Source organism: Strix uralensis, chromosome 1 (genome assembly GCF_047716275.1).
Source record: "Strix uralensis isolate ZFMK-TIS-50842 chromosome 1, bStrUra1, whole genome shotgun sequence".
Taxonomy (NCBI): domain Eukaryota; kingdom Metazoa; phylum Chordata; class Aves; order Strigiformes; family Strigidae; genus Strix; species Strix uralensis.
Genome location: NC_133972.1, coordinates 58,713,234 through 58,857,412, shown reverse-complemented (window position 1 = coordinate 58,857,412; position 144,179 = coordinate 58,713,234).

Below are 144,179 nucleotides of genomic sequence, written 5' to 3'. Positions count from 1 at the left end.
CTAGACACTGACTAGTCCACCCCACTGTTCAAAGCATCGTCAGCTACATCAACTTTCTCAGAGTTATGTCCAGTCAGATTTTGAATATCTGTAAGGATGGTGACTTCACAACTCTGAGCAACCTGTTACAATATTCAATCTCCCTCATAGCAAAACCAATTAAAAAACCCTTATATTTAAATGCAATTTTCCATATTTCAGTTTGTGCCCATAGCTTCCAGTACTGTCCCTTGTTTCACATCCTAGTTTCTCAGGTCAGGATTAAGGTGAAGGGTCCTTCAATTCACAAAACTCAATTTTTATTTGCTCACAAGAGATAATTCACATGAAACTCTCAGTAATCTTTGCAACCTCTGCAACAGGCATTAAATTTACACCGACTAGTGGCAGATCTTATAACACACCCTGACAAGCCTTAAACATGCTCAAACAAGCCTTGCCTCATATGCGGGCATACAGAGTAAGAATGGGAGCGAAAAGAGGAGAGAGGAAAAGAGAAAGAGAGAAAGACAGAAAGGAAGATTTAACCAGTCCTGGTTCCATCCTTAGTCCAGCCAGCCTAGGGGTGCAGTTCTGGAGGGGTGCAGACACCCGGGGCATTGACTTGTGTCCTTTTACAATTCCTAGCCCCTCCTCCGGTTGGGTACTTGGACTCATTAGGCTAATTAGGCATCGTGTGCAGTTTATGCTTCTAGAATTTTCCTTGCTTTTGATACATGAACAGTTTGTACCTTCATATTCTTCTGGAAATGAGTCGGTGGGCTTAGGGGTTGTTGAGGAGTTACTCCTGCTTCCCTGCAGGTGTGACTGTTGTTTGACCTTTCCTTATGGCACATGCATCGTGAAAACAGCTTCTCTATTGGCTCTTCACAGAGTCACTCAAGTTAAGGAAGTTCAACCTCTGAAAAGTGTGTTTCCACCTCCACAGGACCCTCTCCTCTTGCTATGCCTCCCTGCCATTACCTTGACAGCCCTGTCATTTGCATAGAAACCATTTCCTTTGCCAAAGTTCTTTGTGGTATGGTCGAGACATTAACTGTGGTTTCGCTGGACTGTCACACCTGGGCACCTGTAAGAGTCTGGCTCTGTCATGTTTCTATCCCTGCCCCCAGTCAGGTATTTATACACTTTGATAAGATCCACTGATCCCCCCTGAACCTTCTCCTGTTGAGGCTGAGCAACCTCAGTTCTCTCAGCATCTCCTCATATGTCAAATTCTCCAAACCAGCTAGTCATCTTTGTGGCCCTTCACTGAACTCACTCCAACTTGCCCATGTCTGTTGACCCCTGAGAGTCATCACTGATGATTCATCTTCAGTTGGTCTTTGTGACATTGATCATAACCTTGATTACATTAATTACCTTCTCTATAATACATTAACAGAATTAATATATTAATAGAATTAACACATTAATAGTATTAACATATTAGCTTATACATATCTATAGCAATTACTAATTCTTGTTTTTAACTGAAAATGGCCCCATTGTTCTGTACTGCAGTACAGTTAGCCCCCTTCACTCTAAATTATGTGTTTCATAAATGAATAAATGAAAACATAAATCTCATTTTTAATTTCCCTTGGACAATTTTCCAAAGATATTTTTCTCTTGCTTAACAAAAAATTACACTTGGGAATTGCCACTCATAGGGTGTTTGTGCATTAATGTTTATTTCAGACCAGGCATGTACTTTTGAAGATAATTTCCAATTCTCCTCACATCTGTTCACATCACTGAATGATCTCAGAGTGCATAAAGTGAATTCCTTATGCATGAAGTTGGCCTGGAAGATGCTGTCCAGGAGCACATCAAATGTACTTCAGCTGTTAAAGGCATTGAGTTAAAGAGATTAGATCACAGGCAGTCTGAAATAAAACACCATAAAACACATGTAGTGTAGTCTTAAGGTCCACATCATGGTGATGTTAAATACCATCACCAGTGAATAATGCCTAGTCAAGCATAAGGCTTGATGCACCCTGAAAAAAAGGCAGTACACAATCTTTATAGAGTTTAAATACACTACAAAGAAATTGTTTGGACATATGATATGGGAGGATGGGCATTCTGTATTTCACAGTTTAAATGTGAAATAAACACAAAAATTCTGGAAATTTTTATTAAATCAAAATGGAGCACATCAAGTAGCTTACAATTAAACCTATTAATATTTGGAATTAAGAAAATCTTGAAATGTGAGAACTGACCAGCTATATTTAGAAAATAAAATTCATATTAGGAAGTACACCTGAAAATCAATTTTAAAAATAAGAAAATATTCTGAACAATTTCTAAGACAGAGCATTTTGCTATAGAAGACCCATGGAATTTTCCAAAACTCTTTGTTGATGCTTTGGGATCTTTGAAGTTTACCACTGCAATTTACAGTTTTGCTAGGAAATGCTGGGACTACATGAGTCCTTTCTGAACTGGCTCAACGACTTTGAGCTAATTTGGTACATTCTTGAAATGGAATTAAACTGGACTCTGTATATCTGCATATCCCAAAGAAAGGAGAGGGACAACTGCACATATCCTGCATCTTATCACAACTCACACTTCTTGTGTGACATGTGGTGCTGAAAGGTGGTTAAGGTAATAAAATTCTAGTTCCTTTGAAAGTCACTGGCGTATGGTCAGTACACTTTCAAAATCCTTTTAAACTCCTAGCCTTAAGTCCATCTTTCACCTGTTTCATATTTATTCATGGTATAAAACTGAAGTGATCTTCAGGTAATCATTCAAAGACAAATGCTACGAAGCACATTTTGAGTGAGTAGTCCTATACTCTTTAAATTGATACACTGACTTCAAAAGAACTGCTTGAGATATAAAGTACTAGAAGAGGTCTGATAAAACCTGAGTGAAGTATAAATTTTTCCATGGTATTCAGTAGGCTTCAGATGAAGCTGACTGAAAACACGGATCAAAGCCAAGTTTTATGCAACTGCCTCAATTACCTGCTCAAAAACCAGGGCACAGTACGCCAAAATCAAGAGCATGACCATCTCTTTCACAGATGTGTGAAATTCTGTCTTAAAATGGTTGAGATTTTCGACACCATCACTCTACTTAGAAAGGTACACCTAACCTTACTGTTCAATATCATTTTTCTATTCCATAGGTAAACAGTTCTGGAAAGTATTTCCACTTAAGTAATGTCAGTGTCCCAAGGCAAAATGTGTTTCTGTCACTCTTGAAATGTATCTGTTTAAACTATTATTAAAATATTTTCATTTTGGAGACTTTAAAAGTGATCTACTTTAGTGCTTCACCTGTATGTACTGTTAGAACATTTTTCTTAATTCTTAACCTAAACTTCACTCATTGCTGCTTTAACGAAAATACTTCTCCATCTTTGTGGACATGAGGAAATTTTTATTCTCTTCCTTTGTATTTTGTATGCATCTTTCATATATTATCATCTATTTTCTAGATCTTAGTTTCTTTAGTCTAAATTACCCCAGTTTTCTCAAAATTTCCTTGTAGCATTCCACTTTTTGTAGACATCAGCATCCTCATTGCTTTCACCTCATCTCTTCTCAGCTGATAACATCATTTGTAAAATATAGTGATGAAAACTAAGAATATTATTCTGGAATATTATCCCAGTTGCGGCTTTTCAAGCCATGAATACAGTATAAGATTATTTCTCTTCTTTTGCTTCAGATGTTCTGCTCAAACATGCCGATATGATATCTGAATGTCGACAACAGTTAGACACAATTGGCTTAAGTTTAGTTTCTGATCACAATATGATCCACAAATATTTTCGGTGGTATTATAAGCTATTTAATCATTCTCCATCCCATACATATGAAAATAATTTTCTTGCCTATAGATAGAATTTCACATTTCCATATTAATTTTCAGTGTATATTATTTCAGAGCATTTCAATTTTTCAAGATCATTTTAATAGAACACATATGGAAGAACCAATGACATTATCCAGGCAATTAATTTAACTATTCCTTTACATAAACCAAATTGTAGACACAAACATTTGTGATGCAACCCACACACAGAAGAAGATTTTTGTAGACCACCTCTAAGAATAGCTTTACAACATGGTTTTGCACCCATCTGGTAAGTTTCATCTGGACTTGTCTTAACTTATTTAAATACACATTCTGTGACACTGTTTGAGAGTCTTACTAGCATCATGCGTATGTCTACTACTTGTCTATTTACCTGTCCTCTTTACTAATTATAGAAGAAAATGAGTTTGGCTTTATGTGACTTTTTCTTGACAAATCTGTGCTGGCAGTTAATCATCTCTTGTTATGATCTCCATCAAGGGTGACTCTTACCTTGGGGTAGTGATGTCTATCCTCACTGAAACTGTATAACCCTTGGTAAAATCCTTCTGAATGTTACTTCTCCCTTGTGATTTACCACAGATGGTGCACTTTCAAGCTAGCCCAGCTGCACAACAGACAGGGAGGAAGTACACTGTGCTGGTGTTGTAACCCCACTGGGGATGTCCTTGGCTAGCCCCAAGACGTATGACACATGGGACTGAGCACTGAAACTGGTGGACACCCTGGTGTCCTGTGACATTATTTTTCAGGTGAGTGGTGAGAATTTATCATATAACTGTGTGCCTAGATTCTCCTTGTTACAAGGAAAAGAAATGAAGCAGATTTTCTTAGTTGAAAAATAAAACAAGAAAATGCAATGTGGAGTTCTTTGCTGTCTTGCTCCCTGCACCATGGGCATTTTGGTGGCTTATTCCCAAACTCAGCAGAGGATATGTGGCAACCTGAGCTGTTAATGAAAATGGTGCATTGACAAGGTCCTTTAAAAGGTAATGGCCATTTTTTTCCTCTTTTTTTTAATGTAGAATAATTTAATAGTCTTGCCTTGGGGAAATTATCTAGATAGAAAGCTACACTGTTCTTGTTTTGTTTGCTAGTGTCCTCTTACATATTTGCTGCCTTATGTCCACACACACTCTAAACACACACTTTCATATTATAGCATTTTTTGTTGTACATCCCACCAGCTACAAATATTAGAACTGCCACTGGTCTAGGTGATTTTAGTAGTTTATAACTGTCTCTAACATTTTCTGTTTCCAGGAACTGAAAATAAGCCAGCTAAATCCATGGCCTCAATTTTCCAGGTTTTCTTTCCCGCTACCATCCCTATTTTTAAAGACAATCAGAGTGATTGGATTTGGAAGCTCAGACACCTCTTTAAATTCTCAAAGAAAACCTCCTTACTTTAAGTAGCCTTGGTAAATTTTATCAAGTCCAGACATTTAAAAAATAAGTAAATAGTTTGACTGCTCTCAAGCTGTTCCTTCTGTTTTCCAGACAGAAGCCTTACATCTTTGTCAATGATGTTAAGTGTGTTAGTCAGCTGATCACAACTAACTTTTTCAATGACCAAAATAATGCATTCAAAAATTTAAAGAAAAACAACAGCAAAGGTCTCAGCACCATCTTTTGACAGTTTGTTCTTGCCACAGGAAAGTAAGTTTCCTTTGTTCTGCACTTTTATAGTAACACAAGGCTTTCCTTTTATGTTTTATGTCCACTGCTAAATATATGCATTTTTGAGCGTTGACTTTACTGAGTATTCTTACATTTTTAGACTAAATGTATTCACAGTCATGATTTTATATATCCTTTTGCTTAAACAGATCTTCCTCTGCAGAGCTTAAACCCCTCTCTGGTTGGCTTTATAGACAGCAGTCTTATATTCTCTCAGTCTTCGTTTCACCAGACTAAATAGGTCACACGCTACTAGCTCACACTTTGATGACAGATATTGCATTCCCTTGTTCATTTAAGCACCTTGTCTCAGCATCTGTTCTAGCCTGAGCTCATCTTTCCTTTTGGTCCCTTGCAAACTCAGTCTCTAGATCCACTGCCATTCCTTAGACAGAAGCCCTCATGACTTTCTTCTAAGACAGTTGATTGTCTTTTGTGTTTGCTTTTAGGTATGAATTTTATACATTCTCCTTTAATATAATCCTCTTCATTTTTTTCAGTGAAGTTCTTTTAATGAAGAGGATGAGGAATATATCCATGTAGCACTCAGGATAAAATAAGCTAATATTTCAAATTGATACAGTACAGATAGATTGTTCTGACTCTTATTTTTCACACACAGGTACTTTGTCCTTGTTTCATTTAATTTCCTACCTGAATAATTTTCAGATGGCTGGCTACAGCTAAGTCACATTCAGAGGATCGTCCGTAACTTAGAAAGGAAACAGAATATCAGAAAAGATCTGAATGTTTTTTTAAAACACAGTCCAATGAAGTTTCCAAGTTTTCAAGCCCAACTGTATCAGACTGTTTAATCAGACTGATTTATCATACTGATTAATCTTGTTTAGTTTTTAGTCACATTTTCAGTGTCATTTGATGTTTAAATAATAACTTCAGATTTAGACGCATTGTAATTTACATCCTTATGTCACAACATTTTAATGGGTTTATTTCTAAAAATAATGGTTGACCTTTAAATAGACAAGTATGATGTGATCACAAGAATCAAAGTTCAATTTTATTGTTATGTTACGTATGGATACATTGCAAAGATTATGATATGGTAAGTAACATTGGAAGACGGCTGTATTTAATTTTGTTTCTTCAAAAGTTTAAAGATTCAACATCTGACTGATGAAATGGAAAAATGTATCATTTTTACTTACACCTATATATACACATAAAGTGCACATTTAACTTATGTTCTTCTTGAAAGTTTATATACTGCATATAATAAATAGACTATAAAAATTTACTTATTAATGAGGATGACGAATTGTATCATCTAGTTTGATCATGCTTATTCTTTTTCCACAGCAGTCATTTTTTTTTTCACAAATGCATTTACTGAATATTTAGAAGGAGAATTCCAGAGTTTTGGACTGCTCATGAGTTCATTTTGATTTCCAGTACAAGAATTTCAGAATTTGAGATAGTGAAAACTTTTGAGCTTGAAATCTGCTACACTGCTTACCAATTAAAATTTCATTTTGTTTTTTTTTTTTTTTTATTTTTGTCTTAGCAGTCTGAAAATATTTAGTAGTATGCTTGATAGAATGAGGAATAAAAGAAAATAAATCTATTATTCCATATTAGCCTCTACACTCCTCAACTCTTGACTTAGATTTCACTGGATTTCTTTCCTGAGCAAATCCACTCTCATAAATGCACAGAGCATAAAAAATCTCTTCCCAATTTTACTTCCTCTCCTTGGAATCCACAAGATTCCTGTGCTGAGGATATACGTAGATGTATGGTTGGCTGTTCATACTTAATGTTGTGAGGTGCTGAACCAAAGGGACATGAGCTGCTCAGAAACCCACTGGTACTACATATAAATTGACAGGATGGGATCCTTTAAAAAATAGTAAATAATAAAAAAGGAAATAATTTTCATTTAAGAACATCCTTTATTTTTGAAACATCTCTTAGTATTTTATTTCATGGAAGTTAGACAGTGATAGCAGCCATTTAGGGATACAGAAAATCATTACATCCTTCCCATCATTCCCATGCTTGGAGTCTCTTTACTGAGGCATAGTGCTCACGTTCAATATGTGTAGTAGCTACTGTGGAGTTTCATTAGTTAGAAGTGGGCAATACTTGCTCAATACACATAAGAGGGGTGCATTTGTCAGCTAATGTACGCACAGGAAGACACATCTTATTTCTGATAAACAACTGACTTTTGGCTGTAACTGCACTTGAAAATGAATGGCTCACAACAGGTTAAATAGCACATTCTTTTTTTAAAAAAATAAAAATTTTTCCACCCTCCCTTTCACACAGAAAGTTTCTTTAAATCAGGCTGAATAATGGTAATCTAGGAAAAAGTTTTCTTTAAGTATATAAAGAAAGCTTTGGTGAGGTGTCAGATGATTCATCTATGCCTTCAGAAAAGAAATGTGATGATACTCCCCGTCAAGTTTGCATGAAGATTTTTTACTGAAAAGTGATAAACTATCTCTGCTTTCTTTTGAAAAAGCCTGTCATGATTTGATGAATCAAGAAAAGTTGTATGGACAGTTTCTTAGGAATCCTGCAACTCCTCCAGCTGATCAATAAATCAGTTCATGAAAAATGAAAACATAAGCATTTTTCATCCTTATTTGTCTTTCAAGAGGCTAGTGGTGATAAGATGTGACCATTGGGTCATACTGGCCCATCTGTAACTAAAGAAAGGCATCAGCTTAGATTATGCTACTGCTAGCTAACAGCAATCACAATGTCACTGACCCCACCATTTTGCCTGACACTGTGAGAAGACATGACAATCCAGATAAATTATCAGTCTTTTAGAGCAGCAGAATGAGTTCTGTGCTGAATGCAAAAGAGATTAAAAATAAGCATTCAAGGATATCCACATCAATGCTAGTTAAATATAAATAATAACAACAACATTGATGATAACACATTAAATTGTGACACAAAAGTGTTTGCTCTCAGAAAATAATTTCTCAGAATTACTGCAAAAATCTAATAGTTTAAATATGTCAGATAGATCTTAGTTGTTTTAAGTTAATGCATTGGATTTAGAGTTTATTATATTGTAAATTCCTGAGAAAATAAAGAAATAAATATTGATGCACAGTCAGTATACAAAATTTCTAAAGAATCAAGTTAAATGTTTTAAAACATGCTTAATCTAATTGAAAATAAAGAATTCTTAAAGCTGGATCCATCTTTATACTAGGGCTTATGATATAAATGGTTTTCAGTTGGCACTGCTATTGAAAATTACAGATATTTTGATGCTGCATCTTCTGCTAATTCAGTATTTTTAACATTAAGGATAAATTCATGCTTTTTTTGTATCCTTGTAGCATCTGTTTTATGGAAGTAACACACAGTGTGTGGCATGTACTATAGCCAAGGAACATATGCTGCAAATAAAACAACAAAAGCATAAATTCATATTTAACACTGGAAAACTAGTTCTCCCAGTAAAGATAATGCAGTAGAAATAAAAATGCTGTATGGTTTGTGCAGAAAATATATAGGTAATACTTAAGAGTCGGAGAGTAGATTTCTATATTTTCAAGGTTAGTATTCAAATATCCCTGCTTAACAGTATGTTGCCAAGCTTTACTGATGAAACCAACAATTAGGACTTTTTCCCCTGGCACTTTGGCTAATGCATAATGCATAATAAAGTGAATAGCGTATGTGTATGAAGTCTTTCATCCCTAGCTTGCTGATTTATATCAAGACCAAGACAGATGTGATTTGTGATTAAAAATTATCTTGCCCAGAAGCTGGCCACAGAGCCAGTCAACAGTGCAGCTATGGGGTGCGACTGTGTTTAGTTGCCATAAGATGATGTATAAGTAGGCCATAAGATGATCTATACAGCTGGGATAAGTAAGACAGGAGGTTGATCACACAGAAGATCCCATTTCATTACTTCTACTGTGCCTCTGTCTGTAACCCCAAACCACCCAGTGAGCAGATGTTTAAGGAGGAAGGTCTGTTACCCCAAGTGAAGTGAGCGGACTACTAAGGGAAGCAAAATTCTTCTCTGGAAGCAGTTGTAGATCAACTCTGCTGATCACATGAAATTAGAGATAGTACACAACTGTGCAGCTTTTTACCTCAACCAACCTCATGATGTAGAGGCATGATGTAGAAAAGAGACGGGATTCCTCCTTAGGAAGTTGTTCATCTGCCCGTGATGAAAGTCTTCCCATATGTGACATCATTGTAATGGAATGATTACTAACCTAAAAAGCAGTATATGAGGTTATATGTGAGAAGAGGTTACTCTGGATTTAGGAATAGGAGGCAGATTTTTTTTTTTCCTTTTAATGTTGAAAAGCAATAAATGTATTAAAATTTGCACATTACTGTACCTAGTAAATTCTTAAATATCAGTCTGTGAACACAGTTCAGCATTACAGATTTTTCTTTATTTTTATTCTGGTTCTTTTGTACCCTATTTCCTATACCTTTTGCCTGTAAGTATACACAGTCCCAGAAGGTGACATAGATAATTTATAAGCTGATTTCTAGAAGGGTTCCACTTTTCAAATGAAGAAACATATTACACATAACTATGCCACAGCTGTGATGTATGATGTGGACAGGGAAAGAGATTTGTGTCATTCAAGGTCTGAGGGTAGAATGAATCTTGATTTGAAACAGCATGTCTACAATGCTAAGCATACCATTAGGTACTTTTAACCAGCATATTCATCCAAAAGAAAAATAACATTACACATGTTAGGTATTATGGACCAGTAGACATTGCAGGTCAACTTTTCAGCTCACCTGCATATGTATAATGTGCAACATCCACAAGTATTTGTCTGTGTATTTTATAAATGCTTAGCCAGAAAGTTCAATGAATTATATGAGCAAATATTTAATCATAGTCTACAATTGTTATTCTTAATTTTCATAACCCAGGAACAAGTTAGATTCATATCTGTGCCTCTACCTGGTTTAAAGATTTTTCCTGTGTTGTTTGACTCCTAGCTACTTTTCATATGTAGATTCAACAATGAATTTAATTATAGTAAGCTCATTAGGAATGGAGACATTGCTTATCTTAAGTTCTGTAAAATAGTGTATATTTACAGCATTGTATAAGCAGTATTTAATAATTAATACTCTGTCATATTAATGTGAAAGCATAAAAGGATTATCAGAGGTAGGGAGGGCTTTATATTTCTGTGAAGAATACAGAGTCTCTTTTTAAATTAAAATGTAAAATTAAAGCCTGACGAATTGTGAACTTTTTTGTTTCTTTCCTACTGTTTGGAGCTGGATAGTGATTTAGTGTAAGACTAGTTTTTTAGTCCTATATCAGGCTTATCCTCTCTAGGGATAGTGGCTGATGATGGTGGAAGAATGGGCAAATAGTCCCAGAAATAGTTATTAAAAGATCAGATATCTCTAATAATTCTATGACTCTAGACTTGGTCAAACATGTCAATGGCCAAATATCAGCTAAAAAAGATAGAGCTTGGGTAATTATGTAGTTTGAGAAGAAAATAGCCTACAAATGTCCAAAATTGTTGATGTAATTGAGAAGATCATAAAAAATCCTTCCTTCCTTCCTTCCTTCCTTCCTTCCTTCCTTCCTTCCTTCCTTCCTTCCTTCCTTCCTTCCTTCCTTCCTTCCTTCCTTCCTTCCTTCCTTCCTTCCTTCCTTCCTTCCTATTCTTGTCTTCTCTCTTAAAATTATTCAGTGGCAAACTATACCACCACAAATATAGATTCTTTAAAGCTTTCAGAACTTTGTGCAAGAGGTTAGTGTTAAATTTACACCATGATCACTGAGCAGCTAGAAAAGTTGGGGGTTTTTAAGTTGGAAATTGGTTAAAAAGCAGAAAAAAATGAGTTACAAATGACATTTCCACGAGCATGAATTCATGCAACGTGTTCAGGTCAGAAAAAATGTGCGTCGCTGTACATTTCCAGCATGAAACGGAAATTTCTTTCATGCTGTAAAGAAATTTAAAGTGACATTCTTTTATTTTCCACAGAGACAGCTGCTATAGTTCCCAGCTGAAAATTGGCCTCAGCTGGCATGTAATAAATGGGAAAACATGTAGATAATAGTCATGAACTAGTGAGCACTGCTGGTTGACCAGTTATCAAATTGCTGATAAACTCTAGTTTTGGCTGTACCTCCAGATGACACACATGCTCTTTTCCTTTTTTGTCTCTTCTTATAACTCACATTTGTGATAACATTATGATTTAGTGCATAGTATGACCTAGCTGTTCACCATTATACCTTTGGTGTAACAAGGTTGACGAATATGCTTTTAAAAGAAAAAATAACATTCCTTGAAGACTTTTTTTTTTCTCTAGTAAGTGTCATGAAACTGTCAAAATCTAAGTTCCCACACAAAAAACAGCTGCAGACACAGATATCTGCTCTTATCAAGCTCAGTCCTGTGAACAAAACCTGTCAGGAATTTTTCAGCAAAAGCTTCTTTGTGGAAAATGATGCATTGTCAAAACTGAAGTGTTGCATGGAAATGCATTGATTTCAATGCACTTTCATCAACACAGAGCTTGCCTGGGAGTTCAGATTTCAAAGAAACAGTTTCAGGCCACTTCTGCCCTGCTGGGTCAGATATGGAAAACCCTCCTACTCCCTGCTCTGGAGCTGGGCCCCTGCAAATGCAGCTCCCTCACTCACCTGTAGCTCTTGGGGATGCTGGTCTTGTGTGGCAGGGAATTGCCCCAGGGTGCAGCAAGACGTTGATTTCACTTCCATGCAACCAAATGGAAATATTTGTTTTCCTGAATTATTTTTTAAATTTTCCTTTTCATGGGAATTGTGGAAATGACATCTTTTCTTTCTGAAGAGCAGTAAATATGTTCATTTTTCCTACTGTAGAAAATTGCATATGCTGATTAGTCCTAGTTGCAAAGCCAAGAAGTAGGTGACAGATGGAGGAGTGAAGCAGAAATTATCCTCCAGCAAATACTGATTTCAGTGATAGACCTATAGGAAGTTCTGTTTTTATAAATAAATTAAGTGGTGATGGAGGGGGTATAATACCTGTGATATGTCTGTTGAAGTAATTCAAATAATACTGAGGATGAAATTTGACTTTCAGGTGGCAACTTCTTTATGGCTCTCAGGCTGACCCTCTCCTTTGCCATACTATGTTTGAACTTGTTCTCTCCTTCATAACCTTCTGTAGCTCTGCCTCACTGTGCTTATCTCCCTCATGACTCCCCACAGTTTCTCCTGCTCTTTCCTCCTGGGCTTGTACACACGCTGTGCCACACCTCACAGGAATATCTCAGTCTTGTCTCTGATCCTGCCTTTTTCACTGAAACTGTCTGGTGTGATCATTCTTCTTCCACATATTTATTCAGCACTTTATTTGGTTTTTCTAGCTATAGAAAACCATGCAATTAAAAATAGCATACTAAAATGTGAAAATTAATCAATGAGTGTATGCATATATATATTTGTGTGTCTGTGTATGCATGTAATTTGCAGGAAAAAAGTGTATTATAAATATCCTTATTTGACTCTAGATGCCTTCCTCCACCCCTCAGCCATTCTTGTCTTTTACTGTAGCTTACTGGGAGAAAGGTTACTGTGCAGCACCCTGCACTCATGTTCAGGTGCCCAAATTCCACATAACCCCTTGAGTCTAGTGTTTCATACCAGCTAGTAGCCTCCAGAAGTCTTGGTTAAGCCAATAAGAAACACTATGCAAAATGATATTTATTACATCTGCATATGGCCACAAGGAAAAACAACTCAGTCACCTATAGAAACTGTCAGAAAAAAGGGACTCATGCAAATCAAATCTCTAAACAATGTATTCATATCATGTCTAATAAGTGGGACAATTAAAACAGAATTTAGATCTTAGTATAGTTTTTGCTAATTGATAAGGTGAGTTCTCTGGCATTCTGCAACTAAATGAAAAAAAGAGAGAGATGAGGAAATAAATAATATTTAGAAGAAAAACAAAGGAATGGTGAACTTAATGGAATGAGTTTTATTATTGCAAGGTATTAGTTTCTTGAAACCAGAGGATTTATCATGAATCTTCTTGACCACGGAAGATAGTCAAGAATGTCTTTACCAAACCAGAAATAAAACTATCACTTTCATCAAGCATAGTAAGTCTATTCACATTTGCAATGTGAAATTATCTAATCTACTTTTATTACATCAGGAAATTATCTGTAAAGTGGTGGGGTTTTTTCTTTTTTTTTTTTTCCTTTTTTTTTATTCTGGTCAAGAATGGCAATTAGAAATGATGGATTTAAGCAAGGAATTTTTTTTGCAGTTTCCCTGCTATGGGACTCTAAGACAGAAGATCTGCAGAGCTCTACCCCCTAAAGGTAACATCAGAGAGAGAAAAGCAGAGATGGAGACCATGCTCCCAGTGGTGGCTGCAGGAAGGCTACTGCTAGAGATTGAAGCTACTGGTACAAATAGAGCCCAGTGCTGCAAGTGAGAAGCTCAATTTTGAGTGTGCTGACAGGTTTGAAACCAGTGTTGTCCATGCATTGCAGTGAGCTACAGAGGGTTATAATGCTAAGGTTCAGTAATGATGTCTTATCTCCAGCTCTTAGAGACATAAAATATTGGTTATACCACTTCATTGCATCCCAATATACGTAGAATTATTATATACACCCCAGGTTTTTATCAAAATGTTTAATCTATATTATTGAGAAGTAAATAACCTGTGAGTTTAAAGGGAAAAGGATAGCTTAGATTAGATTAATGGGAACATGATTTTGTCGAGAATAAGTGCTTTTGATTGTAGAGAGATCAAACTTCAAATTTAGGAAGCATCCACAGAGAGAAAAATGTCTGTCCTTAAATAGTGTTCCTGAGACTTTTGTTGCAATGCAAGTAACCACATGGTGGAAACTGCACATTCGTTGTCTGAGGAATTCATGGTGTGATAAAGAAAATGAGAGCCTCTGAGGGAATAATTGCTTCACCATGGGGAACTCATGCAACTTAACTTGAACTTTAAATCGATCTGCTTTTGTATTTGTTACTGCTGGTGCACAGTAGTATGAGGAGGAAATTGTGCAGTCATAAAATGGATGTTTTCAATATTATGCAGCATGATAATGCTATGACTATTTCTATAAATGTCTTTCTGTTGGATGAGGAGTTTTTTACCATCTCCATTCTAAACAAACTTACATAAAAGCCAAAAGTGTATAGTTGGATGCTTTTAATTATGAAAAGCAACAATTGTTCTGAGACCATGGAAAAGACTTGAATAGTGAATCTCTCCCTATTTTTAAAAAATGTTCATTATTATCATTTGTTCCCTGGGATGCAGAATTGTGATCATTACCATATTTCGATAGGTGCCCCTGTGTGCTGATGCTATGACTGGGCAGAGGGCTTACAGGATTACATGCTTGATTTCCCCTGAAAGCCTCTCTTTCCAGTAAATATTGTGGCAATTTGAAAGGATTACTTTCTTATGTCCCTTTCAATTTTTCCAGCCATTTCTGATTTGATAGGAGCAGCTGGTAGTCACTTAAGGGTGACAACAGCACTCTCATCATTCCCTTGTAAGGTGGACACACATTGTGCTCCCCCCATCACAGGCAGAGTTCCCAGGGAGGTAGGGAAGAGAGAAGATATGGGAGGAAAGAGATTAGTTTTTCAGAGAGACTGTAAGTCTAGTATTTTTCTTAAGAAAATGTTCCCTAATATATACCATAATTTTCAACTATTAATTAAGATTTCTAAGTATCAGCAATATGTTCATAAAGCTCAGTTAATTCAGTCTAAAAGAAGATTTTTCATATTTAAGCCATTTTGCAGCCACAATCATTAAGTGGGATGGAGGATTTGCTCTCTTCTAATCTGTGTTTTCATCTACTTGTATTGTCTTCATCTTTTTTGGCAGAGGCATTCATAATTTATTCCCTGTCCTTAAAAACTGAAATACACACATTTCCCTTACCTTACAGTACAAGTTTGAAAAGAACAGTGAACTGTGTGAAGCAAAGGAAGTAGACCTACTGAAATATTGTCCAAAATTGTTTTATGATATGTATGGAGCTGATATTTAGTAGTATATGTCCCTCTACAACTGTGGTTTATCAGGACCGAGTTAAACATTTGAGACTTAAAGATATGCATATGTAAATTTACCTCAACTGTAAAACTGGGGGATTAATCTCTATTCCTCACTTTGTTCAAAGGATTTATTTTTTAGAAGATGAAAGTGCAAAGAAGAATTGGATCCTCTTTTGTAAATTAAGAAGAGAGGTGAAGTAACTTGAGCAATGATAAATCTATGGAGGAGTTTGGAATTTGACAAATTTGTTCTTAATCCAAGTCCTGGAAGCTAATTACATAAAATCCTCCTTGCGTTTAAATCACTGTGTCTGAATTTAAAGTGATTGCTCAGTCACTGTTAATGCTGTTTAAGAAGAGATTCTACTCATAATTTTTGTAATTTTATCCTTAAAGAGCAATTTTCTATTCTTAAATGTTTGGGGAACCTTTATATGTAAAATACATGTCACAAAAATAACAACACAAATACATAGTACTGGTTTTGACATTTCTCTCAGCACTGAGGCAGCTTTTCTCATCAAATTCTTGGGGATCTCACTTATACATTAATAAACTTTTCCCCACCACATCTGGGAAGCAATTTAATGCCCTTTTTTATAAATGGGAAGCCCATGAGTACTGTTGTAGTAAGAACCATCATCTGGCTTTTGTTATCATTTGCTGGACTGAGTTTAGTAGTCGAATCAAATGCACAAATGAAAGATCTTAGATGCCAAATGATCATTTGAAAAGGCACTGTTTACTGAACAAATATATAAAGCAGGTATCTAAATACAAATATGAATCTAGGATAAAGTTAAGACAAGTGTAATTCTAGGCCCAGCAAAACTGTAGTCATAAGGACATCCAGGCACAAATATCAGTGCTGCTGTTTCAATATGTCCCAGTACACTACAGTAAATTCAAAACTGAAATGGGTGTTGCTAAAAAAAATTATGAATTTCTTCTGAGCCAGGTCTTTTCCTTTATTGGGATCTCAGTGTTCAGAGGCAATCTCAGACTTCAGTGGAACGGGAAAAAAGAATATGTTGTTTAAATGTGCATGTTTGGTTGTGTTTTATAATTTCCAAACATAGTGTGATCAGTGAAATTGCTTAGATTCTCCCACTTTAACCCAGGGTGTGGCTGACAGGTCAAACACATATCTCTTCCAGACCAATTTTGTCTCTATAAAGAGAGGAAGAAAATTAAGAAAATTCATACTTCATTGATTTGGTCTGAAGTGGCTTCAGAACCTTAAATAAGAGGGAATAAACATGGGCAGAAAAGAACAGGTTTTTGTTTCTTTCTGTCAACCTGGATAGACCCTACACAGCTTAAACAGCAGAAGCAATAAAATGGGCTTATTATTTTTTTGTGCATTTCCTAAATTTTGTGTTCCAGGTAGAATTAGAAACAGAACTATAAGAACACAGTGAGAAAAAGCTGCTTGTCTCAGCCAGAAAGACTATAATATTAGTTTTGGTTTTACCTTTCTGATATTATTCCTCTTATGAAATAATATTATGTTGTTGATTTAAGTCTGTTAGACATTTCAGATAAAAAATGGATCAAATCTATATGTATTTTAATATGGGTTGGAATCTGGAATTTGGTCTTCTCAATGTTACTCAACCCTATTACCATTTCCATACATGTGGCACTTTTCTGCCAACCCAGCCGGGGCTCCCATTATGTTAGGTGTTGTAGAAGCACAGGACAAAATGAGATGTCTGCATTTCACACCATATACAGTTTACATATGCAAATTCTTACTATGTAAGGAAATAAATAATAAAGTAACAACAAGATAGTTTTCACTGTTTGTGAACTGAAGTGCCTTTTAGAAGTGGGAATAAAGTTAACGAACTTCAACTCAAATTGCAAACGAATATTTTGTCTTTGTATTATATCTGAGGTCTTCACAGTCTTAGATCATATTTTATTATTCAGTGCAAAGTAGGGCAGGAGACAATCATAACTACATTTTAGAGAAGGATTCTTGAGTTCTTCCCTTATGCAATCAATCATTACCAAAGCAACCCAGCTAGTTAGTGAGAAAATAACAAATAACATCCACCTTTAACTGTAAGGGACCATAAGTTTTCCTGATAATTGATAAAACCTGATGAAGTAGATGAATGATCTAAAATAATTTAATTTAATCATTAATTCATTATTTTTAAGCCTTAATCCTAGATATTTCAATGCACAAAATTTTGAAGAATTTAATGTATTTTCAAAACTCACTTTGGAGACACTCAGGGTTTAGTCTGAGCAGAACTACCCTCAAACATGTGCAAAGCAGGCAGCTGTGTGGCTTTCACTGTGAAAAAGATGGCTTTGCTGTGGTGGCATTAAGCATCTGGGAAGTGAGAAATCCAGAGAGAGCAGGTGCAAAGCATATAAAACTTTGGAAAGAAGGGCATGGTTTGAGGTCTCTTGGGACTGGGAGAGGACAGACCCCCACGCTACTTAAACCTGAACATCATACCCAAGTCCCCTCTTCCCACAGACCATGTGTTCCCTTGTTCCTTTTATATCCAGAAGCTCCCAGGCTCACTATTCCTGAAACCCCCTTGTCCCTCCAACCCCATCCTTTTCGGTGCCCCAAAACCGCTGTGTCCCCCAGCAGCTCTGCTACCCTGTCCCCAGCAATACACTCTTCTACTGTCACAGCACTGAACATGCAGGTCAGAAACCTTGAGCCAGCTTAGCATTCCTCAGCATGGCTTCAAGGTTGAGACAGTAACAAAAAAACAATTTTCTGAGAATGGATATAGATCTGAAAAAAAAGTAACATTTTACCACATTCATACTGCATTCCCTGCAATTTTTATAAAAATGGATTTTGGTTTATAGCAGGATATAATTATAAAAGTTACAATCTTGATTATGTAGAGATTAAAAAAATCTTTAATCTGACATATTTTCATTTTAATCTCAAAGGAGAGGACAAAATAGTAAGTAGCAGCTATCAGTGCACTGCACTTTTTCTGTTCTTTAGAGAACAGTTTTCTAATGCAACTCAAAAAATCAAATATTTATCCCATTCATCAAAAAATTTGTTTCCCAAAGAACTTTTCCTTTGCATGTTATCTTTACCTCTAGAGCTTATTTTCCCATTGTAACTGAAAATTTTTACCCTTGCTGTCATCCAGGCTGGCAACCAAGATATTATGTGAAAATTCTAGCTCTGTTTTTCACACTCAGTCAATTGCTAAATCCATCAGTGTTTAAAAGACTATCTTTCCTGTTCACCCAGCATTCCAGCTCACTCTTACCAACTATGAAACATGTATTTGTTACCTCTCTGAATACTTTGCCTCATACTTCCTGCATTTATTTTATCCTACAGTGCACCTTTCCATAAGCCAGAGCTGTACAATATGCTTTAAAAAAACATTTATTTGTTTTTCTTCTCCAAAGTTCTAAAAATATATAAGACAATATTTTTATCCAAGAACATTTTAAATAATATTTACAATGTAGCTTATCATCTTTATGAAATTTTCTTGTTATAGTAAGGTTACCCTTTTACATCAGTTGCTCACATCACTGTCCCTTCTTGATTTCTCTTATTTCACACGTCCTGTGCTCATAACACCTCTTCTGTCTTGACTCATACAAACAAAAACACTTCTTCTTATTCATACACTCACATGTTCTGCAGAAAAGTCAACGGTAAAGGGCATCTGACCTAACACAGTATAAATAACGGCAAAAAATCTTCAGATACATATGTCTATATATAACAAGGTTGACTTCTCTTTGTCTAAAGTTTATAATCTATAAAAAACATTTTTTCAGCATCCTTATAAAAATTCCCATGGGTAAATTAACTTAAACTAGTTACCTTGACCATTCCCTCACCTTGTCCGTAAGATTTATCATCAGAAGTTCACAGTATGAAGACGTAGTTCACCTTGTAAAATTCTGTTTAAAAGATGTGGTGGTTCAGTATAGTGATAAATTCTTGGGAAAGGCACAGAATAAAGACAGCCCAAAATTTGTTTAGGGTTTCCAATGAGAAGAACAGGGGGTAAAAAATATAAGAAAAAAGATACAAATATTTAAAAGGATCAAGACACTATTTTGTCCACCAAATAAATCATATCTGCTAGTAGAGGATCCATTATGTGATGGGATGTAAATTCTGTGACTGAACAACAGAGAATAAACTTCCAATGTTTACATTCTTCTGTTTCTCTTATCTATAAACAAAGAAGCAAACATAATGAGTTAGGAAATAAGTAATAAGTGAGTAAGTCATAACAAAGAATGGCATTAATGCAGAATGTAAGACTCCTTTTTGGAGTTGTGATCCTATTAGTTTTCTTGAGTTCAGCAAAACCTCTGAAAAACCTCAGATAATCCCACTGGCAAACATCAAACATGAAAGTTAAAGTTAAGGCTGTCCAGAACATACCTTGCACTTTCATTCACTAGTTTTTCAGAAAGTTGAAATGAGCTGATCTGAATATGTTGAAGGAACAAAAAAAAAAGAATCCACTAAGTAAATTTACATTAGTATATTTGATTTAAAATGTTTCACAGCCTGGAAAAGGCTTTAATGAAGAGATTTGAAGAGCAGTATAATGGAATTCTTTGGCTTTATTTGTGTGGGGCATTTTCTGTACAAGTTGTGTGTCAAATCCCTGCTCTGAGCACACAGGGTATAAATCTGGCCCATGTCTCCAAAATAGTCAGATGATTGCTCTGATCAAACGTTTTCTGCAAATTTGTGCCAGCTACACGCCATGTAAATCTAACTATATAAAAGAGACCTGGTTAAAGACTCACATGGTTTCAGGTGGGTGTTTTTTGTGGGATTTTTTTAATTTTAATTTTTTAACTCAGTTTCAATCCAAATCAACAAATTCAGGCCACCTGTGGTCGTGATTTTAAAACAAATAATTAATTACATTTGTTTTAGGCAATGCAATTCATTGCAATTTTGCAGGCTTTGTTAGGACGTTGCTTTCACAGAAATATATAGAAATTTATATTAGACCCTAATCACTTTTTTAGTAAAATCTAAGATCCCTCATATTTTTAATAGATTCCTTTCAAAATTTAAAAAAAAAAAAAAAAAAAAAAAAAAAAGAAGCTATAATTCCACTTGGTCTCCAACTAAACAGCATTACTTACAGACTGTTGCAGCAATATCACCCTTCCCATTCCAGAAAAGCCCTAACAACATAAAAGCTATAAGCTGTAATAGCCATAGAAAGAGAAGGGTCACAGAAAAGAGAAGGGTCTTGAAAATGTAGGTGTCTATGGAGGCAGAACACCAGCATGGAAAACACTCAGACTGTTTTGCACTACAGATTGGATTCGAAAGAAACTGCAAAAGATGATGAATGGATTGGAGTTTGTTGTATCTGACTCACTTGCAAGTTGGGTTTTTTTTGTAGAGAATCAGTCTGGCTTCATTCTTATTTCAGTTTCACTGGGCTACACTCACTGACACTGGTTCATTGGTCTGCAATGTATACCCTCCTTGGGTTTTGCCAAATTTGCCTATTTATTCCCTCCTTGGATTTTGCCAAAGATATGAGCTGAAAGCAGCTGCTTAGTGGATGTTACGATTCTTCCAAACCAAATACTTCAAAGTTGATGTTCGTTACTAAACGTCTGTAAGAATTTTGGGTTTGGAGGACAAGACAAAAATTCATGTTTGAGCTATCAAGCAACCAAACAGAAAATTTGAAACTCAGAAGACTTTGAAATTCCAGGCTAACAGAGCCACTGAAACTACAAAGTAATATGCTGAATAAGAGTATTGTGTTACATTTTTATTGTAACTCTGCTATTTGGAAGGAACAGGTTGGACATGAATGTAGTAGCATGCTATCTCAGTGACAAAAAAGCAGAGAAAAAGTAAGCATTTTTGGAGGGAGAAAGAGAGTAAAAAAAGAGACACGTTATCCGATAAACTATTCTACGCTCTTTATTTTATATTGATATAAAAAAGCCACTTAAAGTTTTGGACCTTTTGAACATGTATCTTTAAGCATATCTGAAAATGTTAAATATTCTGTGTCCCCACAGAAGGAAGCAATTAATTATCTTCATTGTCTCATACAGTAATCTCTTACCAGTTTTTGCATCTCTGCTTACAAAATTGTTTGTAGCCTTACCTGTAGGAATCTAAAATATTGCTGCAAATTCAACTACAAACACAACTGTAAATACCAATGCTTACAAAACTAGCAGATTACCTATCCTCCTTCATTTCCATTGTCTCATTTCTCTCATTGTTCCATTTTCCATTGAATTATAATGAGAGTAATTTGGAAAATGTCCAATCTGTCTCAGAGGGACCTGGACATATTTCTTAAAGGAACCAGTGACCTTGCACAGTCTTTATTAACTCTTCATTTCCTGACTATTATTTAACCTGGGAAATGAAGTCCAAGGATATTTTCCTTCTTCACTTGGACAATACATTATTCTGACTGGAAGCTGAGCAAATATTTTTCAGGACAAAAAACTGATCTGAAATATCTATTGGATATGCCTTCTTGGGTCTGTGCAGTTTCTTCCAGTAATTCTCATGTCATTAGACAACTGAAAAAATATTTAGGAAGATATATCCCTGAGAAGGGTATTCCTTAGAATAAGTACCTTGCATTCATTGCTATAATTTCCAGTTTAGCTTTTGACTATCTGTTTTATATGATATAGTGTGAAGAGTGGTAGTCATGTGAATACAAGACAATAATTCACTCAAGAATCTCTGCTGACATCATAAAATACACATAGTGCAACTTCAGTGATTTATGAATGGCAGCAGATCTCTGAGAATGTGCTCAGATGGGTACTTATTTTGGAGTCTCGCTGTTATTTATCAGCTTTTAGCCTTCTCAGTTTCGTAAACCAATCACTTTTTTTGCCATGTGCTTGACTCTCTTTTTCCCATAACATCTGTGAAAACTTGTATAAGATCAATGACTTCACATTCATGTTATGAAGCGCCATATGGAATGACCTCAATAAAATGGCTTTAGTAGAGTAATTAAACAATTCAGATTTATCCATACTATGTAACTGTAGATCCTTTGGTTTATGGGTGTTAAGGACACCCACATGTTTTTCTTCAAAGATGAGCCAATCAAATTCACCCTAATATCCTGTTAGTGTGTAGAAGAGCCATTTCTTTATTGTTTTGTTTTTTTTTTTCAGATACCAGTCTGAGGGTTTTATGGATTTTTGTACTGATAATCAAGGTGTGGCTAAGGTCCTACTTGCAAGGAGTTGGTGGCAGAGAGATTTCTCACTGCCCTGGATGAATCCCATATCATCTTATGCAAAAGTATTTTGCTAGCTTTGAATGCCACTGAAGGGAAAGATGGCAAGTGGAAGAGTAAATTTTCATCACTTGCTTTCAGGACTTCCACAATAATGATTTTGATGTCTAGGAAATTATGCGGAGAGGTTTTTTTTACCCAGATATCCCCTAGATATCCCCTAGATCTGCTGAGAAGTCCAATTATATCTGAAATAAAGTGACTAATTACATAAGCAAAATAGCTAAGAAAACATGTTTCAGAAAGTACCAAGGTGTTACTAATAGGAGCTAGCCAGAACTTTAATCAACAATGACATTTTACATCGTACTACACTTTTTCTACTAATCCCTGTTCATAGGGCTGCAGTGCTAACAGACTGCACACACCATACTGAGGTTTGTAGACCAATTTGATTGAGATGGAGGTGTATTGAAGTCATCTGCCATGTACTCCATTATCCATTGTAGAGCTGTCTTCAATGAATTAGGATGCGAATTCCTATTAAATTTCCAGCTGTACTCATAAAATAATTGTCTTTCTTTTTGATATTTAACTGTATTTTATGTTAACTGTCAAACTTTCAGTAGAAAACACTATAATTAGTTCTGCATTTCATGATGTGCGATTTCACAGACCGAGTTAGAGTAGCAGAAGTTTTGACATTTGATTTTACCTTTGAAGAAAGAATGATTTGAAGAGCTGCTTGTAATACATTTGTACTACAGGCTTCTGCCTGTAGCAATTAGCATTAAGTTCTCCAGGATTCTAGAACTGTAATTATTTCCACTTGTCCACTTGAATGTGGGTTGCATATGTTTATGTCCATAACTTTATAGATTTTTATCAATGAAGAAATCCTTTCTTTCACTTCTTACCTTCGTATATTAAAAACTGAAATTGAACACATTTTGTTAAGTTTCTGTTTCTATTTGGCATGATCTTCAACTCTATGGTCTAGCTGGCAATAAAAAATACAGGTCTTTGAGTGCAGTAGAATAACTTGATTTTTCCCTTTCTTAAAACACTTTAATTATAGTAATGAGCAAGTTGTTCCCTGATTTTGATTTTTGTCCGCTGTAATTGACTTTTAAATAATTTCTAATGTCTTTTTTTACAATAACAGTTTTATTCCAGCAGTTTCACACTTGTTATTTACATGGGAGCTTAAAGAACATGCAGTACTTTTTTACTGCATTATGAATTATTACCTACTTGCTCACCAGACAACAGCACGAATTGCCCAGAGATCTTAAACAAAGCTCTGTGGTTAGCAGCGTCTCTTCATAGAGTTCAGTTCAGCAGTTACTGCACCCCAAAGGCTGCATCATTTTCCCCTTTTCCTCCATTGGTGAGAATTGCTAATACTTTTACCTACATCATGGCTTTGAGCCTAATTGTTCTTCTCACTGGCCCTGCCTGTAGAAGAAGGGTTGCATTGTGTGGAGTAAACTATCATGGGGAGAGAGGAAGATTCATTTGTAAAGTTTCTGTGTTTTGTACTTCAGGGCTACAAAATCAAGAGCAAAAGTGAAAGCAAAAAGGGGAGGCTGTAGCTGGTATATCCCAATGGTATTTCTAACTGTGTGTGCTTTTCCTTTATTTAATAATTCAAAGGAACAAAATTAAAAATCACAAAACTTAAGTCTAGTGCTGAAGTGTCAAGCCACAAGTGAAGAAAAAAGATAAACTGTCTTTTCTAATTTGTGTACGAGAACAGGCACACCTCTGCAAGCTGCTTTCACCAAGAACACATTTGCCCTGCATGCTTGGAGTTGCCAAGTCCCATTTCCTCACCAAATGCTGAGAAATGGTGCTGCAATGCCAGAGCAAGTCCAGTGGTTAGACAGGTGCTTGAGAAGGTGTCTCCAAACGGCATCAGGGGACACCAGTGAGGATGTGTTCTGCTCTCAGGCTTCATTCAGAACATGTCATCCTGTATTGCAGAACAAGAATAGGTTTCAAGTGATATTATTTCTACTGGCTTTAAAATATGACCCATCTTCACTGTTCTTTAGCTCAATTTGCACTGTGCCCTAGCCAGTTCTATCAGACTGATAGGGAAACTCACTTTTATTTTTCCTACCACATAAGAAATAAGCAGAGGAAACAGTAAAAAGATTGTACAGGTACATGGAAGTGAGTGCACAAAACCAGCAGAGAATGAATGTTACACTGAGAACTTCAGGATTTCTTGAATGCTGAACTAATGACTTCAGCTACAGAATAGCAGGTTCTTCTGTAAATTTGAGTGTATAGACAGAAGTAGATTCCCTGAGGATATCTCTATCTGAGCTACTTGTAGTTTGCAAACTTATTACACATCACTCATATTTTTATCAAAATCTATTAAGTGCTGTTTAGAATGTGTAAGTGCTTAATTTATGCTTGTCTGTAGGTATAAGAAGCAAATACTTCATGCTGGGTATATACTGGAATACTCTTATTGAAGATCATAGAATCATAAAATGGTTTGGGTTGGAAAGGACCTTAAAGACCATCTAGTTCCAACCCCCCTGCCATGGGCAGGGACACCTTCCACTAGACCAGGTTGCTCAAAGCCCCGTCCAACCTGGCCTTGAACACTGCTAGGGAAGGGGCAGCCACAACCTTTCTGGGCAATCTGTGCCAGTATCTCACCACCCTCACAGTAAATAACTTCTTCCTTATATCTACTCTAAATCTACTCTCTTTCAGTTTAAAACCATTACCTGTCATCCTATCCCTACACTCCCTGATAAAAAGTCCCTCCCCATTTTTCCTGTAGGCCCCCTCGAAGTACTGGAAGGCCACTATAAGGTCTACCAGGAGCCTTCTCTTCTCCAGGCTGAACAACCCCAACTCTCTCAGTCTGTTCTCACAGGGGAGGTGCTCCAGCTCCCTCATCATCTTCATGTCCTCCTCTGGACCTGCTCGAGCAGGTCCATGTCCTTCTTGTGTTGGGGGCCCCAGAGCTGGACACAGTTCTCCAGGTGGGGTCTCATGAGAGCAGAGTAGAGGGGGAGAATCCCCTCCCTCGACCTGCTGGTCACAATTCTCTTGAGGCAGCCCAGGATATGGTTGGCTTTCTGGACTGCAAGCACACATTGCTGTCTCACAGTCAGTTTTCCGTCCACTACTACTCTCAAGTCCTTCCACAGGGCTGTTCTCATTCCACTCACCATCCAGCCTGTATTTGTGCATGGGATTGCCTCGACCCATGTGCAGGACCTTGCACTTGACCTTGTCAAATTTCAAGATGATTAGGAACTCATAATGGAACAAAGGGATAGACTTTAAACTGCAGAGGTTTTGTCTAAGTGCTCTGTGCTGAGGACAGTTTTTCTGAAGCACAGATTGAAGGAGGCATATATACATTAAATGCCATTTCACAGTTCTGCATTATCAAAAGTCATCCTGCTCTGTCACATGCAAATAAAGCATAGAGGCTTTCCCAGTGTGTACTACTGGTGCAGACCTTGTTTAATAACTTTTATCCTGGTTTGACTTAATTTTTCTTTCTCCACCCCAAGTTACAAACCCCTGAATCATTTTATAATGGAAATATTGACACAGTCTTTACTGTAGAAGTATGCATGGCATAGTGGTAATATCAGTGTTGATGACAGATGTCATTAGTTTAATGACCACAGTTATCTATTGTCGTGTTTAAGTGAGGTTACTTAATGGAGTTAAATCTACTTTTCTTAATGGCTAGAATTAAGAAACTATGTCACATCTACATTAAGCTTATTACCTGTAATTTGTACAAAGAAACCTATAACTTGAATAATTACTCCTACCATTAACCAGAAATTGACCAAGACCTAGTAAAGTCTATTTGTGGTTTCCAGATTTTTTTTAGCATTCCTGTTTTGCCCCTCACATGAGACTTCATTAACATTTTATATTTAATTTGGCTGAAACGATCTGCATTGAGCAGTCATTTGATTTGTGTACTGTGATGATAAAGCAAACTTATAAATGGATAATATTCATAATATGCTTAAATATTTGCATATTGTTTTTTCTGTAAGTGTTGCTTTATTTTAGAGATGTGATTCTGAGTCCACTGAAATTATTGGTAAGACAATGCTCAGCTTCAATGAGAATTAGATCTCTTTTTAACTATGCTCGCTGACTGTTCCTCCCATTTTCCTTCTCCTTTTAGTCTTCTTCCAAGTACAGTAATGGCTTTAAAACATTTTATTTGAAAGAAATAAAGTATTCCTATCAAATTATTTTTCTTTTATAATCACTTATTTCTGGTTTTATTTTACATTTTAAGTGGAACAAATAATATTATTTAAAAATAGAGAAAGGCAACATACAAGGTAGGAATGTATTTGTAACTGACAAGGAGGATCAGGGCAAACTTAGTCCATTCCTAGGCTGACCCATTTACTCTAGGCTAATGCCAGAATGCTTCCCCTCTCTAAATTTTGCTTCAATGGTACGTAAAAAAATTCCATGCCAATATATAAACCTCAGCAATTCCTCTCTCTTTGAGTTCAGCTATATCTAATGTTAATCTTTTCTGCCTTTTCTTCCCCCTTAAAACCAAGATGGAAAATAAAGGAGCTGAATATGTTCTGCATGAATTCAAAGACTTTGATCAGAGTTATAGTTGATAAGAAGAAGGGTCACCAGGGTAGTTCTGTTCTCCCGCTGAGCCTGAATGGCAGGCTCATGGGGGCTCACTGAGGTGCCATAGACTGTCTGAAACACTGCTTGAATATTGTTGTCGGCAAATTTTGTCCGCAGAATAAAATTACCTCTTGGAATGCATTAATTTATTTTAAAAGACTTTTTTCCTATCATCCTTGTCCTATTCTTTCCCCTCCCTTAGTTCAGTGAAGTTGAAGATATCCTTCCCACGTCCTTTCTCTTCCTTTTCTCCTCCAACTAGAAAATCACTTTCTTTTGAATACTTGGCTCTGCACTGAGTTGTCTACCAGCAAAGGAAAGGCTATATTCTGGCCATATCAAATTTATTTTACTATAGATTTTCCTTAAAATCTTTCTCTTCTCAGCTTTTTAACACTTTCCAAAAATTCTATAGTGAAAGTGTATTAAGAACACAATATAAAAACAAAAATGGAGACAATAAAGTGCCATAAAAATATCCATTTTTAAAACGAGATTCATACAACTTTTTACATTATGTATTTCTATTACTAAACTTCTGTATCTTGTCCAACACAATTCAGTGTAGTTACTCAAGAAGGGAAAAAAGCAAAAAGTGGTGGTGGATAGAGCAGGAATGTGTGGCTAACTCCTTAATATCTCTGAACCACAGGAGAAAAAAAGGTGGAATAACATTTTTGATTTCACAAAAAAAGTAAAAATCTATGAAGTCAGTCTCTGAAGATTTTTATAAATGATGATTTTCTACAGGCTTCATCACATAATCTGACAAACTGATGCAGAGGAAAGTCAAATTTATGTTTGCTGTTGGTTAGGGTGCTTTCTTCACCCACTGTTTCTCTTCATTTTCAAAGGATGCAACACAAATGTAGAGAATCAAATACATGATGTTTTTCTTAACAAGAAAAAAAGTATTATCTATACACTAGATTTTCAACATATTCCTTAAATGGAAGATTAAAATTTGATCTGAAGAAATATTATGAATTAAAATTCTTCCTGTAGTGAGTAGGACATGATTTCCCTGAGTCTAAGACCAAACTAAAAGGTTTAGTCACCCTGCCATTTCCACATATTTTAATGGGAAGATTTTCTGAATCAGGATTAGGGCACCAGGTATCTTACTAAATTATCTCTTTATGTAGCACTATTAATGTAGGCTGATCCTTTCATCCGTGAACTGGGAAATTAAAAATATATTAATACCAAAGCCTTCATGATAACTGCATTGATGGACAACACATAGTTTATATTTAATCACCTCTTATTCATAACATGTCATAATCATCCATCATGGCAGCAAGAAAATTGTCCAGCTTAACTCCTACACTGAATGTAGTAATGAAAGTATAATAGGGGAAAAAAGTTCAAGGGGAAAACTCATTGCATAATTGTTATTATGGACCGGTGATCTTACAGGAGATGATGTCTGTATTCTGCATTGAGATATTTTATTCAAGCACAGATACATGTGTGAAGATGTGTAGAAATTAAATATCTCAGACATCTCATGCTAAGCCTTTCATATCAAAAATCATGGGTTAACTCTCATAAAACATGCAGTTTCATTGAACAACATAAACCATCATCTATCTGATATTTTTACCTTCTTCCTGAGTTCTTCCAGATTCAAGTATCTGTTTTAAAATTCTCAGTAGAAAACGAAGCTGCTACTTGATATTTAGGAAAGACTTCTAGTCATCCTTTTTATTTCAAACATACCTCTTAGTTTCTTGTCCCTTTGGGTGAATATGTGTGGTCATTCAACTAATCTGCCTATATCCACCCAAAACATAAGTCTCTGGTACAATCGGATTCACTGGGCTGCTACTATCATCAGTAAAGGGAGACAAGAACTTCCTTAGAGCAATTCAGTTTTCCAGAAAGGAGTGTCTAATGTAGGTGGGATGATTTGGTCCCTATACTCCTAATTTTAAACCAATCAAAGTTAAGTAAGATAATGCCAACCTCATGTAACACTAAACTGTGAGCGCAAGGATAGACCAGGGTAAATTTTACCCAGGACAACCATTACTCTGATTTATCAGAACAAAGGTTCTTTCATCTGCTTTTCCTGCTCTCCTAGATCATCACCCAGGAGAACACCATGCTAGAGCTGGAAACTGTCCTAATGTCAGGAAGAACATCCAGTCTTTTCCCTTCTTCTCCCTTAGTATTTTATTTAATGTACTAGCCAAAGTAGATCTCATAAACAGCCCTGATTTGCTTTAAAGCTATCCTGACCAGCACTCCTGAAGCGTATTCTGTAAGTATAATCTATTTTGAATATCTCTGAGGGTTTTGTAGATGTAGATGATATTGACTGTAATTTATTTAGTTCTTGAGTGCATTGCCATGTAATATATTATAAGCCTTAAGAAGTTATTTCCCTTTTTGTTCTCTTCTTGGCAATGAGTTTTCTGTGTCATGTTCTTTTTCTTACCTCAAGCAGTATTGTAACTTTCCCAATTATGGTCCCATTGCCAGCCTTTTCTAGGCAAAGAAGAGTTCATTTCATTGCACTGACTATCACGCTGATGGAGTTCACCCTGTATTTTTTGTTATTTACCACCAACACATCCTTTGCTGTGGTTATTTCATTCTCATCAGTACCCACTGTATCAGCACCAGAGCCAGTGTTATATTGATAAGAACTCACTACTTCAACACAGAAACTTCAAAGATCTCAGTGAAAGATGGTATGAGTCATGGATGCTACAAATACTACATTAACAGCACAATAAAATTAATCATATAGTCATTGGTTTAGTAAATTTATGTGCAGGAAATTCCATGAGCTTCAATGGGTATATCCACACTTCTGTAGCTGTCTGTATTCTGCCATCAATCATAGATTTGGGAGGAAACTATGGCAGTTACATTGTTATGAATGTAACAATTTCTGAATTAAAAAAAAAAAAAAAAAGAGATGTCAATGATCTCATCAAGGACAAGTATAAAATAGGTAAGAAAGTTCAAACTTCTTGATCTGTTAATATTTCATTTTACTTTTCATCTGACAGATTTGTACCCAAAAAGTGAGTTCTTGCACTAAGTGCACTGCAAATTATTTCCTTTATTTTCCCCCTCTTTTGTAAGGCATATGGCCAACCCAGCCTGCGAAAACTTCCATTTAATTTAGAAATCACGGACCTTTATGACTAATTTCCTGTGCCAAAATATAATTACTTTAATTCTACATTGCTGGAGAGAATTTGAAAACAGGATTTCTTTAGAACAAAATTAAATTATATAATGAGTGAAAAGATAAATCATATTAGCTTAATTAAAGTATATTAACATTTTTGTTGCATATGAATAAAAAATCAGACACAATGAAAGTAGGTTTCTCATAAAGAGACAATTTATGGAGATTTATGAAGATTTTAGGAACTTGCAAAATTCCGTTACTTAACATCTCTATTAAGATCTTTACAGGCATACATAATGAAAGACCTAATAAAAGATTTAATAAATGGACTTCTGTTTAAAGTCATAATGATTCAATATAAGAAAAGGACCTGGAAGTTAATTTAGATGAAAGGGAAAATCAGTAGTTAAAATAAAATTAGTCTTTTTTTTCAGTATTGTTAAATAAACACAGAACAAGAAAACACTCCTGTAGAATGCCTTTAAAAATCAGTCCAGCACTGACTTTTTAAACATTTTTTTTACTTTAAGTTTCAATGTTCATCTGACCATGGATTACCTGAAAATATGTTATGGGTAAGCAATTCTTATTTAATAGGAATTTTCATTTAAAATTGAACCCATTGGAGAGGCTACCTACAAATAAGGATTATTTACCTGTCAGGACTATTCAGGCTAATGCATATTATCTCAGGGTTTCCTTGTTGTCTTGTAGTAATCTGCTTTCTCATTGATCTGTGCTTTGGCTAAAAGTTAAGAACTTCATAAACTATTTTTTAATTTTGTCTTTATGAATTATCCTGTAAAATGGGATCATAGTCCATGGCAGGTTACACCAATTCTCCTGACACACAAAAAGTTAATATCAGCATTGTTGTATTACTATCCTTATGCCCAAATATTTTTCTGATGCTTCAGTTATTTTTTGCTATTCAGTCATCTCAGGATTCTCATGATTCATAGGGAAAATTAGCTGGTGATATAGGTGAAGAGATGAATAAAGTAAACATTTCATTTTGAACTGGATTTTGTACTTTACAATTTCTTGTTGATCCAGTGAAATACCTCCAGTCCCTGGGTGTTCTTTGTCATGATTCTCTAGAGCAGTGAATTCTGCAAAGTTTCTGTCCCTTTTGCTAAGACATATAAGATGTGGAGGTGAAGCTGGTGGATGAGTTGACAGTACAGTTCTGTCAAAACTTCAGAAAAGTTGTAAGAATCTTATTGTCTGGATGAAGTTGACTTCTGGAGTTCTATTCTTATTTATGATGAAATGGTGGTTATTTCTAGTAAAACATTATCTTGCTCATGTGCACACAATCCCTTCCTCCAATCACTTATTACAATGTAAGTGATCCAATGTGATTAATGTAGCTGCTTAATTTAAGAGAATTGGACTACCCTTCTAGATGCTTCCAGAGAAACTTCACTATGTCCATTATACATATACGGCAATATAAAACAATTGCTTTCTTTAGGAAGATTGTCTCAGTTCTGTCTCCCCACCTGCTTTCCAGTCCTGAGCAGGGTTCTGGGTCCGGTATCCAATTTAACAACTGTGTAACTTGGCAAAAAAAAAAAGTGAACTAAGAATGACATTAATTAAAAAAGCTATCTAGTGATGGTAAGTTGCACTCCTTTTCATTTCATATTGAAGGAAAATACAATGTCATTTTCACTGCCAGGTTTACAACTGTTCAATTATAATACGTAAAAATCCATTTGACAGAAATGGTTAATCAGGATAGATCTTGAAACAGACAAACCCTTTTATCCCAGTAGATCCTAAAATGTTTGTAAATTATGAAATTTTGAGGTTGTTAAGACTATCTTTTTGGCATAAAGACTTCATGGAGAAAATTTATAATTATATAGATATACATAATTCAAATCGGCTTTTTGAACATTGTACTGAGATACACTGAATCTTACTTTGCTATTAAAAGTTCATAAAAAGCAACCTTTGGCTGGCTTTATCAGTGCCATACAGCCAATGCACATTCATAGAAAATCGAAATAATCCACTCTGCATAGAATAAATAAAATATAGACTAAAGAATGTAAAAATATGTAGAAAAGCACTCTGTCTGGCAAACCATCCTAGACGAAACAAAATAGTCAGGTCTAGATCTAAAACCTGAAAGCAGTTAGAAAAGGAAGGACAGGCTGTGGGATACAGAGAAGAGAAATCTCCATTATTGCCATTTCATTATTTACCGAGTTTAAGTTACCTTCTGCCTTCAGGCAGCTACTTCAGCTGGACAAAGGTGTTTGTCTCCATATTGTCTAGAGAAAGCATTCATGGAGAAATCTGAAACGTCTGGTTTTTGTCCTTCTACATTTTATTATTTAAAACAACATATTAAACTAATGTGTAAATATATTCAAAAATAATAATCTCAAGGACAAAGCCCAGGAAGTAAGCAGCACAAGTGATGGCAATAATACAGTGCTCTGAGCTAGTCTACTAACAAAAAAAAAAAATAAAGGCAATTTATAGGCATAAAGTACGAGCATCAGTTCATAAGCTAACTATATCCCACTACTGGTGTTGCTCTCATCTCATATTATGTGCTCTTTAGACTGAGGTGGAACAGCATAAATATTTGACCTCTGAGCATCCTCCCAGTGAATGAAATTCCTTCTCTGAAGGGCAGGAGGAGATGATTAATTACCTTTCTGAAGACCTTCATATCCATACTGGAGTTAGGAGCCCTCTCCCTTGTTATTTTCTGAGGATGAGACATAAATGCTTGATTTGCTAAGCTGGAGTTTGAAAATTCTTACAGAGGTCCACAGTCCACTTCATATACCAGATGTCTTCAAGAAAGACAATGTTATTATCATTGTTGTTAGACCCCCCCCCCAAATAGTTAAAGTTAACAAATAGAGTAATTACAGTAGCCTGGCAGCACTGAATGTCTGTGAGTTCTCATAATGTGTACAATGTTTTAGAAAATTTTGAATATGATCCCCATGAAAGGAGGGAATCAGAATATGCATAAAGCATGACATGTAATATATTGTATGATATATTCAGAATTATAAAGCTGAAACAAAATGTTAGAAGCAATATATTAGAATAATTTATTTCACAAAATGCTGCAATTGATCTGTTCAAAATAGAAATGAATGTCAATTTCCAGGATTTCTATGGACTACAAACTAGAAGTAAATGTCAATTAGTCAATGTAGTCTATGAACTACAAAATAGAAGTAAATGTCAATTTCCAGGATTTCTATGGACTACAAACTCCATTTTTTTATGTGCTGTAATGCTCAGAACTCCTAAAATTTGAAGCTGTTTTTAAGTGAAAGTACATAAGAACAGCAATGATTTTTTTCAGTGCTAAGAATCTTCATAGGAAATTAAAATTATCTTTGTAGTCTCATTCCCCCCTTATTTATAACTTGGAAACAACTATTAGCATGACTTTCTGAGATTAGAGATGATGTTGATTATGTTTGGTAACACTACAGTAATGGATGATCAATTTCATGGTAAAAGGTGATATTTGGTTTTTATTTACTTTCACAAACATGATAATATAAAAATTCCCAAGTGTGAGAAGATATATCATATGTATTTCCTGAAGAAAAAATTTACCACAGGATTGGTAGTGACAATTTCTTAAATATTAGCAAATTTTCAAACATTTTGTATTTTACCATGAACTATGGAGCTTTTTTAAGCTTTTTGAAAGGCATTTGAAAATTATAGGAAAAAGAAGGAAGGAAAGGAAAAGAAACATTTGTCCTGGGTTTTCCTAACCTTACTTAAAACAGTAAAGTGGAGAGAAGGGCTCTGACAGATTGGAGTGGCTCAGGGGATTGGTAATGGGCTATGGAGTTATATACCTCTAGGTCACCATTTCAAATCTGGAGTGTTACTAATTAAAGACACAGCACACTCTGTTATTTGTATTTTTAAGGTCTATAAACTTCTTTGGGCTTCTTGGTTAATGACTTGAGTTAAATTGATTGTGAAAAGGAACGTCTGTCCTTGAATTACTTTACTGAAGACTGAGGAAAGAGGTTATTTTTCAGTATAATAGTAATGATTCTGGTTTTATATGTAGAAAATAAATATTGCAGCTCTATGATACCTGAATTGAACTGATGAAGAGATGATATGTTCAGAAGCAGGGGTAACCAGGAAGACCCTAGAATATTTATAGGCACGTAATGCTACCTGTCCAGTTACTTTTCCCCCTGCTTTCTTCCTATAATATTAACATTTCATTTGCACAAAACTCCTACACATATTCTAGGAATATAATGCTGAATATGAAAAGACAATCCAAGCAAAAGGCAGGTAGAAGAGACTGGAAGAAAATGGTGAACAGGGAAATAACTTCCTGTAAACCTAGAGAAAAATAGATACTGGGAGAAAATTCCTGCATTCTCAGTCTTAACTTACTTTAGGCTACTGCTGTATCTTAAGGAATATTAAGACTATGGGGCAAAAACAAAGGATGTTTTTATCACACAGGAAGAGTTGATGCAGAGAAAAACTGTATTATTTTAATTGCCTTAGACCTCAGAGTAATTAGGAACCCAGCCTTGCACACAATTACAAAGTCATCTCTGGTCACACAGATAACTGAATTCACAACTCATTTCAAAAGGGTTTCAATGTACACAAATGCCAAATTGAGAAACTTCTTGGATAAATGACTATCGCATCACTCCTTTGCCTGCCTTTCATGCAGCTAGCTACACATTTTATGGGAAAAAGTTTCATCTCTGTGTTGGTACATAGTTGCTTTTGTGAAGAAATTTCAGGATTTGACAGAGAACCATCATGAATCCTCTTTGATCCCCTGGGAATACCAGGCATCTCATCCTTCAGAAGCTTATCGAAATGACATGTTTAACTGAAAAGGGCCAAAATGAATATGACTTTTCAAGTCATGAATAACATAAGACCTGAATAACATCATAGAACTTATTGCATTTCTACTTTCTAGAGGATGGAATAGAGCCTAAATGACAAAAATGGGGATTTCAAGAACTTTAAGATTTTGAGTTCAACTTCTATATGTGGGGGTGGTGGGGTTGTAAGGGACTGTGTTGGACTGTGTTTGTCTCAACATTGCTGCTGCACCACTACCACTTCCTGGCCTCAGCATCCTGTCGCTGTGGAGGAGTACTCTCTGAAGGAGTTGAATTGTCCCCGACGAAACCACAACATCCGCCCGAAGCTAGAACAACAACATCCTTGGCAGTGCCTACCAAACTGCACCTGCACGCGAGCCGGGTGGAGAGGAAATCGGGGTGAGGAAGATGTACAGAGGCTGGAGACACCACAGGTCGACCCCCCACCAGCACGACCACCGTGAACACCTGGGCATGCACGCATGGAGGACTACAGGGCGGCACATATTACAATGAGCTCCGTGGAAATGGATGGACTTTGTGGAGAAATCGTGGGGACTGGGGCAATAAAAGGACTGCATACTCCTTTCTCGGGATCACTCTTGTTCTCCCTCTTGTTGCCCGTCTTGATTTTGGTCATCCTTCCTCAGAGCTGGGACTTTGGCGGAGCTTGGAGCACCATCACCTGCACCAAGACCGAGCCAACGGTACATCACTGGATTCGTGGTGGTGGTAATTAATCTTGCTGCATCTCTACCGTTTTCTTGCTTAGGGATTCTGACTTTCCCTTTCTTTTTCTCTCTGTCCTGTTGCTGGTATCAGTTGTTATGGAAAATAAAGTTTACAAGTTGTATGGCATCTGACCTCGTTTGTGTCTTAATTTCACTCCTGGGATCATTTAAGAACCCTCCCCGATATTGGATCAGGACAGCGGTGGAGGAGAAGGGGAGAGGCACGGAACTCTAAGTCTTCCATCCTTTCCCCAAACTTGTTCTCTTTCTTAATCTGAAAAAGTTTACTAGAAATGTAAACTTCTAGCAGATTAATCAAATGCAGAACACTTTTACTGCAATTTAAATACTACTCTAAATAACAAGAAATACTGTCCAAAATTTCCTGTCCCGGTTTCCATAAAAGTCTATATCATTCTTGTATATAGGTTTAATAAATTCCTCAAAAATATGAGCAAAAATGTTCTTTCTCTTGTCTCACTTAATTTTAACTCTTTCATCAACTTGTTCTGAGGTTTGCAGTCACAATCTGTTATACAGCAGATACCAATTCTATGCCTTGTACTCTCTATCACTGATTTTCATTCACTGCTGTTAAGCTTAAAAGGCTATTGCAGTCTTTTCTCCCATGCTTTTAGAAGCATGAACATCTTTGAACAGGTTTAATAGTTCTTGATCCTTAGCTTCTGGGGACAGATTTCGATTGTTCCTGAAAATGGTGAAATGCACTACAGTTCTTATTCTGTTTGGCTTTGCCTATGTAGAAGAAAAGACAGAGGCATCTACCATATGCCCCATCAACTCAAGTTTGCTCTGCCAAAAGTGGAAAAATAGACCTATTTACTTTCAAACATTTCTTGTTCCCTTTCATGGAATCCAGACAGAATCTGCCACAGTGAGGAATGAAGCCAACATGTTCTACTCTCCCCATGTCCAGCTGGAACCAGCCTCTGGACTCTTCTTTTTGTCAGGTCATATCTTCCCATCATGACTCCAGATGGTACATTTGTTTCTCTCTTACATTTTTTCCCCCAACTTCGTAAACAGGAGCCCAAAGCAATGTTCTATTATTTTAGTGTGAGAGCTCTCTCTAGTGGTAAGGATATTACTTTCCATTATTTTTGCTTGAGTTGTAAAATATCCCAATAGGCATCCCTTTCATACAGAATTGAATCTGTCTTTTTTTCACACTGTAAACATTGATATTTCATTAACACTGAAAAGTATTTTAAAATAATGTCCGAAATTTCCATTACACATTTTTGGTTTTGTATTAACATGGCTAAAAACTGTTTTCAACTGAAACCAGTAAGATTTATGTCTGTTGACATCTCAAACACCAGAGCCTGTAATTGTTTTCAGCTTCTGATCTAAGACATTTGGGTATGGAGAATGAGAGGACACTGAGGATACAGACTGGCATTCTTGTGAGTCTTCATGGGAAAGTACAGAGTGATTATGTTTGAAAACAGACCTCATACTAGGATAAGCAGGAAGGTCTGTTAAGATTGTTCAGTAGAGGTGTAATTGATGTCAGCAGAAAGATTTCAGATGAATAAAATTGAACTTTTTTAACAGTGGCTGTTGATAGGCAGAATAGAATTTCTCCAAAAATATTAGGAGGATAGCCAAATCCTATCATGGAAATATGCTAACCAAACATATAATAAGGGAGGATACCAAAATGGGGGAGTGTTGCAAAGAAACAGTAAAAAAGCTAGATACAGCTCATAAACAGGCAAAACCTGTATATTTTAAAGTACATGTGATTAGACATCTGGTCATTTAATTTGGGGGCAAATCAAATTTAGAAAGTATTTTTTGCAAAACAAGAATAAAAACTCAGAAAAAAATGTCAGTGTTTCATTTTCTTCCCTTAACACTTAAAGTTTCTGTTTTAAAATTGAGTAAAGTGAAACTAAATGCAAAGAAAATGTTTAAAGCATAAAGAAAATATATCAAGTTGATCAAAACAGTTGATCTGAAATAATCTTTTTCACAAAATTTTTGTTGAGGAACCAGATCAGAATGTAGTCACATGGATGGTTTTATGTAAAATGTCATTTGGAATAACTTTTGAATTAAACTTAGGTGCTGCTGTGTCTAATTTAAACTTTGGACTTCATTAACATTAGCATGGTCTCATTCAAATAATCCTGTACTGTAGCAGTTGACTGGAAAATTACCCGAATGTAAAACTGAAATTTAACTTCTAGACTCCTCACACAAACTAAAATCCCCCATAAACCCTCAACAATAATGCTAAGGTATGTATGCAGTGGTAAATATAAATGCATTTGAATTGTATTTCCCAAACAATTTATTTCACAAATTCTCTTTGTCCTGTATTGGCCATGCAATTGTCCATGCTCTTTAAACATGGATACATATATTCTTCAGCAGTTCTCCCTTTCCTCCAGTGACTGGTAAAGACGTCTGAGTTAAGGCTTGCCAGGAGAAGGCTGGTTTGCAGGGGATGAAGGCGTAGGCTTTGCTCACCAGAGAGTTCATGATTTCCGCTGCTGTATTTCATTCTGACAGAGCTGTTTTCCTGCTGCAATCCCATTTTGCAGCCCTGCCCAGTTGCAGCGGTGGTGGGTATGCCTGTAGGTTGCATTCAGAAGCCCCCAACATCTAAATTAGTTTATTCAAAAAACGCTGAGACTAGTGAGCAAATCTGAACTACATATCTCCCTGACGACAGTAAATTAACACATTTTTATCTGTAAATCATCTCAGATATTCCAATGATGAGCAAGTACTTGCAGTTTCATTTCTGCTTATCCTTGCTGACTCTCAAATTATTCTGAAGCCACCAGCATTTCTAAAAGCAAGACACATTGATTTCCTCATTATATTAGGAAACGGCAAGTTAAGCAAATTTCAGAAGTCTTTTCAAACTCCAGAGTCTGTTCAGAAGTGATAAGACAAGACATCATATTCAACTCTGTAAGCTTTTGTGTGGAGATAGTTCTCAGCAAAAGTATTTCTGTCCTAAGGGGGGAAAAAAAAAAAAAAAAAAAAAAGGACAAAAAAAAGAAAAGAAAGCAAGCAAAAACTATTTCCCTCTTCCAGCTGGAAGGGGAAAGGGAGGATGGAATCTTCAAATTCTAATTCATATACTGCAACTGCTTTACTTGCTTTTTTCTATGCAGGAGAAACAGAGAATTTTGTATGCTAAAATTGACTTTTACACCAAAACCCACCATGCAAAATTGTCCTAACCTCAACTGTGCTTATCAAAGACATACAGGCAAAATAAAAAAAAAAGAAATTTTATGATCACGATGGCAAATTACTCCTGTTCACAAAAGAAAAAAGCAATACTTTTTCCCCAGAAAAAAATTCTAAAAGGGTATGTGTGAAAATCACTTCAACAAACAAAATCTTTCTGCATCTGTCCAACAAATGGTTTACAGTGTGTTCGTTTATTTTATTATATATTCCCTATTGAACTGAAAGTAATTGCTGCTTATATCACATAGCAATAACTGGCTATATTCAGATGCTATATTGTTAATACAAAGTAAATACTTGCTGTCACTTACTGTACTGGACCAGCTAGTATGATTCAGGAGATAAGTACTTCAGATTTCAGTATACAGTGACCGTAAAATATGAAGATTACTGTGGAAATGCTAATAGCTCTTTGTGCAACTCCACTATCTCTTAAAAATTGATTTGAATGATTTTTACAAGGAAATATATGTGATAAGGATATCTACCCCAAACGACAGTCTCAATTTCTACTTTTATTCCAGTTAATGCTACTTATTATGTCCTGAATTAATGTCATAGTCATGGGTATAAGCAGAGAAAATGCCATCATCTCATCTGGGTTTTGGGGGTTTGGTTTTGGGTTTGTGTGTGTATATGTGACTTGTGTCAGTCCAGAAAGCATATTTATTTATGTAAAGTTGCATGTAAAGTCACAAATAGTCCCAGGTTTCCTAGAGAACCACTTTTCATGCTGTGAGTTTCCTGTGACCTCTGTATAGAGAAGGAAACATTACCTGCAGCATTTACAGTGTCACTTTACAACCTCACACTGCAAAAGATTTTGAATAATATCATATGGAGGAAAATTTTGTTTAACAATACAACGTGTACAAAAACAGAAAGAGCAGGGTATATGCAAAACAGCATGGCTGACAAAGAACACATTATTTCAGAGGGAATAATAGTTGTCTGAGCATCATTGCTGCAGTAGCTTGACTTGTGAAACAGATGTTAGAATCCTTCTGGTTAAAGCAAACTGACCTTCTTTTGGAGTAAATACATTTAAAAAACATATTTCTCTTGATTTGTGGATGACTTTTCACTCCTTGAAATAACAGCACACATTCGTTCGCCCATGCAGCTGGCTAACTCAATTTTAATTTTTATAGACAAAGACACCCACCCTATCAATTTACATTGATTTGCTGGAAAAAAGAGTGTGCTGCTCTGAAGCACCAAACATCAACAGAATACAAAGTTGTATAGAGGTAAAGCGACGTTACTGTATTTGAAAAGACACAAGTGTAGTTTAGCTAGAACATTCAGTCATACAGACTCCAGGTATACTGACCTCTGCTCCTTGAGCTTTGGCACGTGCTATGTACAACAGCGAAATGTCTCCCACAGTATTAGCTGCGGAGAAAGAGCGCTGAGTTGACAAGGAGGTCAGTCAAATCCCAAAGCCAGAAATCTAACAGGCAAGGTAACCAAGAAACAACAGTAGCTGAGCTGGAAGATGTTTCACCTACACACACCTACGCAGCCATTAAATCTTAAGGGTGCAGTTTTAAAAGATGAAAATGCCAAAGGCTGGTAAAACATAACAGTAACTTATAGAACTATAAATTAAAAGAAGGCTGTGAGTGATTTGAAAGGTCAAAAGAATAAAAAATTGAGGTCTTTGGAGAGCCATATGTTTCTGAACTGTGGGGAAAATTCTGCACCTTAAGCAAAAAAGGCCAAACTTGTCATTAATATAATTTTCTTTGACAAATTGGTCTTTCATTTTTGATTAGTGAAGAACTTAGTGCATTTGCCTCTTGATTTTTCTGTCTGTGAATGTTACTTGAAAAATGAAAATTTCATTAATATCTACTTTCTTTGTAGAGCAGAATATACACAAAGACTTTGGAGATTTCACGGGACTTAGTTTACTGGTAACTTTAAAAAATTTAGAAACTTGATATGCTAAGAATGCGAAAGGAACAAAACTAAAGTTCACATTTACAAAATACTAGCAAAACCAGCAGTGAAGTTCATTTTGCTCTGTGTCATGGCTCAAAATGTCCACTGTCCTGGAGGGTTGTTCTTTTTCAGACCTTTTTTTTTAGATGCATGCAGGTCTCAAAAGTAGTTTTACTTTTAGCAAATCACATGATTCATCCTGAAGTATTTGCCTTCTTTTTCTATTGAAATGTTTTGATCCAAGTCTAAAACATTTATTATATGCATATGACTGTCTTTAATCATCTTTATGCATCTTCAGTCAACTGATTCATTAACTATTACAAAATTAAATGTCTCTCTGGGCAGGTTTTTCACTTCTAATGAAGCAAAAAGGATTAAGTACTGGTTTTGATACCATTAGCTAGTAGCTCCACAAAGACTTTTTTGGCCCACCTGATTATGCTATTTTTTATTACATTATATTATATATCTGCCTGTAAGTTTTCAGAATTTATGATCATATGCTCTTTTTGATCATTACTATCTATTTTCCTCATTTAGACGCAACTTAACCTTTTTGAGTGACGTCTTCCTGAATCTAATATTATGCTTCACTTTGCTGTTTAGTTATGCTGGCTTCCTTCTACTCCTTCTCAAGTCTTTCCCAATAGTTGTTTGATACTGCCACTGTGATCCCACTATAGCATCCTTCAGTAACATTAACACTAAGTGTAAGGATTTATCTTGACTGTCTTTTCATGTTCTGCATTTTTGCATTATTCTTATTACTGAAGTTTAACTAACCCAAGATTATTTCTTTTGCTTCTCTAGGGATGTTTAATATGAGACAGTTCTGGTGTTTTTTCTAGGGTGGTCCTTTGCACATCGCTCTGAATGAAGTCCCGCACATCGCTCTGAATGAAGTCCAGGGCTGCAATTTTCTTCTGGGCCTGTTATCTGACTGCTCTGTGACAATAGCTAAAAATTTAATCTTTGATTCACATACTAGTGTGACGTTTGACCAGCCTACATGAGGGTAATTGCAGTCACCCAATACGGTTGCATTTTCTGCCCTTGATATTTCTCTGATTTCTCTCAGCATATCACAGTCAATGATCCTATCTTGGTCAGGCAATTGGTAATACAGACCCAGTGCTCTATATGTCCTTTTTGGGCTTGAGATTTCAAATCATACAGATTCTGTGCTACTTATTGAAGCAGTTAAGCTGTTTCTTTCCTTTGCTTGGATTTTAAGGCCTTTTAACACATAATAAAATTCCACTGCCAGCAAAATTACCTGTCTTTCCTGTGTATTTTGTACCATGATATTGTGTTCTGCTTGCTGTCTTTCTTCACACAGCTTTCTGATGAGTCTAGTACATTGACATCTTCATTTAAGTCTAGATATTCAAATTCCTCCATCTTCTTCACTTAATGCTTCTAGCATTTGTAGAAAAACACAGTCATGCTGGGAATGATTACTGATTTGTATTTGAAAAATATGGATTGGTCTGGTTACATTATCTTCCTAATTTGATTAGTTGTTCTAGCAGCAGGCAGTGAGCAGCTTAAAACAGATACAGATAGCCAGAACAGAACTCCTATTTTGACTCAATAGTAAAAGTTGTAAAAAACATTTTCTAAAAGCAACTCAATTGCACTTCCTGGTGTCTTCCTCTCAAATGGTCTCTTATTATAAGCTAAAATCAACAGAACCTATTAGTCTACTAAGCATCCAGAACTTCAAAAAAGCAAATACTGGGCATGATAGGCTAAGCCAAGACAGAAATACTTTATCCAATAGGATATATATTATTATTATTATTATCTGATCTAGGATACTTCTAACAGGTAATTAAAGTCCAAATCATGATATGCCAGTGCCCATAATTATTCTGCATGTCTTTCAGATGTCTGCCTTATCAGCTCACTATTGATCTTTACAGAAACTGAGTTAAGAAGAGAATTATCTTCACTCCTGAAGTAGGACATGGCTGTCAGGAAAAAAAAAAAAAAAACAACTTAAAAAAAAAGAAATAAAAGAAATTTAAAAAGAAAAGAAAATAAATATTGGCATAAATTTGGAGAAAAAAATTATTCTTTTATTTAATCTTCTAAATGCTTAGGAAGCATTTCTATTTTAAACCAATCCAGGATTTTCAGCTCTGTTTGTAGATTTTTATATTTTATTAGAAAGTAGAAAAAAATCATAAAAGCCTAAATATATATATAGGCATATACATATCTTCATTATATAAATATAGATAACAATTGGAAAAGGGAGGAAAGAGCTTCTGATGTGCAGCATAGAATTCTTTAGAAGGTAACTGACCTGAAATAGAAACCACCTGGCCAGGGGTACACCATCTGCATCACAGACAGAAGCCCTGGTACTCAGCACAGGCACTGCAATCAGCAGTAGCTACCTACATGCTATTACTGCAGTTTAAAACAGTTATCTTTGTTCCTACAATGGCATTTTAAGGCTAGCTGACTTATGGGGTCTTAAAGTCTATTTCCCATACATCATTCTTGTGGTTACAAATGTAAGAGAATTGACTGTGGTTAAGGGTTATGGGTTCAGGGAGTGCTGGGCCTGGAGGCTCTGCTGCCACCAGTGCCCAAGTGGTTGAGTCACCATCCCTGGAGGTATTTAAAAGACCTGTAGATGTGGCACTTAGGAACATGGTTAAGTGGTGGACTTGGCAGTGTTAGGTTACAGTTGGACTCTATGATCTTAAGTGTCTTTTCTAACCTAAATGGCTCTATGATTCTATACCCTAATACCAGCCCTCTGAGCACCCTGGGTTGCACTCAGAGCTGCTCTGAACCCTTCTGCCCTAACAAACAGAAAATACAAAAGTATTCCCATATCTCTTACCCTGGAAATGAATCTCACCTCCTCCTATACTTTTATGCCTCGATGTTTGCTTGTTTGGGTTTTTTTGCCAGGGACAGTTCCCTGAGTCATCCCTCCACAAGCCCAAGATAGTGATTTTCTTAGGCCATACTTGTTCTTCACTGATTTCAAGCCGTACTTCCACAGTTTCAGGAGACAACTCTGTTTCTAATGGAGATATACTCAAGCATGAGAAGCAAACATGGTCCCCTGAAGAAATTGTGTGAGTTTATTTGACAGTCAGATATTCAAGGAGCAGGGGGAAACAACAACCAAGTGAAAACCCAAGAGGGCAGAAATTTTGAACATGGAACTGTGAACAAAAGTCAGGCTGATGGCAGATCTCACTTTCACAGGGCTTAATCCATTTTAGGGGCAGAGTGATTAATTAAATCACAAATAAAATCAACCTGGTTGCTCATTCCAAGTCCACAAGTTACTCTTTGGAAAGGCTAAAAATATTTTCATTAGAACATATCTTGCAGGAGCTGAAAGAATTTTGCATTTGGACAGGGGTCTCAGGTGTTTCATATCCAACCTAAGCAGCTCTCCAGCACACTCTGAAGGTGGCTGGGTCTAAAATTCACCTTTGCTATGTTTCTAGCCAACATAATTACTTTATGGGGTTGCTGAACATTTCAAATGTAGACTATCCAAATTATTTAACAAGCTCAAGGTAATAAATGAAGAGCAACTGGGATTTCTTGCAGCAGTATGAAAGTGCTTTTGTGGACAACTCTATAGAATTATAGAATCAGAATATCTCAAGTTGGAAGTAACCCATAAGCATTATCAAGTCCAACTCCTTGCTCCTCTACCTATAGGACTACCTATAACTAAAATATATGACCAAGAGCATTGTCCAGATACTCATTGAACTCTGACAGGCTTGGGGCCATGACCGCTTCCCTGGGGAGCCTGTTCCAGTGACTGACCACCCTCTCAGCGAAGAACCTTTTCCTAATGTCCAATCTGAACTTCCTCTGACACAGCTTCATTACATTTTATTGTGTCCTGTCTCTAGTCACCAGAGAGAGATCAGCACCTCCCCCTCCCCTGCCCCTTTGAGGAAGCTGTAAACTGCAATGAAGTCACCCCTCAGCCTTTAGTATTTTTTTTTTCTATGTGTCACTGCACTGTAGTAACATGGCTGTCCCGAAGCAAGAGTTGAATAGAGTCTTGTACTGCAATTTCAAATTTCACAGCTGCCTATCATGCTGTTTCTAATTCCAGGTAATTCATGTGGATATTTTTTTGCATTTGTTGTTGAGTAGATGAATAAGAATGCAAGATAGTACAGGGAGGATTATTCCCTTTGCAAGACATGCAGTTTAGTCAGTGTGTGTTTTTGACTTGTGTACCATTGCTGAGTTGTGTTTTCCATCTTGCCCTTGAAATGATGAAATGCAGCAGAATCTTATTCCCATAGGAGATTGATTATTGTGCAGTTTCACACTCATTTAGCTCTTCCTTTTCTGTTAGGAGGATATGAGCTGATTATTTGCACCACTGTTCACAGTCTTCTGCTTTCTCCTTTAGGGAGCTTCTGCAAATTTCTTCATGAAAACTACTTGTATTTTTTGAGATCCCTTTACTATATAATTGTCAAGGAAAAGATTGTTTCTCCCATATTATTAAAGACAAGAAATGAATAGAAATAGAATATCTAATACATCATAGGTGAAAAAATAGCATGTAATTATAAGGGGATTACAGAATATATGGACCAATCCTTTTATTTCTACTATCTTCAGTGGCAGTAGAATTGGTTTAAATCTGTGAAATCAAAAGGCAGGAAAGGCAAAGTAATACACTGGTGATGGACTGTGTGGAAAAGATAATGGAAAAAAGAAAAGGAAAAAGTAGGAGGGAGAAGGGAGAGGGAAGGGAATCTTTAAATAATCATAATATTCTTGACATCAAGTTGCTGCTAATGCCACTTCTTTGTACTCTGCCTCTTGTCATTGTAATTTTAATATGACTTTGACTTGATGAGGAAAGCTGGAAAAAGAGAAATCACAGAGAGTGAAAAAGTGAAGATGTGTTTCCCCAACACAGGAAAACATATCCCTTTAAAGGGAAAGGAGACAAGAGACATGGGGGGGGGGAGGGGGGGGAAGAGAATTTAAAGGATTACAGCTCTGATGATTGAAATCAGTTTTAGTAAAAGCCCAAATGCCTGTAAAAATCTGTTCCTAAATTACCTATACACTAGACTATGCAACATATGCATCCTGAAGACACATGCATCCTGAAGCCATCAAATCTGTTTAAATCTCTATATCCTTATAATCTGCAACTTAATTGTTTAGACAGTCCCACATAAATTCACTGTGCATTATGGACAGGAAAACTTACTGGTGTCTTCTTTGAGGATCTTGAACCATGGTATCCTGATAACTCAAGTAGATATTGGATCTATATAATTAGATCATGTAAAATACTATTATATATATAAATTACAACTGTTTTACTCTAATTTAATGGCTAGCTTGGCCAGGTAGGTATGGATATTGTTCTATACAGAAGGTATTTCACTCCTACCCAAGCCTGGAATCTCCCTCACTGTTTTGTATAATTCCAGAATTCTTCTTTCAAAGCAGTTATTGATGTTTTCCAGCCTCATTAGGTCCCTACCATCTGCTGCCTTGATGACTTTGCAATGAAGGCTGAGTGATTTAGGATACTTCTTGACAATATCAAAGATTTTCTTTTAACTTCCTTGTTCTGTGCTCTGCTCTATTGATGAATCCCTCTTGCTTTGCCTCATCAATTGTATCTCCCAATCAAAATCCCTGCACTCCACTCATTCACTTTCTCTGAATATTTCCTTGATTTCAGTACTTCTCTCTTCTTCACAATGTCTCATCTCTCATACATTATCCATGCTTATTCTATGTACCTTATTTTTGATCCTGACATGTGACAGCCTATTTTCAGAATCACATTTCTAAATCTTTCCATTATTAATAATGTTATTTCTTTCCTTTTTGAGAATATCTCAGATCGCTTATAAACAACTGCCTAAGTTATATTCACACAAACATATTCTGTCCAGTTTTTCTTGTAGTTTATACTTTATGTAGATGTAATATTTAACTTGTTATTTCCGCAAGCTATAAAGCAATTGTACAACCATAGTTGAAACAAACAGTTTTACCCTAGAGTAAAATGGAAAAATCACATGGAACAATAACATATATAAACAAGTGCTGTTTGGGTATTGTCCTATTCTTGGGTTTGTTTGCTTGCTTGCTTTTTACCTTAAGTGCGAGATGGGTAAAGGCTAGGGATAAATAAAGGATAATACAACCATTTCTTTAAATCACAGATTACAGAATCAAACAGAATCACAGAATCATCAAGGTTGGAAAAGACTTTGAAGATCATCTAGTCCAACCTTTAACCTAACACTGACAGATCCCAACTACACCATATCCCTCAGCACTATGTCAACCCGACTCTTTAATACCTCCAGGGATGGGGACTCCACCACCTCCCTGGGCAGCCCATTCCAACGCCTAACAACCCGTTCTGTAAAGAAATACTTCCTCATATCCAGTCTAAACCTTTCCTGGCACAACTTGAGGCCATTACCTCTTGTCCTATCACTTGTTACTCCGTTAAAGAGACTCATCCCCAACTCTCTGCAACCTCCTTTCAGGTAGTTGTAGAGGGTGATGAGGTCTCCCCTCATCCTCCTCTTCTCCAGACAAAACAACCCCAGTTCCCTCACCCGCTCCTTGTACGACATGTGCTCCAGACCCTTCACCAGCTTCGTTGCCCTTCTCTGGACACGCTCAAGTAATTCAATGTCCTTTTTGTAGCGAGGGGCCCAAAACTGAACACAGTAATCGAGGTGCGGCTTCTCCAGTGCTGCATACAGGGGTAAGATCACTTCCCTGTCCCTGCTGGCCACGATATTTCTGATACAAGCCAGGATGCCATTGGCCTTCTTGGCCACCTGGGCACACTGCTGGCTCATGTTCAGCTGGCTGTCAGTCAGCACCCCCAGGTCCCTCTCTGACTGGCACCTGATTAGTTCCCATTGTTTTTTGTAAATCTACATTTCATTCACACAAGTGTTTTAATGTACTTCACTCTTATTTATACTATTTTTGTTATACATTAAAATATTCTAATATTTTATATTTAAATATTCTAATATAAATGTGCTTTTCTCTAAGGGAGGAAAAAGAGGGAAATACATATATGAAGTTTTCAACTAAATGACACATTGTTATGGATGCTCTCAACATAAAAAATTAATTATTAACACAGTTAACTAGCTCTCCATAAATTACGGGTTCAAATGTCTGTGAGAGGAGAACAGAACAACTTTTTAGGCTTTAACAGCAACCCAAAACACAGAACAAAGACCCACTCCCTAGGGTTTAATGGCAACCCAAAATGCTTTATCACTCACCTGACAAGTGAGGGCTCTCAACCTCGAGGACCTGCTCAGGGCTGCATCCTGACCCAAGGCACCTCGAGGACTTTCCTTGGGCAGCATCCTGACCCAAGGGGAGAGTCCTCAACCACAGCATGCTGCTCCAGGGGACGAGCTCAAAATGGCTCCCCCAGGGGACTCCATTTATACCCAGGCAGAATCTGACCTGTAGTCAATAGCGGCTCCCATTGGCCAAAAGCCCCAACTACCGTGATGCCCTGAGAACAAAGGCAGCCAGGAGCTGCTACACTTCAGCAGCCAAAAAGCTCTGCTTTCATTGGGCAGATGCACCTGCCACACACATATTACCTAAAACTTTAAATAACACAATTTAAAACAAAATTTTTGAAATATTTTACCATCTTAAAGCTCTTCTTCTCCCTTTTCTTGGTCATGCCAGCACAGTATGTTAGGACAATGTTGAGGCCGAAGCCTCAGTTCAAGGGGAGTCTCTAGTATAATGGGAAAATAGGAACTTTTCTCTGGTATTCCATAACAAAACTTTTTAGGGACCTCTTTTCAGAAATGGTGAAAACTAATAGAAGACAGTCCAGAAGAGATCAGAAACAACGATCAGGTGTCTAGAAAACATTAATTTTTTTTGAAAGATAGTAAGAATTAGGTTTATTTTATTTGAGAACAGGGCACACTGGAGAAATATGTTAAATCTTCAGAAGTGTGAAAAGCTTCAGTGGGGGCAAATGGGAATAAAGTTCTATCTTTGTTCTTTTTAGACAAAGGCTAGAGTTAAGGATTTTAAATCACAGCAAGGAAGACCTACATTGGAAATTACAAAGAAAAGTGTCTAGCATCCAGAACCATTCAACACCACAGTCTGTATCAAAGAAGTTTTAATAAGACAAATATCTGTCAGGAAAGGTTTGGTATACTATGATGATCGTCCTTGTGGGGAAAAAAAAACAAAAGGCCCTGGCAATGTTTTCTATAGATTACCTTTATCTGATTCTGCGAATACAAAATGAATAATTGACTTCTCAATCTTCTGCTAAAACAACGGAATATAATTAATAAAACAATAGATAGACTCAATTACATCAACCTAGCAACTGAGAATACTGTGGGACTTACTCAAGCAGAGAAGGTAACATGCCTGTCTTACCTGCTGCGTTGTTATACATATCCTTGAATTCTGGAAATGAAAATTGCTTCTACAGAGCTAGCAGCAGATAACTACAAGGATCAAGAGATTTGTGGCAGGATTATCCGTAATTCAAAATATGTAGGTAGCAATATGGTTCTTAGTTCTCTTAACAAAAGTGATCAAAGGAAGCTATCAGAAAAAGTAACTTCAGCAAAATATAAACTAGTCAAAACAGAAGTGAAAAATAATGAAGACCCAAAAAACTCCATAAAAATCATAAGGAAAGAGATGATCAAATGACTCTCAAAGGAAACTGTGATGTAAATTGTCATGTAAATAACATCAGTATATGTTGTTCTTACATATTAGAAAGTGTTTGAAATTAATCAGGTTTTTGAGATATCTTTGATTTATGAAACTGATTTATCAAACTAATTAATGGAAATCTAAAACATTATTTGTTTTGGAAAACTGTACTTTTTAAAATGTCAGCATGTACAAACAGCTATTAACTTTGCTATTTCTGTTCCTCTACTCAGCTAAAAGGTAAATATTTGTCTTATATACTGCTATATGGATGCTATTTATATCCTTGTAACTGCTGAGAACAGTTGTACTGTATTGAGCAAGTCTCCATCTATCTGAGTATCTTGCATTTTGTGATGGCTAGGAGTGGATGCTTGGGATTAACATATAAAACACAGCCACAGAGCAATGTTTTCCTCCTAGTATGCTTCCCTTATTTTCAGCAAATTTCTGCCTGAAAGAATCCCTAACATTTGTGTTTACAAGACTTTCATGGATTTTTCTTTCAAGAATTTACATTTGAAACTATCTAAGCTATGGTGTCAAGAATATACTGTACAAAATGTTCCACAGTGTAATTTAGTGACACTGAAATAAAAACATTTATTTTAATGGCTACCTGACACTTTTATACAAATCATCTTCATCCCTTTGATCACCATTGGGAAAACAGTTCCTAAATAGACTCTTCAAGCCTCTTCTTTCCTCTAGTCATCTCATATTTCTAGTCATCTCTTCCCAGACTGAGACTTTCAAGACTCAATTTAACATTCTCTGCTGTAAAAATACAGGATTCCCTAACTTTGGTCATCCTCTTCGCTTTTCACTTTATCTTTTTCAATCTACTATTTCATTTTTTGAGATGTGAGAATCACAGGTGTTCCTGAGATGTGAACTCACCACAGAATTACACATTCTCTTTAAAATAGCAGCAAACTTCTACTAGCTCTGTGTCAGTGTAGAAAGGTTATGCAGGAACACAGTAGCTCTTTTTATGTGGTGACTGTTAAAGAACAAACAAAATTTTAAATATTTAGACCTGTAATATCAGTTGCCCATCCACGTGCACAAGAGCTGTCAGAATGCGAAAACCAACTGCACTTTTTGAGGTAATAATACTTCCTAATTCAAATCACATGAAAAATATAAATAATTGATTTTCGTCTCCTACTACTCCCCATTATGTTCCTATCCTTCTAGAAATAGTGAGCATTTGCTTCCAGCTATTATCTATATACTATTGTAGATACCAGTGGATCCCTTTGACCTTCTTGCTCAGGACTGACTGTAGCAAACCTACTCTGGGAAACAAATATTATTAAACACAAGTAAGAAGGCTATGTATCTCTGGGAAAAAAATGAGTGAAGAGATAAAAATAAAACCTTCTCTATTTTTTTCAGACTTTTGAAAAAGTTTGTTTGAGTTTTAACTGAAAGCATGTCTTTGTTATCAGTTTGTCCAGACTCATTTCCCAAACCAAAATCTCAGTTTCTGGTTTTCTTTATATTAAATTGCAACAACTTTTTGCTTAGAAGACTGTCTCTCTTCTCCTAAATTTGCATGTCTGCTTCTCTTCTGGTAAAAGATTCTGTAGGAACAGCACTACTTATCTGAGATAGTTCTGTATATATTCTCTTTCTTTTGCAAATATTGTAAGTTCATTTTTCTCTTAATGTTTTGTTCTTTGTTTCTGCTAATTTCCACTCTTCATAATTTTAGAAACGTCAGCTATGTCACTGTGAAGTCTCCTGTTCTTCAATGAGAAAAAAAGCTGAACTTCTTTAATCTTGCTTCATAACTAGTACTAATTTAGTTTCTTTCACTTGCACACCTCTAAAGCAATTATATTCACTCTTTTTCTTCTTAAGTGCAGATGTAAATTAGGATAAAGGCAGTGGGGATCTCCCTCCTCCCCAGTTCTTATTCCTAGCAATTTGTATTGAATAGATATCCCTACTTTTCTCCCTCCATGACTCAGAATGAAACATATACTGTATCTTAAATTAGAAAAATGTAATCTCTAACAACCTAAGTGCAGTACTTAAATGACCTTAATCCCTCCTTCTGCATTTCATATAGCAGTTGTTCCCTTAGCAGAGTTTCAACCAACAACTTGGATATCTGGCTGTTAGATATCCTTTTCAAAAGCACTCATGCTTTTGTAGACAAACTTTTATAGCCAAAGTTTTCAGTGATAACCTGCACAGCATTCAGATTTTATTTAGATTACAGTCATCTCTTTCCTGCTTTCTTCTTTGCTTTAATTTTTCACTCATACCAAAACTAAGAGGTTTCTTATAACCTTATTCACCACTAGCACTGTATTAAACATGCATGTAGAATAAATGTGTATAAAAAACTATTTGAGACCACTTCATGTTTCAACAGAAAAAATTTAATTTATAAATTCAAAATGCTTAACTGATATAGTCTACTTCTGTGACCCTTGTTTCTAAAAGACCTAACAAATATTTATTAACAATCCTTCAAATGCTTAGAAATAGTTAAACTTGCTAAATTTTGAAGCATGACAGAATAACATCTAACATTTGAAATTTCATCAAGAGGGAATTCAAGCCTTTTACTTGTTTACCTATATATCCAGCTCTGAAAATTATTTTATTTGTAGAATATTTTTCCAAAATATATCTGCTTACATTCTTTTGTTAAATAAAAGGCTTCCAATTAACATTTTTTTTTCACAAAAAAAAAGCTGGGGAAAATTTAAAACTACTTTTCTAGCAGATTTAAATAATTTCTTTGATTAGACAGTTTGGATAGGCTTGTTAAAAATCTTTGGTTTTATTTTGATTGTAGCTTAACATTTGACCATTGCCATCTCTCTAGACCATAAATTTAAAAATTTAGAATCCCTGAAACAAAAGTCAAAAAACATCTTGACTTTTTTTTCCTCAGAAAATAATTATTAAACCAAATGAAAACTGCTTGGGTCAGAGAACAGACTGTGGGGTTTTTTCCTCATTTAGAATATGTTTAGGAATACAACTTAAAAGTTCTCAATAACAGCTTTTTCCTCTGAAGACAGCTTGAAAAAGCTTCTTTATAGACTTACACTAGCTAAATATCAAAGGGCAAAAGAGAAAAGTCACAATTAAAAAACAATTTAAACTCTTTAAAGTATATGACTAAGGCAGTTTGTTCTGCATTAAATGTCATTAGCTCATGGAAAATTCTGAGAGTTCATGTAGTTCCCTGGTTTGGAAAGAATGTCATTTTGATTAACTCTCTCCCCCAGAAATCAGTAGCCTAAGGTGTAAAAATCTAGGGTGTTTTAACTACCTATATTCAGGAAAAGTTTGCCTAGGAACAATTTTAAAGTTAGGCTTCCTAATTATGACCGAGTCAGGGAGGAACAGCCCCTTGAGTCTTGTGCTGTTCTTAAACTATTGAATATCAGCAGTATCTCTCTTGTAGACATAGCACAGGTGGATGTAGCTGTGGTGTGGGAGGAAAATGGACATCGCTACAGTGATGTAGTCAGCCCTGTCATGATTGGCATGTGGTATTCAAGGTATGTGTATGACAATCCCCTTAGCATTTTCCCTTCCTTCATACCATCTGCTCCCCCTTCTCCCTTGAAAAATTCTTCATGTTTCTCATGTTCATCTTATTATGATCTTGGTCCATTCAGTTGTTATTTGTAGAGCTAAATCTGCAATACATACACAGCAACTATTTCATTAACACATATACATTACTATTATTTTCATACCTTAGTTTTGTTAAAAAATAACTATGACAGGAACAACCAGCAGATACTATAAAATAACTTGCATTATATCTCCTTGTTTTCCACTACACATACTTTTTTTTAGATGTTTAAATCTTCCCATAGTAATTGCTAGAGAAGATTTTTTTTAATTTTCAATAAGTAGACAAGCTTCCATGTTCATTTCCCATTTAAAATTTTTCTTTTATGCAATTATGACTTCTTGAACAGGACAAAGTAAAAAAAGCTGAAATTTTACACTGAAACATGCTGCCCATAGTGAGAACTCTTTCAGAAAAGTTCCTTTATAGTTTAGCATCAACAGATTGCACAAACAATGCATGCCAAGTCTATAAAATATTTATTTTTGTTTTCAATTAAAGTGGTCCCATATTTACACCGGCTATAGATCAGTATCTAGTGCACAAATATCTAGACAAACTGAATAGAAATACAACTCTGTCTACAACATTTTACACCAGTAGAAAGTGCTTTTGTATGTAGACATGAACTTGAACTCACATTTGTCTTATACCACTGTTTTATCAACATTAAACATATCACATGGGGATAGGCATTATATCTATTCTTAAGTCAGTACATACCTGCCATAATCATAGAAATTCTCATTCTGACTCGGTCACCTACACTAAACTAATAAAACCAGAAATTCAATTCATCCTTGCTGAAGTTTATTACTGCAGTCTGGTTGGTCAGTCAGCAAGACAGGCTGTCAGTTTTTCTAGCAGTAAATATTCGTTCATGTTAGGAAAACTGCCAAACAATGAGGGTAATGATAATAGCAATAGCAATGATAATTATGGATGTTATTCAAGTTGCCATAAAAACTGTGTTACAAAAGGCCAACTTCATAATAATGAAAAAAGAATCTTAGAATTTCTTCAAAAAACCTTATCCCAATTAAGGGAGTCTTTAGGTGATCCCTCTCTCTATTACACAATCCAAGTCCACTGAACATCAGTATGAGGATAGTGTTGTTCTAAGCTGATGTACTGGAAGAGAGAATCAAGACTTTGCTGCAGTCCCCACTGACTTGCTGTTAGTAATACCACTCCTAGAATACATATGATATGCTCTCCTTGGTTGAGTAATTTTTTCTGTTTACTCTTAGCAAGATACCATTAGATGTTGTGCATTTGATACTGAGCCTTTTAATGTCAACAGCCAAAGTCTGTTGGCTCTGACTGCACTGAGTCAAAGCCAGTGCTAATGCGTTTGGGTTTGGGTTGCTTGCTTTGTAATGAGATTCTGGCAATTCATAAAGCTAGTAAGTACAGTAAATTTACCTCAAGAAATATATTATGATAAGTACCCAGTTACTTTCCAGCCTGAAAAGTATCACATATCACTTAATGTCCATTTTCCTTCCAGTTCTGTCATTCCTGTCTTAAACATGACTGATGGTTTTGCATACCCCTGTTATGCCACATGGCTAGAGAGCATCTCAACCTGCAGCATGCACACAGTTCGCAAGCACACTGTGCGTTGGGCCAAAAGACTCCATGGGAACTATATTCCAAAAGAGACAGTTTCTGAAATGTAACAAAATATTTTTCATATTCACTGATCAGAAGTGTGCAGTATTTCACATTGTAATTCTATCATCTAATACACAGTTTAACAGTAAATTTAAACAATATTGTGATAAGGATAATTTCAGTGGCCCTAGTTCTATTTCTGGTGTCTAATTGTAGTATATTTTTAACTTTCAATTTAACTTAATAGGAACCAATTAGTAAAATCTAATTAGATGCCTACTAACAATATCTGAGTAGCTGGTTGCTCCTGAAGTCTTATTTTGTGTCAGTAGCATCTTAGTGTGAAAGCAAGTATCCCTGAAATGGGACTGTTTGAGTATCCAGGTGCTCCTCTGTATCAGTAAGGCCTTAAATATCAGTGATGTGATCACAAGCATGTAAAATAACAGAATAAAACTTCTGGCTTGGAAAAAAAAAAGTGTTTCAAAAAATATGCCTGCTAATGTTTTCTTCTATTTCACTATAGTTCTTATCAAAATTGTCCATGTTGTTTGACTTCCCTCTCTCTCATTTTTCATAAAACTCTGTCTCTAAGTTACTGCTGCAGAAAAGGCCACTTTCTCCTGCTTTATTACCTGTAACATGTCTTCAAGCAAGTATAATTTTAAAAGGCTTCAAACAGTAAATAAACACCCCATATAGTTTGTTTGGTATTTTTACAAAGACCATTTGCAGAGTGGCAAAAAACTAAATTTAGTTTCAGGTGAGAAAAGAAAAGAAACTTCTGACCCTCTTTCATATATGGAAAGTTTCCATTACTACCACCTATAAAACAATTTTTCACTTAATGTTTTTTTTCGGTTGGTTTTGGATTTTTTGTTTTGTGTTGTTTGGTTTTGTTTTTTTTCATGGTACAGATATGTCATTTCTTCTAATCTATATATGGATACAGCTAATGCGCAGCTATGTTTCACCAGCTTCTGCTTGTTCCTCTTGAGGTGCCCAGATGACACTGCTTCATGGTTAATGGGCACCTGTTTGTGATCAGGTGTCTGTAACTGTGTGCACTGTACAGCAAAGTGCTTGGTGGATGGTGCTTATGCATGCTTCACTGGGAGCTAATGACCACTCTTAGTAAATGTCAGTGATGGTGAAACTTAAGCAAAAAAAATTTAGGAAAACTATATATTACAGTGATTGTTTTGTGTTTCACATTGCTTCCTCAACACTGCAATAGCAAGAATCTATCCAATTTTTAATTTCTTAAATTTGTAGTTGGTAAAAAAATCCACTTATTTTGTGGATATCACTACAGACAGCAAAATGATTAAATAATATATTCTGTATGTGTAGTTTGGAAAAAATAAAAAAAAAAAGAGAGTACACTTGAGAGAGCTTTATTTGTTCAGTTTTTTTAGTAGATGTTCTGAGCTGGAGGATAGGTTTACTTCAAGGTTATCTGATGTATTCTAGAAAAAACCCACAAACATTAATTCCAGTATCCAGATTTCCAGGGACACTGCTGTATTTCTAGGTACATGTCTAGACTTGCAATCCCGCTGTTTGTCTCTATTGTAACTGAATTTTCTTTTATGATTCAATCTGACTCAGAGTGGTGTCCAGCAGTTTGGAAAGGCTGTTAACGTGATGTGACAATCTTGATGTTAGCTGCCTCAGTTGAGGCCAAGAAACAAATCATGTAGAGCTTAACAGATCAGAGACAACAATTTTTAATTTTACATAGAAACAAACTGAAAAAAAGTGGAGATGCTGGCTAGATGAAACTGATGCTTCTTAGATGGGAAAATGTATTAAGAAGAGTTTTGCTTTTCTTACAGCATATGTAGTAAACTGAGCACTGTGCAGTCGTTGTAGTACACCACTCAATGACTGAGAGACATCCTTTCAAGACTACATTTGACAGAAAAGATGGTAAATGCCAGGATAAATGGAGGTTTAATGAAACCTTTAGGCTTCATTATGACAATGGATTTCTGGAAGAGGTTTAATTCCATGAACATGTCCAAATTTACCTCTTCCCTTAGTATAAATGTAGTTTTATACTAAGCTACTCCCTGTTGACCCTGAGGTTTTAAGCCCCATTGCTCCTTGGTAGGTGACTAACAGACACACAGCTCGGATACAAGAGAGATGTAGGCATGGACATTTCTCATAATCCAATTCAGCAGCCTGCCTTCCACTATCAGTGAACAGACACAATGAAAATGTGAAGGGAAATTATGTTTTGATGAATAAAATGTGAGACATTGCTGATGACAGGCCATGAATTGTCCAGGACACCCACCATGAGATCTTCCCAAGAAGGAGAAGAGAGAACCATCTCACAAGGCTTCAAACCTCCCTGCCTGTCTCCTGCCACGTAATTGCTGTGGTTCAACACCCTCAGCCAGTTCAACTTAGGGCATGAACTGCTCTCTCCAGCCCCATATGTTAAATGTAAAAGCAAAGCTAAATGACATCTATTTTTCTTTTTAAAATGGGACCAGATGAACGATTTAGATGGTTAGAAACTCAAAGACTTTACGCTTTAGCCTGCCATGCTGCATTGTGAGCATTTACTTAGGCCATAAAACCTCCAAGAGCTAGAAGTAATGGATCTGCATGGTAAACTACAGAGCTAGAAAATGTACTGACATCTCTAACCATTCTTTATTCTTACCCTGGTAGATAATGACTAGCCACAGAAGGCCTTGACCTGCTGACTTCATTCATAAGGTATAACACTATTCTAACAGAGGTTAAATAGACTGGGCAGTAGTACCTTGGCTTGACTCGTTTGAATTTCTGGATGCCCAAATAAGCATAGACAATTATCTCAGCAGAGGTATAAGTTCTAGAAGAGCTGTAAAGAGGTATATTTTACAACTAAATTTTCATTTTCTATATTTTTCTTTATCTCATGGAATTCTGAATATTTTCTGCTTCTATTCCTGGAGGCTGGCATCTTTAGCAGCAGTAAGATGGAAGTAAATGAAACTGGAGGCCTTGAGATTTACAGGTTGGGAATGGTAGGCAAACATATAGGTGTCCATAAAGCATCACATAACTTCTGAGGGGTTACTGGTGCTGCCTGAAAATGAGCAAGTCCAAAGCAGTGTGTGGCTTTGGAGGTATGTGCAGCTGCGAGTCTCTTCTGCCGTGACACCGATTCAAAGAGAACAGAGACAAAACTGTGGTCTGAATGTGCATAGAAAAATTGTGATGTGTGTTTGCCAAATGTCCCACAAATCCCTGAGGGATTGTGAAGGGTAAATGAGAAAACCCCTAGAAGCCAAATCAAACATACTAGGAGTATGATTCTTCATGAAGCATTTAATGGTGGCCGCAAACCCTTTTTGTATCATGAAGACTTCATTTATTCATGAACAACTCTAGTCTAACTCTCTTGACATATGAAAAGGTAAAAAGTGCAGCTTTTCTGACTTCACTGTTACCAGCTGAAGTAACAGAAGTGTTGAATCTCTCCCTTTCACTGTCTGATCAGTTACATGCCTTTGTAATAGCAGTATCCTTCAAAACCGGTAAGTCATGTTTTGGCAAAAGCAATTAGGAATTCTAAAAGCTATCACTCGAGAATTCAGTGCTCACCTCTAGGTCCCACCATCTTAAGAATGAAATATTAAAAACAACAGTGAACATGACAGCATGGATTTTCCTTTACATAAGAAATAGCATTTCTGTATCACATGCAGATGTCAAGATTGTTCTTTAATTTATATTTTAAAATCACACAGCTCCTCTAATTTAAGCCCAGGGCAAGGATACTTCTTTCATGCTAAATAAAGTGATCCTTCTTTATAAAAAAGTATATGGAGTCTAGCTATTGAAAAATGTATATGTATGTGAAAAATGTTTATACAAGTAAATAATATAGGGCAAACTGGAGCAATAGATTCATTTATCTGTGCCCAGATCAAGGTGTGAACAGGAAAGGACAAATATATATTGTTTTGAAATTTAATAGAATATATGATTAAAGTATTCACATTATAAACATACTATTAATATTAACAATATTCACATATTTAAATATTAAGAGTATATATAATGTGTTGAGTTTAATTCTTTAATGAGGAAACCTTTCCCTTGGAAAGTTCTTTTATTAAAAAGAGAAATAACAAGAGAAAAGAGGATATGTTGGGTTTTTTTAGAAAGAATGGATAAAAATCATCCTTTCCAAAGATAATATGGGTAGTGATGGGAGTTCAAAAGATAAAGCTAATAATCTATGACTCACTTATTATACCAATAGGAAAGGAAGTGCTTTAAAGACTGTAATCAGAATTGATGTATCCCACAAGATTTTTGGTGGAAAATAATTCTGAAAATACAAATCATGTTTAAAAAAATAAAATAAAATCCTAGCAGTGACCTGATCCAGGGAAAAAATCTATGGGATTTTGATAAATCTCAGTTTTTCAACTTGTTTGCTGTCCTGTGTGCAGAACTAAATTTCCAAATTAGTTTACTTCAAACTGCATTTTATTACAAATTATTTAAAGCACGTCACAATAAATGTTTTGATAGGTTGTGGGTTTTTTTGGTAAAAACTATGAATTGTCAAAGGGATTAAAAAAAGAATTACACTAAATTTCACTTCATATACCTGCTAGTAAAGACTCCCAATGTTACCTTTAAACTTTGTCAGAAATTCAAAAATATAAAGATTTAATTCAATGTTGATTTTGAAATATAACTCCAGAAAATGTTTTTCCTGGTCTTATATACTGCTATTTACAATGATAAGTTATTTACTCCACATAAACAATATAGCAGTGACTTTTAGAAAATGTTATATGATATAAAATATATGTATTAAGGACTGTAAGACAATTTCAAGGATTTAGAAATATTCATTTCCAGCACAAATAAATATTATTTACTCTATATGTACTACATACTGTATGTTGAAACCAGTGTTAAGAATAAGGAAATGGGTCATTTCTTCCACCAGACTAAGTTAGAAAGATATTGAAGTGCTATTGCAAGCCAGCAGCCTGAGTTGCTCTGAGTTTGTGTTTTGGAAATGATTGAAAAAAATATGACAAAGACTACAGGTAAGTGTTTGAAGTTTATTTTTGTTTGGTTGATTGTGGGTTTTTTTCCTAGATAGTGAGTCTGCATGAATTAATTTAAGCAGTCCACGAGATCCTATCTATTCTGTACATAGTAAGTCCATATTCCCTTCACATGCAAATGACACTCTTCTACATATACATATTTAGCCTGATGTACCTGAGTTACTCTGCACTGGTAACTAGCTATTGGCACCCTCTTTCAAACTGTGCAATCAGGTCCCACCTGACTTTATGATGTCATCAAGTCTACACATGTAATAACTCTCACTGAAATGAGCAAAGAGCTCCAGATCATGTAGGACATTTTATGTAGTTTCCACTTTCTTGAAAAGGCATAGACCAAAACTGAGCCACTGAGTACTAACAGATATGTGGAATTTCGTGCTAGTATTCAAGTCTATGAGCATTCAGATCTTCTATCCTAAAACAGTCTTCTAAACCAAATACATTAATTAAGGGTCCACAAAGGAAGACTGAAAATTCTATTTATTTTCTTCTTCCCATGATCACAGTGAAAGTCCGCACAGACTGTGATCCTTGTTTTTCAAGACATTATACATATGAGATACAATATTGTGCATGCAGTTCTCCAGCATTTAACTTTTTCAAGTGAAAGTGAGGGGATTCTCAATCTTTATAGTCTTTGTTTCCAGGGATTATAGCCAAATTTGAAATTCCCTGTGACTACTCCGTTGGACTTGACCCAGAGTATATCCTTCAGAAAAGAATAGTGATCGTGCAATTACTGGTCCAGTTTCATATTGTTGTGAAAACTGTTAGCCATGGTTTGGTACAGAGCACTTTGTTCAATAAGGGACCTCAGGAAGCCTTGCTGACTGCCTTGGGGTAAATTCCTTGCCAGTTTACAGAGCTACATAATAGTGTCATTTTGCTGCTCTCACACTGCTCTATTTTATTTTTCAAATGCCCACCTGGGGTGTCTTGCTAACATGTGTTAGACAGATTGTTTTTCTTTTCTTATAAAAGACTGTATTTGGCAAAATGTCCAGTGGCTTTTGCAAATATCCTTGAATGAAAGCTGTACTTTTCTGCCATACATGACATATGCCAAGGAGACAACTCTTCTTGCTTCTCTATGCTTCTGTGATGTCTTCAGTTAGATAATCACACAATAAAAAGGAACACTGCTGCATTGCTTTAGAAGACTGGTTATGAAAGTTGATTTTTTGCATATTCTCAGTGTAGCTAAAAATTATTTTCTGAGTTCTCTACATACAGTTTATGATATACTATATGAGACTGATACAGCTACAAAAATGTGAAGAGACACCCTGCGTGAAAAAAAGTTCTGAAAGCATTTTCATTTTCACGTTTTATATAACTGTTTTAACCCTTTTTCTTTTCCTTTTTCTCCATTTGAAATTTCCCCTGTTGTCTCCAGAATATATGGGATGGAAATAACCACAGAGGAGAATTGTAGAGCAAGCCTAAATTTTTTATGACTATTTTTAGGACAAATTTTTCTTACAAAATCCACATACTTAAAAGAAAGTAATTCAATATTTTCAGAGAATAACACTCACTACTAAGAATAAACCATATGCACAAGTTTTATTTTCAAGGGAGTCTTGCATATTTCACTTCTCATGTATATTCATATATATGGGTATAATATGGTTATATTATAATATAGAGTAAAATATATGTACTCTATAGAGTATATCTCTGCAGATCTTTAAATTGCTGAAAAATCATATCTGTGTCCTTTTGTTAGGGTTTAAAGTCATTTGCTTTGCCACAAAATCCATCAATAAGTTTCCAAACACAGAGAAGTTAAAGAATTTCAAATAACTTTGACAGAGAAGTAACAGAGTCACAGCATCTGCTTGCACACTGAGAACAACATTTTCTCGTACTTTGGCCTCTTCAAAGGTCTGCTTGGAAAAGTCCTGTTGGATAAGACTCTGGAGGGAAGAGAGGCCCAAGAAAGCTGGTAAATATTCAAGGATCATCTCCTCCAAGTTCAAGAGCAGTCTATCCCAGTGAATATGAAGTCAGGCAAAAATGCACAGAGAGCTCCTAACCAAACTCAGACACAAAAAGGAAGCATATAGAGGGTGGAAGCAAGGATGGGGAATATAGGAGAAATACAGAAACATTGTCTGAGCATCCAGGGATGAAGTTAGGAAAGCTAAAGCCGATATGGAATTAAATCTGGCTAGGGATGTCAAAGACACCAAGAAGGACTTCTATAAGTACATAGGTGACAAAAGGAAGAGTAAGGAAAATGTGGGCCCATTGCTCAACAAGATGGGGTACCTTGTTACACAGGATACAGAAAAGGCTGACACACTGAATGTCAGATTGGCTCTCAGGAATCCCAGGTCCCAGAGACCATGGGAAAGGCTGGAGCAAGGAAGATTTACCCTTGGTGGAAGAGAACCAGGTCAGGGAATACTTAAGCAAACTGAACATACATAAGTCCATGAGGCCTGATGGGATGCACCCACACATGCTGATGGAGCTGGCAGATGTCATTGCAAGGCCACTATTGATAATTTTTGAATGATCATAGCAACTGGAAGAAGTGCTTGAATACTGAAGGAAAGCAATTGTCAATCCTATCTTCAAGAAGGGCAATAAGGAAACTGTAGGGAACTACAGGCCAGTCAGCCTCACCTCAATGCCTGGGAATCATCATTCTGTGAAGATGAGAAGAGTGGGACAGATAGTGTTGGTTTGCATCCATCCTTGGCTCCAAGAACTCATGATATTTATTAACACTAGAAAGAACGAATTAATTTGGAATATAATAATCACTAATAGCCTTGGCTGTAGTGACTTTAAAGTAGTGGAGTTAAAGGTCCCGAAGATGGTGAGGGTAGAGCATGGTGCAGTCCAAACCCTGGACTTCAGGTGAGCAACCCTGAACATATTCAGGAACTGGTCAGTGGGATTCTGTGAGAGGCAGCTCTGAAGGGCAAAGTAGCTCAGGAAAGCTGACAAATCTTTGAGGACAGCATCCTGCAAGCACAAGAATGCTCTATCCCAAAACCCAGGAAAACAAATAAGACATATCAAGAGACCAGCTTGGCCAAGCAGGAAATTCATGCCAGAGCTCCAATGCAAAAAAGCAACACACAGGAGGAGCAAGCAGGGACAGGTTGTAAAGGAGAAATAAAGATATATTTCCTGGGCACATAGGGATGGTGCTAGGAATGCCAAAGCTGAAATGCAGTTGAGATTTACAAGAACATCACAGGCAACAACTCTACTACTATAGTGGCAGTAAAAAGTTGAAAAAAAGAAAATATTGGTCCGTTGCTGGGACAGGGAATCCAGTGGCAGCAGATACAGATACGGATGAGGTATTCAGTGTCTTTTTTGTCTTAGCCTTTACCAGTGAGGTCTCCTAGGCCCCTGTGTTTAGAGGAGCAGTGGATGAGGATGGAGCCTACCAGCAATGGATGAGGAGGGAGTCAGGGACTGCTTAGAGAACTTGACCCACACAAGTCCACAGGACTCAATGGGCTGCATCTGAGGGTGTGAACAAATGCACAACTATCCATGCAAGGCTGCTCCCTATTGCTTTTGAAAGGACTTGGAGACCGGGGAAGACAAATGTTGTATTCATCTTCAAAAAAGTCCAAAAGGGCAATCCAGGGAACTACAGGCTGGTCAGGCTCCCTTTGGTCCCTGGGAAAATCATGGAGCACAGTCTCCAAATTTTCCACTCTTCCATTTCTTCAGCCTTTGGCTTCCTCCTCTGGTTATTGAAAATTTTCCTGATATTCTTTAGCAATATTTTTCTTTAAAAAACATCTCTCACCTGATTAAAAATTGAGGTCTTTAAAAGGGATTCCGTTATTCTTTTCATATTAGGCATCTGCCCGGGGTGCTTGCCATCCAGGATCAAACTGCTGAGCTTTATTCTCTGCCCAGAGGAGAGAGAATAGCTGCAGATCAAAAGACAGGGAAAAAACAGTGCTAATCCAATGCTAGTTCCCATGGTAAAATTCCTCGGTGCCAGCAGGGACCGAGTTTTCCCAAATGGAGAGAGGGGTGGACAGTAGGACAGATTACCCTCTCTCCTAGAGTCTGTTAAGAGGGACACACTATCTTGGTGTCTCTCTTTGATGTGAAAAATACTTGCAACAAACAGTTAATCACTTCATTCAAGATGAAACTAAGGTGCAAAACATGATGGTAGCACACAGACAAGTATATGCACAGTGCAGACAAGCCTCCAGCTAGGTCTGCACTGAGGATGCTGGCTGACTGCCCTCATGCTGAATGAAATCTATTCAAAAGCGTGTGGGGCTGAGCTGCTTGTGGCAGGGTTTCATAGCTGTCTGATAGTGCTCACTGGAACTCACTGCCTAACAGGACTCACAAACAGCCTTTAGAGCATCTCAGGCTTAAATGCGTGTTTTGTACCATCTTTCTTTGCTCTTTTTTAATCGGGAAATTAGAGTGTAAATCCAGTGTGCTACCTTAAAATGAGCAAAACTAGAGAAACCATAAAAAGGCTTCAAAAACAAAAGGAATTATTTTTAGAAGATTGCAGAATGGTTTATAAGAACTGCATAGAGCTTCTCTTAGTAAATGTCGTAATAAAGGTTCATCGATTAAAAGAAATTGGCTCTGTTGCTCATAATAGCATCTCATTGATTGAAAAGCATTGCCTGTAATGGTTTCCTCCAAAGCAGCATCTGTTATGTATTAACCTTTCAGCCTTCAGAATCATGGGATATGAATTTCTTGCTCAAACTACTGGTCAGATGACCCATCCATGACATTTAATAAATTGCAGCTCTGCACGTAGATTCATGATTTCATAAAAACAGGGAGAAACACATTACAAAAAAGGTACATTTTTTATCATGCATGGCACAACTGATTCCTTTATGTTAAAACAACAAAATCAACTAAAATCTGAGTGTAAACTTTTCATTAAAGCTACCAAAGAGACTAAAGTAATCATCCAGGCTTTAATGGTAAACAGCAACGTAATGATTGAACTTTGAATGAAAGAAAATCTGGCAGTAGTTTGTTGGGAAAAATCATACAAGAACAAGACAGCTTTGATTTTCATCTTTGTACTGGTTAAAATGATGTAGTTAGTTACCTATCAAACTTACATTAGCCATAGTGTGTGTACATGGCTATAGGAATACATTCATACATGATCTTCTCTACTGTAACATTCTTTTCTTAATATTTAAAAAATCTTCAAAAAATGCTACATTTTATTATTATCAGAGTTCATGAGAAAAAATTTCTCTCATAACAACATAATGAGGATAGTTTTACTGTAGAGATTTGACAGTTTTCAGTCAATGTCTAAAATATGGTTTAAATGTTCATTTTTCATTCTGTATAGAAGCTATTTGCACATCTTAGGTTGTCTAGCTTTACTAGAAATGAAATACTGTGTGAGGGGGAAGGTTTTATTATTAAAAGTCAATTTATTTTCCTATCTAATGAGACATGGTTCAAAACAATTCACTACCTATCCTGCTGAACAGTTGTGGTATAAACAATAATTTAACCCTAAAGAGATTTGTATTTGTGACTGTATAGTACTATAATTGATACAAAACTATGTAGCTAACTAGCTATTAAAATAGTTTATTAAAAATGAAGTCTTAAGAGGTTTGCCAGACGTTCCAGTTCAGGAGTCTAAATGGCATCTCAATTTAATAAAGGCAAACAGTATACAAACAGCTAGGTTTTAAGTAGTTCACAGATGAGTGGTGTCTGAGTCACATAATGGGAATGTAAGTGGTTCAGGAATAAGAAGGAAAACCAACCCTGTGCTGTTAATATGCTTTAGTGCCAGTATAATGGCTAATATTGAGCAGCGTGGACAAGAAAGAAAAGCAGGAAAACCAAAGAAAAAATAAGGATACCTAAAGCCAGTGATAAATAAGAAATTTGAGAATATGAAAAAAAAAAAAAAAAAAAAGGATGCTAAACAAGGAAGTAAGAGGAATAAAAGTAGTGAAGGACTAATGTATCCTCAAGGAGGGTCAGTCTGTGTGACTTCTTGTTGTGCAGATTATCTGTGTGCAGCATAGCACAGGAATGGCTAATATACACCAGAGAATTCAAGGCTCTAGCTGGGAGTGGCAGGGTGCTGAGCTCTTTTAAAATCCTAATGTATAAGGTCCAGACAGGCAAAAATATTTATATTCTTAAAATGAGATTTAGGCTGCTAAATCTAATAGTATCAACCTGACTCCAGTGCCCAATTATAACCTAATGATAGTCATCTAAACTAGCACAAATCTGAAGATTCAAGTTCCTTAACAAAAGCAATTGCAGTGGCTGTATCTTTTAAAAGACAGTGGAGAAGGAACAGACTTGGAGAAACTGCTGTTTTTTCCGATATATAACTGTCCAGCAAGGAGCATACCCCCTTTGCTTTTTGAGGTTCAAGTCCACATATCTCACCTGTGAGAAGAATATTACTAAAGCTAGAAGCCTATAGCATAGTCTGGATATAGATCTAGCATGTATATCAGTCTGTTGTTCCTGTCATATCAGAATTTTTCCCACTATGCAGAAAATATTTCAACATGTCTTCAGCCATAAGAGCACCAGAGGTGTTTGTTTCTCTGCATGCTACTTGTTAGGGTGTTCACCTGAGGACATCAAGACTGGGGAGTTAGCTTGCTACAAGAATTATGTAGTCATATTTCACAATGACAGTTTCACTTAAAATGAAAAAACAGTTTTCAGAACGCAAAATGGAATTGAAGCTTCCTCCTTTCCCTTGTAACCTATTGACTACAGAGATGTGTTTTCACTAATGCTTTGTCCTGGATGTCCTGAGTATAGGTAGAAGAGGGAGGGAGAGGTGATTTGGTCTGGCTAACACAATGACCCAAATTCTGTGTGCAATCACTGATGAGAGGAGGGTGTACTGGAAGTCTGCAGGAAATCTAGTCCATCCAATTTATATGTTTTAGTCACTATGCAGGGAAATTACATGCTTCTGCAGAGGAACCCTTACGAAATAGTAGGTGTCACTTCCCCTACCACCATTGCATTCTCTTAGGAAGTAAGAAGCAGTGATCTTACTCAGCCCACAGAAAAAAAATCCTTATTCATGAAGTGATGTGGCTGCAGCCTCCATGACTTCCCTTAAAATAGATTCACTATGTAGCTAGAAGGTAACCAGACAGGAAAAACCTGATTTTTCCCTAGAGGTTGATGTATTCAGGTAGAGAGATGAGGAGAACTAGAGGCCTGGGTCCTACACTTGTACTGATTTTGGTTTATTTTAACTATAAATTTGGAGATGTTTTAATGTATAAAAATTGTTTATGTGTCAGAAGATGGAATCTAGAACAGCATTTCTGATATTTCTAGTTCCATAATCACTAATGCAAAACCAGAGCTTTTGCACATTCTATTATATATGAATAGATACATTTATGAATAGTAAGCTGTACTCATAGTCCTTCCTGTCCAGTTACTCCCTTTCAAGACAAGAGATAACAAACACATGCATCATGGTCCAGTGGTTTTTTTAAATTTGTTTCAGAAAAAACAGAGTTCCCACCTCTTGAGTGAATGTCATAAAGCCTGAATTTACGGCAAAAGTTCAGTACCATCTTTGATGAAGTGATGTAACACTTTGTTTTTTCCAGCTGCCTACTGACACAATTAAAAATGGAGGTTCATAGAATCAGAGAACTCTGATGAAGTTTTGTTGTGAAATAAATGAAAAGGATCTCTGGGGGTCAGCTGCCTCATCTCTGAGAAGCTCTGTTGACAACACTGATCTATAGAGTGGTGACTTTGATTTATCAAACCTTGAAAAACTCAATGGATAAGGGTTGCTCCACAGCTCTGGACAAGCTGTTGTGGTATGGAACCACCTTCCCAGGGAGAAAGTTTTTCTTAATGTTCAGCAAGAATCTCCCAAGAATCAGCATGTGATCATTACCCCTTCACACAGAATCACACAGAATCATCTAGGTTGGAAAGGACCTTGAAGATCATCTAGTCCAACTGTTAACTTAGCACTGACAGATCCCAACTACACCATATCCCTAAGCGCTATGTCAACCCGCCTCTTGAACACCTCCAGGGATGGGGACTCAACCACTGCCCTGGGCAGCCCATTCCAATGCCTAAAAACCCGTTCTGTAAAGAAATGGTTCCTAATATCTAGTCTAAACCTTCCCTGGCACGACTTGAGGCCATTACCTCTTGTTACTTGATTAAAGAGACTCATACCCAACTCTCTGCAACCTCCTTTCAGGTAGTTGTAGAGGGCGATGAGGTCTCCCCTCAGCCTCCTCTTCTCCAGACAAAACAACCCCTGTTCCCTCACCCGCTCCTCGTACGACACGTGCTCCAGACCCTTCACCAGCTTCGTTGCCCTTCTCTGGACACGCTCGAGTAATTCAATGTCCTTTTTGTAGTGAGGGGCCCAAAACTGAACACAGTAATCGAGGTGCGGCCTCACCAGTGTCGAGTACAGGCGCAAGATCACTTCCCTGTCCCTCCTGGCCATGCTATTTCTGATACAAGCCAGGATGCCACTGGCCTTCTTGGCCACCTGGGCACACTGCTGGCTCATGTTCAGCCGGCTGTCAATCAACACCCCCAGGTCCCTCTCTGACTGGCAGCTCTCCAGCCACTCCTCCCCAAGCCTGTAGCACTGCTGGGGGTTCTTGTGGCCAAAGTGCAGCACCCGGCATTTGGCCTTATTGAAACTCCTACAGTTGGCCTTAACCCATCTCTTCAGCCTGTCCAGGTCTCTCTGCAGAGCCTCCCTACCCTTAAGCAGATCAACACTCCCACCCAACTTGGTGTCATCTGCAAACTTAGTGAGGGTGCACTCAATCCCCTCGTCTAGATCATCAATAAAGATGTTAAACAGGAGTGGCCCCAAAACCAAGCCCTGGGGGACACCACTCGTGACCGGCCGCCAACTGGTTTTAACTCCATTCACCACAACTCTTTGGGCCCGGCCATCCAGACAGTTTTTTACCCAGCAAAGCGTGTACCCATTCAAGCCTCAAGCAGCCAGTTTTGTCAGGAGAATGCTGTGGGAAACAGTGTCAAAGGCCTTACTGAAGTCAAGGTAGACAACATCCACAACTTTTCCCTCCTCCAATAAGCAGGTCACCCTGTCGTAGAAGGAGATCAGGTTTGTCAAGCAGGACCTGCCTTTCATAAACCCATGCTGACTGGGCCTGATCATCTGGTTGTCCCGCATGCGTTGTGTGATGGTACTCAGGATGAGCTGCTCCATCAGCTTCCTTTGTTTTGCCACTGTCACTACTGAGAAGAGACTAGATCCATCATCTTTCTAATTTCCTTTCAAGTTCCTGTAGGGTGTTATTAGACACCGCCTTCCACAATTTCTATTGGCAAACCTAAGTTGCTCAGCCTCTCCTCATAGGCTGTGTGCCCTAAGACCTAAGCATCTTGGTAGCCTTTTCCCTAAGGTAGACATACCTAAATTATGCACTAGTGTTACTCAATTTATGGGTATTTACAATGGGTTAGGAGCCCTGAAAAGTAGGCAGATTCAATCATTTTACAGAACTTCAGTGGATTTCAAATACTACTTTTGAGGGGGCAAGGCAGATTGGATTCATCTTACATATTGTATATTTTGTCACCTAAATCCTTTGATAAATTGCACACAATAAAATTACTAATGTAAGTCAGCTTCCACTCGCCATTCATAAGATTGACCAAATGGTATTCACACAAATTTTACTGGTCTGCCAAATAGATCCAGCTCCTCACAATACCCTCTCCCTTGAAAAGACAAGAACAGACTCTAGGAATACAGTAAACAATTGCCTTTCTCCTGAGAAAAGGGTCCACAGCTGCAATCAATATTTGCTGTCAGGGAATAGTCCTTAGAGACTCAGAGATTTATGGGTTATGAGAGTTTGTCCCTGGTTTATTAGAGCTCCTTGTAACAGTAGTCAGCTTTATTACACTTCTCCATACCAGATATCATCATGGAAAATCTTATATTTCAGCATACATTCAGAACATCCTGTTTTCTACTTTCAGCTCATTGCTCCCAGTCACTTAACAAGTTATCCTTATTACTCGTACTATTCAATAGCCCAGAGAGATCACTAGGACAGCATGAAAAATACTGTTCTAGCAAGGGAACTGTCATTCAGATTAAATTCACATTATAAAATTAGGGTTGTGAAACAGTTGTTTAAATGTTAGAAGCACTTTGTACCCCTTAATATGTAACAAACTTTAAGGAGTTTTGGGGGATCAGTTAATACTAAATTAGCTATAAACAAAATCTCCAACTCTAGGATTATCAGGTCAGTGCTGGTTCTAGAGGACTGACAAAGATGCCTACAGTTTCTGAATGGCCAGCACAGAGAAGTGAAGGAGAAGTGAAATAATTACAAGACATTGTGCAGCTATGCAGAAAACGAGTTCAGGACTTGGTACATTTGCATCATGTGGATCAGGGAGTTCAGGAAACTAATGAAGGGGCATAGACCCTCATGGGGATATAAAAGGAATTCTGCCAAATTTGCAGATTGCTTTGGGAAGAAACTTCTGTACATTGCGGCTTGTTTCCAGAAATGTAGTCCCTAGGCTCCAAGTTAGGAAAGAACATTTAAGACAAGTATTTAGACAGCATAATTTTCTTGGTTAATATAAACTCCAAATTTTAAGTCACAAGATAAGTATTTTACTGTGAAATGTTAGAAGTATGTAAACAAATCATGTTGTGCTGATATACACATTTACTACATGAACTTCGGGGGGGAAAATGGAAACTTTGAAAATGTATTTTCTTCCTGTCAGTGAAAAAAAAAAAAAAAAATAGGCACATTTTCACATGCTGAATATAAAACTCGAACATTGCAAGGAAATGTCACAGTTGTGAATTCACAAGATGGGTAATACTTTGTGTAAGACACTGGTGAGTAGCTGTGTCAGGCAGAAAAGAATTTTCTCAAGGCCCAAACAACACCACAAAACTTAAATTTTTCCATTGCTACCATTATGTACACTCCATCTTAATTTCTTTCAGTGATCTTGCTGTGTATACTCCTTTGCTATGGTTATTGCTAATGAAAATGCATGGCACAGAATACGTCAGTACAACCTATCAAAAATTGCTCTCTAAAAAAAAAATCCACTTAAGAATAGGAAAAAAAATAAAGGAATATTTTCCCCACATGGGAAATATTCATAAATTTTGGAAGTGGAAGGACAGTGAAGATCATCTCATGACCTCCAGCATAATGTGGCACATAGAACTACAAACAGTAAATTCTGCACTGATCCCATTACTTTGGCTTTAATTGCAGGTCATCATTAAAAAGAAAAGATGTCAAAATTGAAAACTTCAGCTGATGGATTATACACAACATCCCAAGGTAAATTGTTGACATGGTTAAATTATTTCATTGTTATATATTTCCGCCTTATTTCTAGGCTGAATGTGACATATATTAGCTTTCAACTTCTGGATCCTTTCATGCTCTTTTCTCCTAGATTAAAAATTAATCTACTATCTAAAATACCTTCCCTGTGCAGAATAGGATCAAGACAGCTTTTAATCTCTTAGATAAATTAAACAGATGAAGACTTTCTTTATTTTGTAGCAGGCTTTCCAGACCTTGAGTATTCTTGTAGGTCATTTCCTGAATGCATTCCAATTTGTCAACATCATTTTTGAAGTGTAGATCCCAGAACAGAGTATCGTACTACACTGACAGCTTCATGACCATTCATAATGGGCTATTGGGAGGCACTCAGATAATATGGCTGTGGATATGAGGTACACATTTTTTTAAAAAGTAAAAGAATGGTGAAACTCATGCTGAGAACTAGATGAAAGGTTGTGTCTAGGTTGCAATAGCTGAGGGGCTAAACAAAGACTTGGGTTTGATGCTCTTGTTTTACGATGTGGAATACCATATAAAATTTTTTTCTTAGAATCATTAGCAATTGTCAAATTTTAGTGCTTTTTAATGTTTTTCTGACAGAGCTTACCAAAAAAAAGAAGACTTTGGACAAAAGAGCAGTAAGTAATCTGGCCCTTGTTTCTCAGTATGGGGTGAAAACAACTAATAATGGAAACAGACTTTCTGAAGAAACTCATATCTGGGAGGAAAATGCAACCAGAAATATTTTTGCTTCTATGTATATGTCTATGTCAAAGGCCAAAAAAAGGTCAGATACTAAACATATATTTGTTCACCAAAAGGAATTCACTTCTTTTTTTCCCTCTAATAAAAGCTTAGAGACATTTTTATCTCACATGAAGTAATAAATATTTTAAGTAGCCTGAATGCTCCTAGTTTGTTTTTTTGTTGTTGTTTTGTTTTGTTTTGTTTTTTTAATTGTAGGAAGTATTTTTAACATCCATAGATCTTTTCAAATTAAGAACTGTTTTTATACTACCTGCAAGTTACATCTGTGGATCTGGGCAACTAATCTTCTACTAATTTTCCATCATGATTACTTAACCTTTTTAGTTAGTCTTTGCAGTTTAGGCGGAAAAAAATATTGCACAAAATAGAGAATGAGACATGGTGGGAATAATTTCACTTCTCTCTGACAATGTCTGGAACACAGCTGCTGTAGATAATTATAGATGCATATTTGTATTAGTTAACACTGGCTAAACAAACTCTAAACTTGGAAAGTTTCTTCTGCACTTTTCTGAGTGCTAAAATTAATAATGTCCTGCCATATTATAAGGTCATAAGGGGCTTTATTATTCTCTTTCATAACTATTGATATTATACTAACCACCAATGCAGAAAGCAGTCTTCAGAAATGTGAAGAAAATAAAATCTTTGATTGTCATGATGAAATAATCTTGTTGCATCTAACCCAGCGTGTCCTCTCCTCTTCAAATGTATGTGGGGAGAGGGCAGTGGCAAGTGGGTGCTAGTGGCATATTTTGTCTCTCTTCTTGTCTAGCAGTGACGCAATTCTCTGGCTCCCTTAAGCTCATCAAAAAGAAAATATTTAACATTGTTTGGAATCATAACTTTATTTTTCTTCTCTATAAGTAATGCCACTTTGGCATTCAGAACATGAGTGGAACCAACTTTACTGGTGGTCTTATTTTGAAGATTACACCAGATATCAAGACATAATGGTCTACAAATCAGACATGAATTTAATAAAAGAGTAATACATGACAGGGAGAATTGAAACTATGTTACATGTTCCCCCATCCTTATTATAGTTCTTCTTTACAACATGCACTGCTGCTTCTAGGGAAGTCATTGTGAATACTTTGAATGAACGAATGTATGAGTGAATGAATAAATGAATACATTCCATTTGTAGAATATCAAACTCAGATCTTGCTTCTACTGTTGTTAATCGTAAAACTCTCATTAAGTACAAAACTTCTCTCACTGTGCTCTGCAAAATATCTCAAACTGGTCCTAGATTTTATAGTGTGCATATTATACAAAAATACAATAAAAACCTATTAGAAATTACACTATCAATTACTTAACTTTGGTTCATATTTCCCTGTATTCTGACACCATATATTAATTTAAACAGGCTGAAATCAGGTGAATTAAAGTGACAAGTAGAAGAGGACTTTGGGACCTCCAGAACTGTTGAACAGGAAAAAATTGATTTACTCTGATTTCATCTTAAGAAAATAACATTATTATTTGGCCCCGAAGTGTTGCGGCCATAAATTGATAAAATTATCTGGAAAGGCCTTAGAGACATCTGAATATTCCCAGTTTGAACAGCAATATGTTGAGGAATAAATTTACATTTTTAGTAGTTTAGTTCTACTTTGTATAACCCCTAAAGGGCAATGTTGTTCAATATACTTTGCTGAACGAAAATATGGCTGTTTAGTGTCTTTATTTAACTAGGTAATGCTCATTTGCTTATCTGCCACTTAAAGACACTACTGCTACATCGAGCTTTGTGTCACTTGCTTATTTTTACCTACAGGGAAAGAAAAGAAATTCTGCAGCTTGTTTGAAACTCTTTGCTAGAATGGCAAAGTGTCTGATCTTGTGCTGAGACTGGAACATCTCCGTTCTATACTGCAGCAAATGCTTTCACATGCCATCAAAGACTTCTTCACAATCAGTGGCATAACATGTACCTTTCACAAATAGTGTTCATAGAGTGATCACAAAGGCTAGTCACAGAGTAGTCATGAAGTATGCATGGTAAATCCTGATTTACTGCACATGAACATGTATCCTAAGGCCTTCACAGTGTATGCACCTTCCCAAACAGGCAGACTAAGCCAACACAGTAAGTAAGCCTGGCCTATCTCTGCACAGGTAAAAGTTTTACCTTTTCTATTGTTTTTGTGGAAAAACACTGCTTCTCATAATTTGTATTCCCTCAGTACATTCATTTTAGCATACAGAAAGACTAGTTATCACTATTGTCCCCTCACTTAACATTTTCTTGATTGCAACTTATTCGCTACCCATACCTACTGTCCCCTCTAACTTCCAGAGGCACACAATGCATTTCACTGCAATGATCATGCAGGACATTTTGCACTGCATCCTTCTAGACATTCTAGACATGCATTGCAGTGCATCCTTCTAATCTTCCAGGTTCTTCACATCCACTTAGCAGACATATCCTCCAGGATCTCTCTTTATGTTTCACAGAGGCTGGGTGAAACAAAACAGACACTATGTGGAGCACATAATGATGTGTCTTGTCATATGGCATCACTACTTCCATATCGCTCTTCCAAAATACACATCATTGACACTCTTGAAGGTCTTTAGGGTAAAGTTAAATGCCTCCTTTCTCATGGCCATCAGCCCAGTGAAAGGCTCCAAAATGCATGGAGGCAGGGAGTAAACTGGACTTCAGAAATGATTGACAGTCTCACAACTCTACTTGTCCCCTTATCTTCAAGGCAAAAGTATTTCCTTTCTCGTTCCAGCAAGCAGGCAGAAGGAGGAGAGTAATCTGATCGTATATAGCTATTTGCAATGTAGAGATCAGTGTTTGAACTGATTTCCCTAGAATTCTATAATTGGTGGATATCTGGTCTGTAGATCCAACAGTTCTTGACTTCACTTCTTCCTATCCCAAAGTAGACCTGTTAAATAGATATATTTTGCACCCTAAAAGTGATTATGTCTCATGATTTTGAGGAGAGTTCAAAGTCGTTAGCCAGGACATTGATGTCTACAAGTAGACCTCAAGGTAGGTTTCAGTTACCTAGAAATAGCCACCTAGTGCCTATTGACACCACTGGTAAGGTTCTGTATCACAACTTTCAGCCACATATGGATATCTTCTCAAGTGGAGACTTGAGGTTCATGACACTATGTGTCTCTGCATAAGCAACTGGAACATACTCCTAGTGTCATTAAAAATTTATTCCTCAAGTGCTAGAAGATATAGCCTCTGCATATCTTTTTAAATAACCTACCATCACAATGATCACAGTAATCAATCACCTCTTGAAGTATTGTGGGAGAGCACATTCCTCTGTTGATAAAGGCTTTGGCCTTTTGTGAAATCAGGAAATAGTTGCATACCCAAGCAATAGCCCCCATATGAAAATTTGATTTCTATAGATACAGACAAGACAGTAACACCTTCTTCAATGCATCACAAATGATAGCATCAGGATTTCTAGCAACTGATCTAACAGCAAACATGGTAACAAAAGAACCAATAAATGGTGGTGTTGCAATATGCTTCCTGTGAGTGTTTGATTATTAAAAATGGAACCAAACCCCATAAAGATAATTGTCTTCGATGTTCTGAATTTCTGCCACTTTTAAAGGTCAGCCCAGACCTTGGTTGTGCCAAGTGAGTGTGTTACACAGGGAAAGACAGTCACATTTTAGGAAGATCATTCTGTCCTTCTCCATTTGACATACTTTCATAACTTAACTAGATACATCAAACTTCATATATTTAATACGGAAGAAAACCAGGATATTTTACCCATTAACTACTCATGCAGAGTGACATCACTTCCGCTGTCAATGTGTGCCCTGCTTAGCTGGATAAACAACAAGTTTCCCAAGTGGGAGACAAAAACTACAAGGAAAATATGAGGCGTTGCCTTTTGGCAAAGCTTGGCATGATGCCATAGGCACAGAATTACAGAATGACAGAATTATTTAGGTTGGAAAAGACCTCTAAGATCATGAAGTACAACCATTAATCTAACTGACAAGTCCACCACTAAGCCATGTCCCTAAGCACCACATCTACATGTCTTTTAAATACCTCCAGGGATGGTGACTCCACCACTTCCCTGGGCAGCCTGTTCCAATGCTTGACAACCCTTTCAGTGAAGAAATTTTCCTAGTATCCAATCTAAACCTCCCCTGGCACAATATCAGGCCATTTCTTCTTGTCCTATCACTTGTTACTTGGGAAAAGAGACCGACACCCACCTTGCTACAACCTCCTTTCAGGTAGTTGTAAAGAGCAGTAAGGTTTCCCCTCAGCCTCCTTTTCTCCACGCTAAACAACTCCAGTTTCCGCAGCTGCTTCTCATAAGATTTGTGCTCTAGACCCTTCACCAGCTTCATTGCCCTTCTTTGGATGTGCTCCAGCACCTTAATGTCTTTCTTGTAGTGAGAGGCCCAAAACTGAACACTATATTTGAGGTGCAGCCTCAGCAGTGGTGAGTACAGGGGGATGATCACTTCCCTAGTCCTGTTGGCCACACTATTTCTGATACAAGCCAGGATTCTATTGGCCTTCTTGACCTCCTGGGCACACTGACGGCTCCTATTCATCCAGCTGTCGACCAACACCCTCAGGTCATTTTCCACCAGGCAGCTTTTCATCCACTTTTCCCCAAGCCTGTAGCATTGCATGGGGTCGTTGTGATCCAAGTGCAGGACCCGACACTGAGCTTTGTTGAATCTTATACAGCTGGCCTTGGCCCATCTATCCAGTCTGTCCAGATCCCTTTGAAGAGCCTTCCTACCCTCAAGCAGATCAACACTCCTGTCCAACTTGATGTCATCTGCAAACTTACTGAGGGTGCACTTGATCCCCTTGTCCAGATCATTGATAAAGATCTTAAACAGAACTGTCCCCAATACTGATCACTGGGGAACACCACTTGTCATCAGCCGCCAACTGGATTTATCTCCATTCACCATAACTGTTTGGGGTCAGCCATCCAACCAGTTTTTTACCCAGTGAAATGTACACCAGTCAAAGCCATGAGCAGCCAATTTCTCCAGGAGAATGCAGTGGGAAATGGTGTCAAAAGCTTTTCTAAAGTCTAGGTAGACAACATCCACAGCCTTTCCCCAGGTTACCTTGTCATAGAAGGAGATCAGGTTTGTCAATCAGGGCCTGCCTTTCATAAACCCATGTTGACTGGGCCTGATCACCTGGTTGTCCTGTAAGTGCCTGTTGTAGTTTGAGCCCAGAGGGAAACTGAACACCACGTAGCCACTTGCTTATTCCTTCCCCCTCAGGAATGAGGAGAAAATTACAATAAAAAGCTCGTGGATTAAGATAAGGACAGAGAGGGATGAGTCACCCATTATGGTCACAGGCAGAAGACAGACTCCTTAGGGGAAGAAAAAGAACATCAATTTAATTCAAATCAACACTTAAAAAATGGAGTCAGACAGTGAGAAACATTAACACATCTTAAAAACACCTTCCCCCCACCCCTCCCTTCTTCTTGGGCTCAGCTTTGCTCCCAATTTCTCTATCTCCCCTCCAATGGTGCAGGGGGGCAGGGGATGGCGATTGTGGTCAGTCCTGTCTCTCCTTCTTCTTCAGGGGAAGGACTCCTTGTATTCTTCCTCTGCTCCAGTGTGGGGTCCCTCTCACAGGAGACAGTTCTCCATGAACTTTCTCTGACATGAGTCCTTCCCACAGGCTGCAGCACTTCACGAACTGCTCCAGGATGGGTCCCTCCCATGTGTTGCCATCCTCCCAGTGTCAAACTACAACTATGAAGGAGCTTCCCACAGAATTCTGACCTTCTTCAGGCACAGCCACGTGCTCCAGCAGGGGGTCTTCCACGGGCTGCAGATGGGCATCTGTTCCACCGGTGACTTCCATGGTCTGCAGGGGGACAGCCTGCCCTCTCCCCACAGGCTGAAGGGCAGTCTCTGCTCTAGTGCACCTCCCCCTCCTCCTTCTCTGTTCTTCCACTGACCTTAGTGTTTGAGAGGCATCTCCCTCACAACTCCCCCTCACAGCTCCAATTACTCCTCCCAGGTTCCCCTTCTTAAATATGTTATCACAGAGGCACAGCCACCATCGCTAATTGGCTTGGCCTTGGCCAGAGGTGGGTCCAACCTGGAGCCAGTGTAGCTTCGAGAAGATTCTTACAAGGGTCACTGCTGTAACCGCTCCCCCGCTACCAAAAAAGTCCACCATCCACACAGACCAAACACAGTGCCATGGGATGCCACTTAAGATGATCTTCTCCATAACCTTCCTAAGCACCGAGGTCAGGTTGACAGACCTGTAGTTCCCTGGATCCTCCTTCTGGCTCTTCTTGTAGATGGGCATCATATTTGTTAACTTCCAGTCAACTGGGACCTCCCTGGGTAGCCAGGACCACTGATAAATTATTGAAAGTGGCTTGGTGAGTATTTCCACCAGCTCCCTCAATACCCTTGGGTGGATTCTATCTGCTCCCATAGATGTGTGTCCAAGTGGTGTAATACGTCACTAACCATTTCCCCTTGGATTACGGAGGCTTCATTCTGCTCCCTGTCCCTGTCTTTCAGCTCAGAGGGCTAGGTACCCTTAGAACAACTGGTCTTACTATTAAAGACTGAGGCAAAGAAGGCATTAAGTACCTCAGTCTTTTCCTCATCTTTTGTCACTATGTTTCCCCCCACAGCCAATAAAGGATGGAGATTCTTCTTAGCCCTCCTTTTGTTGCTAATGCATTTAGAGAAACATTTTTTATTGCCTTTTATGAGTTCCAGCCAAACCTCTCTGTTCAGCCAGGCCAGTCTTATTCCCTGCCAGTTTTCAACACATGGAGACAACCTGCTCCTGCACCTTTAAAACTTCCTTCCTGAAGAATGTCCAGCCTTCCTGGACTTCTCTGACCTTCAGGACTGCCTTCTAATGGCCTCTGTCAACCAGGCTCCTAAACAGACCAAAGTCTGTCCTCCGAAATCCAGGGTGGCCATTCTGCTAACCCCCTACAATAGGAGTCAGATATGTACGTTTTGTAGGACCTTCTTATGGAAATGGCACAGTCTTTTGAGGAAGTTGTGTTGTGGTTAGTGTCCAGGTATTGGAAGAGGATAAGACTGGCAGAGTATGTGTTTCTTCATGTTTGCAGGTATGTGCCCAACACTCTTGCTATGGCCTTATAACACCCCACGTAGGGTCCAATCTCCTTTACATTTTTAGTATACTATAGGGTACGTATTATGCTGCTGAGCTAATGGACACTTGGAAAGGATACTGGGATTTGTGATTCAGTTCCAGCATCCCTTGGCTGATAGTTTATTGTTTGTGATAGGCTGCACAAAATATATTACAAAAAAGGACATAATGATGGCTGAATTTGAAAAAAAACAGAGACATGTAGATGTACCAATTATAAAAGAATCCACCTTAAGACTGCATTACAGTGGCAGTAAGAGCTTTCAGTTCAATAACATTAAATCAATGCAATTAGAGAGAACAAACTGGATCAATGTAACATCTTGGTGAAGACATGGCCTTATTGTTCATTGTTAGGAAAAAAAAGAATCCTTTTGAAAGAACTATTCATGTAACCATTGAGAAAAGGAAAAATATATAATTGGATAAAAAATTAATGTCTTTTGTTCTTTACCTAAAAGGTTAGTTATAATTGTTGTGGCAATCATGTAAACATTCTCAGAACTTGCCATATGTTAGTGCCAGTAATGTTACTTTTATTCAGAATCAGTTGGCATCAGAAGAAATACATGACAAAATATAGGATATTTTTTCAACTAATAATTGTGCATAGTTTCAGCACCCTCCTTCTCTCCTCCTCCCTATTATAAGGATTTTTAAACTTCTTTCAAATGCAGATTCTGTCTACTATCTCAATACTATATGCAGTCTTTTTCATGAATCATTTGCAAAATATAAAGTCTAAATTTTTTGTGCTTGGACTGACATGTTTAAAAAAAAAAGCCAGTAGTTGTTACAAAAATGGTATTGCTCAGGCAGTTTTAACCCCTGATGACTTCACATAGCAATTGGTTGTTCTTGCCTACGCAACATGAAATTTTGACTCAAAGGAATCATTCTCTTTGGAAATTACCCTGGATACAGATTCATTAAAGCTTTAGGCACATAAGTGTAAGTAAAAGTATCTATTTTCCAGTAGGATCTTGTGCAGAAGACAGACTGTTAAAGAAAAATATCTCCTGACCAATATGCATGCATGTGTTCACATTCTGCATTTCTGCAGACAGCTAAAAAGTTGGATTGCCACATATGTTTTTTATAAACATAATAGAGCTTCTAGTGACCATCTTTTTTTCACAAGAAACCTGGACATACGGTGCCATCTTCTGCCTTTTGCATTTGCCTCTCGACTGAGTTTAAGCTAAAAGAAATTCCAAGTTTAACTTGTTCCATAACCCAGTTTCATGAGTCCATTCTGCTACATCTAAGATCACTGTAGCTAGGCTAAACCTGTCATCTCTGTTTTATAGGCAGTCTGAGCTCTTTTTGGGTACAGAGCTTATTTTCATTAAAGTGACTAAAGACAGGACCCTCTTATGAGAGATGGTGCGATAGACAGAAGGAGTAGATAGAACAACTAGGCTTGACACTGTATACTCCTCCTGTCCACACTAAATAGAGATATGAGTCCACACTATCATAGATAAAGGATTTTTACTCAGACATTCCCTGAGCATGGGTTTGAGCCTATATAATGTATAGAGAGAAGCCACAGATAACCTTGTAGAAGAGAAGAGTAATGGGAAGAAATTAATTGCTGCTCCTTGTTCCCAAGCAGTTGGCTGTAAAGATGGAGCAAGTTTTTTTGGACAAAAGAGGACAAAAGGAGCAAAAAGAAGAGAGACAATGAAAAAAAAAAAAAATTGCAGCAAGGGAAATTCCAATCAGATATAATACAAAAAGGAATGTAATGCAGATAGTTAACCTCTGAAACATGTTGGCATCTCCAACCTAGACTTTCATAACTTCATTGGACACATCCCTAAGTGATTTAATCTAACTTTGAAGCTACCCCTGCTTTACACTGGGGACTCCAGAGTTTCTATTCAACCTATCCTATGATGTCATAGACATTCATCCTCCTCCAAAAGATGACATACATATAGTCTACCTATAGGAGAAGATTACAACATCTACAACAGTGGATTGTAGCACTCTGCTTCCCACTGCTTCTAAATACTATGAAATTCAGAACACACCACAGGATGTTTTGCCACAGGATTGAAAGGCTTATAATACATTATTATCACTGCTTGATATATCTGGCATCCCTTGTGACATGATAGAAAAAAATCTGTGCATTCTGCATCTTTCCCATCAAAATTTGTGTATCCAGACTTTTGTACATCTTTTAGAGAGAAGGAATTTTAGAGGATTCCATTCAGCATTTCTCTAAATTTAAATTACAAGGTGACATAATACTGCTGTTTAGGCATGTTATGTTCTTGAATAAGCTTGCAGCACATTTGAGCATGGTTAGAAAGGTAGTTTATGACATTCAGCACAGGATAAAACAGATTATGAATTCTGTGCAAGAACAGTTGTTATACTGGCTTGCTCCCAATGCTATTTAAAAACTATTATTTAGCTGCTGGCTCCAACTTCTATGTTTTGTTGGGTTTTTTTGCCTGCACTCTTTTGAGAATGTTTTAAAAGAACTTCTGCTACAGGGGCTGGTTGGTGATTTAGAAATGATTCACAAAGATCATTGCATCTGCTGCTGAAAGTATTGTTGTATGGTGATGCAGTACTATTGAAAGGAATATATTGAGAGTGTAAAGATGAACAATCTTCTGAATTTTGCAGTTAAAATAAAACTAAAGCTTTTCTTTAAAGATGACAATACCCTTACTATGAAATTCCCAGGATTCTTAGTTTTATTTGTAACTGCATAGAGTTTCAATATGCAATTCCTACTGATCTAATAAAAGCTGTTGAAATCTAGTAAAACAAAATCATCTAATTTGACTCTAAAAGTCATACGCCATAAATAAGTTGGCCTGCAGTGCTATACTGAATGCAGTAGGCTGGTTATATATCCCTGATTTATAGCACTCGATGTTCTGGGAGCGTCCTTACATTTTTCTTCGTTTTATTTTTTTGACCCCTGAAGATACACTTGTAAAAAGAAAAAAATATTGTTTGGTCTCTGTTTGCTCTCTTACAAGAAGGGTAAGAATTCCTAACTGACCTGAGCAAAAAGCCATGTAGCTATAGTCTTTGATTTTCACTTACTCTTTAGCTAGAGTCCACGTAAATAAACAGTGTTTTGCTACTTAGTGGATTTCAGATGACTAGTTCATTTGTTTGATCAGACTAAGTTAAATGAAAGGACAATCACCTGTAAACAGTAAAATCTCAGAAGTAATTTTAAAATTAAGTAATGGAAACTTTTTTTCGTTTGTAGATATTTTCCTATGGAGAAGAGGGTTTCATGTGAAGTGTTTGTGTGTGCTTGTAATAGTACTGAAGGACTGCTTTTACTTAGGAGTGAGTAGTCTAACCTCTTCTCATAATCGATTTAAATTGCATTACAAGACGTAGTCTGGACCCTTCAAAACCACTGAGCTCATTTGCAAGACGCGCATCTGAATTTCATTTTGAACTAATTCTATATCATGGCACTGTAATATTTACTCAATAGACTACAAGTCTGATGCCTTGTGAAAACTGTGCTTCTAATTGTTTTTAATTATGCAACACTTTTGTCTATAATAGTACAGGCTTTTAAAAACCTATATAAGTCTTCTTATCTTTGTTTAAATAAGAAAAGATAGTCACACCCCTATTATTGAATACCAGTCATAAATGTTATCTATTGACTTGTTTTGCTTTCTGTTAAAGCTGACCATCACCATCCCGAGACGCATGTGTGCCATTAGATTGCTATTACTGATGTCTAAACACCCTAGTCAGAGATCAAGCTGACAAATTAGGATGGCTACCCCCAAAAAAAATCATTGTCTAAAAGTGAATCCCCAAACAAACATCATGATAGATGCAGACTAGCTGCAGAGACCTGGAGAGAAGATTTTGTAACTAGTAGAACCTGTCAAAAATAGAACTGAAATCAGAATAACTAAGGATCTGCGCTCTTTTGGTAGTCTGCAAATGAAGTGAAACTGTATTTCATTCCCGCTGAAGGCTCGTCAGTGGTTGCTCTTCATAGAACACAATGATCCCACTTCTCAGGATTTCAGAAGCCCAGACTGTAGAGGTCTCTGTTATGCAGCCAAAGCTTTCAGGCATGCTGATATCAAATAAAAGAGGCAGTGTATTTCCATTTCACAGTTCAGTGTAATTTTAGTTTTCATTTTTATAGGATATCTTGCAACTGACTGGACAATCAAAATTTTGACAGCTTGACTTTTAAAGTACTGTTGATTTGTACAACAGTTTGTTATACATAATACTATAGACTTACAATGACTACAATATGCTTAGCATAATAATTCTGTCATAATATTGTAATAACAGTATGGTTGTATATTGATGTGAAATATAATAACCACAAGTATTTTCAGGGTTCAGTGTCATAGAATGGTTGGACATGCAAGTCATCTATAAAGTACACATGCACTTACAGCTATGCATGTATGAAAGGGTTCTTTCTACAGCATCAAAGTCTTTCTCAGCTTTTCTCAGGTTCAGCATATTTATCTCTTACTACATTACTAGGATTTATGGCTGTAAATAAGACCCTTTATTTGTAGTTTACTTCTATGCCTAGTTCTACTAAGCTATTAACAAGTGCACATTTATGTAAAATTAAATTGACACTTTAATATTAATAAAATAAACAGATAATTGTAAACATTATTAAAAAATCTGAGCTTAACATGTTCTGCCTCCTCTCAACTGGCTATGCTGTAAAATATATTCTATCTTTACATTAAGAGCTAAATTAATTAAGTAAACTGATATAAAAATATTCAGTTCTTCCATTCTTAAGACTTTTGTTTAAATTTTATCCTGAACATATGGACGTAATGTACAAATATATGACATTTAGTAAAGCTGGGAGAGTTTAATCACATCTGCTTTGGGAAACTTATAGGGCTAGAGATGTAAATCACTGCCCAACAATAGAAAGACAACATGAATTTAAGAGTACCAGGATGATTTACCTGAGCTGAAGTTCTGATCTCTGTTTGCCTGACTTTATTTTCACCTTAAGTTGCACTATTCTTGTAAAGAAATAAATTCACATCCTCCCAAAATCAAGCTTAAAAATTGAACTGAAATTCTCCAAATGAATTAATGGTTTCCCTTAAATATGACAGAATGATTTTTCCCTATTGCATGACAAAAGAACGTAATCTCACCAACACCACCAGTGTCAAAAACATCGGTACAAAATCTGATTTAAAGAATTCAAGTATTTCTAAGAATCCCTCCTTATTCCAGGATTTAAGTCTTCAATATTTTTGCCTCAGTTGACCAGTCTAGAAAATCAGTGATAAGGTTTGTAAGAAGAAGCATTTCTGTGGCTATTAAAGTATTGACTAAAATATCATTTGAAAGTCACGTGAGCTGTACATCAACCATGACAGTTTGCAAATGAACTAATAGTTTACTTGAGGATGAATGTGAATATTTTTGATACTTTTCTGTTCTTTCCTGTGGCCAGGTCTTGACCATATAAAAGAGGTCTCAAATGTTTTAAAAACTATGTTCATAGCTCATATTCTGTACCTATAAAATAGGATGCTTGACTGGACAAGAGGACAGGTTTGGTGTGTTGCCTTGGTAATGAGTGATAGGAAAAATCTGACAGGACTGAAGTATTTAATTTTAACCACCCTTCTCTACTCATCCCTGGAAATTAACTAAATTCCCCTGCTGAAAATTTTACATGTAGGAATGTAAGGAGATAGAAGCAACAAGTACGTTTTTTTAAAGCAACGAATATATTTGGCAACCATACTCAGTGGAATGCTATGGTCTTGATTTCACAAAGAGTGGGAAGTCTGGATGCCTTCTTTCATTCTTGCTGCCAGCTCCTGCCGCAACAATATCCATGCTACACACACTGATATCAGCTCCACCATTCCAAATGACTGCATTTCCACCTTCAAAACATGATGAAACAATAAAAAAAAACCTGGAAAAAAACAACAAAGGTATCATATTCGTCTGTGTTTACTTGGCTGTACACAATTCTCCTCAGGTCATCATGGAAAACACAGAGAAACAAAGAGAAACAAAGATATTTCATGTTGTCAAAGTCTTGTTGTTTGGTTAAAAGTTATTATTTGATTTAATTGTTAAATGCCCATGCAGTAATACTAAAACATTTTTTTCTGGTGTGAAAAATAACCATAAACTATGGTTTAAATAAATGTATGTAATATTCCAATAAGAAAAGGCTAGTATTTACCTATCTGGAGTAAAATATTTTCTTTTACAGCCTCTTCAGGCCTAACATACAGCTGATAGTCTGTAACCATAGCAATCAGCTGTATTGATGGAGGACCCAGCTAGACTAATCAAAAAAGGAATTGCAGTGCGGGGAAAGAGCTGATTAGTGCAGTTGTGCATACTACTGACTACATGAGAATACTGGCTCCTTTTGAGTGGAGCTGGTCAAACAGTGAAAAATATTTTGTCAAACGTTAGTTAAAAGAAAAGCAACTTGAATTCGTCTGTCTGTGCTTTTTCTGCAGAGCTTTGGGATTCACTTGAATTTTTATCGAGGTGGAGCTTTTTATTTGCACACTAACCTACACAACAAAAGTGAATATTATAAGCATTTGTACAGAAAATAATATAGGCTAGATGGGGAAATAATCTGCTGGTCATATTATGGAAAAAGGATCTTCCAAGGATGCTAGGAGCTAAACATATCAAACATCTTCTGCAACTGGCTCAGGTATGACCTGGAAGTAAATTGAGATTGTATCCCCCTCTGAGGCTATGAAACATTAAGCACAACTAAACAAGGACACAAAAAACTGCCAGATGCTATAATTCTGATCAGTCCCAATTAAGTTTAGGAAAAAGCCATCCAACTAGCAGCCCCATGAAAGAATAATTAAAAGAGTTTAGGGTGCCAACAGTACATAGACATTACCAATTTCATTTATTATGGTCATTCTTCTCCTCAATATTGAAAAAAAGAGAAACTGAGAAACTGCTGTGTTAATTTGTGAGCTCAAAATTCCCCAACTGAAGTGAGATCTTCCAGCAACTACATCTTCCATGTTAGAGGTTTCTTTGTGTTGTTCTAGTACAGAAAAGCTTAAGCCCATCCACAATCACCTTGTTGACAATTTGTGACAAACTATCAAGCAGCATCTATCCTTCATTCCAGCAGCTGGAGCATCTAATAAAAAAAACCCCAAACCACTATTTATTTTCAAAAGTAATTCATACTCTCATTATTTTTTATAGCAGTTTTGAAGAATCCTGATTTTAAGCATTGCATTAGATACATGACACTACATTACGTTAGATAGATAGGAATAAATGCCAAAAGATGCCAACTTAAGCTCTCAGTATGAATACATTTTAAAGGTCAGACAAAGTGACATAGTGATTATAGTACATCAGCTGTCTGGATATGATCCAGTAGTAATGGAAGGGCTGGATGACAGAATGTTTAAGACACAACAGCATCTGGAAAAGGGACAGGACCTACTGGCGTCTTCTCTTCCTTCTTTCAAGACATTTTAAGTATTTTAAGTATTTCTTTTTAGTGACAGATTAAAACACTACTCTTGGTTTTCAGCAGGGAAGAATTTCCTCAGGCACCATTAACTGGCTGAATGGGAAGAAGCACGGAGAAAACAAGACCTACTCTGACATCAAGCTTGTACGAAACTGACATTACAGACCCTTAGCTATACCACAATCCTACAAATATTAAGATACAGTGCATCTACCTCATGGCATGTGTTGCAGAACTCAGCCCAAATGCCAAATTGCCTGCATCATACTGTATGTTTGTGTGATAGACACACATATGCATTTGCATGTGCAAACACACACACACATATGCGTGCACAAACATTATGTGCTCGTCCTTTAAATGAAGTTTAGAAGGCACAATATCTACATTGCCATTGAAAGTTAGATGATCATATTAACATGTTAGCATGAATAAGATGGGAAACAGATGATTGGAAACTCAAGAGTCACATCTTCTGAAATCTTAGTGAAATTTAATTTAAAACTTTATTTGCAAATTTATGTAATACTCCTGATTTGCATATTCAAAGTTACATTACGAAAAAAAAAGACAAAGAAAAGACACAGATAAATACTTCTGATTATATACTCCTTAGTCAATCGTAGAAGTCATGAGGAAGTGTTCTTGGATCTGGAAAAGAAGAGCTACAGGATTTACTTCTACATAATTTGTTCTCAACTCAGCTGCAATTGCTATAGGTACATGATGTAGCATTACATTTTGGTAAAACTACTGATAAAGTGTTAGGAACTGTACCCTGGACATGGCCTGCTTTGTGAGGCATGCAGGTTACAACGAGCTCCTTAGAATCATTTATTCTGGTCACTGAGATAGTCACTGAATAGAAAAGATTATTTTCTGACAAACTTCAAAAAGGATTTTGTAAGATCACTAAGGACTTGAACACAACTGATCAATAATTCACTACAGACAAGCCTAGTTCACAGGGTGGTTTTATTCTGTTACTGAAAGAAGCTACATGTTAATTTTAGCACCTATGACTTCCTATGAACTTACACTTTAAAATATCATCCAAGAAAAAAATTCTGCATGATCTGTTGACTCTACAATTGTAAAGCTGTATTTGGTTCAAATTCAGCTACCTGTATTTTATTTCTTTTATCTGTGGCTCATATATCAGAAACCAATCTACGTATAAATTTCAGAATCCCAAGTCTATGGGATCCACAATATAGAAAAATTAACAAAGGTCCTCTACAATGAAAACCTTGACTCACTGAAAGTAATCACAAAACAACTAAGGTGTTACACTCTCTACAGCCATAGATTAAAACTCTAGTAGAGACCACAGTAATTCAAGTTTGAAATTTTGCATGTCAGCTAGCTCACACACTTCCCCAAAATACTTCCTACTTAAAGTACATTCTAAAGAGAAATATCCTGTTTCAATTACGGCTGACATGGAACCCACCAAAATTCTTCCTAAATTGTTCATGTGGTTAACTATGTTCACTAAAAACTGCATTACCGTTCCTGTCTTCATTTGTCAAGCTTCATTCTGGGTCTTATTTTGGCTCTGCCTTTGTGCAATAGATTGAAGAGCCCTCTATTATCAAATTTCTTCTCCTGCATAGGAAGTATGCCCTTTAACCTTCTCTTCAGTAAAATAAATAAGCTTGAGATTCTTCATTCTTTTAGAATAGAGGCACATTGTACAGTCCTTTAATGACAGCAATTCTCTGAGACCTCTTCAGTTTATTAACATCCTTCTTGAATTATGAATAGAGATGTGGGAAAATGATACTTTTGTTCCCAGAAATTCCCCACACCTCTCTTTTTCTACTTAAACTATTGGCTGACTGGAGGTGAATTTAAACATACATCTATTGCCCTCTTCTCTTGCTTAGGCAAGCTTCCTGTCTATCACAATTATTTCAGTCAGCTTTTTTAAACCTAAGAAGTGTACAAGATTCCCCGTGTAAGAGCATCAAATGTAGACTTCATGTTTGTAACCATACTTTGTATTCTTTCATTTATGTGCATTTAAGTACATTTGACAATGAGGTCTCATGTCAAGCCCTGGGTTGTTCTGACTTCCCGAGCTGTTCCTCCTAAGGAGCCAACATTTTGAGCTCTGCTTGACAACACTTCATTTACAAAGGGGAAGGAAGGTTTCTTCACCCTGAAGATTTGAACCTACTCACCTGTCAAACAAACTTAGCAGGAATGAAATTACATGGAATATGGGATGTAAATTTGCACATGCATGCAGATAAATGCACTTATGCATACAGATACATGCACTTATGCATACAAGTTCATAATGACATATCCACATTGTGACAATTTAGTGTAGAGAAAAAGATTTCAGACCTTAGCCATGGAAGTCAATTTCACATGGAGGAGTTAAATATATGCTAAAAAGCAGATTCAATCTTACTTGATTATCAATGACAATCATAGATTTAGTCAAGGGCTCATAAAACTCTTTATTAACTTTTTATTTAGTCTTTCAAATATTTTCTGCCCCAAAGAATCACTGCATTGACAAGACACCTACTTCATAATTATGTGATCTACTTGTTATCTATATACTGAATATACAGAATAGAATTATGATTTCCAGATACAAAGGATAGATAGCAGCAGAAATGATCAAAAATGAATTCCCTAATTCATTTTCCCAGGATGGAAAGCAAGGAAAGAAAATGAGGATTTTCCTTTGGGGAAAACAAATATTTTGCAATTGTTTGCCTACCCTTCATTAAAATGCCATCTTCTGTGTTCAGCTTTTCAACACCTATAAGGCAAAATTTTAAAGCAGAGCTTCAGGCATGCTTGTCTTTGGTGCATATTTTCTGCCTTACATGAATCCCAGTCTAATACCTGTTTACCTATTCAATGTACTAGGACCTTGGAAAGATAGATTGGCTTTCTTTATCCTATTCCAGGAGCTGAGCTGCTAAATCAGAAAGGTTTCAGTGCTCAGCATTGCAATGGTTATGCTACTTTGCTGAATACCTGCCTGTATAAAGCCAATGTATCACATCTGACTGTCAAGAAAGACAGTAAAAGCAAAGAAAATCCTGTGCTCATAAAATTAACAAATAACAAGTCTTTCAAACACAGCACAAATGCTACTTGTATACCCTCCAGGGTTTCCTTTGTCTGGGGGTTACCAACAGCTGAAGGTTTTAAGGGCTAGTTGTCATCTAATCTACAAATGTAGCCTGCCCTGCTTAACACCCCTATTCTTTGCCTTCCTATGACAGTTCTTGACTACCTTCATATCCTTGCACACAGTGTATTCTTATTCATGATATGTATTTTTAAAATGGCTTTAGCAAATGGAGCCATTTAATTTTTTCATGGGTTCCCACTTACCCATGCAAATATCTTGGCTCAATCATGCATTTGCTCAGCTAATCACCCAGATGTGTATCTCTGGTAAAGCAGTACGAGCCTGGAAACATCTTCTACTGAGAAACTTGTTGTTAAAAAAGAAATAGCTACAAACCCCAATTAAATTTAATGCGTAACTTAAAAGCAAGAAACAAATAAGGACAGTCAGAAATTAATTATTTAACAAATAATCTTCAATCAAGTCAAAAAGTGACCAGAGCTACCAGATTTCATGCTTCTCATCATTAACACAAGTGTTTGAATGCATCAGGTTTAGGGAAGGTTTTGTGACAGTTGTAATGAGACAATTTGGAAGAAGTAGACCTTAACCACCTTAAAATACTCAAAGGACATCATTTTAGATGTATAATGAACTTTTGATTGGCCATTTGATATTACTGTCAGGGCTTGAAAATGTATCAGTTGATACCCATAAAGAATCTGAATATAAGACAGGAGAAAGATAGTTATAGAAATGCTTTGACCTATCTGGTGTGAATGGATTTCATAATTATAAAATGGTCATAGCTACCTCCTCAAGAACAAAAAGAGAACTTTTTTATATCCCTTTCCACATGCACAGACACATGTATACTCATTTCACCTAGCCCCAGTTAAAGAAGGAAATCTATAAGCTATGCTGAGTTAAACATTAGAACTGGAGTTCTAACATTCCATCAAATGCATGTTGTATTAAATATTTGCTTTTCTTTGTTCATGTATATAAAGTGTAAGATCTCTGTGCTGCTGTAATTCCTGTACACATTAATCAGTACATTGTCATTTAAGCTCATCTCTCAATATTCCAACCAACTGCTTTTCTTTATCTTTCTTCTCTTTTACCCTTTCCCACTTCTTTTAAATAAGCTCTCTTGCATCATCTTTGCCAGATGCTGGTCAGAAAGACTTTTATGCAGAAATGTGAGTAAAAATGTGGATTGTGTATTTCATATGGCTGCTATTGTTCAGTTCACTAAGTAATAGCTGGAGGTTCCAAAGAATGCAACAAAACAAAGGGAGGAAGCCATAAGTTTACAGCAAAAGCTGCTTTGTACATAGACTTTTGTAATTTCTAACCTGTTCTACTCTGAATTTTTAATATTCAATATTTATTCCAGAAAACGCTGAATTTAATATTAATCTTTTACAGAAATCTAGTAACTCATGATTTACTTTTAAAGGTTAAAAAAATGTGGTATTGGGTAAAATTCTGGACTTCTGTACACATTTTTAATTCTTTCTACACTGCTAGTTACCACCTAGTTATCACTCTTTCAGGTGATCAGTTAGGCACTTTTTTGGATGCCTTGTGACAAATAGTAGTGAAATTCATTAATGTGTTTTATAAAGAAATATACGATGAAAAGATTAAGTTACTGTTTTCTTTACTTGTGTTTTTTTATCTTCATTTATTCCACATGACAACTTTCCCAATTATTTTACCATAATTATTACAGTATCACACACACATACTGATAGCATGATGTAATATTTTATCAGTGTTATAAAATATCAAATAATAGCAGTGATTGATAAATAAAGTAGTTGGAAAATCAGTGTTTATAAAAGTAACAGACATCAGTGGTCAATTTGTTTACGTAAAATGTTAATACTACAGCCCTGTGGTTTAAGAAGAAAAAACTGTGAATGACTTTAAGAAAAATGCAATACTAATGCTGCAATTTCCTTTTGGAAGTGCATATTTTTCTATTGTTGTTTTGTGAACTTTGTGCCTCTAAGTGTATGTTTTATATAGCTTTTGCCTTGGAACTCCCTTGTTTCAATCCCCTAAAACTGTCAAGTGTGACTCCACCTGCTTTATTGTTCCCATAAATTCATATGAAACTAGTAGCTAAATCCAATTTGTGTCATTCTGTCTCTCTTTGTAGCCTGTTCTAAATCTCCCAGCATGTTTCACAAAAAGTAGAATCCTATTAACGCCAAATAACCACCACTATATTTTATTCCATGGTTATTACAGTCCTGCTACTGTCACAGCTCCTAAAGAGTCTTGTCTCTCCACGAATCTATGATGACCAAAACCTGCAAACTTATTACTAGCTTGCTGTTCTTTTGCTTTTCATCTGATATACGTTTTTCCTATACTTTTTTTTTAATGAACTTAGGTATTATAAGTAAGTTTAGGCTCAATACTTTGTCAAGAAATTTGCCAATCTGTGAAGTGCTACTAGTTAACATGAAAAAGCTGTAAACTTTAGATAAGCTAACAGATAAGATTAGCCCACAAAACTTATGTTCCTATCTTTAGCTTCACCAAAGTTCTTTGCTTTCAAAGTATTGCATAGGCCCAGCTTTCATTTAAGAATTAGGATAATAACCTATTGTTCTTAATTGCTTTCTAAGCAAGTGAGGGAATTAAAACATTAAAAATTGGAAAATATTGAAAATTTCAATGTAAATCCTAAAATCTGGATTAAAACATGAAGTCCTGTTATAATTGAATGAATGCAAGATCATAGTTCTTTCACTTATAAAAATAAAGAGAAAAAAATATTAAAAAAGCCCTTCTGTTGAAGGTTTCAGTGTAAAAATGAACCTCTCTTAATGGTAATGTATAAATGTCTTAGAACCTTATCTCCACCTGGTATCCTAAGGACTTCTGTAATATAAAGATAGATAGCAAAAGGAAAAGAGTGCAATATGCTCATTTAAACTATATTCTAGAAGCTCCAAAACACAAACAGTTGGGTTTTTTAAAATTTATTTTTAAGTAAGTATCTTAATGGCTTCATCATACTGTGCAAATGCCTTGGCACCTACAGCATGTCTTGAACTCCTGCTCACTGCATCCTCTGCAGTGATACCTCATTAATAAGTTCACTCTTCATTACCGCAATATGTATAATTAGACTCCAAATCTTGCAATCCTAAAAATGTAAAAATATGCATTTGAAATAAGATACATGATAATTTTTCCAGGAATTAAGAACATAGAAAGGATGTCTTAGGCTCAGGAATGACTGAGTGAAGAACCTAGGAGCTGCCAGAAAGAATCCTGTGCCTAAAGGGTGAGACTATACAATGTTATGCATAAGGAAGATGTCCTTCCACCCATATTCCAAAGACAATGTTGTGATTCATTAAACTTAGTTCTATGCCAAATACTAGCATGTGATTTCTGGAAAGCCTGGAATAAAAAAGTGAGCTCATATCTACTGGCAATCTGTGTCCTAACAAAGCTGAGCTGATCCTCTGATATTTGAAAGGGGAAAATCAAGTAGGAGCAGGGATGGGAACTTGCTTCTTTTACGCAGTTTGGTTAAACTCTATGAGAGGAATGTGCTCTGCTTGTCTAAATATTTTTCAGAAATTATATGAAATTACTAGATGACTCAAAGCAGAATGATGTAAAAAAATCTAGGAACATCAAAACAACTTAAGATGTAAAATAAAAGAAGCTCATTATATTTCATGTAATGCAGTGAACATTTACAGCAAATTTGAGTATCATGTATGTATGGTCAGTTAAAAATTCCTGGTAGAAAGAATGAAGAAACATTTCAACATCTTTCCAGCCAGGTGATGCAGTCATATTGCTCAGTCTTTAAAAGAGTTTTCTTTAATTTAGGCTGAATGATCCAGTGTTTCTATTAAATTCTGAACATATCAAAAGAAAGTGTCTTCCTTCAGCTTTAAGCAGTAAAGATGGACCACAATGCAGAGAGCACATTTTTTGAACTTGTGACAAGATAAAATCCACATTTTCTGGCAAGCTCTTAGGTAATGATATTTGGACAAAGAATTCCTAATAAGGCATTTAAATAGCATTGAAGTTAAAATATAAAAAAATTTTAAAAATTATTTAAGGAGGACCTCTTAGAATTGGTCATCTCTGGAAAGTTTCTTGCTATTCCTTCCTTGCCCTGGAAATGTTAATTTGCTCTGTCTGAAAAAAGTATCAAGCTGACATAGAATATCAAGACTGGAAGGGGCTGTTATAATTATACAGCTGGGCTTTGAAAAATAATTGACCAATCATCTTAATTATAATACTTGTTCAGCAAAATATTGCTCTCCTTCTGTATTCTATTCTCACTTTAGTTTTTTTGAGGAATAAATGTCTGCCACTCTGCCATAAAATTTTTACAGTGTTTAATTATTTTGTCTTTTGCAGCATGCTGAGGAAGTCATTAAACTTTGACTATTTCGTATTAAAGAAAAAAAAGAGGAGGGGGAAAAAAAAAAAATAAAGGGAAAAAAAAAAGTCAAAGTCTTGGGTCCATTGGAGAACATTTTTCCAGAATACATCTACTCCAAGAAACAGGAGACAGGATGGAGTCTGAGGACTTTCCATTGGTCACTGGGAATGGTGATTCATGAAGCCAGTTTTAGATCATAGACTACATCACACCCAGCCGAAGTAAAAGCAGCAGAATAACAACCTTTATTCTTATTAAATGCCTGGCAAAACAAATACACCTCACAGTACACCCTAAAGTTAATTTCATAAGCACTGTAGGGTCAGAAGACAGTCATCCTAGAAGCCTTTCAAGGAATATCTAGCAGCTTTGTATCCTGGCAAAAAGTGTATTTCTCACTGTGTGATGTTGCAAAAGTCTGCATTTAACTTTTATAAATACATACATACATACCTACATATATATTTATGTACATGTGTATGTATACAATTTCATATTGGCTAGAAGTATAATTTCAATGCAAATAAAACAAATATTTAGATAACTTGCAGTTCCCTATCATCCTTTATTCCTTTTGAAAGAACATCTCTGCCTGCCTCATACTTGTATTTTTTATTCTTTAATTTTTATTTGTATTACTTTCAGGAGCTTTAATCACCAGGAAAGTGAAAAACAGAAACTTCAATTCTTCTCAGATGTATTACAGTCTGCAACTCTGGACTGTCTCTTTATATTATAATCCTTCACAGTTATATCCATAGATAGACTTTACTTTGGTTTCATTCTAGTCTTTGTTGTTATCCTTTCTTGAAATTTCTTACATTTCAATGTGCTGGGGAGGAGGCCTTTTCAGACTGAGATAATGCGATTTCAGAAATCTGTTTCATTCCTTCACATCAAAGGAATCTCCATTTTATTCAGCATATTTTGTACTAAACAATTCCTACTGCCTTTTGTTGGTATTATATCTGCTTTATTTGTTAAAAGGGATATTTAATTATACATTAAATGGATCTTCAGTCCTTCCTGAAACCTGACTTTTCATAACTAATTTGCTGGCTGAAAGAATTACCAACTCCCTCACCATTCCTTCTTTCTCCCTTTCCATCTTCCATTGTCAGGAGATTAATTCAAAACAAATGGCTTTACAGAACTGTTACTTTGTAAAGATCTTAAACTGCCTTGACACCCATGAGATATTTTTAAAACTGTTTGGAATTATGGGGGACTTCAAAGATTATATTTATTTTATACACAGGTTTTTGGCCCCAATATCTATTGGTTGTTTGCACATGACGGTATTAAGACTATGCTACAACCACTAGTTTTGGGAACTTACTACACTACACAGAATTAAAGGATAATGATTATGTTTAGGAGTATTTGAAGCAATATATATTTTCACTGGTAACGAATAGGTAAAACTGGGTAAAAACTTAGACCTTAAAAAACCCACAAATATTCTTCTTTCCAACCCAAACTATTCTATGATTCTATGATTCTTTACATGACCTGATGTCATGAAAGTTTAAAATATTTTATCATTTTAATAAGTTCATATACAGTCCACAGAGGAAGATGTGTGCTGGAACAACACAGAAATGAAGCACTTTCTGCAGTCGTTACATCTAGCTAACATTTCAGATGTTTTCTACAGTAGAACTGCCTGGCAGTTAACACAGTGGTCTGCTGGCCCATAGGAACAATGTCAATTCATTTGAAAATGGCATCAAAAATAACAAGTGCTGAAACCCCCTTTATCACTTAATGTCTCATTCTTAGTTTTCACAGACACTTTCTGCATATTTCCTACACTGTATTGTAATATTAGTAATAAGTGATAAAGCCACTATTAATCTTACTGTCCTGTATTGACTTTATCTGAGCTTTCCTTTCCTGGAACTTGTATTCACCAGTACTTTTCTTATTTCAACATCTCAAATGACTGTCTTGGTTTTTTTAGCAGTGCTGCTTCAAAATATATAGGAATAGATTTCCTGGAGTGCTTGGTCTGCTCTAAAGCAGACAGCCTACACTAAAGAATTAGAGATGTAGGACTATTAATTTTTCACACAGAATCATAAGCTACAACCTTGGTCAGACTGGCCTAAAATTTTCTGTGTTCTTACTTTGGGGAACACTTTAAAATGCTTGAACACACATAATCACTGTACCGCGAAACAGCAAAATAGATATCCCTATGGCAAGAGAAGAAACATGTATTTGTGTGCATATTTAAAGCATTTCACAATTCCCATCATCAATTGAAACCAGGATTTGAGAAGTTCATTGAGACTGAAGTTTTATCTTCTCTTCTGTTCCACACAAAATTCACCAGGGAATTCATATGTGGTAAAAATTAGATATATCTTTCAATAAACTTTGTTCAACATGAAAAATAATAATGAAGAAAAAAAGGATTATCTATTACTTACTGGTCTATCCCCTTGCTTATCTGCATGGTTTAGCATCACACTACATCAACAACCCTTGTCTTCTTTTGAAATACTCATAAGATCAATTCTTGCACCAAGGTGAGGGCTGGCGACAGAGATTCAGCAAGATTCTCACAAAGATATACTTGAGGGAAGGAGGCCTGAGGGATCAAACCTTAAATTAAGAGAACCAGGATATTCTATTTAAATTATTATTTCTACATCATCTAGCCGGTCTCCAAAGAGTTTTACAGCACAGGCTTCGGCCATGCTTCCGTCTATGTTAATGACAGTTAATGGCACTCTGACACTCTCACCTGCAGATTCATGGGAGGCTGTGACAGTTTAGGTTGACAGTCAGCCTTGCTATTTTTCCTGAGTGCTGGCACTTGCTCCCTCCTGTTAGGGACCTCTTTTCTTCCCCCTATTCTTTTTCACAATAGTGAAGACATTTTCTTGCACATAGGAAGAATTCTTTTTAGTTTTAAAAAGTTCTGTCATTGCTAAAGGCTCTTTCCTTACAGAAAATCCTGTTCTCCTTCAATCAGGCTGTTATGATTGATTCCTTTGCCTTAATGTTTTCATTGTGTCTGTGACATTTAGTCACTGAGACATAACTGTACACATCCCTGAGTGCTCTGAGACAAGGGTGATAGCTTTCTATGTGACATTAATATTCAGAATACTGTACAGACAAAGGACATTATTACAGGCACACACATACCCATATAAAACATATAAGAGGCAAGAGTACAAGTCAAGCTACATTAGTGGAGAGATCTTCAGTTTATTAAATTGAATTGTTGTTAAAAAACCCTGCTGTTAATGCAGGTGACAGCAGTTAGACAGGGAGAAAGCAAGGGTTTTCTTCTTTTGTTTTTATTGATTAATTAGTCAATGTGTGTGCAGCAGCAGGAACATAAGCTGATATGTAAGTACTAAATGGCATTGTTCATACTGTGTTAAGCAGTCAGTTAAAAAATATGTTTTATTGATCAGATTCCCTCCTGGAGGCAGAACTGATGATAAACATTACTGGCAGGGTTATGATGTCGGAAGACTGTTGGGAGATGGGCTAATGTTTGCCTCAGCTGTTTCATGTTTATGAAGCCAAAGATAAGATGCCACTGAAGAGCCATTCTCATGCTGTATTTGTTCTCTCTTGTACCTCTTAGTTGAATTCATTTCTCTGACTGTAAACTTTTGTAAGAGTTTTTTGTCTCTGGCCCTGTCACTACAGCTGTCCTGAGTCAACTACTGGTAACAGCTTAACATCTTTCTTAATATTTATTTTTCTCTCCACTGCTGGAAGTGTAACACTGTCCATCTCAAATGCAGCAGCCTCCCTGTCTTGCTGCACCTCTGCTCTCTCAGGAGCACTGCTGCTAGACTCATATACCCCTTCTGATACTCTGAACACAGCACCTTTTTATTTCCAATTTCAATTTCCTTTTTCATTACTCCCTTTTGCAAATTCTCTGCTATCTCTACTTTCCTTCAGTCTTCAGCTTCTCAGCCTTGCCTTGAAAGTCTCTCACAATGGCAACCTGTCTGCATCTAAGTCCTCATTTCCTACACCTCTCCACCCTGCTGTATTTGCTGTACTCACAGAATCACAGAATCATCAAGGTTGGAAAAGACCTTGAAGATCATATAGACCAACCATTAACCTAACACTGCCCATTCTCAACTACATCATATCCCTAAGCACTATGTCAATCCGACTGTTAAACACCTCCAGGGATGGGGACTCCACCACTTTGCTGGGCAGTTCATTCCAACACCTAACAACCTGTTCTGTAAAGAAATACTCAAGCCAACCAGTTAAATCCCATAGAGTCATGAACAGATAACCAAACTAACTACTTGGAACTCATACCTCAGCAGGGCAAAGTGGCTCGCAATGAGCTTGGTGTAGCTGTAGATTGCCCTGGCACCCAAGATAGCTAATAAAAAGGTAACATGGGTCTTTCTGCACTACCATCTGTATCTGATTCTTAATATCAATATTCTCTGTTAAGTACCTTTTTTACAATATGTCTTCTTACCAAGGGAAGTCCATTCCTACTGTTGTGCTAAGTATTGTATGTTCTGTGATTCATTCAATGCCTGTTGAAGTAAAATGTAGAAACAACTCTTAGAACAAAGATGAGGAGGAAGAGGTGGTGAGATTAACCTCCTACTTGAGGAGCAAAGTGCTTTTCCATGTAATCTGAGTAGGAGCCATATCAAGAATATTTTACTTTTTTTTTATAATATATGCATTCTAAATTTCATATTTCTCTGACAAATAGGCCATATCTAATGAAGATATGAAGTGCTTCTCATTTTTTTTTATCTTTTCTTGATGAAGTTGGTGTAGGATGTAGCATTAAGTAAATATGAAACATGATAACATAACTTCTTCATGAATGTGGTAGTCTTAACCACATAAGCATTTTAAATTTTACCACACTCAATGTTTTTACCCCTGTATTATATATGTATAAAGACATATGGTATAAAAATATACATTTATATATACATAACAAATATTAATTGTAAAAAAATATTTTTAATATTTTAAATTTAAAACAAGTTTAAAAAGAATGTAATTTCCTTTGGGGTGACAAGTCATGACTGCTCTGTATCCCAGCATAAGTACCCAATGGTGTGCAAAAGTATTACTCTCAGCTCAAGAACACAGGCATACCTGTATTACTTCATTTGGGAGGGCACAAGGCATGTGAGAGTACATGCTGGGATGGCTCCAAAGAAACAACTTGGTGCTTGCTGTCAGTCAGGTATCCTGGCTCTCCAGTCCATGTTTGACTTTTCCAGAGAACTACCAGGCTCTATCCTGAAGAGTCTGGGTGAAAATCAATGTGCACTGTACATGGTCAGGAAGCTAAGGCCCCAAAGAGACATAAAGGGGTAACTGTCCTGACAGTAGAAATGCATGTACAACCTAAAAAATCACTCCAAACCTCTCATTCACCTTTCTGTATTACATGTTCATTCTGCCATGCCAGCCTCTTGTTTTAATGCCATGAGACTTGAAACCACTTTACATGCCCAAGTTCATGTTTCGCTCTCATTGTCTAGAACGCCTCATGGTTCTGGATGCAAGAAATGTGGATTGTCCACCTTAGAGAAATGCATGTGTCAGATAAAGACAGACGCTCAGAGATTTTTCAGGCTTGTCATTTTAATGACCCAAAGACATCAGGGCAACATATATGTCAGCAGAATGAGCACCATGAAAACAGGGAGATACTAAAAATGCATGTAAATATGTATGACTCCCTATGTCCTTGTTTCTACTCCTAGTTCTGATATCCTCCAGACTACAAGTACACACATATTTCACCCTTAAAGGAGGTTTAGAGTTTTATTTATAGGGCTGTAAGTATGCACGTTGTGTCCTCTAGCTGCTTTGACAAAATAGTTGGACACAAAGGGATCAACAAAGACTAAATATTTGATGTAAATAGGATTACAACAATAGTGTTTAAAGGCAAAAGGAGAAGGAAAGCCATTTCTTTCCCTTTTTAGAAGGAGTTTGGGATGAAATGGACCGCACGCCAAGAGTATGATAAAGATAATTTTGTATTGAATGACATGCAAACCTTCCCTTCCTGCTTGTTTTATAAGTAGGGGTACATATTTTTCCCTATAATTTCAGTTTCCTCCTTCTTATACTGTCTAGAAAATCAAATCAGAAAAATGGTATATTTCCCACTGAATAAAGCTGAGTATTTCTGCCCAGGAATATTTTCAGTGAAAACACTAAATGTTTGTGGAAACACTTGTTTTGATGATTATTTATTTTTAAGGGCAAGAAAATATGAAACAAATATACCTTCTTTTGACCATATATATTGAATAGATGAATTACCTCTATTCCTGGCTGCTACACAGGTGGTGCTATGTTACTTTTTCCCTGTTTTTCATCTTTCCCTTTCTGAGTGTATTTTTTCATACTTCATGTAATCTCTTATTTCAGTGCAGTGGAGTTCACTCAAATAAGACAGTAATCAGCTGGTTACAAAACAGCACACAGCTGTCTGCTAGAAGTTATGACCTAAAATATTTAATTAAACAGCACTGCTGTTTTTCAGATCTTTGTTGGCTTTGCTCCCTGTCCAGATCCTGTATTTTCTCTAGTTGTTCTGAAGGACAGTTTTCAGCATTCTATCAGAGAGCACTACCAAAAACCAGAGGAACAACCTCACTGCTTTGTGATTGTACAAGAGCATACATTTAATGTATTCTGTAAATTTAATCTTCATGTCACTAAATGTTCTAGATTACTATTCAAAATCCTTTATTATGTTTAGACTACCCTTTCCTAAAATCAACTATATCATGCCAGGCAACTGGCATGATATAGTTGCATATGATTCTTAACTATTGGGTAAAGTGAAAAATAAGTAAGTAGACTCTACTGTCAAAACCCTCCCATTACAAATGTTTAAACCACAAAGAAATTCATTAAAATGTGATATAATTGATAATTCTAAGTATTCTTTTAACACTTTACTTCACAGATACTACTCCTCTTGAAACAGTCATTGACATTCTATAAGCATTCAGGGAAATTATGTTATACAACTGGAGTTAATGTGTTATCATGATAAATTTTTCACTTTTAGTCTCAATGGAATTAAGGTTGAAGATTTAATTTCTAAATACTCAGTGACCTCTAGGATATTACTTTTAACTGTAACTATTATAGTCACAAACTAGATAAAGCCTTACAAAAATGGTTTCAAAGATACTATCATAATTCTCCTTTAAAAATAAACATATTCATTTGGGTTTACATATTAGGGATTCTTGTTTTATTTAGCAAACCATATCAGAGGTACCACAGCTGTTGTAAATGATGAATTGCATATGTCCACACGTTTATTGTAGCTTTTGATGCAGTGGCCATAAGATTTTGGGACGGCTCTTACTTCACTGTATTTGACTTTGAATCAGCATGATTGATGATAGTTGCTGTTTTTCATCAACGGGGCCAGTTTTGAAAGCCTGAAGGACCTATACCTGTAGGCTGCTTGGGAAAAGAGAAAGACAAGAAGTGATGGTTAGATGTTTTTTGCCATCCTGCTCTGAACTGCAATTTGTTCAAGTCAGTCTTCCTATGTCCTTCATCCTTGCTGTCTCCAATCCTCCAGTACTTCCTTTACTTCCTCTTCATTAACCTCACAGTTCTTGCCCAGTCATTTTTAGTGGTATATAGTGTCTTCAGAAATGTCCATGAGTGGTAGAGAACTGGTTTATGAAGGCACACACAAAATTATTCTATCATCTCAGTCCTTTTACTTTTAAAAAGGTGCATATCTGTTCTAAGAAAAGGTGAATTTCAGATACAGCTTTTTCTTTCAGCTTAGTAAGAAAAAACACAGAGATAACAAAACAACATATGTAAAGATAAACTGAAAGTCCAAATTATTATAGGATAGGGAGAAACTAGGATCCCATTCTTATTTCATCTTAAGCAGTTTGCTTGCCTATAAAGAAGAATGCACAGAGCTGGATACAAGGATTTTTTCCTAAGGGACAACTATGAATGTTAAAAGAAAAATATGTAATATTTTGAAGCAATAAATCAAGGAGAGACACCCTAAAATTTATTCTGCCACTATTATCAATGTCAGAAGATATCAAAATCCTGATGGAAAAAGAAGGCATCAGTGGATGGAATATTTTGAGTAAATGAAGCCTGGTGCCAAGGGAAATTACAGACTTTTCCAAGTATGTCACCCTCACAGTCATGAAGCTTTAGCCCTTCAGAGAGAAACCTGAAGTTCAAGTAATATATATACTCAAAGTACTTTAACTCAAGTGTATTAGATTTTCAGCACTGTGATCATTAGGCTATCCCCCCAAAAAGGCATTTGTATATATGTAATTAGCTTTGTTTATACAATCACATTGAATATATATTATAGAAAAAAAAAAAAAAAAAAAAAGAAGAAATGGTTCATAAGCTTTAATGAATGTTAAATTATTTAGTAAAGACAGGTACAGTCAGGAAGGACTTAAGTTTATTTACATTCAAGTGCATATTCCATACTTACTAAGTTCAATACAAAATTAAACAGGAAGAGTCAGTCAGTGGCTGCTGACAACAGGGCTGCTGGGTAAATTAAGGAAAAACAGATGAATTAGTGTTGCCTAGAAAGATTTTATTTTATTTTAATTGGAAAATTAAAATCTTAAAGCTGTGAGAAAGAAGTGGTTTTAAATTTCCTTTTTAAAGAAATGTATACATGAATTAAATTTTAAGGATGTCCATCTTAAGCTTTATTACTGGGAGATCACTATTTTTAAATTAAGAATGCTTCTTTCTGTCTATAAATTGTACTATCAGTCTAAAAAGATGACATCAAAAAATCTCTGTTAAATTATTAGTTAATTTGGCCTACTGTTTTTTAAGGTTTTTTTCTATTTTACCAAAAGTATCTGAGATGTTACCTAATTTTCAGCTAAGTTTGGGATGTGGATATTTTCCCCTTTCAAATTTCTTTTTTTGTGAAGTCTGAGAAAATCTTGATTTCAAAAGAAGTTCCAATTGATGAAACTTTCTGCCAGTCCTCTGACTTTGAGTTTGGGTGACACCTTTGTTGAGAAGATGAAAAGAGAAAAAAGAAATACCGTTATAATTTACCCATCTGACATAAAGGTAAGGCAACCCGTATCATTGCTCTGATTGCTGTGTCTTGATTTTCAAGGTGGGTGAAGGGAAAAAAAAAAGGAAGAACCTTTGACCAACTCTACAAAGACTGTTAATGTGTGGGCCATCACCTGTCAATGTGGAAGCTTGTGCAGTATTTTACAAATATCAAGGTGTTGAGTCAAGCACTTTTTAGCAGATGTCCACGTGTGTACTCTTTAGCCAGAGGCTGAGCCACATTGAAACATTTAGATTCATTTGGTCATGTCAAAGAAGCTATATAGCCTGCATAATCATTTTCAAACAATGCCCTATCCTAAGGAATGGTCGTATATGAGAAAGGTTTTAGGAATGAACAGAATAAATTGTAAGAGCAGTAGCTGATATGAGGTGAATAATGTTTTGGCTGGCCAGAGATGGCAGATATTTTTTCAACTGACAGTTGTTTTTAAATTTTGAATGCTAATTTCATCCAAATGTTTAAAAAAGCTGAAATAAAAACAACCTCTTGCCATCTTGGAATTCAAACCTGTGCAGTTGCATGGTAAATAATTTAGCTTCAATTAACTTGGTATTGTATTCTGACATATACAGTAGCATATAGAAAAACAAAATCCTAAAAATCTAAGAACCACATTGAGTAGAATTATAAATGTCTTGGGTTGAAAATTCTTAATGTCACTTCAGATTTTTCTGTAGAAATATATTCACTTGAAAGAAAAAAATTGGGAAAAACGTTTGATTTTGTGCCAAATTGTAATAAAAAAACTTTCTTTAGAGAGGAGAAATTCTGAGATTGGCCCAGATCTGATTTTAAAGCTCAGCTGAAAAGTTTTGTTGGAAGAAGGTGAGATCCTCTGACATCAGGTAACTCCATTTACTCTTTCTGTCCAACGTTTATCATCCACCTTTCCAGACATATATTTGTTTGGCCTTGAAGCAAATTTGATATTACCTTACAGCATCAGCTATTTTTACCACCTGCTTATAGCACTAATCCTTACAAAACACCACCCTACCCATATTATTCCATTATTTATGCTTCTATGCAGTGAAGAAACATAGAAATATGAAGAATTTTACTAATGGTTGCAAAGGCAAACACAGAAGCAAAGGCAAGCATTTAGCCTTGTACAAATCTGCATAAACCGTAGGGACAACAGTTTCCGTGAGCCACAAAGTGATCCAGGTCACACTAGTGGCCATTAATAACCAGCCTGAATAATTTTATCTGAGCTTCAAGTGGTTTGTGTTTCTTCTGTTGTTTCCTCCAGCGTAACAGCCTGCAGGAACTCTCAGCACAAGGAGAATGATTGCTAAGTGCTGGATCAGTATCGCAAAATATACTTTTTTAGCAAGGTTAAATGAAAACAGAAGTAGACCAAGTGCATTTCCTCAGCATTCCATCAGGCTTTGGGACTGAGAATTTATGAAGTGACTGCCTTGAAACCCAATTTGGATTAACAGAAAAAAACAAGTGCAGTCTGTGAAGAATTTTGTCCTCAGTGAATTACCAAGATTTTGTCAATGGCTAAGATCTCTTTCTAAATACTAACAATTAAAGATTTCTTTGTTGGATTTTACATTGAGTCTTTGCTGAAGTGGGAAGGTATCTGAATGTTGTCACTGCGTTTTGGTTCACCTTTAATATTATCTGCCTGATCCTTTGTGTTATGATTTTATCTTGATGATGAATTTTCTTTTTATATCACATAGAGGATGTGGTAGAGAATTAGTGTCAGCTTACCATTTAACCTCTTCCTGTCATTTGCTCCTATTGCCATTTCTTTCCAGATTGCTGTTTATCACTGTGATATTTCATTTTGACTTCTAAACTTCACATGTATAATCGAAAATTAAATGTTATATTCTTTAAATAAAGAAACTTCCAGCATGACCTCTGTGACAGGCTGTGGGTGTGTGTCAGTTCCTGAACTCTACTTTGCATTTGGAAATTGTCAGAAATTCTTTTATGAATGATTGGGTGTTTTTCAAAAGAAAATGTCAATTTGTTGAAATCTAAACTTTCCACAGTTCAAGTTTCAGTGCAAATATAATCAAGAGGAGTTCCTCAACTAAGGATAGAAATTTCTAGCTACAATGAGAAAAAATAATTGCAGAGGTAGGTTGCATTGACAGCAGTTAAGGAACACTGCAGAACCATGGGAAGTCAGGGTTCAAATCTATTCATCAATAATTATTAAATTATGTAAACATAAATGGATTTATTTCAAATAGAGATATTAAAACACATGTGAGATATGAGCAACGAGACTGAAATTCCCACTTGATTTTGAACTTGACTCCCACATTCTTGTAGCCACTCTGCTACCAAGGAGTCCTGCCAAAGCCTGTAGCCATCTCTGCAACTGTCTCACTTGTACACCTACAGAACACACAACATGCAAGTGCGTGTCACCACTTATGTGAGAAGACCACTGGATTATAATATATTTCAGTCATAATTACGAGATATTTCACAGCACTCAAATGACTGTATAAAGTGATAGCCCAAACCATGTTCTTTAAATTTATAGCTCTTCAACATGTGTACACAAATGGGTTTCTGTGAGATAACAGTTTGGAATTTTAGTACATTAGCTACTCTTTGGAAAGTCTTTTTGTTCACACCATACTATATGTAAGACACTACACTTTCTGCAGAGTAAGACATTGTACAAAAATTCTGCACAATTATTTTTTCTGCAGTCCATAGTATGGTTTGGTTTCTGTGTTTGAGTGTATTTGTACGTATGGATACATACACACACACTTACATACATATGTGTGTACCTATGCATATATATGTACATACACACATGCATGAGTTTGTGCAAATATACCAAATGATTACAGTAAACAATCAGGTTTTTCACAGTCTGTAGAGATTGGTTCACCATATGTCTTCTGTTTATTCACAGAGACATGGTGATTATTGCTAGTGTATGGAACAGTGAATGTTAAGTTCTCTATGACGATACCTGTAACCTCAAGGCAGATATAGAGAACAAAGCAGTATCGGGGGATGCTGAATGGAATTTTTCTTATAAAGACAGCTATTGCATTTCACCTTGAACAACTAACAGGGTTTCCACAAAGGTCTTTAGCCTGACATCCGCTTTTAACTCTTTTCTCTCTTCTTTGCTGAAACCACCTCAAACCAGGTAGTGGCTCAAAACTGAAATTTAATAAAGAGTACCGCTGAATACAGTGAACTCCAGGAAGGCTTCTGTCTTGATAGGGAAGGGATGTGATGTTCAATTATCAAGAATTTGCAGTACCATAGAGGATGAAGAGGACAGATGCTTCTTCATGCCATTCATTATACTTGGTATTCCTCACTTCACAACAGACACAAAAAAGTTTCTTAATTAAACAGTACTAGGACCATTGATATTTACTGTCACTGTGGCCTCTTGTACATGCTAGATTCTTGCTTTATCTCATGTTCATTCATAGAAAAGGTTGTGGAAAACAACATAACAAATGATGCTGCCAAAAAAATGAAATGGGACTCAAGTTCTTTTTGACAATAAGAACCTTAAAAAAGTTTTAAGTTCTTTAAAATTCTCCATAACTGCAGAAGAAAGTCTTTTTCTTTTTAGTGTTGCTAGTAGCATCTGTTCACTCTTACACAGGTATATTATTGGTCAGAGCTCTCAGCTGTGAGTAGATTCAATTCCCTTCTTTGCTTGGGAGGTTGGGAGGTCACTGAAGACAACTTATCATTTTGTTAGAAGAAATAGAGGAACAGGTGTTTAGTGTCTCAATTCAAGCTGTCTCAACTTGCATAGAATAACTGACAAGTAACTGGCCACCAAAACCAAACCAAATCAAACCAAAACTAAACCTAATAAAAGTAACTCTCCAGCCTAGTTGTTAGGGGACTGTGTGTTGAGGGTGAACCATTGGATCTGCTCTTCATTTCAGTGATAATTTAAATGTAGATAACTTTTTGTTATCTATCTATCCAGTGGTCATTTATGGAGCACTGACCAGAACACAGGCTTCCTCAAGGGAGTTCCCAACTATGAAGTCAGAAATCCATACTCACCATTATGATTTCTAACCTGATTAAGCTTTGATTTTTGCTTGCCAAGCGCAACAAGTGAAAGGGAAAGGATAAAGAATATCTTACATTCCTGGGTCCAGGAGCGTGACAGATAGGGAATTGTTGTAAGTTGAAAGAAGTCAAGTAGAGACTCATTAACTGTCAGAAGGAATAGACACCTGTCTCACACATGTAACGTGAATTTTTTTATCGTTCATCGGTGAAGCATGAGAAAGGACAGGTTCTGGTCCCAAGCAACCAACATTATGAATACTGGCTGTGTTTTCAGAGTCCTTTGCACAAGGGCACACTGCATGTATCAGACCTGAAGTCTCTATATGTCTTCAGTCTTCATGATCTCTGTATGTGTTATAGACTTGGAATGAGTCTATGGGTAACAGGGCTCTCATAAAGCAAAAAGGATATAATGATTTAGAGGAGACTGTATGTCTCCAGATTTAGTGCTCTTTGATTAGACATAGTTCTTTGGGAAAAGAAGCATTTGCACTCTTTAAGCAAATCCATTTATCAGGACAATAATTTACAGGTAAGTTATGACAAATGATGACATAGAAATCTGTTCAGCTTTTGCAGAACATTTCACAGATATTCTGTAGATATAGAACCAAGTTCCTCATACTAGTAGTGATAATTTGAGACATTTTCATTTCTCATAGAGAAAACACTTGATTTCTTAGAGTTGATTTAATCTCATTTAGGTGCTATCACCTCTGATCCTCTGACCTTACATTTGAGGGTCAGAAAACAGTATAAGAGTACCAATTTTCTTTTGTGTCCAACTGATTCTGTCTTTCTTTGAAATTACTCGCCTGTTTATGTGGTATGAATCTGTGGATTTCTGTTGATTTAGGAGAAATTACATTTACACCAATGCTGAATACCTCTGACAGAAGCAGGTGAAATGCTGCCTATAAGGCATACTTCTCATGTTATTTCCCAACTTTTGTATTCCCCTTCAAACCAACTGCAAAGATATTCTCAAAGCCTGTTTTCCCCTAAGTGTACATTTGCTTTCAAAGTATCTACATCAAACACAGTCTTCGTAAACATTTTCAAATATGTTCAGTCAGCATGAAAGAAGCAGAGGATGTCTTAAAAAATAAACCACAAAAAGTCACCACATGCATCTCAGGTAGGCTGTTCTTTTTAAGAGGAAGAAAGGGACTAGAAGTTTCAGCCTGCATGAGTCTTCAGAGCAGAAACACACTGTAGTGTTTTTCAGCTTGAAGACAATTAAGTGAAGGGAATAAATGAATTTGGATGAAGCTTGTTCATCAGCTGGGTCAAATATTTTTGGAATTGTCAGCAACTTTTTCCACCATATTTTATGGATATTAGCAGATGAATTTGAATGGAGAGAACTTTTCAGACAACAGCTGAACAGCTATCTCTAGACCTCCATTAATCCCACCAGCTGTTGCTCACCCATCCTTTCAGGAAGAAATTAGAAGGGTTTCTGCAGTCCTCACTTTGTTTAGACAGAGTAAATCCCTCTCCGTTGCTGATATATTTTAATACTTATAACTCACTAAACATTGTAAACACATAAAGTTCAGAATTATGAAGAATGTTTCTGTTCCTCCTATCTGCAAGTTAGGGGGATAAGTAAACAGTAATCATTCATTAAAGTCACCTGAAGTATAGAAAGATCTGTAAGTAAATATGGTGGCATTTAAAACACAGGCACCTATGCCAGAAAGCTCCTTGGATAAACTTGGTAATGTAACTAAGGTTTGTTTCTTGTTTTATTCCATATACATTTTTCCATTTAAAATGTTGAAATGATGAAGAAATGTATAAGCAATACAGATTTTTTTATGAAAAAAAAATCAGAACTTCATTCCTTTCAACACGAATTGGTACCATTGTAATGTTGTTTAAAGAATCTCTCAATGTTTGTAATAGTTTGCGATTAAGATGTTTGATAAAAGCTCATGTGAGGATTAATGATAAAATATAGTCTGCTGTCCATCATGTTTGTTTTTTATCATTCACCATCTTGCAATGGAAGCCAAACAAAATTCTCTAAAGCTAGGGATTATAAGAGTGCAAAAATTGCCTGGGACCTACAGAATGACCAGGTTCCATTTTTCAAGATTTGTAGATTTGTTTCAAGAAAAGGAATTTCAGCTTTTTTTCTTTCAAAGCCAACATTTATTAACCACTCGTCAGGAGGAGCTGCTATCTTCTACAAATCAAGGCAAGGCTGGGTAAAAATGTGGTACCATTCAGAAGATCTTTTTCATTATATATATTTGAATATTTGGGGAATAGAAAGATGAAGAGACATTGTGAGGCATTTTGAAATATGGTTTCTTGAGCATAGAGCCTTCATATCCAAATCTCTGGTTTAGCTGACCTGATGAAAAGTTTTGTTAGTGGACAGTTTTTTATCCAATGTTGATATACACCTGAAATATCCGTTTCTAGAAAAAAACTCAGGTGATAAGGCACAGACAACATTGAACTAATGGACAAAATCACATAAAAATCACTTGAAGAAAATTACAGAAGAAAACCTTGATCCTCCACTGTAAAGGGTTAATTTATGGGGTTAATAATTAATGATCTCTTTATGCCACAAGCAAGAGACAAAGGCAAAAACACCTCAGTACTATTCTAGTTGGTGAGGATGCTGAAATGTTTCAGAAGTTGTTCACAGATACTGAGCCTTCATTGTTATTATATTGAAGCATTAATGAGGGGCTGTTTAAAATTCACATGCCTACACCCCTCTAACAGAAATGGTAAGTAAAAGACTTCCTGATGGAGGTGTCCTTAGGCCTTTGATCCAGTGAAGATGGATCTTATTAGCCCTCAGTGTCTGCAACAAGGCTCGGATATTTCCATATGCTCATTTAAAAGACTAAACTATACATGTCCTAGGAAAGAACTCACTTTGTTAGTTCATTAAAGAAAAGCAAACCCAAATATAAATTAAATATATGAGACAATATTCTGTAGATGTAAATATGAGTTCCATAACTAGGAAAGACCAAGCAAAAGCTTCCAAATTGTCCAACTGAATATTACGGGGATTATAACCTTTTCATGTGTGCTAAACTGGGACAGGAGATATTGCCATCTGTGATATTCCCAATAGTCTTTTAAGCCCTCAGAAGCATCTCTTTGAATTTCTCTTATTTGCTTACAAAGATGAAGCAGACTCCCTACCACCTGAGAGATGAAGTGGCTGAGAAGCTCCCAGACTGATGTGGAGCTGTAAATTTCCACTCTCTGGACAGCCTGATGAAGCCCAGGTGAAATATTACATTCAGTTTTGTGAGCAGGCAGTTTACCAAAGTCTTCAGTGAAAGGAGGATCTTTGCTTTCCAAGCTTTTTTCCTAGGTGTATGCTATTTTCCTCTAGAAATTATTATAGCCTAAGATTAAGAGGCTACCTTATATTTAAGCAGCAGACTGGAAGGCCACTAGGAAGACTAGCTAATAAAGAAGTTAAAAAAAAAAAAAAAAAAGAAAAAAAAAAAAAGTGTTGGTGTGTTTGTCTTCTAGAATTCCTGATATCTGCGGTTTCTCTTCCCGTGCATTGTGGTGCCAAGCACGATGGTATTATGCGTGTTGTTTTGTTTAATGCAGAAGGAGATGAGATTAAGAAAGATTCACGAAAATATACAAGGTTCTGCAGCCCAGTAACCACAAGGTAAGAGACACATCTGCTGTTTCACTCTTGTTTAGTTTAAAATAAACTTGTATTTAATTTTGTTTGTGTTTAGCACATAGCCCAATGTAATCATGTCTTATTCTTGTTTTAAATCCAAAACACTCCATAGAAAATCTGAAAACTACACATCTGTACTGGAACCCATAACCCTGCAAGAATAAGAATTTTCACTAATCTAAAAATTACTCATGCCAAAATGTTCCAGATTAGCAATATGTTCTGGGAATCAATATTACTTCATAACTGTGTTCCTTTAATACCACACCAATTTTCTCACAATTCTACTGAACATTTCAATTTCACTTTTAAAGTACCTTATTGCCACCTCCTTAGAGTGAATTTTAACAGGTTTAGGGGTCATATTAAAGACATCCATATATTTTACAAGTCTACACTTTTAATGTGGTTTCCTCTGAGTTACTTGTCACAATGGCATAACAGAACATTTAAGAATTATACCAGGGTATAGGAATACTATTCTGTATGCCTAAACCAGCATTGTTAGAAAGAACAATTATTGTTCTGGGATAATCTTTAGAAATCTTTTTGTAGCTGCAGAAAATAAAAGCCATAGCACACTGTGCTGTGTTTTTGAAAACTTGCAAAATTTTTGCCTTCTTGCACACAGAAAGTAGAGTCACAGGGCATGCTGGTATTTTAGAAGACAGCAATGTACTGCATGGACACAGTTCGTATCAGCTGGTAAGCAAACTGACAGATTTTTCACAGCACAACTATAATATGATTTGAAATTTATAAAATCTGTTTGTGATTCAAAGCTTTGAGGTCAGCTAGTACTTACACTGCCTCAAAACTGTACTGTCTGTCTCTCCTGCTGTGGTTCTTTGAAATACTGCAAGCATTAATCAAAAGTCAATTGTTTGTTTTAATCAGATTTCATGGAGAGAGTATATTGTAGGTGCAGGGGTTGTGAATTACCTTGCAAAATGATAACATTAGGTGTAATTTGATCACTATAAATGAGAAAACAGTAACTATTAAAAGCAAATAAAACTTTACCACGGTAAATCAAGAATGAGTTGAAAGGTCAGTACAATGACTATTGTAACTGAACCATGTAAGTAGTGATATAATAGTACTTTACTTCAAATGAAAAATACAATTGATAAAAATTGAAATACAGTTGATAAAAACTGCAGTTACTACTGAAATGAATGGAAGAGCATCTACTGGTTTCAATGAGAACAGAAAATTCATTTATGAATTGGATATTTCTACAAGGCTATTTGCAAAATCACATATTCACTCTTAAATATGATCCACAAAGTGCAGACTTAATTCTGAATCAAGCCTATAGTATGCTATTTCCTGTGTTGATACATAAAGATTTCAAATTCAGAATGTTATTATTTTGTTAGTAACAGCAGGGCAGAATCTCCAAACACAAATATAAAATACCAGCAACTGCCCAAATACATTTTTAAATTTCATTTAGGACTCTGTCTTAATTTGGGTAAATCTTTACATAGTTCTGGATATTTGAAAATTGTCACATCATGTACTGAAATGTTGTCACAGCTGTTGTCAGTGTCCCAGCTCCCAAGACATTTTGTTGTTATCCTTTCTCTTCTAAAGTCAGACAACTGCTGCCTGCGGAGAAGGGGTGGAAATATGCATTGTAAGCACGACAAAATTTTGAAGCTCTCATTTTAGGTGCCTGGTACCACAGCTGTGAGAAAGAGTAATATGGGAATAGTGCCTATTAATATAGTGAGTAGGAATTGTGTGCAGATGGGGTATGGTTAACACAGACAGTGTTGTCTCATAAATCTAGTTGCAGCTACTAAACTGGGTTGTATTTTCACATGGAAAGCAAAAGACACTTTCCTATTCTTTCCTTCCATCACCACTTAACTCATCTGGAATTGCTAGAGCTTCTGGCTGACCAAGTTGTGATAAATTTTAGCAAACAGAAAACAAATTATTTCTATTTAATTTCATCCAAGAGAGGTTATGAATAGGTTTTGATTTTTTTTCTACAACCTCTAGCAGAAAAAAAAAAAAAAAAAAAAAAGAAATCCCTTTTATTTAGGCTATAATAACATTGAAAATTCTTTTTTATTTATGAAAGCTTGTTGGTGAAGGTAATTTCTGGACTTAAAAAAAAAAGAGACTGATGAAAGCCCACTGTAAGAGTAACCTCTGTGGATTTTAGTAATAATTTTCACAATTCCTCATTAACCTCAGTTAATGCAGAGTTGAAGGAAGAATAGCAGACTGGGTTTGAGCCTGGTTGTATGTGGACAACAATATCAAATCTAGGTGAAAATTAAAGCCAGAATTTGACAAGATACTTGAACTGGCATGACAAACACTTACTGAGTTCAGAGGCCTATTTAGAATAAGCATCAAAATATTTTGAAAGAAATTGAAAAGATCCATCCACAGTCTTTTTAACACTTTTTCTCAGAAACTGCACTTATTATTTCTAATTGCTCTACTTGAATTGTGAAACTGGAATCACAGAATCATCTAGCTTGGAAAGGACCTTGAAGATCATCTAGTCCAACCATTAACCTAACACTGACAGATCCCAACTACACCATATTCCTAAGTGCTATGTCAACCCGCCTCTTGAACACCTCCAGGGATGGGGACTCCACCACTGCCCTGGGCAGCCCATTCCAATGCCTAACACCCTGTTCTGGAAAGAAATGCTTCCTAATATCCAGTCTAAACCTTCCCTGGCACAACTTGAGGCCATTACCTCTTGTCCTATCGCTCATTACTTGGTTAAAGAGACTCATCCCCAGGTCTCTGCAACCTCCTTTCAGGTAGTTGTAGAGGGCGATGAGGTCTCCCCTCAGCCTCCTCTTCTCCAGACTAAACAACCCCAGTTCCCTCACCCGCTCCTCGTACGACATGTGCTCCAGACCCTTCACCAGCTTCATTGCCCTTCTCTGGACACGCTCGAGTAATTCAATGTCCTTTTTGTAGTGAGGGGCCCAAAACTGAACACAGGAATCGAGGTGTGGCCTCACCAGTGCCGAATACAGGGGCAATATCACTTCCCTGTCCCTCCTGGCCACGCTATGTCTGATACAAGCCAGGATGCCATTGGCCTTCTTGGTCACCTGGGCACACTGCTGGCTCATGTTCATCCAGCTGTCAATCAACACCCCCAGGTCCCTCTCTGACTGGCAGCTCTCCAGCCACTCCTCCCCAAGCCTGTAGCACTGCTGGGGGTTCTTGTGGCCGAAGTGCAGCACCCGGCATTTGGCCTTATTGAAACTCCTACAGTTGGCCTTAGCCCATCGCTCCAGCCTGTCCAGGTCTCTCTGCAGAGCCTCCCTACCCTCGAGCAGATCAACACTCCCACCCAACTTGGTGTCATCTGCAAACTTACTGAGGGTGCACTCGATCCCCTCGTCTAGATCATCAATAAAGATGTTAAACAGGAGTGGCCCCAAAACCAAGCCCTGGGGGACACCACTCGTGACTGGCCACCAACTGGATTTAACTCCATTCACCACAACTCTTTGGGCCCGGCCATCCAGACAGTTTTTTACCCAGCAAAGCGTGTGCCCATCCAAGCCACGAGCAGCCAGTTTCGCCAGAGAATGCTGTGGGAAACGGTGTCAAAGGCCTTAATGAAGTCAAGGTAAACAACATCCACAGCCTTTCCCTCCTCCAATAAGCAGGTCACCCTGTTGTAGAAGGAGATCAGGTTTGTCAAGCAGGACCTGCCTTTCATAAACCCATGCTGACTGGGCCTGATCATCTGGTTGTCCCGCATGTGTTGTATGATGGTACTCAGGATGAGCTGCTCCATCAGCTTCCTGGGCACCGAAGTCAAGCTGACAGGCCTGTAATTTCCCGGATCATCCTTCTGTCCCTTCTTATAGATGGGCGTCACATTGGCCAATTTCCAATCTGTTGGGACCTCCCCAGTCAGCCAGGACTGCTGGTAAATGATGGAAAGTGGCTTGGCGAGCACCCCAGCCAGCTCCTTCAGCACCCTCGGGTGTATCATCCGGTCCCATAGACTTGTGTGTGTCTACGTGATGCAGCAGGTCACTGACTGTCTCCTGGATTGCGGGAGGTTCATTCTCCCAGTCCCTGGCTGAGGAGGTTGGATTCCCTCAATACAACTAGTCTTGTTATTAAAGACTGAGGTAAAGAAGACATTAAGGACCTCAGCCTTTTCCTCATCACTTGTTACCATGTTTCCTCCTACATCTAGCAGGGCATGGAGACTCTCCCTGGTCTTTCTTTTGCTGTTGACATACTTATAGAAACATTTCTTGTTATCCTTGATTGCTGAAGCCAGGATAATTTCCAGCTGGGCTTTAGACCTCCTGATTTCCACCCTGCATAGCCTCACAGCCTCTTTGTAATCACTGTGAGTGGCTAGCCCCTTCTTCAAAAGCCTGTAAACTTTCCTTTTCTCCCTGAGTTGCAGCCAAAACTCCCTGTTTAGCCAGGGTGGTCTTCTCTGTTGCCAGCTTCTCTTACAGCACTCGGGGACTGCCTGTTCCTGAGCCGTTAACACTTCCTTCTTAAAGAGTGCCCAGCCTTCATGGACCCCTATACCCTTCAGGATTGTCTCCCAAGGGATTCTTTCAAGCAGGTGCCTAAACAAGACAAAGCCAGCCCTTTGGAAGTCCAGGATGTCAGTTCTGCTTAGCTCTCTCCTGGCCTCTCTAAGAATACAGAACTTTATTATTTCATGATCGCTGTGCCCTAGTTGTCCTCCGACTGCCACATCATCCACCAGTCCTTCTCTGTTCACAAAGAGGAGATCCAGCAGGGCATCTTCTCTGGTTGGTTCTCTCACCAGTTGTGTCAGGAAGTTGTCTCCCACACATTCCAGGAATCTCTGGGACTGTCCCGCTCTGCTGTGCTGTATTTCCAGCAGATGTCTGGGAAGTTAAAGTCTCCCACAAGAACAAGGGCAAGTGATCGTGAGATTTCTCCTAAATGCCTATAGAATATTTCATCCACTTCTCTGTCCTGGGTAGGTGGCCTATAGTAGACTCCTACTACAACATCTGCCCTGTTGGCCTTCACCCTGATTCTAACGCAAAGACATTCTACCCTGTCTTCGCTACACTTGTGCTCAAGGCAATCATAACAGTCCCTAACATACAGCGCCACCCCACCACCTCTCCTTCCTTGTCTGTCCCTCCTAAAGGGCTTGTAGCCATTAATTGGTGCACTCCAGTCATGGGAGACATCCCACCATGTTTCTGTAATAGCCACAACATCATAATTTTCGTGTTTCATCATGGCTTCAAGCTCCTCCTGTTTGTTACCCATGCTGTGTGCACTGGTATACATGCACTTCAGATGGGCTGATGTTTTGCCCCCTTCCCCTTTCAAATCTAGTTTAAAGCTCTGTCAATGAGCCCAGCTAACTCCTGCCCCAAGATCCTCTTCCCCCTCTGGGACAGGTGCATCCCATCTAACACCAAAAGGTCTGGCGTCCTGTATACCAACCCATGATTGAAAAATCCAAAGCCCTGCCAGTAACACCAGTCTTGGATCCACAAGTTCATCTGTTGAGTTCTCTGGTATTCTTCTTCATCCATCCCCCCAACTGAAGGGATGGAGGAGAACACAATTTGTGCCCCCTACCCCTTAATCACTTTCCCCAAGGACCTGAAATCTCTCTTCATTGCTTTAGTACACTGTAGAAGCTGAAAATACAAACTATAGCTAGTTGTGCAAATCATGGAAATGAAAATTACTTCTCCTTCTGCATCCACTTCTAAGGAACATTTTTGTAAATCAATTATTGAAAAATTATTGTTCTTTACGTGGATATAAAAAATGTTGATTTTAACAGTTTTGAGTTGTTCTTGAATAACTTATTTTAAAACAATAAAGGAAATTTAGGAAAATAAGATATGTGGTTTTGTTATTTGTAGTAGTGCTGAGGGGCAAAGAACATGGGATAATAACCTCCCTCCGTAGAAGCTGGTGACAAATTTTCTGACACCTCAGTGGCTAATCTATGGTACTTCAAGATTGTGAAAATTTATCATCACATGCTTAGATATAGATACAGATACTTGTTTGGATATAGATACTGTTTTCCTGGTGTTGTTCTATTTTCCTTTTTAAAACAAAATAAAGCACACAATAATAAATAAAGCAGACCTACTGTTCTGGTTTAGCCAGGATAGGGTTAAGTTTCCCCAGCAGTGGGGGGGAAGCTCTAGCCAGGTTATTCAGATACAACACGGATGTCACATCCTGGCGCCGAAGCGGGACAAGGGGTTACCGTGAGATTTGCTCTATTCTCACTGCTGTATTGGTAGATATTTTGCTCTGCTCATTGTTATTACTGTTATTCTTATTGTTATTGTTGCTGTTTGTTGTGTTGCAGTTGCACTGTTGTATTAAACCTTTCCTTATCTCAGCCTGGGGCTTTGTATTTCACTCCCTTTGTGGGGGAGGGGCAGCGGCCATGTGGTCTCAGACCCCGGCAGGGACTAAACCACCACACCTACCCACAAAAAGGCAGACAACATCTTGCTCTTGAATCTTCAGACAACATGTCTGTTTTTGAATGTTTCCCTCTCAAACTAGTCCACCATCACCTTGTTTTTCCTAGTTTTAAAGAAGTATGTTTTAAGTAGCAATATAAAAAAAAAAAAATATCAAAATGCAACATACTTATTTTAGTAAAACAAAGATTCAGCTTAACATCAAATGAGACATGGAAATTGTAGCAGTCCTGAGGTAGCATGAACTTTCTGTATAGACAATACTGAAAATCAGAGAATTTTTTTCTTTCTAAATATATTGTTTGTTTTCATCTGCACAGTTATTTCTGTTTAATTTCTAATTCACTGGGGTTCACACAGCTCAGAAAAAAAGCAGTCTCATTAATGGCAGCAACTAAAAGCAAGACTCCATTCTCAGTTTTCTCTAAGATCTGAATGAAATGTAGAATGTAATGAAATGCAGTGTTGCATTTGGTTCGTATGTGAACTTTTATGTAACAAGGCTATTGATCAGTGATTTTTTTACCTCCTTTTTTTTTTCCTTCACAATTTGTAAAATTGTCAGCTCTCCACCTAATCTGTAAAATTCGTGTAAACAAATTCAGTTCATATATAGATAGCAAATCTGATAAACATTTCAGAGGTGAGCAAAAGTAAGATAGAATGTATGACTAAACAACACAGAACTAGCAATACAGAAGTAAAGCAGAAGGAGAAGTAAATAAATAAAATAAAACTAAAAAAAACCCAACTCTACTGACATGTAATATTTCTGGTAGTGAAAAACTCCTTAGTGACCCAAACCCAAAAGTATCTTGTAATAGTTTTGAAAATAAAATCACTGAATTTGGGAAATTATGATTCAAAGCCCTGCTTCCCATTCTTCAGGTTAAAGTATGACATTAGAGAAAATATGTGTTAGTAATTTAGCATAACTGATGTCTTGTTTTACAACATCTTCTAAGAGGGTTGGCCTATTACACTTTTCTGTTTCTCTGGTTAAGATCATTCCAACGGTTCAATAAGGAATAGAAGCAACCTTAGATGATTCAACAACAAGTCACCCAACGTTAAACACATACAAACCATCAAAACATGCATGTCCTTCTGCAATCATAATGTAAACAACCTTATTTCATACTTTTTATTATTTGTACATGTCTTTTTGAAAGGCATATGCTTGTGCCCACATAGTCTCCTACTGAAGGTATGAGAAGGTATATCACCAGAAAGAAAGGTCAGAACTGAACATTTAAAAAAGTAAACAGTTGGATTTGTCCTTATACGAATGCAAATAAATTATCAGTTATGCCTCTCAAGTTTCATATTTAGACAGTCAATCTGTGGAACTCTTTACCTACTGTAACAAAAAGGAGTATAGAAAAATGGGACATTCAAGTCCTTCCCAGGATGCCAAGGCCAGAAGGAGGCCTAGTCTGGATTGCTCTTCTCTGTACCCATCCCACTAAAACTTGTGGGATGGAGTGTGTGTTGGACATATTTCTGATCCTGCTAGTAAGGATTATTCTCATTTATAATCTAAAACCAATTTCTTCAGTTGATTAATGAAGTGATAATCTCAAACATGTTTTCCAGCCTACTCGTAGTACATTCATTACTTAAGAGACATTTTTTCCCTTAATCAGGTCATGGTCTTAGTACAGAACTTTGTTTGACCTGAAAATGAGACCAAAGTTTATGTCTCAAAACAAACTTCTGCAACTTACAGTCTTTCCCTAACAAAGGCTTAGAGTGGAAACTTAGTGAATATGGAAATGCAGTTTCCCAGAGTTTCACGGTTAAGAAACAACTATTTATGTGAGGAAATATTCTATGTCTCTACTATCCTAACAAAATGACTTTTCAGAGGAGAGACTTCGTCTGAAACCAAGATTATGCTCAGAGCAGAGACAACCCTGTGTACTTTAATTCATTAGTTACATGCCCACAGCAGCAAATTAGACATGTAACACCTCTCTAAATTCCTTGCTTCTTAGACACTAATCTATTATTGGAAACATTACAAGGTGAAATACCCTTAGAGTTTCTAACAGCTTAACTCTGATAACACAGACTTGTTTTTTACTGTTATCTTAAAATATTTAAATCCTTCTAAGACCCATTATAAATACTTCCAAATGCCAAGTGTCACAAAACAACTTTTATTAGTATATGTGGTACATCATTGCACTATCTAAATAGATATCAAAGAAAAAAAAAGGAAGAGGAGGAGACATACAGAGAAAAAAACGTACTCTCTCTGTTTAGTTTAAAACATTGATTATACCACACTTCTGCATTCTAGCAAGTTTAATATATTGTGAAGGTCACATTGGTATTTTCTGTTGCTTTGCATTAAATGAATACTGTACCATAAAGATCAGCGTTAAAAATAATGGATTGGCAGTAGTCATATAAATCTGGCTTGGCACTACAAAACAATATTAATGAAGAATATTTTATTTCTACAAATATTGTTTCTTGCATATCTGACCTCATTTAAATTCAAGATGTTGTATGGTTACAGAAGTGATCTCTAAACCCTGAAGAACTTCCCAGATTTCCTCCTACTGATGGTTTTAGTCTGATACTTTTCATAGCACAATGTAAGGAGTCCAGATCACAGCAAGCAGAGAGGTCCAAGAAGAGAAGTCTGTCAATCAGCTTTGGTGCACAATCTATTTAGGACAGACCTGTGCTTGAGTTTAAATAGTTGGCTGATTAGTTTGCATCTCATCAATTAAGGGAATGGGTCTCCCTAGCAATATATAAACAAATAAATTTCACTCCTTTCAGCATTATTTTCTACAGTTTGAGATGAACTAATGCCTGTTTATTAGAAAAATACCTAATTTTGAGGAAGCAATGGTGAACCTTTGCCATCTCTTTTGCACTTTCACTTTCTAATTTTTGTCAATGCTGTGTTGATTTGTTTTGAGTAGAATCACAGAAGCATAAACAGAAGAAAAAGCAACATTAAACAAAGACACAATCTGCAGCTCAGGGAATCCATTTGCTCTGATACATTATGGCCATTCTCATGTGCCTCCAAGGTAGCAAGAAGGAAAAAAATCTATCTCTAGGAAGACACACTTAAGAGATGATTAGAAAATATCAGTAAGAGGGTGAAGGAATTCTTCAATGTGTACAAATGTCCTTTAAAGTTCTTGTCTTCACGTTACACAGCAGGAAAATTAGAATCGGGCAATTTAATAGAGACTGATGATGTCACAATGTCATTGAATCATTTCTCTCAGGTAATGTCATGAGCTGTAACATGCTGTGTGGTTTACCTACAGGTTTTCTGCTTGTCTTGTTCTGGTTGCTTTGTTATCCATTGTTTGGATCTGGTTTGTTATATTACATAGATCCTGGCAACATTTCTGACAGAGTCCCTGGTTTCTCTGAGTGTTATCAAACATGCATTGAGAAACATGTTGTCAGAAATACACATTTTAAAGACATTTCTAAATCATTGACATATATATTTGGACTTCTAATGAAAATATAAGAAAAAGTTAAAATGAAAAAAAGAAGCTGAAATTGAAAAAAGTGCGTAAAGGTTTGGCATGTTCTGCTTAAGATGGTGAATTTTATTACTTGCAACTTCTTCAGTTTAATGACAATGCTGTGTGATCTAAATTATAATAAACTGAAATATAGTATTATCCACAAAACCAAGGTGAATAAGATATTAAAGAAGAAAAAACAAAATGCATAGTAAGCGAACTTTTTAGCTGGAAATGAGGGAAGATGAGGAATCAAAAACTGTGGCCCAGTTGCTTGGCAGTGTGACCTTCAACAGTCAATAATGAACTTTGGTTTCCCACTAGTAACCTTGATTTCGGTCAATGTGTATTATATATGCACACAAACAAAATAACAGTAATGATTTGAACCAAGTTTGCTTAAAGTGTTACTATCTTTTTCATTTATATAGGAAATCTATATTGTTGTCCCGACAATGTCAAACATTGAAGACTGATTATTTTTCCATTTTTACACTATAACAGTTATTTCAGTATCACATACAGAAAAATATTTTTTGTATGTTCTGTATTCACTTAGATTATTATAGCTAAAATCTACTAAAGGAAATGTTCATTGTCATCTTTAGCTTTTTGCTGCTGAGAAACACCAAGCACATAATTAAATGACACAGCATTTTGCATTCTCATAAATCCTTATGCATTCCTGAATATGGTAGTGCCTCGTATAGAAACTAATCTGCACTTTCAAATGGCCATGAGCCTGGACTAACCTTCTAGGAAAACAGCTGTACCAAGCAAGGTCTCTGATTCCAATGTAACACATATGCATGAATTTACATTGGATCTGTGGTTCCAATTCTATTGTCAGCTATCCAATTTCATATAAAAATACTAGAAAACTATTATTAATCTGGCAGGTTTTTTGTCTTCTCTAACATTATAGGCAAAACTGGATGAAAACATGCACTAAGCTCCTTCTCACACAGGTCATCTTGTGAGGGATGGATTCAGGACATGAACATCAAACGCTCTATGAAAGTACTGCTTGATTCAAAGGATTAATATAACTCATTGTCAGAAGTCCTTATCTTTCCGTGTGAATAAGAAATTTCTAATGGGAGAAAGAGAGGCCTGATCACCTCTTGTAAGATGGGTTACATGTGCACAGGTATGAAAGCACAGATAAATCATTACCTAATATGTCATTTGAGTTATTCCTTTACACCTGACAAATGACTTAGGAAACTTGACTGCCAGCAATATCTCCTAAGCACTAAATACAGTAAATAAGTAAATAATCAGTTACAACTGATGAATCTTTTTAGGAATTGACACATTCCATGACACAAAATCTGAACACGTTTACATAGGAAAGTGACAAGTTACAGTAGTTTACAGAAACATTAAATTTTATTGTCACTATAATTACTGTTCCCAATAAATGCTGTAAAATACTTTTACAGAGCAAATGCACCATTACCTGCCATGACCTTGTGTCCCATTATGTTACGATTCATGCAATGCCAGAGGCAATAAAATGAACCCTGCTCTAAACACCTTACTGCCTTCATTCACATTATCTGAACTGACCATTCAGTTTTATTAACTGCAACATCCTTGGTATATGTTATTTTCATTCGTATACTATTTACATGAACAAACCAAAGTTAATAATGACTTGCCTGGAATAAAATACACAAAGAAAATAAATATTAGATGAAATGACAGAAACTGTGAAAGGAATAGACTTTACTTCTTTAAACATGACTAAATAAGAAATAAATTTTCTTTTGTTCTGATCTTACTTAGTCTGTTGCCTAAGTCCCAGTGAAAGACCCCTGAAACAGGAAAAGAAAGGAAGCCTAAATCACTTCAGATAGGTGCTTTCTTGTGTGCCCTTTATTGACATCTTTCATTTTGTAAAGTCTAAGGAATAAATTGTCTTTTTAAAACATCTGGTATGGTAAAGAAGAGACAAATTACTTAAAGTTATTGAGTACTGAAAAGATGTTTGTAGGCCTCTGATAATCTGGCTTTATTGAGAGGGTGTGTCTTGCTATAATCCCACAGGTCCTTCAACAGTCTGCTGCTTGGTATTTTTCTGGTCTTTCACTGCAGGCAAAAGGTGACATTAAATGGCAGGTTAATTATCTTTTGCTGCCATATTTCCCTGTAGTATATTATGTTGCTGTTAACATTGATGTGATAGGAGAGGCATACAATGGTAGACACTAACTGCTCAGTGCTGGTTTCAAACACATATCTTTAAGTTCTCATTTACAAAAAAACACAAACACAAATCTGTTTCATTTCCTCAAATACACTCTTTTGAGCCTTTGAGTAATTCTTATGAATGAAAACTTACTAAAAATAATGGATTTCACAAAATCATGGCATTTTCACATTAACTATTTGAACAAAGCTCCAATGAGAGGAAAATGAAGAAATTTTAAGTAATTCTAAAGATCATTTCTCCCTGCGACTCAGACATCAGACCTGAAAGGGATGCCTCCTCTACAATACTACTTCCTCTGTCCTCAGCAACAATCATGTCAAGTCCCTTGCACCGAAACTACATCTTGCAATAAAGGAGACGGGGAAAATTGGCATGCACAGGTTAATTTCCATAGGAAAACTCCTGAAGTCAGTTTTGTCACCTTTTTTTACATAGAAACTAGATTTTTTTTTTTTTCCTTTTAGAGAAAACATACAATATTTCAAATTGGAAATGGTGGTACCTCAAGTTTTTTAAACTAAATTGTCTCATGTCTGAACTGTCCTCAAATTATCTGTCTCTTGTGCAAAATTCAATCAGTTATACCAGTCTTATGCTAGAGTTTGTGGCCATGGATCACTATGAGAGATTATGAGCCAAATTTTCAGTAAACAATGGTGGTTGTACTACAAGACTTCCTATTCATGGTCCATAATAAGAGATAGAGTGTCCACTTAGGGCCTGGCCATGATGTGAAATGAACAAGACACGAGTGATCTAAAGCTCCCCTGAGGTACCATCACAATCCCCTTATTGAAATATTTCATGTTTTAAACATCCTATTTCACCTTGGGGGAGGGGGGGGAAGAATGAAAGCTGGTTTATTGACAGAAAGCAATTTTCTGTGCGTGTGCAAAAACCGATTATTTTCCATAGGGAAAAAACCCAAAACAAACAAAGAAAAAAACCCTCTCGTTTCCTAGAAGACTGACAATGAAATTTATTTGTTTTATCAGGAAGCCAGAGGTCAAAACAGTGTGACCAGAGTGCCACAAGAATCAAATGTTTCCTTCAGATATCCTTGGGAACATAAGGTGGCTACAACAGCTCTGCTCACCTCCCCAAAGGCGACAGTATGGGAGGGAGGGCAATGGGGAAATGGGCTGCCTTGAATCCTTCGAGGTAGCAAAAGGGAATAAAAGGCAAGGGATTAGAAATCAGAGTATCTAATTAGTGATGTTTTCACTACGTGGAAATGAAGGTGGTTCTGACAGACAGAAGAAAGAGACTTTCACAAGACAGGATAACCAATACTCGTTTTCATTACATGTACATTTGTGTTTTCAAGTGTTTGTTAAGATGAAGTCTGGAAGTTTATGACTGTGTGTTAAAAAACACACAGACATAATTCAATACAGAACCTCCCTTTTCTCCAAATAATTTTTCTTTGCATTTTGGTGAGAGAATCTATGGAAGCACATTCTTGGGCAAGATGATCATTGAAATATAAGTTTGTTCTGTGATACTTTGCAAATGTAATATTTATACCCCCAGCAGGTTTTATACACAGAATGTCTTCTAAAAGGGATTTCAGAAAAACTCTGCTGTAACAAAAGGTAATAATGTATGTGTGCAAAATACTGTTCTCGTTTGACCTATTTCAGTTGCAGAGATACTGTTGCCCCCTCGTGGCTGCCCTCCCAGGAATGCTATAGTCCTTAACAGTGGGAAGAGTGGCAGCAGATTCTTCTACTGCAGGCTTTATACCTCACTGGTTCTTCACCTGCTTCACAGAAAATTAATAAAGAAATTAATATTTCATGGAAGCAGACAGATTGTGAAAAAAAAATCAGTGCCAAAATAAAAATACACTGAGGTGATATATATCTCTTTAAACTGTCTTTTAATTTCACTTTGTAAAATAAGGATTTAATTAAAATGATGATTCACGACCAAAATTATATGGGAAATTTTGTGTTGTTCCCATATCTTCTGTTTAAAAACTGAAATTGCCTATGAAAATTTCTGCAAGAAATCCTGATTTTTTTAATGGAAATAAAATTTCATTATTCTGTTAAATCCAATATTTGCTACAAGTTACCATGGTAGCAGAACAGCGATCAGCGCTACTGTTAAGACTAGACCAATGTTATTCTGTATGATTAGATCTGTTTCAAACCAGCTAGACAGTATCCATACTAATGCTCTTTAAGTATTAAGCATTTTACTTGCATTTAAAAATAACTTATAGAATTTTAATTCCAGGAGACAATCAGAGCCTGCTGGAGCAACAACAGTGTCTTCATTTATATTATAGAGGAAGTAAACATATGATCAAGTGAGTCAGATGAACTAAAAAAGAGGAATCAAAGGCATAGTGATGCAGGGGAATGTCTCCACACAATCTCAGCAGTGATAGTTTTTTTCAATTCATTTGAAAGAACACAGGCCACAGCCTGAAAATTAGGCCAGGCAGGTTTGCTCCTCAGACAAGGGTGTTAACTGCCTGTGGGCAAGCTATAGACCCCAGAGCATTCCCCCCACCTTCCCCTTAGCTCTTCATCAGGAGGGAGTGAGACAGGTGCAGCCGCCCAATGACAACAGGGCTTCTTGGCTGCTGAAGTGTAGGAGCTACTGATCACCTTTTTTGTCTGATTGCCTTTGTTGGCCTGATTGGCTTCATGGTAGTTGGGGCCTTTGGCCAATAGGAGCTGCTATTAAGGTCAGATTCAGCCTGGGTATAAATGGAGTCCCCTGGGGGAGTAATTTTCAGCTTTTCCCCTGGAGCAGCATGCTGTGATTGAGGACTCTGCCCTTGGGTTGGGATGCCACCTAAGGAAACTCCTTGAGGTAACTTAGGTTGGGATGCTGCCCTGAGAAGGTCCTCAAGGTTGAGACCCCTCACTTTTAGGTGAGCGATACACCATTTTGCATTGTTTTTAAACCCTAGGGAATGGTGTTTTCTTCTGCATTTTGGGTTACTGTTAAACTCTAGGAAGTTGTTCTGTTCACCTCTCATGGATATTTGAACTTGTAATTTGTGAAGGACTAGTTTATTGTGTTGACAAGAAATTTTTATTTTTTGGTGGTTGGTTGTTTATTTGAGAGCCTCTGTAACAGGGAGCATCACCAATCCTGATTGGAGGTAAGAGCTGTCCTGGTACCACTGCTGCCTGAAGAAGTCATGCCCCTGCAGGGTACCAGTTGCCCTGGAAGGCACTGTCCTCTTCCTGTCATCTGGTCTGTTGTGACTGGCTGACAGGACCACCCCTGCCCCCCAAGTTTACCTGGAAGTACATCTGACTAGGACATCCTTTTCCTCTACATAGGGAGCTGCCATGTTGTTTTAGTTGCCATTTTATGTCAGGGAGCTGCCATTTTTTCTAAACTCCCAGATGATTATGCAGCAGCCTGAAAACACATGGGGCATGACTTTAGTGAGAACGGTGGCTATTGGCCATAAAATGGTGGCTGAAACAACACAGCAGACCATGTCTATTGTAGGGGAGGCACTTCCTGATCTGACCTCCTTCTGGGATAAACAAGAAGGGGTGGCTGGTCCTGCCAGCCAAACACAGGGCTGCCTGAGAACATGTGAGACCATGTGAATAAAGGAGGGGTGTGACTTCCTGGGCAGATGATACACATGGCTGTCCTCATGGGGGGCTTCTGCCAGAAGCTGAGGCACCCATCATTTATGATCTTGGGTAAGAGCAGTCCCTATACTACCTGTGTGTTCAACCCTGGTTATTTGAAGAAAGTAGTTTATGAAACTCCTCTCCATTTTAAAGAGGTAAGATGATTTTCTAGCAACATAAGGTCAAGAATTTATTTTTTTTTTTGCTAGTTATAGGCAAAAGCACACCAAAGACAGGATAGCTGTCCATGGTGGGAAAGCTTAATACAGTAACCTCTATGCAGCACATCAAGTTAATGTTTTGTTATTTCTGGGTTTTTTTAAGGCAGATATTTATTGCTGTGCTTAATGCAGCCAACAACATTCTAAGCTTGTCTCCTGGTTTAGCTAGGATAGGGTTAAGTTTCCCCAGCAGTGTGTGGGGGAGCTCTAGCCGGGTTATTCATATACCATGCTGATGTCACATCCTGGTGCCATAGCACGGCAGCGCAGGACAGCCGGTTAACACATGTGTTATGCCATCGCTCTGTTCTCATTGCTGTATTGGTAGATATCTTGCTCTGTTCATTGTTATTACTGTTATTGTTATTGTTGTTGTTTGTTTTGTTGCTGTTGCACTGTTGTATTCAACCTTTCCTTATCTCAGCCAGGGGTTTTGTATTTCACTCCCTTTGTGGGGGAGGGGCAGCGGCCATGTGGTCTCAGACCCCGGCAGGGACTAAACCACCACAGCTTGAAATACACTCTGAAAAATATCCTTATAATGAAAATAAATAAGACATAGAGATAGGAGCACACAATTGTACTAAGACTGCTTGTTTGATCTTCCTCCAAAAGGGCAGCCTTAGTGCCACTAAGTCATCTACTATTTTCTCTGTTCTGAGTAACTATATCTGGATCCTATGAATTAATTGAGTCACCTTATATTTTAGCTATATTGCAGGAACCAAGACAATGATGTGAGGCACAGGTACCTGCATAGTTTTCAGAAAGTCCCAATGTTCATCATAACAGTGTGACCCATGGTTAGTCAGAAATCAGCTCTCACTGACCATGAGTTCACATTACTGGTAATGTTGGTGTTAAGAAGGAGGCAGAAGGATGGAGGAGGGGGAGAAATAGTAGAGGAAAGAGGTAAGACCATGCTTATTTGGCCTTGCCTTGGCTTAAACTGCTGTTGTTTTCATGCCTTAATGTACTTACTTCAGGTACCATCGTTTTCAAGTCATCACAGGTTGTCTTTGCTGATGTTTCACTTCCTGGCTGAGTACACTCACACATCAGCACCCACTTCTCAGCCTTATCAGTACTTTACCTGTTATGGCAAATGTTGCCAAAATTCCTTCTTAAGCTCTAAAACTCAGAAGTATTTTGCTTGATGTTTGCTGCTTCTATTTCAGACTTGAAGAAGACTTATGTGTCAAAAACACTGTTTTCTTTCCAACTATATTACTTGTTACTTACAAGCCTTGTCTTCTTTAAAAATCCTGTGTTTCCATGTAAATTAAAATTAGTAACAATATTCCTTCCTGTGGCAATACACAAATAATGGAAATTAATGGTTTACTGATTAACAAATGTGATCAGAAAATTTGCTAAGTTGCAGTCTTTGATGCTCCTGCAATTAGTTAAAAATCAGTGATTAAAAGCAGGGATGGATATGTATTTATAGTATGTACGAGATACTTGTAGGTATTATAAAAGCCTTTTGCTACCCACCTGAATATTTTTTTCTGAACACAGACACTCCAAACCCAAAGTGCTGTTTAGACACTAGAGGTGGGATGAGCTGCAGATTGACTGAATTCACTGTAGTGCTGCAAAAAGCTGCTCCCTACAGAATGAGTAGGCAAAAATATGTTAAAGCAAGGAGAGAAAATGTAATTGTTGAAACTGGATGACATAAACAATACTTGTCTGGCCCATTCACATATGTCTGTGTGGATTCAGAAGTGAGGAAGAGCTTGTCAGGTACTGGCTGGAGAACATGCAAGGCCTGGTTAAGGTTTGGACATAGCCATAGTCAGAATGGGTGGTCTTCCCTGTCTGTGGGCTCCCACAGTCTCCTATGTCTACCATGGTGTATCAGGCTGCAAGCTGCTCTATTTTCTCTTTTTCTGGCATCAGCAAGAACAACATTCATGAGGGCGTAGTTTGGATATCCTCATATTTGAAGGACAACGAAGCTGGTGAAGGGTCTGGAGCACATGTCGTACGAGGAGCGGCTGAGGGAACTGGGGTTGTTTAGTCTGGAGAAGAGGAGGCTGAGGGGAGACCTCATCGCCCTCTACAACTACCTGAAAGGAGGTTGCACAGACCTGGGGATGAGTCTCTTTAACCAAGTAATAAGTGATAGGACAAGAGGTAATGGCCTCAAGTTGTGCCAGGGAAGGTTTAGACTGGATATTAGGAAGCATTTCTTTACAGAACGGGTTGTTAGGCATTGGAATGGGCTGCCCAGGGCAGTGGTGGAGTCCCCATCCCTGGAGGTGTTCAAGTGGCGGGTTGACATAGCACTTAGGGATATGGTGTAGTTGGGAACTGTCAGTGTTAGGTTAACGGTTGGACTAAGTGATCTTCAAGGTCCTTTCCAACCTAGATGATTCTGTGATTTTTGCCTAGACTTCTTGGAAGCAACCTTATCCTTGGGTTTATAATTCTCTACTAACACAAAAAATTACTTAAAGGAAACTTCAAAATGATAACTAGTGTGATTGGTATTGATGAAGCAGTAATACTCTTTTCTGCTTCACAAAATGCATGCATTAATTCATCTCTGGCTCCAAGAACTGCGCTGCTAAAAAATTTCACTGAAGTTTTATTGAGAGGTTTTTATGACTGACAAAACGTGTATTTCATATAGTCAGGATGTTTCTGTCACAAATCCTGACTGTTTTACTGTCAATAGTCAATCTTTCAGAAAAATTAGCTCCATAAAAGCAGTCATAAAAAAAAACAGTAAAAGGAATTTGTCTTTACATGAAAATATATATCTCGAAACAAATAGTTTTAAGTAAGGGAGAGGAGATTTACAAAAACAGTAGTTCACTCGCCAGAAGATTTCTTCTTTTTAATTATATCTGTCAGACTCAGTCTAAGAACATGAGAATTCAATTTGCTAAATACAAATTTTATAAGTATGAAAAAGTATTAAGAAAAAATAAAGATATTTCATTCTGTCTAAAATGAGATTTTTTTCAACTGATAATCTTGGTGACTAATGAACTGAACAACTACATTTTGTTTCTTGTTTTTTTTTTTACATACTAACAACTGTTAGTTTTCACTTTGAGCCACTGCAAAATTACATATGGCAGCTGTTCATTAAGAAGCTGATTAATGCCAAAAACAACTTGCAGAACTTTTTTTTAAAAAACAATGTATCTCCATTTAAAGTACTATCTTGTGATGTTAAGATACATTGGCAAAGAGATAGTTATAGGCAGTATAGCGCATTACAAACTATGTTTCTCAGAATTGGTGGGTGAAACAGTACAATGTTATGCAGCAACTCCTGGGGAAGTAAAACTTCCACAGTTTTTCAGATAGCACTAGTGTATTACATAGTAACTTTTTATAATGTCTTCTATTGCTAGCAAATGTAAAATACAAAATTAAAAAGATTATTGGCCTTGTTTAAGTCATAGAATCATAGAATGGTTTGGGTTGGAAGGGCGCTTACAGATCATTCAGTTTCAACCCTCCTGCCATGGGCGGGGACACATTCCGCTAGACCAGGTTGCTCAAAGCCTCATACAGCCTGGCCTTGAGCACTTCAAGTGTTCAAGAGTTTTATAAGTCCATCTTATAAAAAGTTATATTTTGATGAAGAAAGCTTAATTGAGTAAAATGGAGGCCTCTGTCACAGAAGGATTCAGATATTCCAGCCACCCATATGAGTACCAAGTTAAATCTGTTGGAAGCATCTGGCTATCCAGCTGATAAACAACAACATTGACAGCTATTCTGCAAAAATTTACTATCTCTAGCAACAGGAATTTGCAGTTTGCACTATGCCATATTCAATTCATACTCAATGATCTGCATTATGTTCACTGTCATCAAGCAAAAAGCATTCATGAATCAGCAGTTGCTTGTGGTACTTGCACTGGCAGTACACATCTATTCACAGTTAAAGTTAGAATTCAACATAGTCTGTAGCTGGAGTCAGGGAATCATGTTTCCAAAATAAGTGTACTTTTTCTACTTCTGCATACCCAAGGAAAAAAAATCTCTAAAACACATAGCAGAAATATTTAATTAAAAAAAAAAACAAACAAACAAAAAAAAAAAAAAAAAACAAAAGAAAACCAACAAATGCAGTGTCTCAAACACTTGAAAATATTTTTTTTATATATTTTGTATTCTGAAGGGAGCTAACTGGAAAATATATTTCTCTTTTCTTCACACATATACATACTTAATTTCAACATTTCATGCAAAATTGCATTTTCTGATTCTGGTTTTGTGCAAGAATCATGATCCCTTTTGTATGCTATCTTTCCATCACTGTGAATTTTAAATTCTCTTTTCAGAGTGGTAGAACAACAATGGGATAATTCTAATGTGCCCTTTCCTATTTTCCTTTCTTCCTTCTTACTAACAAAACAGTAGTTTGAGTACAATATATTTTTGAGAAGTCAGAGCTATTGATTTGAATTCCTTCACTAAAAGGTGAGATGTGAATGTAAAATTGCTCAGGGCTGTGAATGTTAAAAGAAGAAAGAATGCTGTCTCATATCCATGAGTGAAAAAGTCATTCCTGTTCTAAACTCTGGTGCACAATAAAGTTTGAAACTCTGAAAAGATCACTACCATCTGTTTGTAAGGTAGTACTGAATATGATTCCTTCTACTCTGTTTGCTATTTGTCCACAAACTGGAGCCGGCCCTGCAGTGATATCTAACTTGTGATTTCTGTGTCCTGTTGGATTCTCTGCTGCAGAGGGAACTGACAATGCTGGAAACTGTCAGTTGCAAATGTATGTGTCATGAGTGAAAACTTGAAAGGAGGATTTCTTATGAAAACAAGATTGTTTGCTTTTTCTCCTGCTGGTGAGTGGAAACAGTTGACTTCATGACCCTTTTAAGATGGTTGACAATTGAATAGGAAGATCTGCCAAGTCCTTGTGAAAACAGTGTCTTTCTAGGCATCCTTCTAAATGTACTGTCACCAACCACAAATACAAGCAGAGCAGACTAACAGAATTACTGGGTGTGCCCACATACTTATTGTACTCTGTGTGACCTGCAAGGATCAACCAGAAAACCTAGAGTAATTTCCTTCCCCTATTGCAAGAACTGTTGTAACATTCTAGCAACTCTCAGTGCCCAATCTTGTGTGAAAGTCAAAACTGATTTCACTCATTCACACTCTCTAATACCCCTATGCCCTCACCAGCATGGAGATGTATATGTCCTCAAGGACTGTCCAGACTTCAGTCAATGAGATGTGTGCCACAGTGTTGTGGGCAGACTTCTCATGAGACAGAGAACACAAAACTCCAACTAACTGAATCTCATTGTGCCTTCCAACCTCACCTTTGTTTGGGGTCCATGTGCTTGCTGGTTTGGATATGCCTTTCCTGTACACTTTAGAAGCTGACAGCAATCATTCTCTCCATCCTATCCCTCCCCTGTGGGTCACTAGGATTTATTCATTACTCTTTGTCTCCTGATCTGGGTGTCCAGAGATGCTGCAGGTAATTGTACAGGGATCCTGATAACTTTGGTCTAGATGGAGTTTACACATGCAATTCTCACAGCTCTTCTCAAGGAACTATTTTTGTATTTTTCCCAGTACATGTTCTGATTAATTCTTCATCCCTGCAAAGCTTTGTATTTCTATTACAGTTTTCTACATCACAACCCTTAGTGGTCCACTACACTGAAGTTAGAGAATGGTCCTCTCACTGCTGCAAAACTAAGGAAAGGAAAGAAAGGGAAGGAAAGGAGAAGAGAAGCTTGTAAAGCCAGTTTGGAGTCTTTAAATGTATCTATTCTAAAGCCAGTGAATAACTTGATCCAAACAAACCCTAAGTTGTAGCACCCATTAATAATGTCCATCCGTGTTTTCAAACTTCTGATTATCCAAATTTTCTTCTTACAAATGCTGTGGTTTAATTCATGCCAACTACAGCTTACTGATAATTAACGTACTAGCTGAGTACTTGGGAAATAAGGTTTTGACATTCATCCTATGTCCAATCTTTTTATGTATTTAGACACCAAGCAGCAACTGACACCCATTGTTTTTTCCTAAGAAATATTTCCAAAACTTTGGCCCTTAATTTTGCTCTTCCAAACTTTGCCATAAATGAAATGGAAATAGAAGAAAGTGTTAATCTAGTGAAGGTACTTTGAAGACAAATTCAGGCAAGGCAGAAGTATTCATATACTGTAAGGGACTAAGAGATATCAGTGATTTGCTTAAATCTGACACATATACTTAAGTAGACTTATCAAACTTGACCTACTGGAAATATTTCCTTTATCTGTTTATAATTCAACAGATGATCTCTGCTGTTCTCATTCTGTCTTTATAGTTCTTTATAAGGTATAATGGTTAAGTGAAATACAGTTCAAAACCCATCATGATGATCAACTAATTAAGATTTGCATTTTACTTTTGTGGCTCTAACATGTTAACTTGATTCAGTTAAATATGCTGGAAATATTCTCAATGCATTCAAAATAACCTATTTTGTCATTAATAACTTCATTAAAGTAAATTCTATTCCTGCAAGATAGTTTATAATCATCCAATTTGTGTCTTTTAGAGAACACATTTGTAAACAATTAATGTTGTTAATTTACTTTATTTTTTGTAAAATCTGTATAATAGTTCTTCCATTCATGCCATGACTTGCACAAGCAGCTCCAAACCATGTTCACTGAAGGAATTGCACTCCATATTCCTTAACTTCCTCAGCTGTGCAGCTTGGAAATGAGTGTGTGTGGGGAAAAGTGAAGTACAATATATTCTCAAGCAAGAATATATAGAGTGCATAAATAATAAACCTCCTTTTTTCCATCAATCCAAACCAGTGAATTCCTAAAGCAGTGTATGAGGACCTGATTCTAAATTAGCAGTAAAATGATGGCAGGTAAAATGAATGTTCATTTCTCAGTGGAGAGAAACAGTTATCGACAAATTATATCAAGGCCAAAGTATTTATTGGGTTTTTTGTGTCAGTTCTAGCCAAAGATCTGCCACAGATATTTGTCTAGTATAATTAAGATTAAGAAAAACAGGGTAAAATGCCAGGCACATTTCATTTCTTCCAGGTTGTTACATTGTTTTGATTTTTCATCCAGAAAATGGAAATTTTTATGTTTTATGTGAGATTCATAAGCAATGTCCTGTGGATTCCCTTCTGGTTTCCTGACCCTATAATCTGGCCATCATTTCTGAACATACGTGCATACGTGGATGCACATAGCCCATGAAATTTTTCCTCAAATGACTGAGTGGGGCTCAGGAGTCCTTGAAGGACTTGGGAGTTTGAACTCTCAGATAGAGGAAGACCTAGAAAATGAGACCTTACATTTCTTGAGTGTATGCTATCCATGCTATCAGTGCTAGCTGTAGCTGACAAGCATATCAGTTGTACAAATTTTTTTTATATAAATCCTTCGTGTAAATGCAACTACCACCAAGGTTTGCAACAAAACTAATGAGGTTTTATCGGTTTTTTTTTAAAGGAAAAAAAGGCAGTCTTCAGTCAGGTGAAAGCTGTGAAGATACAGTTGTGCTTATTGTTTCTTGTTGGCTATATTTAGGTGATCCCCCACTCAGCATCTGTATTTGGAACTCCTTTCACTTTCTTTTGAGGAACCTAGGGCCTAACTCTTTAATTCACTTTGGTGATCTCACACATAATGCAAAGATACTGCCCTCCTTAGCTTAGAGCTACCTCAGAGGGAAGTAAAGACTCCTCTGACTCTAGTGTCTAAAACGTTTAACACCTGTTAATTTCATTGGCAGTTTGGTACTTAAATGCCTTTTAAACTCTGCTTTATTTTTACAAGGTTAAAAAAGTCTGACTGAATTTTGTTTTCTCTCCATAACCTTTCATTATAGTATTTTAGTTTTACATCCAATGTCAATTTCATACCACTAGTGAAAGTTTTAAGACTTTTTATAGTGTAGGTTATATGCCTTTTAATACAGCCAACAGACTACAGCACTTAAAGCCTTAAAGGTGGTGACAGAGAGTTTTATAATCTCTCAGGTTACACAGTCCGTACTGCTGCTGCTTACATGCCACCAAGTTATTTTAGGATAACATACACATGTTAAATTAATCACTTTCATTGTAAGCATATTTAAAGTAGTTCTAAGCTTAACATCTATACGTGAGAATAGTTATTTGAAGCATCAACCAAAGTTTGCTGTTGTTTTTTAAATAGCCTCACAAATTGAAGGAAGCATTTCAAAAAGAGGCCATAATGTCTCTCTATTCTTGCTTCAGGCACATAAATGTTATTTCCTCTGCAATGTCATATATTGACCATCTGAAACTTGATAAATCAGAAGATAGATTGCAGTGGAGCTCTATGTATTTAAGTATCAAGCTGATCCATAACTTTCACACCAACCAAAAGCCATTTCTTGTCAGTGCTGTCCAGAATATATCCTGACAGTTCAGTGGGAGTTTCAGTGCCATTTATTTTCAAATCAATACTCAATTACTAAGAGGAAGATTCACTCCCTTGCCCATTTTCAAGATGAAATTATGGACTAGAGCAATAACACTTAGTCAAGGCAAGCCACTGTCCATTAACTCATGATGCTACCAAAAACCCATCCAGACACTTTATTAAAGCTCAGTCTTTTTTCAGCTTTTAATTAATCATAGTGAAAAAGGCCTTTCACATTGTGACTGATGACCAGAGAAAACAATTTTCTCCTAACTGCCTTTTAATTTCAACTCTGGGAGTGCTCATTGACTGAATCTCACAACAACCCATCAATGCTAGTTTTTAATGTGTTTTCTCCTTTGTTATTGAGAAGAATGGAGTGGCAATGAGGCTTTGTGCTCCTCTTCATAACTCAAGTAATTGATTCAGTAAATGCCGCACATTTGCTAGTGGATAAAAAGTGCTGTCAATGTAGATAGTAGGTACTATATAAATTACTCCATTAACAGGAAATAAAGCTATTTACAATTTTTAAAGTGTAAAGTGTAAGTGGCTTTTAAAAAAAAAGAAAGGAGTGCTACTTCCTACATGTCTGTACAGGCTTTTTTTTTGCTGTAAATGTTGGTAATAGGATACAAAGGATCAGAAAAAGATTAGCAGACTAAGGCTGCAATCCTGCAGTGGCATGCCTATGTGAGTAGCCTTTTGCAAACTATTCTTCTTGAAGAAACTCAGCACTAAAAAAGTAACTCTTGTGGAAAAACACAAAGTACTCTTCAACAGTGGTCATCTCATAGCGTAAATCCTGCTTTATTTTTCTGTTCTTTTGGGCACTGGAGGATGAGGGGTGAAAGAAGATTCACTAAGAAAAGAAAAAAATTGAGATATAAGCAAAGAGATGCATTGTGTGTGTTTGCAGACACTAAGCATTCACTGAAACTACTCTATATCTTCCAGAAATAGAATTTTCCTCTGTGGTTGACAGTGAAATCCAGGAAGGACATACCTGCTAAAACAGTGCTCTCATCAAAGAACGATGGATAAAGTATAATGCCACAAGTAGATATACTAATTGTGTATACTGTTGCTCTCCTAAAACAATAAAAGGTACTTTAAGAGAATTTTATCTTTACATGTGTATGTAGGATTTTTTATGTAAGTATATGTATTTGTACTACCTTGCAAATAAAAAATCACTCAGTTTTTAAAATGGGTACTGAATAACCATAAGTTCACATATAATAACATAAAAAAAATATTATTTTAATATGGTAATTAATATAAAAATAATGTAATAGATAACTGCAGTTACAGACACAACTGTCCTGAGACCCTAATTTAAAGATTAGGTAGCTTCTTAATTTGAACTTTCTTAAACTTTTCTGAAAGTATTCCTTCAGCAATACTTCTGTAAAGCTAAGTTGATTGATTAAAGACCAGTTGCATTGCAAAATATGAAACATGCCAAAATAAAGTGTTCTCTCAAAACAATCCAGACTGATCAACCTTGACATAGACAACAGTCTGTACATGAAAAAACAGAAACATATGACAACAGTTTAACAGTTCTGGTCTGATCTAGAAAGGATTATTTGTGGACATTCTCCAGTGCATAAGACATGTACAGTTTCTAGCATTGTGAAAGTGAAATAAAAGTTAGCCATTTTATCAGTGCACAGTAGAAAAATAGCTGGAAATACAGAAAAGATTCACAGAACCTAAAACAAGAACAGTCCATTAAATGTGCCAGATTGAAATCTTGTATACCATAAGATGGTTTATTTTGCACGTTTGCTCTTTCATTGAGACTAGTAACTTCTGTTTGTCTTTGTATGCAAGACACAGAGAACCTGCAACATTCTTTGAAGTTTATCTATCAAAGGCTAATTACACTCAGTGTCTTGTTCTAGTTTTAATTTTTCTGACTAAACTGAACTATTTGGTACTTCATTTTTCAAACACCAGATATTGCCATCACACTTTTTGCTCACAGTTACACTTGTTTGTTCACCACAATCCTTACATCTTTTCCTGAATTATTATTTTGAAAAAACAGATTAAGCAGGTGTGACCTGTCTGTTTCAAAAGCAGTGAGAAATAATATTCCTAAATTTATCCTTGTACTTTTTTTTAAGCCCTGCCATCCATGGATTCTCTTCTGATTTGTTAAATCAATTTTAATTATCTCATAACTTTTAGTTTGTATTGATTGTTAATGATTTCCTGCTTTTTTACTTTTGACGAATCATCTTTTGCCTCTAATTTAGCTTTTGATTTTACCACTGAAACAAATAAGCTTTCAATCAAAGTTATATACTTCATGAATTATGAGATACTGTTTTCTTGGCTATCCATAACTCTCAATTTTCACTCTTTTTCTTTTTTTAGCTGTTTCTTCCAAGGCCTTCTTCATACCTCCCAATTTGCCTAGGCTTGGGAAAATTAACTCTTTTAAAATGTTAATATACATTACTGTACCCACATTTGTTTGTAAATATTGAACATATTCCACATGTAATCACTGGTCCCAGTTAATCAGCAATTCCAGATTACTGTACCTTTTTTGTAAAGATGAACAATAGATTAGCTATTAGTCAAGCAGTGATTTTTCCTGGAAAAATATGTATATTTAGTAGAAAATCTTCACTGTTTTATTACTGGATGCTCTAAATTCCATCACTATTTTACTCAACTGCTTGTTCATCAAAATATCACGGATTTTCTTTCAAAGTCCCTTTTTTTTTTACAGTTTAATTCTGTTGTACATAACAGACCTTCATCTGAGTGTTGTTTCTCAGACCTACTGAGGCTGAAAGTATTAAATAAATGAAACTTTTGTTCTCTCTGTGTAACAAAGTCACATGCCAGACTTGTCTGTCTGATTGATCATTACTTATCCCTTCTTTAGTCCTTGAATATGATCTTCTGGCCACATAATTCTCTTATTTATCAAAGAAAGCAAAAAAATTCCCATGCCCTGATGTTAGATGTGAAAGTATTCAGTATACTGTGTAGTCATATTTTATGTTCATTCTGCCAGTGTGGCATAAAACAATTGAATGAAAACTTCCCAGATATGGTTAAATCTATGAAGCCACATAATGCAGATGTAAAATAAGTCTACCATCAAGGAAGGGTTGACTTTTGTGTTAGATGCTAGTGGGAGTGTCACACAGTGATGGATTCTGCTTTTGGTGAGATCACTAGTACCCACTGTGCATCAATGCCCTTAGAAATGTCTGTGAGGAATTCATCTAAAGTTGTATTCACACAATTATGCCTGGGTTACCATGGCAATTTTCTAGACCATCTCTGAAAAGGATAACATCACTGTAGTGAACTTGGACACCTTATCCTTAATTGTGAAGTTTAGAGGTCAGAAGTTCACCACCAGGCATCGTATTTAAAAACCTTTCTCTGAACAGGAAAATCACATTGTGTTCAGTACCAAGGAATGTTAGAGGCTAAAATATTTGGTCCATCTCTGTTAACAAGAATATTCACTGTTCCCTCTCTCCCCTGTTTTACAGTTATCTACTTTAAAGTAAAGGAAGTGCTCCAAAAGTGCTATTTTAGAGTCAAATTCTTTGAATAAGGTAGACAAAACAGAGCCCCTCTATTATGTGACTGTTGGCGTATTGTCCAAAATTATTAGCTGTCAGAGTGATGATTACATGCTCTCTTTCACTGTGTCTTACTCCCCAATGCTTATTTAAGTATCACTCAGTCAGTGCTTTGTGCTATTTCACAGAATCACAGAATAGTTGGGGTTGGAGGGGGTCTCTGGAGGTCATCCAGTCCAACCCCCTGCTCAGAGCAGGGTCACCTAGAGCAGGTTGCTCAGGACCATGCCTAATTGTTTTTTTAATGTCTCCAAGGATGGAGACTCCACAAACTCTCTGGGTAACCTGTTCCAATGTTTGACCACACTTACAGTAGAAGTTTTTTCTTATGTTTAGATGAATTTGTTGTCCACCAGGAACACCAAGTCTTTTTCTGTAAAGTTGCTTTTCAACCAGTCAACCCACAGCCTTTTCTGGTGCATGGGGTAATACCTCCCCAGGTGAAGGACTTCTGTATTTCCCTTTGCTGAACTTCATGAGATTCTTATCAGCCCATTTCTACAGCTTGTCAATGTCCCTTTAAATGGCAGCACAACCATCCGGTGTGTCAGCTGTTCATCCCACTTTGGTACTCTCTGCAAACTTGTTGACTGTGTACTCAGTTCCATCATCCAAGTCATTAATGAAGATGTTAAACACTGTTGGCTCCCAGTATTGACCTTGGAGTATTCCACTAGTGCCTGGCATCCAGCTGGACTTCATGCTACTGATCAACCTTCTAGGCCTAGCAGTTCAACCAGTTTTCAATCCATTTCACTGTCTGCTTATCAAGTCTGCGCTTTATTAGTTTGTCAATAAAGACATTATTGGAGACAGTGTTGAAAACCCTGCTAAAGTCAAGATAAAGAACATCCACTGCTCTACCCTTACCCACCAAGCCAGTCTTTTTATTGAAGAAGCCTATAAGGTTGGTCAGGTGTGATTTTCGCTTTGTGAAACTATTCTGACTACTCCCAATCACCACTTGTCTTTAATACATTTGGTGATTGTATCCAAGATTATTCACTCTGCCACCTTCCCCAGTATCAGGTTAGGCTGGCCAGCCCACAGCTTCCCCAATCTTCCTTCTCACCGTTCTTGAAGGCACATGTGACATTTGTTTTCTTCCAGTCTTCAGGAACCTTCCCCAGTTGTGATGATCTTTCAAAGACAATTGAAAATGGTCTTGCAGTGACATCAGCCATCTCCTTCACTATTTGCTGTAGACGGTTTAGACTAATGTTGACGAAAATTGTGAGCCCTTTCTCTCATGCAAAATGGAGATGGCATATTAATTACACTGTCTAGTCTTCCCTATGTATAAATGTATTTTAAATTATCCTATACTTTCCACTGTGTTAATCTTAAAATAGCAGCGTGGAAAAATCTGTTCTATGGAAACTACAGAAAAGTGTGATATAATATATATTCAATGACTATACTGAATCGTAGAGCACTGGTACTTAAAGCATGCAATAATTACTTAGTCTTGGAAAAAAATTTTTCAATTATTTCACATCAGAAAACATCAGCAAATGGAATTAAATTCCAGTAAATATTTTTACAGAAGGTTAGATGTAACAAGACCTTATTTATGTTTTTTTCAAGAAAACAGGAACTAAATATGTTTGGGTTTTTGTCAGAAACTTGAGCATTGCTTAGAGTTCACTTGAGGGTTACACTGCCTTGCAGACCATCTGACAGAGTTCGACAGGCCAGGTTACAATCCCCCACTTTTATTTTGAATTTGGCCTGGTGATAAAGCAGAGATTATTAGAGAAGTTAGAGATTATTTAGATCTTCACTACCTGAGCTCATGTCAGTGCAGTATGTGTTCTTGTGTCGTGCACTGCTACCAGTCAGCCAGCTCTGCTTCCAGCAGACCAGTCAGTGCTCTCTGCTGTTGTTCAGGGGTGGAAGACTTAAGAAAAAACTTGCATCAGTCAGCATAGTCACTATTTTATGGAGAGATTATAAATTAAAAACTAGTTTTAGCACATTGCAATTGAGAATGTTGAAATTATTTTAGATATTATTTTCAATTAGAGGATAAAAACCTACCCCAGGTCACCCTTATGTAGCAATTCTAAAGCATGTTTTTAAACAACTTTTGTATACAGATTTTCCACAAAGGACAGCTGTGTTTGGAGTAATGCACACTCCATAGTCATCTTTAAAACAACATCCTTTTCAAAGCTTGTTTAAACAATGATTTTGAGACACAGCTAAAACAATAGCACAGTTGATATTGATTATTGATTGCATACTGTAGACAACTAACTTTCAGATAGCTACATTTGAGAGGCATGCAACATGGCAGGTTCCTCTAACTAATGAAACAGAGGGACAAAGATATAGTATAGGACTTACATCTTAAGGTCAAATGTAGAGGTAGAAGAAACTGATTGTAGGGCAGCAGGGACTGGTAAATAAGTAAAAAATGAGACAAAATTATTGTCAGATATTCATTTCCATTTGAATCAGTATCTATTCCATCTTGTCCATGTCTTTTGAAGGATTCACCTAGTCTAAATCTGCTGTAAAGCTAGATTAACTTCATGTCTGTCATTACTGACAAATGTTTGTCTCACCTGTTCTTAAAGGTCTCCAAGTAAGCAGACTCCTTAAACTCCTTAGGCAATCTATTCCAGTCACTAGTTATTCTGTAAGGTAGTTTTTCTTATGTTTAAATCTGAATTTAGTTTGCAACAGTCTAAATACCAGCAATACTTCTTGCCTTCTCTAGTGCAGACGTAGAAAATAAATTAGTTCCAGCATTTTCCGTCTGCATATTTGAAGAGTATTATTAGAGATGGGATTCAGCCATCTACCAATGGATTCCCACTATACTGGGAATATATAGCTCCCATTATAGTTATTTATAAAATAAAGGATGATTCCCTAGAGAATACAGAATGCTCGTGTGGGATTGCCACATATGACAGGTCCTAACGTGCCCTCCTGGAACAAAAACTAGAGGCGAGGCAGGACACGTGTAAGCTTCTAAAAGAGTCCTGGATTTCTAGGTTTGGGTGACTGTCTTATGCCCTTAACCAATACAGCCAACAGCACAGTAAACACAGAGCTGCACTGGTAAAGAGTAATGTTATTTAAACCTGCAAGTAAATATCTTCAGTGTAAGGTTCTCTTAACATTTTAAAACCATCCAAACAGCAGACATTATTTCTGTGTATCACACAGAGAATTTTAGGATGAACAACAAAAGGATAGCTAACTCTCTAAGCTTAGCAAAGAGATCTTGCTGAGTTGTGAGGTCATCTTTCATTCCCCTCATCTGTTTTTTATTCCTCTGCCTCTGTCATAGAGATAGATTCAGTTTATCAATTAATATTAAGTAATTATATTTTTGCTGGACAAAATAAATCTGACTTCTGCTAACATATCTAAAGCCATATTTAAAAGAGAAAGATAATTAGTTCTTTAGTAGGCTGGTGTAGTTTGAGAAGATTGTTGCTCATGAATAATCACAGAATCACGGAATGTTTGGGGTTGGAAGAGACTTCTGGAGCCCATCTGGTCCAACCCTGCTGGTCAAGCAGGGTCACCTAGAACCGGTTGACCAGGACCATGTTCAGACAGCTTTTTAATATATCCAACAAGGGAGATATGTCACCATGCTGCAATTTTAAATAAAATGGTGGTAAATAAATTGGTATGTTCTTGCTGTGCGAAACATCTTAAAAGAAGGTAATAGTTTTAAAAAGAGAGACAATGGAAGTGCATCTTGCTAAAAAATGTAAAGCCCAATCAAACACAAGACTGGTACTGTGGGACATCTTCAACATACAGAATGTTCTGTATTCTTTACAGAGAAATATAAGAAATAACCAAAAATTTATATAGGAGTATGCAAAGCTATTTTAAATTATATGGCACAATACCTTGAAGCAATTAGCAACTTCAGCATTATGCAACAGGAAACATATTGGTGTTGCCCATGTAGAACTCTGAATATTAAAAAAAAATTGTCTGAAATCTCAAGAATTTTAAAGATAAGCCTCTTCGGTAATGAGATTTAGAATTAGTACAGGGAAAGATTTTATAGCACTTTGACTCTTAGTTTAAAGTTATGTAAAAACTTGTGTGAATGGAGAAATCTTAGATAAACTAGAAATGCTTCAAAAACAATGGTTTTATAAATTGCCTTAGTCAACTCTTTGATAGTTTTGACTATCTGTGTCAAAATTTGGTTACATATACGTCTTAAAAAAACACGATTTTGAAATAAATCGACATTTAGTGTAATTAGACTATCTTTCTAAATATTAGCAATGTTTGGTATATGATATATTGGGTTTTAATAATGATATATTATTTTTAAGTTTCTACAGTGCCACACTGACATAAAACCCACAATGTAATTTATAATAGAGTAGAATAAAAGTTTGTCTTTATAGCAGATTTGTGAGACCATTTTAAATTCAT